This window comes from Grampus griseus (genome assembly GCF_964374135.1).
Source record: "Grampus griseus genome assembly, chromosome: X".
NCBI lineage: Eukaryota > Metazoa > Chordata > Mammalia > Artiodactyla > Delphinidae > Grampus > Grampus griseus.
Window position 1 is genome coordinate 115,719,650 of NC_138999.1, and position 144,179 is coordinate 115,863,828.

General features: G+C 41.4%; 2 protein-coding genes across 2 annotated transcripts; one reads left to right on the plus strand and one right to left on the minus strand.

Moving 5' to 3' along the window:
• Positions 1-871: 871 nt before the first annotated feature.
• Positions 872-13,306, minus strand: MMGT1 (membrane magnesium transporter 1). The gene is made up of 4 exons (XM_082681549.1): positions 13,161-13,306; positions 9,328-9,380; positions 6,896-6,999; positions 872-5,288 (listed from the first exon to the last, which is right to left on the minus strand). The coding sequence occupies exons 1-4, from the start codon at positions 13,237-13,239 to the stop codon at positions 5,129-5,131; spliced, it is 396 nt and encodes a 131-aa protein (XP_082537675.1). The 5' UTR covers positions 13,240-13,306; the 3' UTR covers positions 872-5,128.
• Positions 13,307-27,834: 14,528 nt separating this feature from the next.
• On the plus strand, positions 27,835-80,205 carry SLC9A6 (solute carrier family 9 member A6; the record flags this gene model as incomplete). The annotated part of the gene is made up of 16 exons (XM_082680814.1): positions 27,835-28,162; positions 36,920-37,119; positions 38,728-38,805; positions 39,096-39,172; positions 39,476-39,588; positions 41,833-41,938; positions 47,990-48,131; positions 49,967-50,072; positions 50,369-50,457; positions 52,705-52,818; positions 58,645-58,756; positions 59,691-59,844; positions 65,754-65,784; positions 68,059-68,138; positions 73,770-73,875; positions 77,527-80,205. 16 exons carry the CDS (start codon positions 27,835-27,837, stop codon positions 77,797-77,799), a joined length of 2,109 nt encoding a protein of 702 aa, XP_082536940.1. The 3' UTR covers positions 77,800-80,205.
• Between the last annotated feature and the right edge of the window lie 63,974 nt (positions 80,206-144,179).

A 144,179-nucleotide genomic window follows, 5' to 3' on the forward strand; every position in this document is an offset into this window, starting at 1 on the left:
CATGGGTAAATTTGAATAGATTAGATGGTTCATCCTTTCCTTAAGTGTGAGAATGGTATTGTGGTTAAATGGGAAAATGTCTTCACTCTCATAGGAGAGGCATGCTGACATATTTAGGAACGTCATGATGTGATGAAGTGTGATGATGAAGTCTGTAACTCACCACAAACAATTCAGGAGGGGTTTGAAAGAGGCACATTTGGAGAGAACAAAAGCAAAAGTAACAAAATGTTAGGAATGGTGAATCTAAATGAAAAGTATTTTGGCACTCATCAAACTATTCTTTCACACTTTCTGTAAGTTTGAAATTTTTCAAAATAAAATTTTAGGAAAAATATCAATAGGATTTTAGAATTGGATAAAATGATACTAAAGTTCATCTAGAAATATAAACATGCAAGAATAACTGGGAAAAAAAATCCTGAAATAATATTGTGGTATGGACTAGCTATGCCAAATATGAAAATGCGTAATAACTTAAAAGACTGGTAATTTTTGCAAAAGACTGCAGAGTTCAGAAACAAATCTAAATATATATGGAAACAATGTATGAGGGATGGTTTTTCAAATCAATGTGGAAAAAAGTCAACAAATAGGGTTGGGATAACCAGATAGCTATTTGGAAGAGAAAAATCTTGAATTCTTACCTCACTCCTTCCACCTAAATAAATTCCAAATGAAGCAAAGATTTAAAGGTTAAAAAAAAAACTTAAAAGTACTGGAAAAATACATTAAATTTATTCTTAAATGTAAAGAAGGCCTTTCTAAAGCAAGGCACAAATCCCAGAAGCCATAAAGACTGATAAGTTTAACTACATAAATAAATAAAACTCAGGAAAATATTATTAAACATATGACAACGGACCAATTTTCTTAGCTTACAAAGAGCTCATACAAACTAATAAAAAACAAATCATCTAATAGAAAACAGAACATGACCACACAGTTCACAGGAAATGAAATATAAGTAACCAATAAACATGAAAATGTGTTCCATCTCCTTCGTTAAAATGCATTATAACTTCATTAAGATGCAAAATACCATTTATTCACTTTCACATGATCAAATTTTAAAAAGTTGAGGGCCCAGTATTGGCAAAAGCCTCATAAATAATTATTCTTATACATTATATGTGGAAGCATAATTGGGCAAAGATTTCTGGAGATCAGTTTGGCAACAACTACTGACCTGAAAATGAAAACTATCCTTGGACCCAGCAATTCTATTGCTAGGAAGTAACCTTGTTAGTTTAATCTCATTATATGTACAAGTAAGTTCACTGCAATATGGTTTAGCAATAGTAAAACATTGCCAACAACCTGAAAGCCCATAAATGTTTGAACATTTATTACACATCATATATTAGAATACCACATAGTCATTAAAAAGAATGAGGTATTTCTGTACATACTTATACAGAAAGATCTTATAAGACACAGGTAGCAAAAAAAGCAAGGTACAGAAGAGTGTATACAGTCTGATTCCATTAATGTAAAAACTTTTTAAGTATATATTTGCTGGCAAATAACGTTTTTCCTGAAAGAATATACAAGACACTTAAAGCTGGTGACCTTTGGAGAGAGGTATTAGGAGGAGGGAAGGGAGCAGGTTTTAACCTCATGCCTTTCTGTACCATCTGGGGTTTTTGCCATGTGCATATATTATCTTTCTTTTTTTCCTTTTAAAAGAATACTTGATTAGTAGGTTAGTTTGAGATATTCCTGTGTAGATTTGAATACTAGTAGTGCTATCTTTCAAAATACTGCAGATAAACGCCAAGCTTTGTGAACCAGAACTTCCTCTTGGATTTCCATTAAACTTTAGATTTGTCCCCTGATGCTTTAATCATAATGATTTCCTGTTAAGTATAAATTCCCATTTTGTCATGGCAGTTTGGCTATACAACACATTTGTGCTGGAATGATTAGACACTGCTACTCAAAGACCAATATTCTTATACTCCAAAGGGCATTCGATAATTCATAAATATAAATATAAATGAGATTACACATTCTATTTCAACTCTAAAAAAACATAAAATTGCAGTAAGACTTCACATGTACAATGAAAAGTAAAGTATCCACTGAATTTAGTAAAACAGCATCACACTGGAAAAAATACAGTCATTAAAATTAGATCTTACGTTTTTCTGGGGACAGAGAAACAGAAGAAAATGAGATTAAAAGTAAAACGAACAAACAAACAAACAAAACAAAACAAAAAAAAAACCACTACCAAAAACAGGGTGAGACAATCATTTATTTATTGGACAGGGCAAGGTCATTTAAAGAGAGGAAACATATCCAAAAGACTGTGTTTAGCTTGGTGTTACAGGCATCGATGCTCACAACAAACAACACTACTCAGTACATCATGGAAACAGGCCACATACAACCAGGGGGATGCTGTCATGCCACTCAAAAATAAGCCACAATGCTTAGAAAACAATCATTAGGGAGTTACAGAGCATCACAGTCTCTAATTCACCAATCTGCATTTTCTGCAGCTGGCCCACTAGGGCCATAGCATTTGGCTGGTTCCCTGGTCATTAAGTCTTCCGATATTCTAGAGAGCCTTCAACAGTACACACTTCTGAATGTCACTGAAATCACAGTCAACTGCAGGCTTAACTAGCTCGCATGACTACATTTTTGGCTACCTTAGTACTGCCTCATAGTAGTATAAATAGAATTCTGAACTTAATCCATTTAGCGCTGTTATGAAGCACCCAAATCACCCAAATCCTATGGTACCTACTTTTAAAAGACAGCATAAATTCATTGGAGGAAATTAAAGAAAAAATTTGGGAAGCTCACCTGATCAGAGGTATACAAGCTCCTAGCAAAATTAGACACAACTGAAGACTGCTATGTCAATTATTTGCCACGTTATTTGGCATCATATTTAGCAGGACTTTCCTGACTGGGCTATCCATATCAATACCCATTCTAGAGACTAGACAAAAATATTATAAGTAGTAACATATCATGAATGCTTGGTTCTGAGAAAAAACTATTCAGCATAAGACAGACTGAGAAACCTGTTAGGTATGTGACCCTCCCTCCTTACATCTACTGATTTTTACAAACCACTTCCTTTTACAGCAATCAGTTCTCAAGAGGAGAAGTTCTCACTCCACATAGAACAAAACCATATTTGGGAAGCCAGTCATGAAAGCCCAGATACTGCAGGAATCCATTCATATTAAGTGACCAGAATAGACACATCTACAGAGACAGAAAGTAGATTAGTGGCTGGGAGGCATTGGGGGAAAAAGACAGGTAACCGCTAAAGGGCACAGGGTTTCTTTCTGGGCTGATGGCAATGTTCTCAAATTCACTGCGATCATGGTTGCACAACTTCATGAATATATTACACCAGTGAATTGTACCCTTTAAATGGGTGAATGGTAAGGTATGTGAATTATACCTCAGTAAAGTTATTATTAAAACATATTAGGAAAGGAAGACAGGCCCTCAAAGAGAAGAAAATAAGACGCTCTTGCGAATCAAGTCATACCTGAGGAAACGGTACACAGGCCTGATGTAAGGAGCTTGTTTCTCATACACTGTTCTGATTTAAATACAACCACTTTAACCCCTGACTTCACATTTTAAACTCATTTCTAAATTATTTTAGGTTTTCAACAGATTTCTAACTTTGTTCTCCTTAGAGAGCAGAGTCAGTGTTCCACAGACAGATTGGGTTGGCAAAACAAAATTAAACAATGAATAAAAACCCGATGACAAAATAATCTTGTACTTCAGGCTGTGTTACCAGGCAGAAGAGAAGAGCTGAGGTTCATTACTAATAGGAAAAAATGCCTTCAAGGATAAGGACATCTCATGACTCTTGCCTAAAGCACATTTCCTTTTCAAATCTGCATACAGTTATTCCCTTTATACCTATACAATTCAACAAAAGCAATGTTTCCATACCTGTATGATTCAACAAAAGCAATGTTTTCTACGAAGAAATGTAGAAATGTTAAGCTTCCTGCAGATCAAAGAGCTAGCCAAATTCCCCTAAAACTGAAATTATTGTTTCTAAAAAAATTCTTCTCTGTACCCTCATCCTCACCTTCAGCAACATACAATGAAGATGGAAAACAAATCAGAAGCTATGAAACAATTTCTTCAATGACCTTAATTATTTTTAAAGACATGAGTTCCAAATATTTAAAACATATTTGGCCCAATTCTGTTGAAGTCTACCTTTAATGAGGTTTCCTTTATTTTTAGTAATTCATTAGTATGCAATAAAATAACAGATTTTGAATAAGTTAAACTGGCTAATGACAAGTAATCAGTTTTCCTCAGTGATTACTATTATTCTACACAGGCAGGATAATTAATTCATGGATGGTCTTTTTGGTCTATCTTCAACTATTCTTACACTACATGATCAATTCGGGACATTTTTTACCAATAAATGAAGAGAACACAAGTAGCTTTGCAGCAAGCTGAGTTCGTTAAGTATATCTGTTACGACAAAGGATTTCTGACACAAAAATTGCTCGCTGCACACAGAACCCCAGAGAAGGGATGAAACAAGACTGATGTTAGGAGGTATATGGGAGCGGGGTAGGGTGAGAAGTAATGGGTAAATTAAAAACTGGCAAGTATCTGCTGAAGCAGAGCCACTTTTTAGGGGGCATAAGAAAAACTGATAAGTCACCATTTTGGTCTCTTTAGAGAAGTCCATTTGTTGTTAAGAACTTAAGACCATTTTACTATCATTCACGCTGCAAAATGCAGTAGTCACACTATCTCTAAAAGGATCCTAAAAACTGTAGTGCAAAAGAAAAGAAATCTAAGAAAATAAATAATTACAAAACCATCATTTTTCAAAGAAATGTGTTCAAAACAGTGACTTTTACAAAACATGTGAATTTGTTTTAGATGAAAAAAGAATTCTCTCTCTATGAAAGATCAAAGACTCATTTCACAGATAACTTATATTGCATTAATGATTTGATTAACAGTGTATAAACAAGGGTCATAGACTTTTTCAATTAGGTCTGAAAGATCAATATAAATACTGATGGGGGGGAGTGTTTTGTACCCCAAACTCCAATATTCCAGCTCTGTGTCCTGTCCTATTCTGTTATTATAATTTGTAAAAATCTTAACGACGCAGTGATTCAAGTTTTCGTAACTTCAATGATGTGTTAGAGGACAATGCATCTTGGTTTGAAGAATTTGTTGTATCCGAAGGCCGGAACAGTACTCGACCGCGATGATTAAATACATAAAATGATGGGTGATTCCTTAATGTGTCAAATGTCCTTAAAAGAAAAAAAGCATCAATTTTAGATAAACCTTTATAAAAGCTTATTTGAAAATAAGCAGGCTTCTAATAAATTATGATTTTGCTATGGATTATAGTTTTAACTAAGTTTAAATCCATAAAATCAGACTATAATTGGTAAACATACTGTATCTCACTTTCTTCCTGTACAAGGAAAATAAGAAACCCGGAAATGCAACGTAAAACCCTCAAATTTTTTAATTCAGGCATTCCTTCCAAGATGCCTATGAAAACACAAATAATCGCTCAACTTTAATCACCTCTATAAATCTAACACTAGCCCATGCCAAATAGTCCTTAAAAAAAAAAACAGTACATAGATTATAACTTTGATTATTCTCACCTGGCCCTCACTATTCAAGCCATCTGATAATTGTACAGATCTGTCTTCCAAGAATCAAGTACAACGGAAAATTCCTTTTGGCCCTTCTGTACCTGCTGTTGTCCAAACTCGTATATTTTGCTACCACCTACTAAATTCATGTATTTTGCTACCACCTACTTAATGCCATTCTGTTTTACTTCTTTCTTTCTAAGCCCCTTGCCTGTGATTCTTGGTAGACTCTTTGTAAGAACTGTAGTGGGTAGTGATAGTGGAGTATCCTTTCATCTTTCCAGTGAGATATATGCAGTCTAAAAAAAAGTTCACAAACACCTAAGTGTATGGCTTTTGGTATTGGTTTGTTTTTAAATATTAATTTCCTGGAAGGAAAGAGAACTTTTCTTTTGATAAAAACTCAAATCTCAAAGTCAGCCCGCCTGAAAATCCAAGCATACCCCAACATAAAATGGGAAGCCTGAGATGTGACTATTTAAAATGTAAATTAAAAAGTAAAAGTAAAAAGAGGATGAATTTCCTCTAACACATAAATGTTTATTGTGAATTCTTCTAAGGAAATACTGTGTTAAAATTTCTAGGATCAAGAAGGTGGGTAAAGTCCAGAGACGGAATTGAATAAAGCTAAAGGATGATTTTATGCAATTCAGAAATACAGAAAAGAAAAGCAAGCAAAGCTCATGAAAATAGCTTAGAAGTAGTATAGGAGAAAAAAAGAAAGCAGAATAACACATATACTTTAGTCCAAGGATAGAAAAGGGCCTAAGAGCAGAGTTTATGTCACAGACTAGGTTCAAGTGATAGAGGAAACAGAAAACCTCTTAATCTTCCAAAGATTAAGCTGGGTCAAGAGGATAAGAAGAGGAAAAGGGAAGGGAGGGAAGGGAGGGAGGAAGGAGAGGGGAAAGCAAGGCGGGTGGGGAAGAAAGAAGGAAAAAATTCCTGAGGGAATATCTTCCTATGTATCTATTTCCATCCACCTATCTATCCAACCAGCCAACAAGTAATTTAAGAAACCATAACATAACATCTTATTCTAATGTCAATAATCTGTCATTCAACTTCCATTTTTCCTGTCACATCAAACACTGCCTCAATTTTTTTACCTCGTTACTCATACAAACTGCATAATCGAAATGTAAAAACAAAACCAACTTTTATGTACCATAAAAAACATAGATTTTAAATTATGTAAATGAAGCAAAACCCCCACGAAATTAAATGCCTATGAAAAGGAAAAGACTTACTTATTTTTTAGTTCTGAAGTGGCATCCATGTCTTTAAACTCCCCTGCAATATGAACTATACCATAACAGGTAACTGCAAAGGCCAGAAGTGTCTGAAGAACTATCTGTGAGTATAAAGATTGAAATTACTAAACAACATACAAATATTATTATAAAAATTTACAATTTTCTCTCCATCTCTTTCTAGCCTCTTAACAGGTATTTCTTCTAGATCCTATCAAGGAGTCTCACTTTAAATGATTTGGACTCAGACAAAACAGTATCTTCTATAAGTTCTGTGAATCGGCTGCAAAGATACTTCTGGGTTTTGCGCAAATAGCAAAAACAGGTACCAAGCCATTCAGAACTCAGTTATCAACTATTACCAGCTTCTAAGAGCAACTATGAATGTTTTAATGTATTATTGTTAAATATCACAGAGTATAAAAAGAACACCCCTCAGCCACCATCTAGCTTAAGAAATAGAACATTACCAGTACCTTTCAAGGCCCAGGTACCCCTCTCCAATTATATCCTTCACCCTCCCTCCCAGTTAACTATTGTCCCCAATTGTTTATTAATCAGTTCCTTGCTTTTATTTATTATTTTACCAGCTCTGTATGTACCTCTAATACATACACTGCTTACTTTTGCCCATTTGAGCTTTTTTTTTTGGTGAGATTCCTCCCTGTTGAAGTACATAGTTGTAGTCCATTCATTTTCATTGTATTTCATTACACGAAAATCCCACAATTTATACATTCTACTGTTGATGGCTATGTGGGCTGTTTCCTGTCTGTGACTTCTACAACATCAGGATGGATATCTTTGTGTATGTCTCCTGGCACACGGGAGTGCAACCACTGGTGTAGAGTATACACAAATTCAACTTTATTAGGTAATACGAAACTGCTTTCCAAAGAGGTTCTGCAAGCAAAAACTTGCAATGTTTGATATTAACCAACATGGGATTACAGGCATATTTTATTTTCTTGATTGTGATTTTCTGTATTTTTCAAATTTTCCCATTTTTAAACAGAAGAAAGTTATTTTAAACAGATATAAATGTGTACGTGTGTGTGTGTGCACGCATCTACCACAAAACAAAGGTGATGGGAGAATGAGTTAATAGCCACATCCACCATGTCTTTAATTATGACAATTAAAGTCAAAATTAGCCACAAGCTATTACTCTTTCTAAACTAAAATCTAATGTCATCTGTTATACTGGTTTACATCCCCACCACCAGTGTACCAAGACCCATTTCATACAATGCAATCATAGGCATCATTAACAAGGATATGGTAAATCTATGAGTTGTCATGAAAATATGTCAAGATAAATTGTTAAGTAATAAAAAGCTAGTTATGAAAGTATACATATATACACATAACTTTTTTAAAAGAAACACTCTGTGTTTTGATTACGTAAAACTATACATACACAAAGATAATGTTGTTTATGCATAGAAGAAAACTAAACTACTGATATACTCCAAACTGTTGGGAGTAGAGGTAGAATTGTGAGCAACGGGGTCAGTTTTTTTTTTTTTAATTGTATGGGGTCAGTTTTACTTTTGACACTTACTGGTTGATTTTATTACAAAGAACTTACTACTTTTGTTCTTTAAAATCTAATAAAGATTTTTAAAAGGGAGGAGGGGCAATTCCCCGGCAGTCCAGTGGCTAGGACTCTATGCTTCCACTGCAGGGGGTACGGGTTCAATCCCTGGTCGGGGAACTAAGATCCCGCAAGCCACACGGCGCAGGCAAAAAAACAAAACAAAAATCCAATAAAGATAAAAAACTGTGAGTGAAGTTCACATATTATTTCAGCTTTAAAAAAAAGCACTTCCTATTTTTCTTTAGTTTTACCACCTATGTATCTGTCCCTAAACAATGTTTTGTTAGTTTTACTCGTTTTTAAACTTTATGTATAAAAGGAATTTTCTAAAAAAAAAATAAAGTCAAATAATCAACTTAAGTCCATCTCAGACTACAGACAGAGCAACTTCTAGAAAGACTATTATAAACTAAGTTCTAGGGAGTTCCCTGGCTGTCCAGTGGTTAGGACTCCACACTTCCCCTGCAGGGGGCCCGGGTTGGACCCCTGGTCAGGGAACTGAGATCCTGCAAGCTGTGCGGCATGGCCAAAAAAATAAACTAAGTTCTAGAAACCAAACAGAAATCTTTTGTTTCCAAATCTTTGGGTTTTATAATGAGTGACAAAATGTAGATAACAGATATGCTATTTCATCTCTGGAAAATTAAGAGAATAAAAAACCAAAACAAATTTAAAATATATGTTAAGCTATGTGGCTGATTTTTAAAATATATATACATATATATTTTTTATTGAAGTATAGTTGATTTACAATATTGTGTTAGTTTTAGGTATATGGCAAAGTGATTCGGTTATATATATTTTAATGGAATATAAATGACCAACTTACATCTATTGGCAGTGATTCATCTTCTTTTTCTGTTAATCGCATATAAGAACGATCTATAAACCAGAAGCATACCATTAAAGAAACTGTAGCCCATTTTTCTTAAAATGCAAGCAAATCTATATACCAAAGAAGCAACTGACATGTGCTACAAAAAGTAATGCTAATCTCGGATTCCTCAAAAACCTCTATCTTCTAAGGCAGTCAGTCTGATCTTGAACTACTTTATTCCCATCATGACCTGCTTTGTCACCTTATAAAACAGGAGAAGAGTGAAAAGTGAGCAAATATGAGGAAGAAATACCTAAACATAATTTTTCTTTCATTACTACAGGAAAACTAGAATTCTCTGAAATTCTTTCACTATCTGGTCAAAGAAATCACAATTATTTAAAAATTAAGTCTACAAAAAATCTCAACTCTGAAATAGCACCACCATCACATAATATGGACAAAGTAATATTGTTATGGAAATGTTTTTCCTGAGACAATATGCTGGGGGGTGTTGGAATAGGAGAAATTCCGGGACATCAATTGCTGCTTATATTATTTAATTATAATTCTGCTACTGCCTTAGCCTCGGGAGGCAGCAAGGTATGAAGGAAAAGGATCAGGATTTGGAAGCTGAAAAGCCGAGATCATAATACCAGCTCTTCAATTTATCGTAATCTCATTCAATGTAAGACACCCTCGTGGATTGTAACATGTATCTCAATTTCAGAGTGTTAAAATGTAGGAGTGGGAGGTGGAATGTGCCTGAGAATCAAAAAAATACAGTATCTATCTTTTCACTGCCTAAATTTCTGCAACTGTAAATTGGGAATATGAGGATCAAATGAGACACAGGATAGAAGCTCTGCCATGACAAAGTTCGTCACGGCAAAGACCAGCATGGCACAGCACCCCAGGGTGCTACCTGCTGCCACAATCTGACAGGACACAATTAGCCTCAAAGGTAAATACTGGTCTCTTTCCAACATGAGGATTATAAAGAGGTCCCACTGCAGTGACAAATGCCACAAGGCATGCTCACCTCACATAAAAACACAAAATCCTAATTCTAGAGGAATCTTGCACAATCCCTACTTAATAACATGCTTAAAACCTCAAATTATTGTGAGTGAGCATGCACTGGCTCTTAAAAGAGAATGTGTTTAGAGACATTTCTGAAGCTTTATCTCACAGGTTTCATCATAAGGACAGGTGTAAAAGAAAAATCAAACCAATACCCAAATAGGTTTTGGCTAACTTCCTACTGCCTGTTCAATTCCCAGCTACCTTTCTTCTTTGCATGAAGCCTAATCTGACTCTAACTCCAGCTTTAGCAGGGCATTTCCTCATCTGTAAAATGAAGGGGTTGGACTTCAGTCATCTATCTCCTTGCTCTAGGACAGTAAGATTTTACAGCTGAAGTCTATTGTAGAAAATGACGCAGTACCACTGTATCCTAATCTCCTCTAGGGAAGCTATTCTAAAATGAATGTACATACAAATCACCTGGGGATCTTATTAAAAAGCAGATTTGATTCCATAGATCTGGGGTGGGGGTGTCTGAATTTCTGCATTTCTGACCAGCTCCCAGATGATTTCCAAGATGCTGGGCTAAAGACCACACTTGATCAGCCAGACTCTAGGTACCTTTCTTAACCCCTTCCCCCCACCCCCTGAAAAATGACTACTCCCATCTCCATGTATTTTTACATACTTTTAGCATAGCATCTATATTACTTTATGGTGATTGTTGCTTGATGCACTTCTTTCTCCACTTGACTTTGAACTCCCTCAGGACATCACTGCACCTTCTAGCACCTAAGCACAGCGCAATTTCAAGCAATTACTCAAGACTGAATTTTACCAAGCAGTGTAGCACACAGGCTCTAGAATCCAACTGCTTGTCTTTGAAACCCAGCCCCACCATTTATCATCTCTGTAATTTTGCACAAGTTTCCTAGCAGTATGTCTCAATTTCTTCATCTTTCAAAGACGATAATAACAATCATATCTACCTTCCAGGGTTTTTGGTAGTATTGAATTACATAATACACGTAAAATGCTTAGTTCAGTGCCTGGCACATGGTAAGCACTTAATAAATGTTAGCTATTATTATTGTTGTCATTCAAGATTGGAGCTTTGGAGAAACTGTCACAGAAAGAGGAGCCTGAGGAAACATGACAACTAAATGTAATATGATATCCTGGATTGATTCCTGGAATAGAAAGAAGACATTAATGGGAAAACTGGTGAAATCCAAATAAAAGCTAGACTTTACTTAATAGTAGTATACCAATGTCAGTTTCCTAGTTGTTACATTATAACATAGTAATGTAAAGTGTTACCAATGGGGGAAACTGAGTGAGGGGTATACAGTAACTCTCCGTACTATCTTCGCAACCTTTCTGTAAATCTAAAATTTCAAAATAAATTTTAAAAAAATAAAGCTGAATTTCTGCCAGACAAATGTTGTCATAATACCTGTATGTAAAGAGTAATTTTAATAATTGGATCATTTAATTATGTACAATAAATAGAACAAAACGTTTTATCTTGAAAACAATTGGAGCTTTGAGGAATTCACATTTCATTTGCTACTTTATTCCTGAAGATGGAAAGTAATGTAGCAAATAAAGTTCAACTCTGAATTTCTTTCCTTCATTCAACAAATTTATTGAGTACCTAGTTGGGAACATTGTGCTGGGCACTGACATTACAGCAATGAACAAAATACACATTGTCCCTGCCCTTATGGGCTCTATAGGTTAGGAAAGAGCTCAGCAAACTTTTCCTGTAAAGGGCCAGATAATAAATATTTTAGCCTTTGCAGGCCTTACTATCTCCATTGTAACTACTCAACTTTGCCCTTAGAAAGCAGCCAGACAATACCTAAACGAATGGGCGTGGGTGTGTGCCAATAAAACTTCACTGATGGACACTGAAACTTGGATTTTATATAATTGTCATGGATCATAAAATTATATTCTTTTGCTTTTTTCCCCCAACAAATTAAAAATCTAAAAACATTCTTAGCTCATGGCAAAAACAGGAGGGAGGTTGCATTTGGCCCACATGCCAGAGTTTGCTAACTCCTGGTCTCGGAGAGAAGGTAGACCTCAAAACAGATCAGCTGTCTCACTGCACTGCATCCTCTGCTGGACTCCAAGTTTCCTCTTGACAATACAATTGTATATGTGTGATAAAGCACTTTTGTTTTTTTTCATTTAAACTTCCCAATCACTCTCTGACATAGAAAGTGCAAGAATTAAAATCCACCTCAGTGAAGCCTCAGAGAAGGGACATGATGTGCCCAAGGTCACAGATTTAGCGGTAAAGCAAGTTTTTAAGAACCAGCCCCTCAGTCCAGTGCTCTTTGCCCCGCATCACAGTGCCTCCCTGAGGCAAATGGTCATTTAACTTGTCAGTCCGCCTGGACAACCCAGGAGTGCCCAAGACGTTGTCCACCTAGTTGTCATGGGACCATGAGCATCCGAGGTCCTCGATCTGAAACTTTGCCAGCCCCACGCTGGATCTGACATCACTTGTCCCGGATTCCCTGATAGATCCCCTCTCTGCCTACCCTGCAGCCCACCGGTCCCGTACTGAGCCCTCTCCCCAACACCCACTTCCAACCCTGCTGCAACCCCAGGTGCCCCACTCTTCTCAAACTCAGACTCCAAGCCTTCCACCGGGGAGCCCCGCACTGCTTCTCACAGCCACCCCAAACTCTAAGGTCTCAAATGACCGTTCCCGGGACACGCGGTCCTACACTCCCTCAAGGGTGCGCCCACACGCCGCCCCCGGAGTCCCGCACGGAAGCGATCGCCGTCCCTCAGGCACTTACGCTGCGCAGCGGAAAAGGCCGCGTGGGCTAGGGCAAAGAGGCCGATGCCCACCAGCCCCTTCCACAGCGACGGCGCCATGACTCCGGAGGAGTAGCAGCCCAACAAAAGAAGCGAAGGGCGGCGGAGCTATTCCTTCCTCCACCGGCGGGTGTCCGCGCAGCGCAGAGAGATGACGTCAGTGAACCCCTGGGCGCGAAGCGCCTGAGAGGTGGGAAAACCAAAGAGCCGTGAGAAAGCGGAAACGGGGATGCCGGGAAGAAGGGGAAGCGACACGGAAAACAGTCCGCGAGTACCGAGGGGCAGGGCCTCCGCCGCGCTGCCGCTTTGCGAGGGGCGGAGCTGAGCGGACGGCGTAAAAGAAGAGGCGCAAGCGGATCAATGGGGAAGTGGAGTGGAAGGGCGCCAGCAAATGAACGCGGGCCGCGGGGCAGGGGGCGGGGCCTGTGGAGAGTTCCGGGCGGGGCAGAGGGACCCTGGGCACTGCAGGCGGTGGTTAAAGGCGGTCAGTGCTGGCTCCCTACCCCAGGGCTGGGAATTTTTGTTTGTTTGTTTTGCTTTTCCCTCAAGCTGTGCCCTTTGTTTTCTGTGGACCTTTCCTGTACTTCAGACTACTGGGAACCGCGGAAGGAGGCAAGGGTGTGAAAGCGAGGGGGCGGGTGGGGTGTAGAGGAAAACCACCCGGCATTTGGAGCCGCAAACACGTCGCACGCGGGGGACACTCAGTAAAAGTTAGTTCCCTTCTCCTTACCTTCAAAAGGTCTATGAGAAAGATTCACGCCCAAAAGGGTGTAGCGCGGCGGGAGTGTTTTCGTCACGAAGAGAACCAGTTTACACTAGGGAGAAATGAAAGGGGAGGAATAAAGTGATGCTAACAACAAAGGCCCATCCATCTTCTGTCTCTCTGATCAGGATAAAATATACTCTCCTTTCTCGATTTTTTTCTTTGTCTTCATCCACTACACTATAGACATTTTACATTGACCTCTTTCCACTGTATTCTCCTTTGGCCAGCTCACCTATTCATACCCACTGCTTTCAGCCATCGTCAATATTAGTGATTCCAAGTCGACATCTCTATCTCAAATGTCTTTCCTGCGCTCCAGACCTGCATTTCCAACTCCCTGCTGATCATTTATTTCTATCCTGTGGCCTTTAACACTTACTATGGCCAAAACAGAATTCACCCCTTTTTCCAAACTCCACCAACTCCTCCAGTGCCTCCTGACTGGTTGGCACAATGTTGTAAACTGCATATCACAAGGTAAATGCAAAGTGTGACCACCATCCTTTGCCCTTAGCCCTGTCAGAATTCGTTTTAGCTGCATCAATTTGCTCACTCTTACTGGCTACTAGACGCCTATCCTCTCCACCCTTTTAAATTTGCATTCTTTCCATTCCTGATCTCCCTCACCTGCTCTATTTTTATATCACCTTCTAACATACTCTATAATTTACCTATTTTTTATGTTTGTTGTGTTATTATTGTTTACCAGCTCTCTTCCTCCAGGAATGTAAGTTCCAAGAAGACAGAGATTTCTGTCTATACTTAGAACGTTGCCTGTCACATGATAGGCATTCAGTGTTTGCTGAATGAATGAATGAATTATGGGAAAGAAGTAGAGAGGGATGTATCCTCCTTTGAAAGAATCTCTATAGAGAGTCCGTCCATTATTTTTGAAGTGGATTCAAAAATCCCTGTGGACTTGTACACACCCTTAGATTTTGGTAGCACTTTGATTGATGATAAGCATTTTCCGATATACTTGAGCTTCCTCAAAGCTGAAAACGTTGAGAAAATAAAGAAGGCATCCAAGAGTCATCAGATTTCCTCAACTTTACCTATATAGTTTTTGTCCTGGATCCCATTTTCCAAACCTTTAATTATAGTCATTATTTTTCTCTGGGCCCTCTCCAATTTCTTCACCTCTAAGCCGAGAGTTGACACGGTACTTGATCAATGTCAAGTACAATATATTGTATTCCTTACAAATGTAGCCCTATTTATAGACCTCACAATCAGGACGAACCAGGAAATAATCTCTCTGCACTTAACAGGAAAGTGCTTCCTTCTCCACCGCTGGGAGGTGACAAGGTTGAAAACATAGGTGATCCAAAAAAAATCTTAAAACTTTGTTTTGGCTTTGATAATAGTCAAATTGAAATTAGTTTTTTCAGGTACCCTATTAAATTACTTCTGTTAATTTATCTGAAGCAGAAAATGATTAGGAGGTTTCTTAAAGGAGCTGAGATCTGGTGACTTTCTTTTAAAAAGATGAGGTTATAGAAAAAAGAGAGAGCCAGTAAGGAATCTGGTATTTGTATAAGCCACCAATACATTATCCTAGTCTTCAGGGAAGTGACCCCTGTCCAGGCCTTGAATTTTGTTTTCTCCGTTATACTCTTAAAATGCATTCCCCACTCTCTTCTTTTGAATCTGTTACCCACATACTGAGTGCAAGCTACCTAGTTTTACATTTTCTAGAAATAAATGGTTAACTCATATTCATGAGGTAGGATTTTGTCTCATCTATAGATTCCACCCTGAAAGGAGGCCAAGATATTCATAGTCACAATTACTAAGGAATTTACTAAGTCACAGTTACTAAGTACCTTGGGTCCACTCATGCAGTGTTCTCTACGTTAGAGTTAATCCCAAAGGTGCAAGTTACAGTTAATGGCAGCAGTGTTTTCACGAGCTCTTAGAACAAAAGTCAAACTTCATGAGAAAGAGCATTTAAATTCCTGGGTGACCCAAGAAGTGCCTTTAGTTTTCCCAAAGAAACAGCCGTCGTCCACATGCACAGTGGATAAATGATGTGGATGTTATTAAAGGTGGGGATAACCATCTCTAAAGCGTTTCCTATGGAGATGGAGATGTTGTTTATGAAGGCTCATCACTGTTTCCCCAGGATAGTTGGTTGAATAGAGAAAGCACTGCAATCCCAGAATTGTCTTCAAGTTAATTAACTTTGTTACATGCCACCCAACTGGAGGAGTAACTTCATACACCACATCCATGTACCCATTTCCCAAGCAGATTCTCCCTCTACCTAGCACGCTCTGTCCTTTCCTACTTAGTTCAAAAACCCACCTTCCCTAGAAATATATTCCTGACTATTATAGGTATCTATAGGAGCCATATATCTATTGTAGATGCTAAACCTTTCTTCAAGCTATTTATTACAACCCCCCTGGATCACAAACTCTAGAGGTTTACTACTATATAAACTAGTGTTTTATATATATATATATATATATATTTATATATATATTATAAATATATTTCTTAGACTGAGCAGAAGAATAAAATATATATATATATATTATATATATATATATATATTTTATTCTTCTGCTCAGTCTAAGAAATTCAAACAACAAAGCAATGTGTCTTCCTCTTAAAACATTAAGTGGTGTGTTGGTATTTTGAGTTTTGAATCTTAGTTAAAAGACTGGTTACTTGATTCATATCTTTAAGATTATTTTGCTGGAAGGTTTATACTACTGTGGTTAAGAACATATGCTCAAGAATCAGATTGGGTTTATTTTTTATTTTATTATTTATTTTTTTCTTCCAGTTTTATTGAGATATAACTGACATACAGCACTGTATAAGTTTAAGGTGTACAGCGTAATGATTTGGCTTCCATACGTCATGAAATGATGACCACAGTAAGTTTAGTGAACATCTATCATCTCATATAGACGCAAAATTAAAGAAATAGAAAAAAATTTTTTTCTTATGATGAGAACTCTTAGGATACTCTCAACAGCTTTTCATATATAACACCTAGCAGTGTTAATTATATTTATCATGTTGTACATCACATCCCTAGTACGTATTTATCTTTTATAAGTGAAAGTTTGTACCTTTTGACCACCTTCATCCAATTCCCCCTCCCCCTAGCCCCCATCTCTGGTAACCACAAATCTGATCTCTTTTTCTATGACCTTGTTTGTTTGTTTTGAAGTATAATTGACCTACAACACTATGTTAGTTCCTGTTATACAACATAGTGATTTGGCATTTCTATAAATTTCAAAAGGATCACCATGGTAAGTCTAGTTATGATGTCACCATTCAAAGATTTTACATAGTTATTGACTAGATTCCCCACACTGTACATTTCATATACATGACTCATTTATTTTTGCAGCTGGAAGTTTGTACCTCTTAATCTATATATGTGATTATTTTAGGCTTCTGATCTCTTAAGTTCAAACACATTTTAACAACCCTGCATTTTTACTCCCCTCCCCCCATATTTACTGTTTTGATATCATATTTTACATCTTTTGGTTTTCTGTATCCCTTAACTAATTATTGCAAATATAGATAATTTTATAACTTTTGTCTTTCAACTTTCCTACTAGCTTTATACATGGTTGATTTACTACTTTAATGTGCTTTTGCCTTTACCAATGAGATTTTTCCTTTCATAATTTTCATGTTTCTAGTTGTGGCCTTTTCTTTTCCACCTCAAGAAGTTCCTTTAGCATTTGTTGTAAAGCTGGTTTAGTGGTGCTGAACACTTTTTTTTTTTTTAGAGGTTTGAGAGACGAAAATTATTTATTATTTATTTATTTATTTATTTATTTTTGGCTGCCTTGGGTCTTCATTGCTGCACGTGGGCTTTCTCTAGTTGCGGCGAGTGGGAGCTACTCTTCGTTGTAATGCACTGGCTTCTCATTGCGATGGCTTCTCTTGTTGTGGAGCACGGGCTCTAGGCGCGAGGGCTTCAGTAGTTGTGGCACGCAGGCTCAGTAGTTGTGGCGCATGGGCTTAGTTGCTGCGCAGCATGTGGGATCTTCCCAGACCAGGGATTGAACCCGTGTCCCCTGCATTGGCAGGCGGATCCTTAACCACTGCACCACCAGGGAAGTTCGGTGCTGAACTTTTTTAGCTTTTGTTTGTGTGTAAAACTTTTGATCTCTCCATCAAATCTGAATGAAAGCCTTGCTGGGTAGAGTATTCTTGGTTGTAGGTTCTTCCCTTTCATCACTTTAAATATATCATTCCACTCCCTTCTGGCCTGTAGAGTTTCTGCTGAAAAGTGAGATGATAACCTTATGGGAGTTCCTTTGTACGTAACGTTGCTTTTCCCTTGTTGCTTCTAATAGTCTCCCTTTATGTACAATTTTTGCCATTTTAATTACAGTATATCTTGGTGTGGTCCTCTTTGGGTTCCTTTTTGGGATTCTCTGTGCTTTCTGGACTTGGGTGTCTGTTTCCTTTCCCAGGTCAGGGGAGTTATCAGCTATTATATCTTCAAATATGTTCTCAGTCCCTTTCGCTCTCTCTTCTCCTTCTAGGACCCCTTTAATGTGAATGTTAGTAGCTTGATGTTGTTCCAGAGGTCTCTTAAGCTGTTCTCATTGCTTTTTTTTAAGATTTTTTTTTTTTTGGCTGCGTTGGGTCTTAGTTGCGGCACGAGGGATCTTCGTTGAGGCATGCAGGATCTTTCGCTGAGGTGCGCGGGCTCTTTGTTGCGGCACACGGGCTTCTCTCTAGTTGTGGTGTGCAGGTTCCAGAGTGCGTGGGCTCTGGAGTTTGCGGCATGTGGGCTCTCTAGTTGAGGCCCACAAGCTCAGTAGTTGTGGCATGGGGGTTAGTTGCCCCGCAGCATGTGGGATCTTAGTTCCCTGACCAGGGATCGAACCCGTGACCCCTGCATTGTAAGGCAGATTCTTTACCACTGGACCACCAGGGAAGTCCCTGTCCTCATTGCTTTTTATTCTTTTCTATTTTATATGCTGAGCTTCAGTGATTTCCACTACTCTGTCTTCCAGCTCGCTGATCCGTTCCTCAGTATCATCTAATTTACTGTTGATTCCTTCTAGTGTATTTTTAATGTCAATTATTGTATTCTTCATCTCTGTTTAGATCTTTATATTTTCTAACTCTGTTAAAAACTTCTAACTTCTCACTCTGTTCATCCAATCTTCTCGCAAATTCTTTGAATATATTTACAATCATTACCTTGAACTCTTTATTGGGTAGATGGCCTATCTCCACTTCACTTAGTTCTTCTGAGGTTTTATCTTGTTCCTTTGTTTGGAACATGTTTCTTTGTCACCTCATTTTACCTAATTTGCTGTATTTATTTTTATGTATCTGGTAAGTTGGTTACATTTCCTGACCTTGCATAAGTGGCCATTTGTAGGAGATATCCTATGCGTCCCAGCAGCACACTCCCCTCTGGTCACCAGAGCTATATGCTCTAGGGGTGCCCCCTATGTGAGATGTGTGGGTCCTTCTATTGTGGTTGGTAGTCTGGTAGGCACGGCTGGCCCCCAGTCTGATTGGTTGCCAGGTCCTGACTTGTGCAGAGGCTGCAGGCTACTGGTGGGTGTGGTCAGGTCACAAGGTTGCTGGCTTGAGAGCCCCAGTGGGTCCCAGGGCTAGTGCTGGCCCACTGGTGGGCAGAACCAGGTTCTGGGGTGGGTGGTTGGAGGGCCGAGGTTCCCAGATCTGCTGTTGGCCTGCTGGTGGGTGGGGCTGGCTCCTGACAAGGTTGGCTGTGGTGTCCAAGGTGTCCCAAAGCTGGCACTGGCCCGCTGATGAGTTGGGCCAAAACCCGGGGTGGCTAGCTGAGCAGTCCAAGGCGTCTCACAGCTTGTGTTGGCCTGCTGCTGGGAAGGGCTAGGGCCCAGAGGATCCCAGGGCTAGTGCCAGCTTGCTGGTTGGGCAGAGCCAATTCCTCGGATATCTGGCTGCAGGGCCTTGGAAGTCCCAAAGCTGGTGTCAGCCCACGGGTGGGTGGGACCAGATCCCAGGCCACTGGCTAAGGGGCCCAGAGTGTCCCAGAGCTGGTGTTGGCCTGCTGGTGTACAGGGCCAGGTCCTGAGGACTGTGTCAGCCTGGTGGGTGGGGCCAGGGCCCTGGGGAATCCCAGGATTGGTGCCCACCCACTGGTGGGTGAAGGTGATCCCAGGGCTACTGCCAGTCCACTGGTAGGTGCAGCCAGGTCCCAGGGTCTCTGGCTACTGCCAGTCCACTGGTAGGTGCAGCCAGGTCCCAGGGTCTCTGGGGTCCCAGGGTCCACTGGTATGTGCAGCCAGGTCCCAGGGTCTCTGGGTGCAGGGCCCTGGGCGTCCCAGGGATGGTGCCAGTGCACTGGTGTGCAAGGCCAGCTCCTGAGCCCTCTGGTGAACAGGGCTGGGTCCCGGGGCAGCTGTGGGCTCAGGGGTTCTTAAGGCAGCAGGCCTGCTGGTGAGTGGGTCTATATCTCCTCTCAGCCAGTTGCTTGGCCTGAGGTGTCCCAGTACTGGTGCCAACAAGCTGGTGAGCAGGGGCAGGGCCAGTTCCCTGCACTAATAAGCTAGAAGGAGAATTCCAAAATGGCACTTGATAGCACCAGTGTCCACGTGGTAGAACGAGCTCCCAAAAATGGCTGTCGCCAGTGTCTGTGTCCCCAGGGTGAGCTGCAGTTGCCTCCCGCCTCTCCGGGAGACTCTCCAAAATCAGCAGGCGGGTCTGACCCAGGCTCATTTCACATTACTGCTTCTGCCCTGGGTGCCGGAGTGTGTGAGATTTTGTGTGTGCCGTTTAAGAGTGGAGTCTCCGTTTCGCATAGCCCTCTGGCTCTGCCAAAAGTAAGCCTGCTGGCCTTCAAAGCCAAACATTCTGAGAGCTTCTCTTCCTGGTGCAGGACCCCCGGGCTGGGGAGCCTGATGTGGGGCTCAGACCCATTGCTCCTTGGGGAGAACCTCTGCAATTGTAATTATCCTTCTGTTTGTGGGTTGCCCACCCAGGAGTACAGGTCTTGAGTATACTGGGTCTCTGTTCCTCCTACCTGTCTCATGGGGGTTCCTTCTTTATATCTTTAGTTGTAGAAAATCTTTTCTGCTAGTCTTCTGGTCTTTCTCATCAATAGTTGCTCCACAAATAACTGTAATTTTGGTGTGCCCATGGGAGGAGTGAGCTCAGGGTCTTCCTACTCTGCCATCTTGGCCACTCCCCCTAGAATCAGATTGGGTTGAAATCCTGGCTTCTCCTTTACTACCTGTGGCAGATTGGACAAGTTACTTAACTTCACTGTGCCTCAGTTTCCTCATCTGTAAAGTGGGAATAATAATAGTACTTACCTGTTAAGATTGTTGTCAGAATCGAGTGAGATGATGCCTACAAGTTGTTTACAATAATCTCACACACAGGGAGCACTCAATAAATTTTAGCCATTGTTATTGTTGTTGATGCTCCTGTTGACTCTTCTAGCTATTTTTCCAGACTGAACAGGCTCTGTATCCCTTTAGTCTTTCCTAAAACATCAGTTGCTCCACCCCTCTGTTTTTTTTGTTTTTTTTGCGGTACGCGGGCCTCTCCCTGTCGTGGCCTCTCCTGTTGGGGAGCACAGGCTCCGGACGCGCAGGCTCGGCAGCCGTGGCTCACGGGCCCAGCCGCTCTGCGGCATGTGGGATCTTCCCGGACCGGGGCACGAAGCCGTGTCCCCTGCATCGGCAGGCGGACTCTCAACCACTGCGCCACCAGGGAAGCCCTGATTATTTTAATTGCTATTCTCTGGACTGTTTCCAGATCCACTAATATGTCTCATGGGGTTTCATTAGTACATCTGCATAAAGTATCCTAGGTTACTTGTCTGAGGTTAATACGAGTATTCATTTCAAATAGCCTTGACACTGAAAATGACACCAAAAATCTTATTTGCTTTTTTAGCACATTGGGCTGGTATGTTCAGGAAATAAACTGAAAACTCCAGCATAATTATGTTGAGTTCTAACTGATATGTGTGACCTTCTATTCTTCCTTCTACTCTTTGAATATAGGCTTTCCCTATACTACTGTCCTAGTACTGGCTCTCTTTCTACTCCCTCTTCTTTGGAGAACACATGACTCCCACGCTTCAATATTGTGCACATAGCTCCAATTTCTGTCACTGGTCCTGACTTCACTCCTGAACTCCAGACCCCAGCTTTTAATCACCCATTTCGATACCTCCACTTGGATATCCCACCAGTCCCTTAAATCCAACCTGTCCAGAGCTGAGCTCTACCTTCTGACTCCCATTTTAATGCTATTAGTAGTCTTATGCTTTCCAGTTGTCCAGGTTCAAAACCTTGGAGTCATCTTTCAATCCTTCTTCCTCAAGCGCTCCCCATCCACTCACCAAATCAGCTGCTAAAACAGGTTATCCTACCACCCTCCATGTTGGCTTTCTCACCCAGCCTCCCGTTTCCATTCCTACTGCATCCCAAAAATTAAGGCCTCACTGCTTTTCAGCAAGACTACCTTTCCAACCTCTTAACTGGCCTCCCCCATCGCCCATCACTCTGCATTTCATTTATCCCCCTTTCTGTTGCCAAATTAATACTGGAGAGGTTTTGAGCAGGGAAATGAATGAGTTAAAATTATTTGCGGCATTAAGACTTTCCACAATACGGCCTCAACTTAGCTTTTTCAGCCTTTCCCCCAACATATGAATTAATTAATTCAATGTTTATCACGCACCTCCAAAGAACCAAGGACTGCAGCAAACGCTGGCCTAAACTTATGTACACTTTTCAATTATTAAGTCCTTCCTGAGCACTTACTATGTACCCAGTACAGTAAAGTCCTCTTTCTTTTATCCTTGAACTGAACCTAGGTACCTAGGGGAATTTAATGTCATCTACAAACATGGAGATTTCCTTGGTACTCAGTGAAATTGAAGAGACATTCACTGATGCTCAGATATGTTGTATTGAGTACCTGTTTTGGTTAGGCCTTCGGCTAGAGGCTGTCAGTAAAGAAATAAGTAACGCCTGGTTCCTGCCCTCAAGATACCCATGACCTGTGGCATCAGAAACATTTCAATCAAACATAATATTTCAGGAGGGCTAAGAGAGAGATTTGCCTGGGGAGGGGGCGGGGCTCTGGAAACCCATAAAAGGAGCCCCTAACTCAGCCTGAGGGTATCCTGGAAATCTTGGTGACCTTTAAACTGAGTTTTGTCAGATGAGAAGCTAGTTAGGTGAGGAATGCGTTGAAGGACTCTTCAAGCAGAGGAAGAACGTGGCAAGGCACATAGACACATGAGAGCACATGAAGCTTTCAGGAAACTACAAGGAGTTCAGAAAGGCTGAAGCACAATATATTTGGGGGAGAAAGACAGGATATATGGTGAAGAAACAGTCTGGAGTCAGGATGTGTGGAGCTCCATGTGCCAAGCTAAGGAGCCAGAACTGAAGGCCATGGGGTCAGTGGAGGGTTTGGAGCAGGGCTGTGATATATATAATCAGACTTGTGCTTCAGAAAGATCCCTCTGGTAAAAGTGTAGAGTAATGATTGGCAGAGGCCGAGGCAAAGGTCAGCAAACCTTTCCTGTAAAGGACCAGGCAGGAAATACTGGAGGCTTTGCAGGCTATACAGTCTCTCTCTCTCTCTTTTTTTTCCCTCATATTTTCTTTTTTTTTTTAACATCTTTATTGGAGTATAATTGCTTTACAATGGTGTGTTAGTTTTTGCTTTATAGTGAATCAGCTATACATATACATATATCCCCATATCTCCTCTCTCTTGCGTCTCCCTCCCACCCTCCCTATCCCGCCCCTCTAGGTGGTCACAAAGAACCGAGCTGATCTCCCTGTGCCATGTGGCTGCTTCCCACTAGCTATCTATTTTACATTTGGTAGTGTAGATATGTCTATGCCACTCACTCACTTCATCCCAGCTTACCCTTCCCCCTCCCCGTGTCCTCAAGTCCATTCTCTATGTCTGCATCTTTATTCCTGTCCTGCCCCTGGGTTCTTCAGAACCATTTTGTTTTAGAGTCCATATATATGTGTTAGCATATGGTATTTGTTTTTCTCTTTCTGACTTACTTCACTCTGTATGACAGACTCTAGGTCCACCCACCTCACTACAAATAACTCAATTTCCTGTCTTTTTATGGCTGAGTAATATTCCATTGTATATATGTGCCACATCTTCTTTATCCATTCATCTGTGGATGGACACTTAGGTTACTTCCATGTCCTGGCTATTGTAAATAGAGCTGCAATGAACATTGTGGTCCATGACTCTTTTTGAATTATGGTTTTCTCAGGGTATATGCCCAGTAGTGGGATTGCTGGGTCGAATGGTAGCTCTATTTTTAGTTTTTTTTAAGGAACCTCCATACTGCTCTCCATAGTGGCTGTATCAATTTACGTTCCCACCAACAGTGCAAGAGTGTTCCCTTTTCTCCACACCCTCTCCAGCATTTATTGTTTCTAGATTTTTTGATGATGGCCATTCTGACTGGTGTGAGATGATAGCTCATTGTAGTTTTGATTTGCATTTCTCTAATGATTAGTGATGTTGAGCATCCTTTCATGTGTTTGTTGGCAATCTGTATATCTTCTTTGGAGAAATGTCTATTTAGGTCTTCTGCCCATTTTTGGATTGGGTTTTATGTTTTCTTGATATTGAGCTGCATGAGCTGCTTGTAAATTTTGGAGATTAATACACAGTCTCCTTTGCAACCACTCACTCTGCCTTGTAGTCCCAAAGCTACCACAGACAATCAGTGAACAAATGGGCATAGCTGTGTCCAGTCAACTTTTACTGGTGGACACTGCGATATGAATCGCACGGGATTTTCACGTGTCAGAAAACAGTCTTCTTTCGATTTTACTTTTCAACCACTAAAAAATGTCAAAAGCATGCCATACCAAAACAGGCGGCAGTGCAGACGACTCTTTTGAGAAGCTCGGTCTGAACGGGAGGAGAGAAATGGGAGGAGAGAAATGGTGCGGTAGAAGAGGGGCGTGTGGACTGGAGGGGCGCGGGCGGGGTGCTGTTTCTTAAAAGAGACCTGAAGGCGGTTTTAGAGAACAGGAAGGGGGTGGAGAAGGAGCCGCTGAAGATGGTGGAGGGAGATGACAGTTGGAGTAGGTCCTAGAAGAGGCAGGAAGGAGGTGGCGGGATGCGGAGCGTAGACTGGGGCTTACGTTTCATAAGGGAGGAGGGAACAGCGCTAGCACTGAGGCTGGAGGGCAGGAGGAACGCGTGGGCCCTGTTGGTATATTGAAGGGAGACCGCAGGCTGAGGACGGTGAGGACGGTGAGGACTGTTTTCCTGAGGATCTTGATTTTCCCAGTAAAAAAGGAGGCAAGTCTCGAACTCCGTGTGACTTACCTGTACGAGCATCGAAGGCGGGGCTGAGGTGTGTAGGTGCGGGGCGGTGGGGGGGAGGGGAGAGGAAGCTGTGAAGCATATACCCAAGTGCTTGGTGAAAGTGCAAGAGAGACCAGGAAGTCGTTAGAAGACCGGGAAAGGAGAGGGTGTTAGCGCTTCGAGGCGGGGTGGAGCAGTAAGGAGCCTGGAACAACAATCAATGGGGAGTGAGCGGAGTTCCCGCTTCTCCTTCAGGCCACCTGATACAGGGCGTGAGCGTAAGAGTGTGTGTGTGTGTGTGTGTGTGTGTGTGTGTGTGTGTGTGTGTGTAGGACAGTGGAGTGGTGAGGAAATAAGCAGCCTCCACTTGAAACAGCGGCAGAGCTTGTGATGTCCTGAGCAAGATTCATGTACCGGGAAAAGGAGGAGATGGAGAGGGCATCGGTGCAGCAACTGAGAGGGCTGGGCAGTTTGTTCCTAGTGGAGGGTACTCCAGAAAGCACATGACAAGGCTTGGCAGGGGGCAGCAGTAGTGAGAGGAGAAACTGGAGGGCGAGAGGCACACAGGGCACTGTTGGGTTGAGAAAGAAGTACATTCTGAGGGGAGCCAAGGGCTCATGGAGTTGGCCTGCCTGATAAAATTTTCGGCCTCTCAAGATTCCTCCTGGAACTCTGCTCTAACGAGGTTGCTGGGGAAAGGGTGAGAGTGGGGATACTAAATCGCTGGGGCCAGTAAACAGAGGTAGAGTCTGGAGCTTGGAGACGTTTGTTAACTCCCGCCAGGCAAGCAATCTGTGACTTTCGTTTTGTTTTGGTTTTTTCTTGAGCTCCAAACACTAGGAGAATGAAAAATGGTTTTGTGCCGGGGCAAAACAGCCTTGGGTTGGGTGGTTAGGCCTGAAGAAGCGGGGATACTTCTTTGCTAGGTCTTCTGGTGTGACAGAGATAGGTCTGGGGCGGGGGGGCAGTGGGGAGACTGGGAAGGATCCTCACTTGGGTTTCTTGTCTCTACACAGCCCAGCCCTGTTCACACAGGGCAGTGAGGTTAGGCTGGAGGCAGGGTATAGGGGACGGGCAGCCATGAGGTTGGGAAGGGACAGGCAGACCCAGGTACTAAGAGGAGAGACTGGGCTCAGTCACTGGCACAGCCCCTGACCCAACAGGGATAGAATTTGGACTTAAGCACCATTCCAGCACTTTTTTTTTTTTTTTTTTAGCTCACCATCCTCACAGAACTTAATGAGCTGGTTAATGGGAGTGAATCCACACTGGGACAGCTGGGAGTTGCCTGGATGTTGTTTGCCTTAGCAAAGAGGTTATATGGCCGTAATGTGGCCAAAACGTTTGAGAGTCATGACTTCTAGGCAGAATGATAGGAATTGGATTGATAGCTAGTATCATCAATGGTATGAAAGAATTGAGAAAGACTATATATCGGTAGGGGTAAAATGAGCTCATTTAAAAACATTTTTAGTTTTGGAGATTGGTAGGAGCCTCAGCAGGATATGCTCAGCATCCAACAGGTAGAGGCCTGAAGGGAGGGTGGCAGGTCAGGACTTGGGATCTGGAGTTCATTCCTGCAGAGGTAGAAATGAAACATTCTAGAGAAAGTCTAGAGGGAACAAAAAGCCCACAAAGACTAATGAGTGATCTGAGGAGAATGGAGAAAATAGAAATCCGCTGTTCTCAAAGAGGTGAGGACTGTGAAAATTCTGGTGTGCAAGGTTGAGAGGCTGAGAACAGGGAAAATACCCTTTGAGGAAGAGAGATGAGATATGGTGTCAAAGGTGGCTTCTGAGCTGGGGAAATCTGCTTTAAGATAGAAGGGAAAAGGAGCAAGAGGGGAAGGAGAAACTGATCACAGCACAAAAGATTTCTTCCTGGGGAGGGAGGGGAGTGTTTGAAGCATGGGTGAATTTGAGCACAAACCGATTGAATCTTTGTGAGATTGAAGAGTTTATCTGCAAGAGATGACTCACACCAGGTAATTTACGTGTAGAGAAAACCTAGCATACAGACACACACATAATCCTTACCTTTGAGTCAATTATTTGTGAACTACTACAGTGCTGTTGTTTTTTTTCCCTACGAGGACAGAACAAGCAGAATCCGATTTAAATTACAGATGGAGATTTAGGCCCTTCCCAAGAGGACAACTTCTTATCCTGTTAAGAGACACTGGGGGACAATATTGAGATGGGTTATGAAAGATCGATTCCCCTGAGAGCTCTAAGAATAGGATCGAACTAGACAGAGCGCAATTTGCCACGCTTTGATTACGCTGAGCCCAGGTTTCTTTTCCAGAAGGCAGTGGGCTAGATTCGACGGTCTTTCATTGTCTGGCAGCGGAGCCTGAGCGGGGAGCTGGTGCAGTGGGGGACAGAAGGCCAAAGGCTTGGGGCCCAGCGCGCTGGGAGTGTCGCGTCCCCTTTAAGAGCGGCGGCGGCGGCGGCGGCGGCGGCGGCGCGCGCTCCGACGGCTTCCCTGGGGCCCCGCCCCTTTCCCGTGAGGCCTCGGGGAGTGGTCCGACAGCCGGCGACTGCGGGTGAGGAGCGGGGCCGGGGGCGGGGGGAGTTATGTCTCGGCGCGGTTGGCTGCGGGCGCCCCTCCGCCGCGGCGTCGGCGGCGGTGGCCCCCGGGCCCGCCGGCTCACGCTGCCGCTCTGGTTGCTCCTCGCAGTGGGAGTCTTTCGCTGGGCCGGGGCTTCGGACGGCGCTGGCGGAGAAGCGAGAGCCATGGACGAGGAGATCGTGTCAGAGAAGCAGGCGGAGGAGAGCCACCGGCAGGACAGCGCCAATCTGCTCATCTTCATCCTGCTGCTCACGCTCACCATTCTCACGATCTGGCTCTTCAAGCACCGCCGGGCCCGCTTCCTGCACGAAACCGGCCTGGCTATGATTTATGGCAAGTGCCTCAAGCCCGTGTCCGCCCCTGGCGCTCCCCCCCTTCTCTGCTACCCGGCTGCCTCGCCTCCTCTCCTGGCCCTGCACGGCCTACGTTCGGCTCCCCTTCCAATTCCTTCCATTTTCCGTCTCGCCTTTCTCCCCCACCCCCGTTTCTCTCCCTCGCGCCCCTTTTTTCTGCTACGCCCCTCGTTTCTCTGCCTTACCCCGTTTCCTCCTCAGCGTCGCCCCCCGTTTTCTCCGCTTCGCGCCCCCCTTTCCTCTGCCGGTCCGCACCTTTTTTTCCTCCGACCCCACCCCCTTTTTCTTCCGCACCCGCCACCCCCTCCGCCTCTGCCTACCGAGCGAGCTCGGGACCTGGGACTGAGGATGGGAAGGGAGTGGGTGCGGTGTCTCAGATTAGGCTGAGGACTGGGGGAGGGGAAGCCAGCATAGCGATCCATTTCTCTGGGTGTCAGTTCGTTTAAGGTCCATTGAAGCTGCAGTAGTATCTCTGCTGCTCAGCATCTGACGTTCTTTTGGAGCCAGAGTCCACCTGTCCCCATCACCCAGATCTTGCTACGCCCTGTCCTTTGGAGGCTGAGAATGAAAAGCTGACTCCCGTGTACCCCAAGTAAAAACCTGAACAGGAAAGAAGCCGAAGAAGGCTTAGGGCATTTTTGATGACGTCCTGATGTATTGTACTATGCCTGTAATATCTGATATGGATACGTATGGTTGCCTCTTCTAATTCAGGCCGTGCCGCGGTGAGGACAAGAGGTAAAGATCTTCCAGCAGCATGTTGTACTGTAGGATGATCAGGACAGTTCGGCCAAACAGTAATTAGGAACACCACGCATATGCGGTATTGTGGGTGACTTGCTGGTAGCATAAGATTATTGACAGATCGTTGAGTAAATGGCTTCAGTTCTTGTGTCTTAGTGTGCTTTCTTTGCGAGGTTTCTTATTTATCTTTATTTTTTGGTCATGAGGAGAGAAGGGCAAATCAAACCATGGACTCGGAGGCATTTTGGCCTCATGAGAGGAAAAGATGCATATTGCTGACTGTCTTAATCTAAGATGACCGCGGAGGCATATATGGCTGGAGAGATGAGGGCAGACAAACAATCCTTTCTGTGCAGTACACGAGCGAAGATTATCTTCATTTGGAACAGGCTTAAATTGATGAGCTTGTTGAGCTTTGTGTCTCAGGCTTGCAGATAGGTGGGAGAAGCCTTGGCACAAAAGGACCTTTCTCCACACACGCCCCCCCCCCGCCCCTTTCCAGTAAATACAGGCTTCTGGAACGTGCAGCTCAAGGGTAGCATAGCAAGGAAAGGTAGTTGTGCCCATCAGGAAAATGCAGGAACTCAGGCTTATTTTTCATTTGTAAGGTAATAAAATTCTAAGCCTGTGTGCAAAATATCTTTGCTCCCTAGGATTCTTAGTTTTTAGACATATTGGGTGGTTTTTCATATTTCATGGGTTTTTTTTTGCATTCTATTTGCAGCGCTCCTTAAGCTAAATTAGCCAGATAAGCTATATATCTCTATATAATTTCTCTGTATACCTGTGTGTGATTTATTTACTATCCTCAACAAACCTTTGCTACTCAGCCTACTATGTTATGCACAGAAAATACAAAGAAGTATATGATCCCCACCTTCAAGGAACTTATCCTTCTTGGGTAGACAGGTCATATAAAGAAAATAAAGGCATCTTAAATTCCATTAAATGCCAAGTAAGTATTACGGTGTTAAAAGAAGGAACTGATCACAGAAACCTCTTTCCTGTAGAGAGATATAGTGTGATGAAGTGGTTAAAAATGTAAGGCTTTAGACCAGAGGTCTGCAGATTTTTTCTGTAAAGGGCCAGAGAGTAAATATTGTCGGCTTTGTGGATCACATCAATCTCTGTGTTGTGGAAATGTGTTGCATTTTTTTCTTTGTTTTGTTCTTTTCCTTTCTGTAAACCCTTAAAAATTTAAAAGCCATTCTTAGCTCTTGGACCATACAAAAACAGACCATCACTGTGATTTCCAACCCCTGCTTTAGAGTCAGACCTGGGTTCCTGCCTTACTATGCCAATAACTCTGTGTGATCTTAGGCAAGTCCCTTACCTTCTTACACTGTCATCTATAAGTTAGGAACAATGATAGTAGCATTATTGTGAGGAAGAAATGTTTTTAGCTTAGTATCTGACCCCTAAGTAAATGCTCATTAAATGAGAGCTGCAATACTATTATTATTATTGCTGTTATAACTGCATTTTCTCAGGTTAGGCTCAGAATATTTCTTTTAATTGTTCAGTCTTGTAAGTTAAGAGGCAGATATAGTATTTTTTATAAAAATCAAATAGGGACTTAGAATTTCCCTGAAAATATTTGCTGTTTGGTAGTTGATAATCATTAACCTCCTCTAACTCTTGGGCTAAAGGAGAAAAATGGGATTACTGATTGCTTTCCCTGATGTTTCTAAGTTAATGAAAAGTGATGGAGTACCTTAGTGTTGGTATTTTGTGAAGGAAAAGCAAGGGTATCTCTTGTGGAATATAAAGTGAAAGAGTGTTATCTGTGAGTCGATTTGGGTTGATTTGCCACGACTTGGCATTCTTTAGCCTGTCTCATTTTCTCAATATGGGTGATGGGGGCTGTGGATGAACAGCCTCCTGACCAACTCCCAAGTCCAGTTTGAGAAAAGATGGGGCTGGGTCAAAGTATTTTCACTGCCATGGAAATGGACATTTTCTAATCCTAATTACCATCTGCCATTTACCTATTTTTACGACTCTTGTACCATTATAGCTGTTACGTTAATGTATTATTTTAAGACCTTTATTTTTCAGCTTGACTTCCAGATGAAAGGGCTTCTTACTCTGGGAATGTCCAGACCTCCAGGATTCAGCCCACTGATGATTTAGCTATCTAAATCCCAGAAAAATGCTACTTAAAATAAGCTTCTCCTTTATTTTTTTGAGAAGCCGGGGTAAAAAGAGAGAGAGAGATTAAGTTGCCAATGTGGTCAGTTTCTAGATTGTAATATAGCCTAATTGCCCCAGTTACAATGTTGAAGCACCCAAGTGTTCTGTTCATTGGGCTAGCTTGCTTAAGAAGCTTAAAAGTGAGTCACCGTTAGTAAGTCTGAAAAGTGATCACTCACTGCAGTATGTTTACAGATGGTATAAAAATCAGAAGACAGGGAAGCAATATTTATTATGCCTTAAACTACAGCATCCAGAGTCCTAGGTTTAACTAATGCGATTTATCAATAAATATTTATTAAGTGTCTTTGATGTATGTGATATGATGAGAAATACAGATATGAGTCATCATCCGTGTCCTCAAAGCACTTACAATCTAGTGACTGAATAGGTAGTGTTTACTGAGCATTATAATGTGTTAGACACTGCTTAGGTGCTCAACAAATATCATCTCATTTAAACCTCATAACGACCCTGTGAGACGGGTACTATTATCTTTCCCATTTTACAGATGAGGAAATTGGGGCACAGGGAGGTTAAATGACCTGCCCGAAGTCACATAACTTGTAAGTATTAAGGCAGGATTCAAACACAGTCAATCGGCCTCAGGAGCCCCATTCTCTTAGCCCCTTAAACCATATTGCCTCATGTTGAAGAGATAAAACTTATCTATAAAGACAAAACAGGTTAGTATTATCATCACTACATATGAGGAAACTGAGGTTCAGTGAGAAGTTATGTACCCTAGGATCACAGACTAGAACTTGATGGAGCCAGAATTCATATTTCTATCTGCCTTCCAAACTTGTGCTTTTTCTCCTACACTCTACTGTACTAAATTTAATAAGGTTGGATATGAAGGGAGTTAACACTTAAAGTTACAAGGGTTTTGGAGGTGAGTTGTGAGGGAAGCTTATGAGAGAATGGAGACATAACCACCAGAGAGCAAGTTAGTAGTGATGAGAGAGCAAGGAGGTGATTAGAAAATTATAGACTTTGGAAATAGAAAACCCAGATTTCAGTTCTGGTTTTGCCACTTAATGCCAAGTAATGTTGGGCAAGTCATTTATCCCCATTTTATAGATAAGAAAATAATGACTGAGAGATTTGTAGTAGTTCAATTAGCTTTTCAGACAGAATCTAACAGCATTTTTCAAGAAGTAGATAAGTGTTATATGTGTACATACACACAATATACACACACACATAAATAAATACACACACACATACATATACTTTTTAATCTGTAGAAATCTTATCAATTTTGGCCACACTCAATACCCCAGTGATGTTCCTTCCATATTTTTGACTATTAGAGGCTTCTAGTGTGATAATCTGGAAGAATGTGCTGAAATCCATTAGAAAACCAATTTCCACTGTGAGACTCATACAGTGTTGCTCATACAGTGTTGTGGCCTTGGGTGATACTGAGTTCTGTATCCCTGGGTGGGTCTCCAGCACAAGAGGGTCAGGAATGTGTAGGAGGAATGGGACTTCTCTGTTTTGTGAAAGATATCTCTTTGTGGTTGTACTCTTTGTTGCCTGTTAGTGATAATTTTAAATTTCATGATATCAGTAGTTTTTGTGCCTCTATCTATGTAGGAGGCTAGAATTTTCTGCCTTATCCCCTTAACAAAGCACTCCTTTTGTGTACTTTCTGTTTAGTGAGAATTGCTTTAACTCTGTGATTAGGATTTGACCTTTCACAGAACCCAAGTTAACTTGATCTGTCAACTGTATTCAAAGAAATTCCAATTTTTCAGCTGTCTGATGCTTTTATAAAAGGATCTTGATTTTTTCCAACCTAAGTAATTATTCTCCTTGCTGGTGTTCTAACTGCCAAGGTGTGTGTTTCAGATTTGTCCAAGTGCTGAGCCCTCCTCAGGGCACCCAGTGACATTTCAGCATTGGGTCAGGGCGTGGTAGAACCAGTGGGTACTCTTCCTTACACAGTCAAGCTTGGGGATATGGAAAGAATTTATGCTGATATTTTTACTGTTTGTAGTAGCTTAACTGTGATTTTTACACATAAATGTAATGGGACAACTTACTACTACTGAACATCTTAATTAGAAGGTCTTGTGAGATAGTAGAGAAAAGAGCTGTCCCTATATCATATAGGCAGGATGACTATGGATTGATAGCCTTTTCTCTCCCAGGTTATGTTTATCAAACACGGTTGATATCCAGCCATCACTTTTTAATTTTGTTTCTTTTTTTGGAGGTGAGATATTTTCAAAGTGTATCTTTCATTTATTATTTTTAAATTTTAAATAAATTTATACCCCCTTCACCCATTTCTACCACCTCCCATCCCCATCCCCATGTCTCTGGCAACCGCCAATCTGTTCTCTGTATCTATTGAGCTTTGTTTTTTATTTTTTTTTTAGATTCCACATATAAGAGAGAGAATACGGTATTTGTGTTTCTTTGTCTAACTAATTTCACTTAGCATAATGCCCTTGAGCTCCATCCATGTTGTTTCAAATGGCAAGATTCCATTCTTTTTCATGGCTAAATAATATTCCATGGTGTATATGTACCATATCTTATCCATTCATCCATCAATGGACACTTAGGTTGTTTCCATATCCTGGCTATCGTAAATAATGCTGCAATGAACATAGGGGTGCGTATAGCTTTTTGAGTTAATGTTTTCATTTTCCTTGGGTAAATACCCAAAAGTACAATTGCTGGATCATATAGTAGCTCTTTTTTTAATTTGTTGTGGAACCTCCATACTGTTTTCCATACTGGCTGCACCAGTTTACATTCCCACCAACAGCACATAAGGGTTCTCTTTTCTCCACATCCTTGCCAACACTTGCCATTTTTTGTCTTTTTTATAATTGCCATTCTAACAGGTGTGAAGTGATATCTCATTGTGCTTTTGATTTGCATTTCCCTGATGATTAGTGATATTGAGCATCTTTTTATGTACCATTGGCCATCTGTGTGTCTTTTTTGGAAAAATGTCTATTTAGATCCTCTGCCCATTTTTTAATCAGATTGTTATTTTGGTTTTGAGTTGTATGAGTTCTTTATATATTTTGGATATTAGCCCCTTATCAGGATATGATTTGCAAATATTTTATCTTTCATTTATTTTAAATCTGAACCTTTGTTAAAACGTTTTTTAGAGTCGATGTCATTGTACTGTTTACCAGTTACTCGTTGCTGCTCACTTTAAAAAAATACATGTGACTGTAAGTTGACCAGAAGGATCCTTCATCTCTGCTTCCTCCTCCCTTCTCAGCCAACTACTGCTCTTACACTCGCCGTTTCTGCTTTATCGCTTCCCACTCTGGCTTCTGCTCCCACCTCTTCACTCAAACTGCTCTTAGCAAGGTCACCTATGACCTCCTTGTTGCCAAACCCAATGGACACTTCTTAATGCCTATCTTCCTCGACTTTGCTGCAGCATTTACTAGTTTTCACCACTTCCTCCTCTGTTCTTCCTACTCCTGTGGCTTTTCCTTCTTAGACTCCTTCATCATCTCCTTCTCCTCTACCAACCCCTTAATTTTGGCATAAAACTCCAAGCATATATCCATAGTCCTCTTCCCGCTTTGTTTGCTCCCTAAGTAATCCCATCTGTGCTTCACTTCAACCATCTTATGACCGCTAAGTGTATATCTCCAGTCCAGATCCACCCCCTTCCTTGAGGTCCGGATCCCACATACTCAACTGTGCATGTGTCACAGGTACATCAAGCTCAACATGTCCAAAACGGAGCTGCGCATTTCCCCCTGTAAGTCTGTTCCCTGTCCCACTGACTGGCCCTCCTACCCCCCGATTGCCTAGGCCAGCTTACCCACCTAGTTGCCAAGTCAATTTAGGTTCCTCTTAGTTTTTCATCTCCCTTCTTCCCAGTCCAGTCAGTCACCACATCCTTCTACAAGATAATACTTTCTAAAAAAAATCCCCCTCTCTCCCTATCTCTGCTCTCTTAGATTAGGCCCTGCACTCTTAGTGCGTGAATGGCCTCAGTGGCCTTCTATCTGACCTTTCTGAACCTCCGTAGTCTAGACCAGTCTTGCTAAAATAAAAATCTGATGTCAAGCCCTTTGACATCTGTGGTTCTGTGGCTTCCTTTTGCTTTCAGGACAAAGTCTACACTCCCTTCCCCAACTTGCGAGGTCTCTTGTTTCACACCTCAACTCTTGCCACTTTATATCCCAGCCATACTGAACTATTTATGATCCCCTAAACGGGCTGTGTTTTCTCACTCTTCCTTGACTGGGTATGTACTACTATTCCTCCTACCTGGACAACCATTTTCTCTTACTTTGTTACTTGCTTAGGTGACACCTCTGGAAAGACTTTCCTAATGTCCCACTCCCTCAGGCTTCCTTAGGTACATCTTTTCTGTTTTTATAATACCTTGTATATATGTGTGTGTGTGTGTGTGTGTATATATATATACACACACACACACACACACACACACACACACACACACACATATCGTGTTATAATTGTTTATTCAGTCTGTTTTCACCAACTGGACTGAGAGCTGCTTGAAGGCGGGACCTTGTTTTCATCTGTGAACCCCGGGGGCCTACTTAGCATAGTAGTCCAATCATATATATTAAAAGAAAGGCTGACTGGTTAGGGTGAAAGAGAAAGGAGAAAGGAGACAGGAAGGTAAAATGCCACTAATAGTGGAGTTAAGGAAAGTTCCAGACGTTTGAGTTCAATTTGCAGTTGAGGTATATCTATACACTGGAACATTATTTGACCGTAAAAAGGAATGAAGCGCTGATACATGCTGCAATATGGATAAACCCTGAAAACATTATGCTAAGTAAAAGAAGCCAGACATAAAAGGTCACATATTGTAGGATTCTACTTATATGAAATGTCCAGAATAGGCATAGAGAAAAAGTAGATTCGTGGTTGCCAGGGGATGGGAGTCAGGGTGGGGGAAATGGAGAGTGACTGCTAATAGGTCTAGGGTTTCTTTGTGGAGCAATGAAAATGTTTTGGAATTGGATAGTAGTGATCAATATCCAACTTTGCGAATATACTAAAAAACACTGAATTGTACAGTTTAAAAGGGTAAACTTTGTATAGAATTATATCTCAATAAAATCATTATTAAACATTTTGATCAGTATAGGTTTATAGTACCTAGATCATTGTGCATATTTGAATGTCAATATGATGATCTAAGTAAAATTCCAGCAATACATTGACATCATAGTGTCAAAGTCAGGACTTCTGTTCCATGTTTTGATTTTGAAACATATTTTAAAATTAAAATCTCACCTTTTAGTATTAGAAGAACTCAATCTAGAAAAATTATTGACTTTCCAATTTGTAAAATTTGTGTTATTTGGCCAGCCATGTGATTTAGGAATAACTTGAGAAATGCATGTGTTTAAGTCTTGTGAATTGATGGATGGAGGTGGTAAACACATTTCTAACATGATTACACAGTTAGGTTGGGACACCTTGGAGCATATTCTGTGTACAGATGACTTGAAGGTATTTCCTCATTTTGTTACCTTCCTAATCACTTATTTATATCTTGATCTAGGGACGCAATGATACACGTTGTTACCCTAGGGAATGTTTTCCCTTCCTGTCCCACTGGCTTATATGAATATCGAACTCTTAGATTTGTGAATTTAGTAATACTTTAAAATGTAACTTCATTTGGTCTAAAAATGAGTTTAGAATCACAAGGGACTATCATAAGAGGTTTTCTGTTATCAATTCAAAGGTATGTGTGGGGTACAAAAGAAGTAGTCTCTGTCTGAAAGAAGAGCTTATATTATTCTTTTATTATTTCCAGGTCTTTTGGTGGGCCTTGTGCTTCGATATGGCATTCATGTTCCAAGTGATGTGAATAATGTGACCCTGAGCTGTGAAGTGCAGTCAAGCCCAACTACCTTATTGGTAAATGTTAGTGGAAAATTTTATGAGTATACGCTGAAAGGAGAGATCAGTTCACATGAGCTCAATAACGTTCAAGATAATGAAATGCTTAGAAAGGTAAGTTCTTCGTTAAAGGGAATCTTTGGATTTTTTTTAAGGTATATAATAGCAGCAAAGTGATTCAGGAGAAAAATAATGCATTTTTAATGATATTTAGAATAATCAGTCTTTTCAAATGGAGTAAAACCTCAATTAACGAATGTAATGCAAGGCTAAGGAAATTGACATGTCTATAGTTTGCTTTTCTGATTGAGGCTAAGTACTACAACCCTTTTTGTTTCACTCTGTAGTGTTTACAGTTGTAATAAATGGTGACCAGTATTGAGTGAAGCAGAACTTATAAGTGTTTCTTTCAATTTGCTTATGGCCCTTAGAGTTTTATAGTACTTCAGCACATTGAGTTTATTTGATAATACCTAAAATATTCCATTAATATTTTTTGAATTCTTTCTTGCCTTGATTGTGTTCTGTGCTGAGCACAAGTTAATCTTTCTTTGATTCATAATCTGGCACAACTTCAGGGGCCTCAGCCTGAGTATCAGGTACTGTACCATGGTGTGCGTGAAGCTTGATGTAGGTTGGGTTGCAGTCTTACTGGCTTCCAGACATTCCTGGAGCTGCTTTCTCCTGTCCTCCCCATAGTTGCCATCCTGAAGCTTCTCAGGGCCTCTTTGCTCATGTCTCTGTTTTCGCCCACCCTTGGCCATTTGCCTCCACTTCTGCCCTCTACATTGGCAGGACTTGGCTTTTATAGCTACTTGGTTGTGTTCCTGACCATCTTTAATGCTTTTAAAAATTTCATACGAACTTACAGTTTACTTTGCAGCAAGAGGTTTTTTTCCACCTGTGGAAAATTCCAGTTCCTTAAGAGTTCTAGGAAATGAAATTTTAGCATGAGTATGTGTAGCTGCTCTGTGTTCATGTCAAATACTACAGCCTTATGAACAGAAGGGGGCGTCTGTATTATTATAGGAAATAGGTATTAAAAGGAATGGGCTGGGGCTTCCCTGGTGGCGCAGTGGTTGAGAGTCCGCCTGCCGATGCAGGGGACACGGGTTTGTGCCCCGGTCTGGGAAGATCCCACATGCCGCGGAGCGGCTGGGCCCGTGAGCCATGGCCGCTGAGCCTGCGCTTCCGGAGCTTGTGCTCCGCAAAGGGAGAGGTCACAACAGTGAGAGGCCCGTGTACCGCAAAAAAAAAAAAAGGAATGGGCTGTCAGGACTAGAAATCTGACTTGTGCAGAAACTTTTTACCGCAATATTATGTTATATACCTTTAGAGATGTTACCTATGCAAGAAGTCTGTTTCCTCTTGCCAACAACAATGCTGTACCCCCAAGTTTTATGTTGCCAGTTTTGGGTCTCTTATTTAAAGCAGACATGTTCATACTTTCTCTTATTTAAAAAATTTTTGCTATCATGGTATTTTAAGATACTTTGCACAGATAGGACTTAACTGATTGTTCCAACGCCATCATCTCCTTGTCATTTGGTTGAGAAGTGGAATAACAGCTATCCTATATGAAATATTTTTCACTTACCACAGTGGTAATATTCTTGCCTTTTGCCAGTTTAACATTTAATCTTTTTTTCTTTTTGCTCATTTGATAATGTAATAAGAAATCTTCTGAGGGAATTCATCTAAAAGAACTCTTTATTTTAACAGGTTACTTTTGATCCAGAAGTATTTTTCAACATATTACTTCCTCCTATCATATTTTATGCGGGATATAGTCTGAAAAGAGTAAGTGCTTTTGTATTTCATATACTTTGAACAGCCTTAAACTCCATGGACTTTATCATCTTCGACACCTTCAGAAACAGGCAGTTCCTTCCAGGTTCCTCTCCCTCCTCCCTCTCCTATCCTTTTGACATGCTGAAGTTTATGCCCATACAAAAATTCTTTCTCTTACTTATTTCCTTGAATGAATAATGCATTTAATATTAGCATAGCACACTAGAATAGAAAACCTTTTCTTTTTTAAATAATTGGTGAGTATTCTAACACGGTGTAACTTTTTTTTTTTCCGTCAGAGACATTTCTTTCGAAACCTTGGGTCTATCTTAGCGTATGCTTTTCTTGGAACCGCAATTTCTTGTTTCGTAATTGGGTAAGTACTTGAAGCTTAAAACACTTTTAGCCTTCAAATTATCATTTTACAATAATACATATTTGACTTCTGCAGTATTGTATTCTCGAATGTGTCCAAGAACTTTTGCAATAAAATGTATTCACACAGATAAGTTGTTTGAATTTTCCTTAAGGCTAAGGCGTTACCATATTTAAATGACATGCAGTAAATTTGGGATTAGTCACAAAGTACTACAGTAGACCCATCTTTCTGTTCTTACTGTATTGTAACTTCTTTAACAGTTGATTTTTTTTCTAAAGTAGACATATGTTTATTGAACAGATCAATAATGTATGGCTGTGTAACACTGATGAAAGTAACTGGACAACTTGCGGGAGATTTTTACTTTACAGATTGCCTGCTGTTTGGTGCTATCGTATCAGCAACTGATCCAGGTATGTTTTACATGAGTGTGGAGCTTAAGTACTTAAGTTGTACAGTGGTTTTCCATCAACACACATGTACGTATTTCTTCCTTTGAGGTGTAGAATTCAGGATTAGGTACTCCCCATCTTACTATACTTTCCAACTGTGGACGGAAAAAACAAAATTAATGGCTCCTTTTGGCTTAAGCACACATTTGTTTCTTTTTACTGTATTTCCTATTACTAGTCCACAATTTGATGATGTTTAAATGAGGGCCGTAAGGTATTTTCTTCAGAAATTCAGGTTGGTCTCTATCCCTAGTGACTGGGTATAGAAGATGAACTATATTAGTTAAGATGGGTAATAACTATACATTTCCTTTCAAGCCTCTAGAAAACAGATCCCTAAAAATCTGTTTACATTCAGCCATCTGCATTTAAGAGTAAGAAAAAAAGTTTTAAAATGATTGTTAGAAGGCTGTTGTGCTAGAACAAGTGTGATTTGGGGTCATTGGTGGGCAGTAATATACATTAAAGAATTGTTTTTATAAAATTGGCTTTTGGATTATAAAATAGTTTTGATATTAGCATGACTAGAGAATGAATTTAATTGTTATTGAGTTAGATAAGTTAGATTGTAGTTTTTCTAATATAGTATTGGTGAGCTTCACAGCTACATTCAGATTGAGAACTTAGAGAATATATAGGCTGAAGAGCAGAGACTGCATTTTTTGAACTAAAGATGCAAGTTTTCTTTTACTGATGCTAGATTTTAGATCCTTGGTAGAGGTTTGTTCTCTTTTACCCTTTGACCTTGTAAGTTAATAATCTTTAATTATCATCCAGCATAGTCAAAGGTTATCTCTGAATTCCTATGTTAACTCTGATAACACAGGGTGTTATAGAAAGTAGGAAAATATGCTCTGTACTCTATAAGAGATGATTTTAGAAGCTCAGAGGACATTTTAGAGAGGTATTTGTATAGTTTGGCATTTTTAGAACTGAAAAGCAAATCGCCTCCTTAAAGATAGTCAGGGCTGCCCCCTTACTGTTTGTAGCTGTTCCCATTATCAGTATGAAGTTGGGATGGTTTTTGCAGGAAGCCAGTGGTCTCTGTTTTCCGTGTTCTCTTACTAGAAGCAAGGTCCTCGACTTTTCAAAATCTATGAGAAACCTGAGTCAGTTGGACTGGCTACATTACTTAAAACTGGTTTTGTTTTGGTGGGAGTATTGCCTGGATGGCTCAAGCAAAACTGTTCTGCTTATATAAAGCTGGATAGTTATATTTCTTCTGAATTATATAGGTATTTGCCCATATAATAATTCTATTATTTTGCAGTTGTTCACTTGATAGAAGGATGAGCCATAGGTTCTCTTTTTAAAATTCTACAGCATTGCTCCTGCCCTCCTTTTCTCCTTCTCTTGGTTAGCTTTGATATCAGGATATTCCAGATGAAATGCTTTGCAGTAGAAACTATATCTTTTAAAATACAAGCTTCCTGTTTTTTGGTTGGCATTTGAAGAGGCTCTCCCAACTCTGGTTATAATAATCTTTCATGTCTGCTTGGGTTTATTTAGCAAGCGAGCTGTACGTGACTCAGCAATTAAAGTTATAATGCAACTTCAGTCTCTTCTGATTTTCTAAGAATTCTCATGTAATTGTTTCCTAAGAGAAGGTTTTTTTTCTTCTCAAGCTGTAATAGCCTGATGATTGGATTCTTATTAAGTTAAATATAGCAGCTGTAATTCTGGTCATAAATTTTATCCCAACCGAAAACCAAACTTGTGTTTTCATTTCCTACTGTCTTTGCTAAACTGGTGTGCTTGAAATTTGTAAGTCAAATAGAAGTGAGTTGTAAGGCTCCGAGGAAAAAATGAAGTTTGCAGCAGGAAATGCTTTTCATAATAGTTTTCTTCATCAAAGATTAATGATCACCTGGTCTGTAAGAAATTCTGCATGTATTTTTTATGGAAAAGAAATGTACAAGACAAGATTATTAGCATTTGCATGAAGAATGTAGGCCAACTCAGTCCTCCAAGGTTATTTTCAGGTGTTTGTAAGAGAGAGAAGGGAGATATTACAGGTACACAGTTATGGAAAAGAAAAATATTGACATAAAATTACTGAATCTTTGATATGGTAAGAGAATGTTTATTAGGATTGAATTCTGAGATGAAGAATGAATTTCTAAATAGCTATTACGATCATCTGTGAAGGGAAAAATGTTATATTTGTAATGTCTTAATATTCCTCTGACTCTTTCTACTTGCTAGTGACTGTTCTTGCCATATTCCACGAGCTTCAAGTTGATGTTGAACTCTATGCACTTCTTTTTGGTGAAAGTGTCCTCAATGATGCTGTTGCCATAGTGCTGTCTTCGTAAGTGTTTGTTTTCTTATTATATTCTGTATATTGAATGTTAGGGTTCTAAGAACCAAAAGTCACTTATTGAGTGAAGTGCATTATGAATGGAAACATTTGAAAAACTGAAGCATTTTTTTCCTCTTGAAGAAATATATACTTATAGATAACGTGGAAAATGCACGGAAGAAAAGGAAGGGAAAAAAATGATATGTACTCCTGACACCTAAAGACAATTACTGTAAACATTCTAGGACATTTTTTAAAATTCTTTTTTTTCTATGCATAGTATTTTTACATAGTTGTGATTGTAGTGTATGTATAATTTTGTATTCTGTTTTAATATTATAACATGGACGTTTTAGTTTTTCATCAAATTAAATTTTTGGCGTACATGTATATTCGCATGGTTCAAAAATCACAACGATATAGAAGGGTATACATTGAAAAGTCACGTTCTTACTCCTGTCCTCATCCACCTGTCCCCGTAGCCCCTTACATAGGTAACCATTTTATTAGTTTCTTGTGTATCCTAGTATTTCTTTATTCAAATGTAAGCACACATATGAATAAATATTCTTATTTGCCTCTTATTTCTTATTTTAAAAGTAGCATGCTGTATATGTTCTATACCTACCTGACTTTCTCTCACATAACTATATTCTGGAGATCTTTCTGTATCAAAACAAGGAATTTTCTCATTCTTTGTTTGCAGGTGCATAGTATTCTATGAACTGTACTATAGTTTATTTAATCAGTCTCCTATTGGTGGAATCATAAAGGGTTTTCAATTCTTTGCTATCCCAAATAATGCTGCAGTGATTAACCTTGAACTTAACCTGTTTTATATATGCACTGGTATATTGGTAGGATAAATTCCCAGAAGTGAGATGAGTGGCTTAAAGGGTAAATACATTTGTAATTTTGTTACATTGCTAAATTGCCTGTCAAAGGTATTATGCTATTTTGCATTTTAACCACCAAATTGTGGGAGTGCCTGTTTCCTCATAGCTTCACCAACAGAGTATTTGTCAGACTTTGGTATCTTTGCCAATTTGATGATTGAGAAATACCTCATAGTTTAATTCATATTTCTCTTATTTAACATAATCATTTCAGAAACTTTTTAATTTTTAGAAGTATTAAATAATACACTTTTTAAAGATAATGAAAATGAGCAATATTTTAATCTAGTTATAGAAATTACTATACATGCTACCAGAAGGTGTTTGCAGGTGAAAGAATGGGTCTGAACCTCTGAGGAACTCAGTCCTGCCAACTCAGTCCTGCTAAGCAAATATCTAACCCTATAGACAGTTGCCTTTACTCCACACCAGAACTTTCTACAAGAGAGAAGTAAAACCCCTTCACCTTTCCTCCTTACTTTTATTTCTCTCCTTAATTTCCACTTCATTAACTATAAAAGAGTAATCAGTCACTGACTCTGGTTTACACAGCTTGATTGCCCCCATTGTCTAACAGCAAAGTGAAAATTATCCTTTCTGAGATGTAACACTAATCCCTTAAATGTTGTTTATGAAGATGTGCAAAAGATCAAATCTTCTTTTGTGAATGTAATGTATATAAATTCTACCCCCTCCACCATATTTATTGCCAGATTTTTTGCAGCTGTCTACAACTAATGTAAATTTAATTTAAGAAATAAAGCCCAAAGGCTAGAACTAATATTGATACTAAATGTATGTACCTTCAAGGATGATAGGTGCAAAGTAAAAGTTTTCTATTGTTTGAAGGGAGGAAGAAATGGATAGTGTGGTTATAACTTACATGTTATAAAAAAAAATGAAGCTACAAAGATTGTTGAAGTTTTCAGCACATAAGAACATGTAAGATCACCAGTGCTACCAGACGAAGAGAATAGGGTGCAGGCAGTTACTTTTAGCATCAATTCGCCATCCTAGATAATTATTCTGCTACTTAATCATTTACTAATACGTGTTCCTTCCTCATTGCCCTAATGGATTAAGAGTCAGAAAAATCTCCTTTCTGGTCCTATCTTAGGCTGATGTGCCCTGTGCCTTAGTTTTTCCATTAATAAAGTAACTTATTTCCTGCAACTTTAAGAACAGTTGAATAGTATTAAAAGAAGAAAACTCATCGGAAAATTTTGAGCTTGGGGATGTACGTATCAGTGTTGGTGAAGAATAAATGTGTTAGAAAGAGAATGCCCTTTCCGTTACACGTCTCACAAAGAGGAAAGGACTTCTTGTCCTTCTGTTGCAACCTTTCTCAAACAGGGTCGTGTGAGAGAATTTAAGCCTTGTAGAGAACGATTCAAGTGATTCTTTCCTCAATTTTCCTAAGGATGGTACATAGCTAGTACTATTCTAGATTCACAGGCGATGAGTTAACTCATTCCATAGTCTGCTGGAAGTGTGGTGGAGAAGGACTGTATCTAAAGAGTATCATACCCGGGGAATCATTAGCTGTGTAAGTATCTTAATAGAAGTGAGCAAATGAGTTCCTGCCCAAAAGATGAAGGGAAACCAGTGATGTTGCTGGCTATGGGAGGTCACTAGCTGGAGTGCTCGGCGTTATGTTTTTCATCATCTTTCATTTGCCTCTAAAAGTACGTTAGATAGAAATAGTCTACCTTGTGTTGATTTCTGTTTGATGATTTTCTAATGTGTATATTCTATAGAAACAGCCTTTTACAAAGAGGGGGGCCCCTTTCTGAAGGACTTCTGCTTGGCAATTAACAGGTTAAGACATCTGTTCTTGAAATTTATGTTGGAAGTTGTTTTTGTTTGCTTTTTGACCTGTTAGGTTAGCAGTGACTTTTTTTTTTTGTTAACGTTAATACTTTTAATCTGGTGAGGGTGGAGTGAAACTGGTTCCCTCATATATTGCTGTATGAGGTAGAGCTGTGTGTACTGATACAGTGTCATACATACCTAGTTAGAGATGAAGTCTAAGTTGCATAGCATACCTCTGAATGGATATACCATGATTACCCTGGAGACCTAAATTCATACTACTTTAAAATATGTTTTTAGGGTCATTTACATTTTATAGAATATAAGTGTGAGTAAACAAACATGGCTGACAAACTCTTTAACTTTACTGGTTATCAGAGATATACATATTAAATTAGTGGCCATTTTTACCTATTCAGTTAACAAGAAAAAAATTGTTAGTGAAAATAGTTACTGCTGGTAATGGTCTAGTACAGTCATTCTTAACCGGGGACAGTTTTGCAGCCCCCCGCCCCCCAACCAGGGGATATTTGGCAATGTCTGGGGACATTTTGGTTATCATGAATGGGAGGAGGTTGCTACTGGCATCTAGTGGGTAGAAGCCAGGGGTGCTGCTAAATATCCTTCAATACACAGGACAGCACCCACCACCCAACAAATGATTATCTGGCCCCAAATATCAATAATGCCAGGATTGAGACACCCTGGAGTTGTAAAACTATATCACTTGTACATTGTTGTTGACATTGAAATTGGTATTACCTACTCTTTTATATTTTATCATTATGATAATAAAATTAATATTCAAAGTAGTTGACTTAGAAAGTAGAAAATTCCTGAAATTTCAGCTCTCAGAAATAACCACTATTAAGGTTTTTAATCCAGATTTTTTCCATTAGGATATTAGCATACATATAAATATATTAACTTTTAAACAGAAAGAGGCATAGCACTATACATGCTTTTCTGTAACTTGCTTTTTTCACATAGACATTGTACTGTATTAATACCTCCATTATCCCATTGTATGAATGCACTACAAATTTACCTCTCCAACCCCCTGTTGATTAATATTTGGTGTTTTCTAATATCGTACTATTGCGAATAGCACTGCAGTGAACATATTTATGTGTAAATCTGTGTGAATCCTTGAGAGTATTTCTGTAGGATATTTTTTAGAAGTAGAATTTCTAGGCCAATAGATATGATCACTAAAACATTGAGAGATGTAGTCATATTTCTCTCCTGAAATGTAATACAGATCTATTTGAAAGCCATTGTTCAACATGTAAAAGGAGCCATAGGTATAGTAATACCCTATTTCTAGGAATGTAGCACAGGAAAATCGTCCAAAATTTGTAGAAAGCACAAATAAGTTCTTTCACACTGTTATTTATAGTAGCAAAAATAATAGAAGCAAAACTTTTAAATGTCCGACAGAGAGGAAATGGTTAAATAAATTATGTTATATCCATTTGGATCATTTTTGAAGTCTTAAAAAACCATGGTTAGACTGTAATAATTCTTACGTCATTGTCAGTTGAAGAAGCAGAATTCAAAACCATATGTTCACTATGATTACAACTAAACATGAAATAGCATGCATGTAACAAAAAGAGGGGAAAGAAATACAGAAGGAAAATAATAGATCTGTCAGGGTAGTGGAATGATGGGGTGATTTTTCCCCCCTAAATTGTACATTGTATTACTCTCAGGATTTTTTTTAAGTATTCATAAAAATGCTACTGCCTCAAGATAAAATGTTGACTGATGTAGAAAAGATGAATTAAGATTTCAATCCAGAGGCCAACATTTGACTGAAAAGGAAGAAAACAAACCTGTCACCTCTTCTCAGCCCACCATGCTTTTCCTGTGTTCTTATACATTTTAGTGATTAAAGAATAAAATAATGATTAGTGTGAATCTTGAATTTCCATGAACCAATCCAGGGAAAGCAGTCTCAGGAGGCATGGCATCGATATTTTGTTCTTGCCGGCATTTTGAAAACTATCGCCAGGGAGGAAGGTTATTGTAGCAATATCCTTTCTTTTCTCCAGCCAGCCACTATATTTTCATGCTATAATGTAGTCAAATCTCATTTACAGTGGTGGAGCCCTTTATATGTAGGTAAGATAGCATGACATTAAAGGCCATTTCCTATTCACTGAAATAATATCAAATCTACCAGTCCCAAAATGATCTGGTCACTTTGAAGATTTAAATGCAAATGTTTAAATTTTTCAATTCAGATTGAGTCTCAGAAATTTCTAGATGCCATTACCAGAAATTCATGTTAGAGTCATACTTCAATAAAATAGGTAAAATTAGGAAATTTTAGCTTGGTCTTAGATTTTATTTTGTTTTGTTCTGTTTTTTAGTTTAACCAGCGAGGTATGAAGAGAACTTGGTAAACATGGTATATAGCAAGGCCATTTTTTAGCCTTGAACCATAAAAACATTGCAGTAACCACAGGGAGAATTCATTATATTCTTCGGAATGTGTTTTTTCTGCTTCTTTTCTTCGACATGACTTGCATGATGTCTTTGAGTCTGGATTTATTATAAAAACACTGGCACCTCAATTAACTGAGATGAGAACTGATTTAGTAATGGTAGGTGCTCTTGCCAGAGACCCACTAGCAACAGTGATTTTCTCCGCTGTATTTACTTCCTGGGGCGACTGTTCTAAAAGAAGTATTTTTAGACTAGGTTTGAACTGTGAGTTCAAGATGGAGAGTGTCCCTTCTAATTGCTTGTCTTGGCCTCTTACAGAGTGGCTTTCTTTCAGAAGTTCGAGGTGGAGGATCCAGCTGGGTATGCTAAAAGTACTGTCAAGTGGATTCTAATTCCTTGGCAGGCCTTTCAAGCCCTTTTATCTATAAAAGTCCATTTCAGTGAATGAATAGATAGGAGGCATTGGGCCCATTCTGGTATTCTAAAAGTTGAAAGGGTACTTTAGTCATCTTTTTTTTTCCCACAGGAAAAACAAAATGTGACCGGGTTGAGTATTGAACAATATTCTTTATATTCTTACGCCTCTGTTGGAAATACGGGGAATTTTTCATTAGTTTGTTCACATTAGTACATTAGGGCTTTCAGGCACTCAGTACCGGTAAGTCATAAACAGAGTCACAAAAGAATAGTACTGCACAGTATCTTGAGGCTGGAGGAAAAGGCTTGGTCCAACCTTATTTTGGCAATTCAAATCCAAAGTTTTTGGTTTTTACACCCTCTGATTTCATCTTCAAGCTCTACAGTAGGTAATTTTTTTAAATTTATTTTACTCTTTTTTTAGATAATGTTTTAAAAGTAAAAGTTGCCTCTAGAAGTAAGAACCACCTCTCTTTTGTAGCTCAATAGTAGCATACCAGCCAGCTGGAGACAACAGCCACACCTTTGATGTCACAGCCATGTTCAAGTCTATCGGGATTTTCCTTGGAATCTTCAGTGGCTCTTTCGCGATGGGTGCTGCTACTGGAGTGGTGACAGCTTTAATATCCTTTTATTCTATTTATCTTTTCTTGTTAACCTCACAGAGTCATTGAATACTGTGTTCCATGGTCTCCACTAGTTCCATAATTGACATAGTGTTATAATTATGAACCTTATAAACAAGTAGTTGGTTTGAAAACATTAGGCAATCATCTTTACCAATAAATAAAAGAATTTCATTGTTTTGTGTAGGACTTCATGCCCTCAAACACTCACTACAGAATTCTAATTGGACACAGTGACCCTTTGGGGGTGAACTTTTTTTTTTTTAAGATCCATCCACTTTATTTATTTATTTATTTTTTAACATCTTTATTGGAGTATAATTGCTTTACAATGGTGTGTTAGTTTCTGCTTTATATGGGGGTGAACTTTAAGGTTGTAGACTAAATTGATATAAAGGTAGATATATTCCAAAGAGCCTCTGCTTGTTCTGTACGGCTGTTCATCCTGGCAGTATTTTGCTCTTCGTTTAATAGGACAAATAGGAATGTATGACCTCGATGCCAGTTGAACAAAATAAGTTTCCCAGGTTAGGATAGCTGGGAGTTCATCTCAGCTGTCACCGATTTTAACCTTCTGCTCTCGAGTCCTATGCACTGCCACTAATTTGCTGTTAGAAATATTGAGTAAGTCAATCTTGTATTCATTCAAAAACAACCCTCTTTTTTTTACTCATTGTAGTTTTAAGTTAAAATATAATAAGTTAAAATATAATAGAAAATGATAGTTTAATAAATGGATCTAAATTTTGTTATTGGATTCTTTAAGTGCAAATATCCCTAAAATTCTGGAACTTCAGTTTTCCTTTTTATATCAGTGTTTCATTCTTCAAAAAAATTTCTTGATTGCCTGCTACATGCCACATGCTATGCCCTGTGTATCAAAGATAAACAAGACAGACGTGGCCTCTGCCTTTTGGAGCTTCTGATATAGAAGCATTGACACTTCACCTCATGGGACCTCAGTGTAGGAAGGTAGAGGGCTGGGACAGCAGGGAAGATGAGTGGGGCTTGATCTCTAAAGGGCTTCCAGCTCTAAAACTTCTAAGGTACTTTCATATAAAACAAGTACTTTTTCTGAGAATATATGCATTTTCAGTTTTGTGGTGGAAGAAACTTGTCTTCGGGCTTTTTACAGACGAACTGAGGCATAAAAGGACAGTGAAAAGAGTTCTGAAGAAGGACCAGGATTTCTTCCCTAGCATAAGTTCCTTGAGGAACTTAATCTTTGTGTTGTAGTACACAGTTGTTGAAGAGAATGTAGACTCCAGCCTGAGATTCGCCACAGCTTGACACGGGCCCTTCCACTGGCAAGTAACATATACTTGTTAGACTAGTATGAGTGAGGGACGTGCCTCGGTTTCTTCATCATGGAATACTCCACATCACAGAGGTGTTAGAGGATTAAATGAACATGAAATCTCATGGAAATGACATATTTCTTAATAGATATAAATTGCTATCATTATGGAAGCCGTCTCGCTTTGGGTCACAAATTAATAGAGTTGGCATGTTGCGTATCTGATCTGTCACTCCTGTCCTTTACTGTCATGTCTATTCTTTACTGTGTGGTTTCTAGCAAGGCATGTGATACCCGTAAAACAATTGGATGGACTAAGCTATAGAACTTTCTCGTGGAAGGGAAGGCTGCTGACTCCTTAGTACAATGCTTGTATTCAGAGTTTCTTTGCTTTGGTACCTCCTTATTCTGTGACTTTTGTGTTAGAGACTGGAGAACCCTTCTTTTGCTTTTATGCTTGCCTTGCTTCGACTACTATTTTTTCTAGTCACACTTCTGTATTATGAGATCTTGTTATCAACCTTGACAGTCTTACGTGACAAAGTTCACCAAATTACGAGAGTTCCAGTTGTTGGAGACAGGCCTGTTCTTCTTGATGTCCTGGAGTACCTTCCTCTTGGCTGAAGCATGGGGTTTCACAGGTAGGTTACTTTTTCCTTTTAATTGTAAACCCTTACAAGGAGGGACTTAGCCAGTGATTTTTTTTCTGTGTGTGGACCAACCCCTCTAGTGTTTGAACACACTTGTTAGGGTTGGGATTTATGCTGTCACTTTAGAATGTAAAAGATTTTCAATGGAAGCGGTTCCTCTCAACAAAGTAAGTCACAACTGAAAATTTTAACACTAAGCATCTAATTTACTTCTATAAAATAAGAGCCTCCGTATAGAAGTTGGGAACTCTCCTTTTATGTGAACTTGGAACTTGTTGTATTTATAGGTGTGGTTGCAGTATTGTTTTGTGGCATCACACAGGCCCATTATACATACAATAATTTGTCCACGGAGTCTCAGCATAGAACTAAACAGGTAAGAGAAACTTTATAGTTTGTGAATAAACTTTTCCTCCTTGCAGCAAAACAAATTTTTTCTTTACTGAAAAATAATCTTTGTTCTGTTCAAAGTGATGTCTGCTCATTTCAACTCCTCTTCTGTTGACTCCAGAGATAGATGGGATTGTCAGATTGAAGGGTGACAGCTTTTAGGGTATAGATAGGTCAGCAGAATAGCCAGGGGCTGTTATTATTGTGGCTCCAGTGGTCAGTCAGTTAGCTTCCTTTCCTTGTTTCCCTTGTCTTACGGCTTTTTATCCTTCCAGTTTTATTGAGATATAATTGGCATACAGCACTGTCTAAGTTTAAGGTGTACAGCATAAGGATTTGACTTACATACGTCATGAAATGACGACCACATCATCTCATATAGATACAAAATTAAAGAAATAGAAAAAAATTTTTTCTTGTGATGAGAACTCTTAGGATTTACTATCCTAACTATTTTCATATGTAACATACAGCAGTGTTGATTCTATTTATCGTGTTGTACATTACATCCCTAGTACTTATTTATCTTATAACTGCAAGCTTGTACCTTTTGACCACCTTCATCCAATTCCCCCTCTCCCCACAACTTGCCTTTGGTAACCACAAATCTGATCTCTTTTCTATGAGTTTTTTTGTTTGTTTTGAAGTATAATTGACCTACAACACTATGTTAGTTCCTGTTATACAACATAGCAGTTTGGTTTTCCTATACATTTCAAAATGATGACCATAAGTCTAATTACCATCTGTTACTGTACAAAGATATTACATAGTTATTGACTGTATTCCTCACACTGTACATTTCATCCCCATGACTCATTTATTTTGCAATTTGAAATTTGTACCTCTTAGTCTCCATCACCTATTTCTTTCCTTCCCCCACCCCCAACTCCTCTGGCCACCACCTGTTTGTTCTCTGTATCTGTAACTCTTTTTCTGTTTTGTTATATTTCTTCTTTTTTTTGGTTTTTAGATTCCACATATAAGTGAAATCATATAGTATTTGTCTTTCTCTGACTTATTATACTTAGCATAATACCCTCTAGGTCCATCCATGTCGTTGCAAATGGGAAGAATTCATTCCTTTTCATGGTTGAGTGATATTCCATTGGGTACACACACACACACACACACACACACACACACACACACATCTTTATTCATTCATCTATTGATAGGCAGTTAGGTTGCTTCTGTATCTTGGCTATCGTAAATAATGCTGCAGTGAACAGTGGGGTGCATATATTTGCTGAGCTCTTAAGTTCAAATGCATTTTACCCCCACCATGTTTATTTTATTTTATTTTATTTTTGCGGTATGCGGGCCTCTCACTGTTGTGGCCTCTCCCGTTGCGGAGCACAGGCTCCGGGCGCGCAGGCTCAGCAGCCATGGCTCACGGGCCCAGGTGCTCCGCGGCATGTGGGATCTTCCCAGACCGGGGCACGAACCCGCGTCCCATGCGTCGGCAGGCGGACTCTCAACCACTGCGCCACCAGGGAAGCCCCCTACTAGCTTTATATATGGTTGATTTATTACCTTTATTGTATATTTGCCTTTACCAATGAGATTTCTTCTTTTGTAATTTTCATGCTTCTAGTTGTGGCCTTTTCATCACAGTGATGTGAACAGGTGGAGGTGGGCAGGCAGCAGGGGAGGGTACAGAGCACCAGGCTATAATGTGTAAGCCCTACTCCCTCAGTGAGGGCTGAGACCCATGTAAAAAGTGAAATCACATGGCAAGGTGCTGTTGTGAGAGTCGTCATGAAGCATTCTGTGCCAGGATAAAAGGATTTGAACTGGATCTTACAGCCCGTAAAGAGGGACGTGTCTTGGAACTGCCATATTTTTAGGGATTGCAGGGTTACCAGTTAGGGCTCTTTCACAGCATTATGGGTGGGAACTGATGAAAGTTAGACTAAGGCAATGGCAGGGACAGCAAAGAACATTGCAAAAGAAAAATTGGCAGGGTTTGCAGGATCAGGACAAGAATGACTGAATATGGGGATTGAAGAAGGGAAGCTGACTGGGGAAGTGAAGGGGTAACATTTCTGGCTTTTTCTGTGGGCCCAGAAAAATGTCATCTCTACATTTGCTCCCCTCTGAATCATGAGTTTGGGGGGATATACATGAACGTTACATATTTGAAGTATCTGTTTCAATATCTTAGTAATACTCATGTTTTCAAATTATGTAACTTTATTTACTGGACTAACCTTTTAAAATTTCGTTTCAGTTGTTTGAGCTTCTCAATTTCTTGGCAGAGAATTTCATCTTCTCCTACATGGGACTGACACTGTTCACATTCCAGAATCATGTCTTTAACCCAACATTTGTGGTAGGAGCATTTGTATCCTTTATTATGTGTTCCATTTTGGAAACTTCTTTTTAAATTGAGATTTGCATGGGTTTTCTGGAGGGGTGATTGATAAGAATACAGTTAAATATATAAAATTTTCCTCTGAGTAAAGCAAATCAGGATTTCAACTTTTTTATCTATTCTATTCTATTTCCATTTTTTGTTTGTCACACAAATAATACTAACAGATTGAAATGACAGAAAAAAAGTCTCCTGCCATTCTGCCAACCCCAAAAGATAAAACTGTTTGTCCTTGATTACTGAAGGGAAGAAAGAGAGATTGGATGGTGGGGAGAAGTTTGCAGTCTGCCACAGGGCAGTAGTTGAAAGATGATGAAAGATGGAAGGAGGATCACCCACCCCTCCCTCCTTCCTTCCCTCCCTCCCTCCCCCCATCTCTCTCTCTCTCTCTCTCTCTCTCTCTCTCTCTCTCGTTGAGTTTTTAAAACCCAGCTGAAAAGGAGAAGCTGATTACATGAAAGACAGCAATCAATAGTGCCAGCCTCATGAGAAGGCAGGAGGAGATGGAACCCAAAGCATGTGGGGAGGGACGGGCCTTCAGTGGGAGGGAGCACAGCTCTGCCATTGTTCCAGGAAAGGGTAGGGTATGTAGAGATGAGGGTACATTTGCAAGATGGCGTTCCTGTCTGATTACTTCTATTTTTATCTGTAAAGTAGGAGGTGAGATCATCTGCTGAAAGTGAGATAGGAGCAGGTGGCCTATCAGTTATCTATTATATAACAAATTACCCTAAAACTTAGCAGCTTAAAACAACAAACATGCCTTATTTCACATGGTTTCTGAGAGTCAGAAATCTAGGAGCAGCTTCACTGGCTGGTTCTGGCTCCAGGATCCCTCCTGAGGTTGTAGTCATGCTCTGGGCTGGGGCTTCACTCTCTCGAGACTTGACTGGGGATGGAGGAGCCACCCCAACCTCACTGACATGGCTGTTAGCTGGAGGCTTCAGTTCTTCTCCGCGTGGACCTCTCCATGGGGCAGCGCACAACATAGCTTTCCCCAGAGTGGGTGAGCTGAGAGAGCACCAAGATGGAGGCCAAAGTGCCTTTTATGACCTAATCTTGGAGGTGATGTACCATCACCCCTTCTGCCATTTTCTATTGGTCACACAGACAAAACCTGGTACAGTGTTAGCAGAGGCTATACAAGGGTGTGAATACTAGGGAACCCTCTAGGAGGCTGGCTCCCATAGGTGATAGGAGTTTTGAGAAGAAGGTTTGGAAATAGTGGTTGCAAGAGTGGGAAAGTGAGTTGACCAAAGGAATGCAGTAGAATCGCTGAGCAATGTTAGGGACCCATTTGAGTTTGAGGAATAAGTATTAACAGTAGAATCAATCTGCCCCGTTGTATGACTTTGTCCAGGAGAATTTAGCTGTAAGCGTGGAGAAAATAGATAGCTGAGTCCTTCTGAGTTTGGTGTTTTGTCAGGTCGGTGCAATGAAAACAGAGGGGTAAGTGAATGCAAGGTATTGGAATGAGTTTTATTAAGATGTGGCTAAAAAAGGAAATGAAGAAGGGAGCGGACTGACTGATGGAAAAGTAGCAAGATCTTTGGACTGGAGGTCCCAGTGAGGTGGAAGAATTATCCGGGATAGGTGAACATGAAACATTGTGGTCAGAGAGAGAGATGTTCGAATTAGTGATTTTCAAAAGAAGTACTGTTTTTAAAAAAACACCTCAGAATGAAGATTCTGCCAAAAGAGATTGGCAGAAATATTTCTTTAATTAAAGCTCTAAGTAGGATCTGTGTTAGAAAGTGAAGTATTACTGAAATGCCATTCTGCAGTCTTAGTCTTCTGAGAATTAACTTCAGGCAAAAAATGATAAAGCCTTATTCATAAGAGAAGAACCTTAGCTGGAAGACTCCCATGAGATCAGTAACTTCATATCCTGCTAGTCTATGAGAAATTTTTTGAGCAGTCAAGTGTTTTGATCCACTATACTTATCCAGAAACAAGGCTAAATATTCTCTATAGGTTTCTGAGTCTGTTAGGAATTGAAGTTCCTCAATACAGAATCCTACCATGGAAATTGACTCTTACCAGGAGAGAGTTGCTCTCTTGCTGGCTATGTCTGTTAGGATATAGGTTTGGTTTCATGTGGCAATGACCCAAGTTAACCAAGGTTTAAAGAGGATAGAAATGTGTTTCTTTCTCATGGGAAAGTCTGGAGTGATGTGGCAAGCTCTGCTCCACAAAGTCAGTAGGGACCCAAGCAGCCTTACGAGCATCCTTAGGGAGTTGCCCTTGTTCTTAGGGTCCCAGGTGGCTCACCCCCACCAGAACATGCACACATCACTTCCACCTAACACCCATGGGCTACACCTCCCAGCAGAGGAGGCTGGGTGTCTATATACTCAGATGAAAATTGGAGGTGATGGGGAGGAGTATCTACTACTATTGAGGGAAGAAAAAATAGATATTGGGGATATAACTAGCGGTCACTGCCACATTGACCCACATGTTTTGTTGTTACTGTTTTATTTTCTTGTTTATTGTTTTTTTTTCAGAGAATCACTACTTCTAATAACCTTTGGATTCTAAACTAGTTTTAGATTTACAGAAAAATTGTGAATACAGAAAGTTCTCATATACCCCACACCCAGTTTCCCCTATTGTTAACATCTTACATTAGCATGGCATGCTTGTCACAATTAATAAACCAATATTGATACATTATTATTATTATTTTTTATTTATTTATTTTTGCGGTACGCGGGCCTCTCACTGTTGTGGACTCTCCCGTTGTGGAGCACAGGCTCCGGACGTGCAGGCTCAGCGGCCATGGCTCACGGGCCCAGCCACTCCACGGCATGTGGGATCTTCCCGGACCGGGGCACGAACCAGTATCCCCTGCATCGGCAGGCGGACTCTCAACCACTGCGCCACCAGGGAAGCCCTTGAGACATTATTATTAACTGAAGTTCATACTTTATTCAGATCCCCAGAGTTTTTCCCTAATGTCCTTGTTCTCATCCAAAGTCCCATCCAGGCTGCCACATTTTGTCAAGTCATCATGCCTCTGGAGGTTCCAGTTGACTGTGACAGTTTCTCAGACATTCCTTGTTTTTGATGACCTTTGACAATTTTGATGGGGTACTGGTCAGGTATTTTTCAGGGTGTCCCACAACTGGAATTTGCCTGATGTTTTTCCCGTGTTTAGACCAGGCTTGTGTGTTCTTTGGGAGGAAGACCACAGAAGTAATGTACCATTCTCATCACATCATGGTAAGGGCACATACTTATCAGCATGTTAATAATGTGGGATTTGCCTGTCTTTCTTAATTCATGATATTGAGCATTTTCCATGCCCTTTATTGTTAAAAAAAAAAAAAGGAAAAGAAAACATGTGAGTAAAATATGCCTCTTGAAATTGTCTTCTTGAAAGGTTGCCTTCTTTGGAAATTTTTGGTCGATTTTTGACCCCCCAATTTTTTTGAGGGGAGGTGTCATTCATGGGTCTGCAATTATTGTGACTATTAAGTGACCATTAGCACTGTGTTTAAATCTGCTGTTGCAGGAAACGGCCAAAAGGCTGCAGCGTTTCTCCATTCCCAAGTCTGGTTACTAGGGCAGCAGAACCTTCCCGGAAGTCGTGTTCCTAGGTTGTAAGTTAGCCTGGAATGTGCCAGGAAAACTCCCCCTAAGTTTATGCCTCACTACTTCTTGTTCGTTTTTTTTTAAATTAATTAATTAATTTATTTATTTTTGGCTGTGTTGGGTCTTAATCACTTAGCCTAGATAGTGTTTGTCAGGTTGCTCCATTGTAAAGTTCCTCAATTTCCCCCCTTTCTATGTTGTACTGCTTAGAAGGGAGTCACTACAGGGAGCCACACTTAGGGACTGGGGAGTTCAGTTCCACCGCCTCGAAGACAGAGTATCTAGAAAATTATTTGAAATTCTTTCCACGGGAGATTTTTCTATTCTCCCCCATTTATTGTTTGAAGCTATCACTTATTTATATCAGTACGAACTCATTGATATTTATTTTATACTTCAGGTTATAATACAGTACTTCTTTTAAAATTGTGTTGCTTGACCTGTTCCAGCTTTGGCCACTAGAAGCTCTTTCAGTGGGCTCCGGTGTCCCTTGTGTTTGTTTTGTTTTGTTTTGTTTTTGTTTAAATTTCTGTGAGTGCTTCCTCACTTTCTGGAACTATAAGGTGCTTCAGGCTCATCTTATATATTTTCTGCCCCAGCCCTAGAATCAGCCATTTCTCCAAGGAGCCCTGGTTCCTTTTATTGGGGAATGGTGTTAGAAACCAAGATCTGGGCTCTAGGTATGCTCAGTGCTACTGGGTGTCCTGGTTTCTAAGCCCTTCCAGCTGACAGAGGAGGAATATATATGTATATATTAGCTCCTGAATATATGTGTATCTATAAATATTTACATAGGTAGCCATCTGTATTTCTATTAAGCCAGATACCAATGTCTCCAACTCTAATCCGTTACCATATGGGTCATTCTAGCCTCCTCCCCTGCTGATCTGTGAATCCCCATTCCAATAGTGGGAAACCTGGCTCCCACCTTCTACCATCCATTACTTAACTGTTCCATTCCAGCATGCATAGTAATATCAGGATTGTTACCCAGTGCTCCCATGGGAAGCAACTTTATCAATGAGCATGTAATGCTTATCTGCAGTTCCTTTTGCCTTTAGTCCTACAAACTCCACGCATTTCCAAAGTTACTTAGGTCAGCACTGTTTTCCCCCACCTTCTTTTTTTTCCCCCAGCTTCTTTTGTTTTTAATCTTAGATTTTCCTTTATATTCCTTTCAGAAAATGAGGTGGAGACTGTATTGTAACCCCTGAAACCAAAATTGTATTTTAAAGCAAGAGTCTCTATAGAGAGCAAACTGGAGAAAAAGACACTAAAATTGGTTTCTAGTTAAAACCATTCTTAATTCCAATTAAGCCTTCCCTTTGAAGCAGGGTGAAAGTGTAAACTCAGAGAAGTACATCAAGGTTAGCAGGAATTTCAGTGGTATGAGGTGTTTGAGCTGCCCTTTGTTCTGAGGAAGCAAGGGCAAGTTTAGCCAGTATTACTCTTCCCCCTACCAACACTGTCAGTTAAGATGAACTAGACTGTTATATTAGTAATCTTAAGGTTATGCCAAAGAAGCTCTGTTTTTAAACATGTTCCTATTCATCTAATGAATATCCTATATCTTAGACCTGCACTGTCCAATTTTGGTAGCAACTAACCACATGTAATTATTTAAATTTAAGTTAATGAAATTAAATGAAAATTTCAGTCACACTAGCCACACTTCAGGCACTCATCATGTTGGACAGTGCAGCTATAGTACTATCGTGGCAGAAAGTTCCATTGGACGGTGCTGAGTCAGACAGTGGAATCTAAAGACTGTTACAGGGAGGGGGAAGGGTAAGCTGAGATGAAGTGAGAGAGTGGCATTGACATATATACACTACCTAATGTCAAATACATAGCTAGTGGGAAGCAGCTGCATAGCACAGGGGGATAAAAGCTCGGTGCTTTGTGACCACCTAGAGAGGTGAGATAGGGAGGGTGGGAGGGAGGTACAAGAGGGAGGGGATGTGGGGATATATGTATACATATAACTGATTCACTTTGTTATACAGCAGAAACTAACATACCATTGTAAAGCAATTATACTCTTGTAAAGATGTTAAAAAATTTTTTAAATTAAAAAAATAAGTAAAGACTGTGTGTTAGAAACTGAGCTCCCTAAGATAGTGTTTCACCATCTTGAAGGTATAGTGTAAAGAATGTTAATAATGAAAAGAATTATCCTTAACCTATTAATAATTTTAGATTGCTATTTTCTTGGGAAGAGCTGCCAATATTTATCCCTTGTCCCTCCTACTTAATTTGGGTAGAAGAAGTAAGATTGGATCAAATTTTCAACACATGATGATGTTTGCTGGTAAGTTATAATTCCCTCTCTTGCTTACTCCAAGAAACAACTCACAGTGCATACACCAACTTGATTTCGGACGGAAATGATATGCTGATAATGTGAGACTCCCTTAAATATTAAAGTTGCAACCTCCAGTAGAAAATTCTTTTTAAAAGTGTGCCATTCCCTTCTATGGGGATTTTTTCATGTTCTGGTTCCAAATTCCCAGTTCGGAACTATGTCACGTGTAGTGGAGGAGGTAAAGATGATGCATTTTCACACAAAAACCTGTATGTGAATGTTTACGGCAATTTGTAATCGCCAAAACCTGGAAACAGCCCAACTGTCTGTCTTCCAGTGAGTGAGGGAATAAGCAAACTGGTACATCCATGCCATGGAATGCTCCTCAGCACTAAAAAGAACAAACTAGTGATACACACAACAACATGCATGGACGTCAGAGGCATTATGCTGAGTGAAAGAAGCCAGGCTCAAATAGTTACATACCATATGTTCCATTTACGCAACATTCTCAAAAAGACAAAAGCCCAGCGATGCAGAGCAGATCAGTGGTTGCTAGGGTTTGATAGGGTGACGAGAGGTTAGACTAAAATGAGGGTAGCACAAATGAATTTGGGAGAGGGGCAATGAAACCACTCTGTGTCTCACTTGTAGTAGTGGTCACACACCTCTATACATTTGTCAAAATTTATGGAACTGTACACCCAAAAGAGTGAACTTTAGTGTAAGTAAATTTTAAAACAGATTTCAAAAAATTGTTAAACGATCAATGCCTGTATCATCTGCTAATTCTTTTTGTATTTGTTTGTACAAATACAAAATAACATACTTTTGTATGTTAAAATATATTACGTATTTGTTCATGCTCTTCTAAGGTCTCAGAATGTGCCCTATTTCTCTGAATTTATGAAGCTCGCATTGTCCTTCCATTCCCTTGTAGGCCTTCGTGGTGCAATGGCATTTGCCTTGGCCATTCGAGATACTGCCACTTACGCCCGCCAAATGATGTTCAGCACCACACTTCTGATTGTGTTTTTTACTGTGTGGGTGTTTGGTGGTGGTACCACCGCCATGCTGTCATGCTTGCATATAAGGTAAGTAGTGAGGGGCCCTCATTTTAATATTAAAATATAATATGGGTTGTTTTAATCATGAGACAATTTTGAGCTTTGACAGGTCTCTAATATTTCGTTTCTTTTAAAAAGTATATAACATGTAGTACAGAAAAAAATAGAAAACATGCAAAAGAAGAATAAAAACTGTTGTTAACACTTTTGAGGGATGTCTTGCTAGACCTCTTGCTGTGCTTTACATATTTTTTTAACAAAAAGGGGCAACACTTCAGGTACTCTTGTAAACTGATTTTTAAATGTAATATAGCATAGACATTTATGTTAGTAAATATCATTATTTTAGTGGCTGCATATATTATAATTTATTAACCAAATCCCTACCATTGGACTTTTGTATTGTTTCTAGGATTTTGCTGTTATGGCTAACAATTGAGGATTTTGCTCTTACTGAGTGTGAACGTTTGTAAATGCATACACCATTGTGCACTTATCAATTTCCTTAGGATGCATTCCTAAAAAGTGGAATTGCTTGGTCAAGGGATATGCCTCTATTTAAGGTTTATGATCCGTATTACCAGACCGGATCAAAAATCTTCTTATATTTGCAGTATATGAGGCAGTCCGGTTTATCCCAACCCCAATCACAACTGGATATTGTCATTCTTTCTCATCTTCATGATCAGCATGGTTCCTGACCTGACAATCCAAGGCCAAGGTTGTGACGTCTTAGTCTTGAATGTACACTAGTTAATGTATTCAATTGGAAAGCTCCCTTGTATCTCAAGAGTTCTGCCTTTGTTTCCATGGGTATAGCAGTGTATGTTGCTAAAGCCTTCGTAGATTTTACTTCTGTGTTTGGCTGTAACTTCATAGACCTTAAGAGCTACTGAGCTTCCAGCATGTGTAAGGTTCATTAGAAAAAACAGTATTTCACATCTTATAGAATCTGTTCTCCATTTTTTTTCATTCTATTATGCCTTTCTCTTAACACTCTAAATTGCAGCCGGCGCTCAGGCTTTGAACGTTGTTACTGCCTTTCTCTCCCTTTACTGTTCAAATCCCTTTCTTACAATTCCTGTGCTGTTATTGTAGATAATTGAAAATACACCAAAATAATGTTCTTGTAACCCTGATTATTACTTCAGGGAGGACCTGGCATTTGTTGAGCATCTACTATGTGCTAGGCATTGTGCTAGGTACATTTTACGTATTTGTCTAATGACAATCGCTCCATTTACAAGTGAGGAAATAGAGGCTTAGAAAGTTTCTAAGTTATTCAAGGTCATACATATCATTAAGTGGTGGACAGAGGAGCCTCCAGTCTCACTTAATTTCTCCTAGAATGCTGCATCAAGAAATGAGGGTGGTCCATTTTTGAAGGATTAAACTCCTTTTTTTCCTCAAGAGCTTGTAAATGAAGGCTCTTCCTTATTCTACTAAGAACAACAAAATTAAATGTGAGATAATTTAGGAAAAATAACAGTCTTAAGTGGAGTCTCAGTGTTTAAGTAGAATCAGTTCTCTTCCCTAACTGCCTTCCACGTAAACCAAACCAAATACCCACACTTACCCCCCGCCAAAAAAACCCCCACAAAAACCTACCTATTCACATAAAGTCGAATCTACCTCACCAGCTTTGCAAGCTTTTTGGCTCCATCTTGCCTGTCCTGTAGCATAGTTTGGCATTCAGTTGTATCCATTACTTTACAGTCTTAGGTTAACTCTTGTTACTGTTGTTGCTGTTTGGGGGGGGTTTTTTGGCCTCTTTTCAAACAGAGACTGGAATTTAAGTTTTTCTTACCTCCCCCCAAATTTGTCTAGTACAACTGTGAGGATACTAAAAAGTCCTCCAGGTTTAAAATTCATGCAGGATCAGACCTGACTTTGAGTTCTTGCCCCTTCGTTTAGTAATTCTGTGATCCTGAGCAAGTTCTTTAACATTTCTCAGCCTCAGGTTCCCTGTTTGTGACGTGTGTAACAGTACCTCCCTCCCAGGGTTGTTGTAAGGATTCAGTGAGCTAATTAATGTCTGTAAAGCCTTTTATTCATTCATTCGATAAATACTGATTGAGAACCAACTATGTGCCATGGTTCTCTAACTTAGTGGTTCTCAACTGGGGGTGATCCCCCCCGCCAGGGACATTTGGCAGTGCCTGGAGACATTTTTGATTGTCACAATCTAAGAGGGGAGGCCAAGGATGCTGCTGAACGTCCTCCAGTGCCCAGAGCAGCCCTCACAACAAAGAATGATCTGGACCAAGATGTTGGTAATGCGAAGGTTAAGAGACCCTGGTGTGGAGAGGTGCAGTGGTAGTAATAAGAGAGAAGAGGTCCCTGGTCTCATAATGTCTATACTGTGGTGGAAGAAGACAGATAGTAAGCTGGCAAGTAAATAAATGAAGATGACAATTTTAGATGATGTTAAATGCTATGATGGCAAACAAGGTACTATGATAGTAGCTGGGGATAGATGTATTTTATAGGTGGAGATCAAGAAAGGTCTCTCTGAGGTTAGATTTGAGCTCAGTCTACCTGAATGACAAGATGATGCCAGTTAAATGGTGAGCAGGAGGAAGAGCAGTCCAGGCAGAGGGGAGAGCATGTGCAAAGGCCCTGAGGTAGGCACAAATGTAGCCTATTGAATGGAAAGGAACAAAGCCCACCTAGCTGGACTACAGTGACTGAAGGGTAGGTAGGAAACGAGGTGGGCAAGATCCTTTAGGGGCAGGGGTTGGCAAACGTGTCCTGTAAAGGGCCAGAGAGTAATATTTTAGGCTTTGAAGGCTGTATGGCCTCTGTCTCAGCTACTCAACTCCAGCGTGAAAGTCCCATAGACAATATGTGAATCAGTTGCCGTGGCTGTGTTCCCACAAGACTTTATTCACAAAAGCGGGAGGTGCACCGAATTGGCCTGTGGGCTGTAGTTTGTGGACCCCTGCTATCGGGTCCTGTAGGACACGGTAAGGAGTTTGGATTTTAAAATCGAAATTGGCAATCTTGTAGGATTTGAAAGCAAGAAAGTGACATGATCTGTCCTGTTGCGTGGACAACGGCTCCTCAGTGAGTGAGAGCCAGCCAGCTCTTCGTAGGTCCTTTCGCATAGTCTGTGACAGTCACCTTTGGCTCCTTGTCATTTACCACACATACTTTGCATTTCTCCATCTCCAAACCTTTGCTCACACTGTTGCCTCTGCCTGAAATTCTCTTTCACTCCCAGGAGATGGCACAGCTCAAACGCCTCCTCCTTTTGCCCTCTTCTTTTCTCTCAGCACCACTCTTCCGTCTGCATGGAGTACCTCTGTTACAGTACGTGTTTTGGTCAGCCTTGTAATAATGATATTGTTATAAGAGCTGCCATTTAGAGAATGTTAGTGATGTATGGGACACTGTTTTAAAATCTTTAGACACATTTTCTTGTTTGATCCTTGCAGCGACTCTGTGTGGGGTCTGTCATCCCCATTTTCCAGGTGATCGAACTGCGGTTCATAGGGCTGCATAACTTGACTGAATTCAAACAGCTAGAAAGGAGATGAGGTCAGATTAGAACCCAGCCCTCCTGGATTGCAAAGCCCTTAGGGATTATGCTCTAGTTGTATCTGTCTCCCCCACTAGTCTGTGAGCTCCTTGAGGGCAGAGCCGTGTCTAATTCATGTCTATGCCCTGTGCTTAGCACAGTGCCTGGCAGATAATAACTGCTCTGAGAAATTTTATTACCTTGAATTGGCCTCCAGTACTGTTCCATCTGAGAATTACAAATGTGCTGTCTTCAGGGGGCTTTCCTGGTGGTGCAGTGATTAAGAATCTGCCTGCCGAGCTTCCCTGGTGGCGCAGTGGTTGAGAGTCCGCCTGCCGATGCAGGGGACACGGGTTCGTGCCCCGGTCTGGGAAGATCCCACATGCCGCGGAGCAGCTAGGCCCATGAGCCATGGCGTCTGGAGCCTGTGCTCCGCAATGGGAGAGGCCACAGCAGTGAGAGGCCCGCATACTGCAAAAAAAAAAAAAAAAAAAGAATCTGCCTGCCAATGCAAGGGACACAGGTTCAAGCCCTGGCCCGGGAAGATCCCACATGCCGTGGAGCAACTAAGCCTGTGCGCCACAACTACTGAGCCTGAGCTCTAGAGCCCGCAAGCCACAACTACTGAGCCCACGTGCCACAACTACTGAAGCCTACACGCCTAGAGCCCGTGCTCCACAGCAAGAGAAGCCACGACAATGAGAAGCCCACGCACCGCAACAGAGTAGCCCCCGCTCACCCCAGCTAGAGAAAGCCTGCACACAGCAACGAAGACCCAATGCAGCCAATAAATAAATAAATAAATAAAATTTATTTAAAAAACCAGAAAAACAAAAAAACCCAAATGTGCTGTCTTCAAGACCACTAGATGTCACTTGAGATACACAAATGTGATTAGAGTTTAATCTGGCTAAGAAGATATTAAACAGCTTCTGGCCATCTTAACAAGGAAGAAATGAGCGTTTCTTTCAATTCTGAAGCTGGTCGTGGCCATCTGTTTTCAAGTCTTTGGCCCTGATTCACTTGCCTTCCAGATAAGGTCGTGCATCATTTTCCTCCCTTCGGTGTTACTGGGCTGCTCCTGCTACAGCTTCTCACACTGCTATTTTTACTGTGTTGTCTGTAGTAGTGACCTTAATCGATAAACATTTGAGCACCTATTGTGTGTCAGGTACTGTGCTAGACTCTGGGGATACGGAGATGAATTGGGACATGGCCTTTATCCTCAAGGAGCTCACAGTCTTTTGGGGGAGACTGACCGGTAAATAACTATACTGTGCTAAGTATTATAATAAAGGAATCTAGAAAGTGCTGTAAAAGCACAAAGGAAAAGTCCCGCCTGAAGGGGCCATAGAATGGTTCCTTTGGAACTTGAAAAAGGAGGACAAAAAAATAAATAAGGGACAGTACATTTCCGATAGAGGGAACACCATGAGCGGAGGCGTGGAAGCTCAGGGGAGGACAGGATTTGGGGAGAGGAGCAGTCGGTCTGGCTAACAGCGGGTATGTGGGCGAGGATGAGGGGAAAGCTAGGTTGGAGCAGCGGGGGAGGCTAGCTTGTAGAGTCTTGCATGCCACACAAAGGACTTTAGACTTGACCCTCTGGGTTGCAAGCTGCTCTCAGAGTCTTTTGTCCAGGGAACAAGCCAGTGAGTTAGTTCTCTGCTTTAGATGGCTAACTCTAGAGGAGAGCCTGGCAGCTGGGCAACCTTACAGCCAGTTGCTCCAGACCCCACGAGTCAGAATGAGGCCCGAGCTTGAGCAGTTGGAAAGGAGAGAAGACCTGAGAAACAGTTTAGGGGAAGAATGAGCGGGGTTGGTGAGTGCTCGTGCTGAGGGGGTAGAGGAGTCAAAGAGAGCTTCTTCATAATGAAGCTGTTCCCTGGGATACGGAAAGCAGATAAGAAAGAATTCTGAAGAACCAAGGCTAATGTCTGTCCATTAGCCTATGGGAAAACCCCTGTAATTGGACCCTCTCTGCAGTCATAAGAGGATGTTGCCGTGAGAGCCAAGAGGTCCGAAAACATGCAGCTCCCTCCTGGAACTGCATTGGGCCAGCCTTGTTTTTGGAACTACGTTGTAGTTCTTATTCAACCACTGGGGCAATGCTGCTTTCCCTGACTCCTGCTTGTAGTGGACTTACAGAAGAAAAAGTTCTTTTTCTGAAACTGGTAAGTGGGATTGGATTGCAGGAAGAGAATATTAGTAGACCCTGCTTGCCTTAGGGTCCAAGCCGTGCTAAGGAGAGTGGTGGGAGCCAAAAGTCTACGTCACCAGCCATCGAGAAGCACGAAAATATTAAGGATTCCATAGCTTCTGCGTTGAGAAAAGTAGTTGCCTGACAGTGCCCATATGTGAATAGACAATTTTTCTTTTGACTGCAAGATCTCATTTTCCTTTTGTGTTTCTCCTTTAGGGTTGGTGTTGATTCAGACCAAGAACATTTGGTAAATATGCATTTGTGTTGTCTCTGGCATTTCTGTCAAATGTGTAGCCGCTTGGAAAGAAAACAAATCTACTGTAGACTTCATGTCACTATTATTTAGATCCTGTCCTATTTGCATCAGCTTTTAACTGACATCATTCCTGGCTTTTCTCACTGCTCGCTAGAGACAAAACTGAATTTTAGGCAGCGTGTGGTTATCAAGGGTGACAGCTCTCCTATCTTTGGGCCAACCTGGGCTTTGGCCACAGACGAGAGCAGTCCCTTAAGTGCTCCTGGGTTTTCAAGTGACTGCTCTGGCACGGGGAGCCTTTTTCCACTTTGGTTTGCGCATGAAGGCTTGTCTCTGATGTAAGCCCCACTCCAGCTGCTCTTCCTGTGTAACTTTCAAATTGGATGACCAGCAGCTGCCCTTGAGAACTGCCCAGAAGCGTTGGACTCTTCAGCCAGTCTTTCCTGCCTGTTCAGGAGAATGTGCTTTCTTACCCCGTGCCTCAGCCTTGCCCATGTTTCCTTGCTTACTTCCATGTGTCACTTTCTCAGTTGTTCCTCTGAACCTGAACCTGGTAGACTGAATGCAGTATGACTCAGTGCCTTCCCTAGACTGACCACCCTTTTCTGGTATTTTCCCGCCACTTGTTAATGCTTTCTGAGCACCACTGACTATATGCCTCTGCCCTAGACATGAGATGGGGAATCACAGAAATGAGGTTTTTGAAGATGGAAAGCATCTCTTTAAAAACACAGTTCTTTTTCTTGTCTGAAACAAGCCCTGGTTTATTTGTTTTCAGAGTGTAGTTTAAAAATGTTTTTTATCAGATTCATTTCCTGAATGCTAATTTTGCTAGCTATTGAGTGCTGAGTGTGTACGTGACATAGTAAGTACTTGCCCCTTTTGTGGTCAGAACCCTAAAGTATAATTTCATGGGCTTGCACTATTTGTACAACAAGGCTGGATAAATTCCCATGACGGTGAGCTGCTGGGGTGCTTTCCAAGGGGCAATAGCTCCTCAGTGCCTCCACCCCCACGGCCAAACAAGAAGAGTTACCAAACAGGCCCTCGGACAAGTGCTTGATCACCATCTGCGAAAGTCTCCACTTGCTATGTCCCCTCTGTCGCCACAGAGGACAAATGGAAATGGAGTGACAGGGAGAGAGCCAGGTAGGTGAGTAGCAGCTGTGACATCCAGGAAAAAAAATCTCATTTTTACCTTGCCCTCAAAACCGTATGGATGCCTTGGCTCAGTATATTGTTTACTCAGTATTTCGAGTGTCCACTGGGAAGCCCAGAGGAAGATTTTAGTAACTACGGAGCGTGTGGGAGTTGGGTGTACAGGTGCTCATGTGGTGAGAGGATCATGTGAGATTTACAGATTCGTCGCTCTTCAAAAAGCGGAGACATACAAACCAATGCCTCCTGATGTGAAAGGAAATATGGGTGATTCTCCACTCTTGTAAGCCCATACAGTGTTCTCAAACATTTTTATATTGTCTATGTTTTGATACATGTTGAGAGGAAGATTCATTTATTTCGAAGACCAGGAAGAACAGGAACCAAAAGCCAGAATCTAAACTCCGTACTCTTCGATAGTCCCGGAAACATAGAACATTCATGATGGATAGAGCCTTCGAGTAACATTGTATACATGAAAAAACTCCGCTGGAGAGAGGGAAAGGGAGTTGCCCAACTAGTTCGTGTCAGAGCCGAGAGGAACCAGGTGGCCTAACAGCGCCACTGCTGGCCGACCGCATCATATTACACATAAGGACCCAGTTGATGTTTTGGGGGAGCTGTTTTTGAAGCTGCTTGCTGTTACTTTTCCCTCCTACCCAGTCAGGCTTAACATGGAATTTCCCTACTTACTTACATTTTGCTAGTGTTCTAAGAACATAGTAGCAACTTTGAAAATGCCAGTTAACTTTGGGACCCATGACAACTCCCAGAGATCGGGATGTTGATGGGATGTTTTCTACTTAAGGTGCAGTTCACATGGGTGTAAGCCTTTCAGATTTAGGGGATGGATTATCCCACACTGATTTTTTTAAATGCCAGTAGACTCATAAATCAGTAAGCAGCCTGAGTAATAGAAGTGTTCAGAAAAACACTTCAATTTTTTATTCCCAAGCTGCAGTGTACAAGCTATTAAATGTCTCATGTTACCCATGTTGGAGAGTATCTCGTATGCGGTAGGCTATGTTCCTGATTCTACAAAGAAATGACTCTTAACTAAATGTGTTTTTATCTTTGTGTATGTATTGATTTATAATCTATTTGCAGGGTATTCCTGAAAGTGAAAGAAGAACTACCAAAGCAGAGAGTGCCTGGCTTTTCCGGATATGGTATAACTTTGATCATAAGTATCCTTAACTGAGAAAAAAAATGGCAGTGTGGACGTGGACGCTAGAGTTTAATGGAACAACGGTTTTGACCACTCTCTTCCTGAACTGGAATATAAAACCTGCCTTTGGTCTTCCCTTTCCCCTTCAGTGTAGTAGAGAAGGTTACCAGAGGAAACCCACACAGATGAATCCTCTGAAAACCCATGGAACCAGTAAGGACTGGTTATTGCAGAAGCTTGCTGTATGCAGGGACTCAGGAGCCCTTATGATAGACTTGTTTTGATATATAGGTTTATTTATTGAGCAAACTTTAATATTTATTGTCCTTTAGCTAATCGAGTGAATGCCGCAAAAGGGATTTGTTGGTGTTTGTCCGTGTGCTTGTTAGAGTAAAAGAGGAAAGACTGCCTTAGGAAAAAACATGAGAATGAGAAATTCAGTGATGCTAGGTACCGCAGTAGTCAGCGATGTCGTTTTTTCTCTGACCTTTCCACAGACTGGGAGATTCTCCTCTCCATTCAGAATGCCAGTGCTTCATTGTTTACCAATTTCCTTCTTGTCCTATCGTAACAGTCTTCTTCATAGCTATACTTTGGGTCGGGCTATATATAATAACCTGTTTAAATCATGCCTTTTAAAAAACATTTTATCACTCACTATTTATTAAAATTAATTTCTTATTTGAAAGTTGAACTAGAAAAAGGGACCATGGAGTTCTTTCTGGCTGAGACTTATCAGTAAGGGAATCAAAACCTGGTTTATGTTCCATTGAAGCAAATTTGGGACAACCATGTAAAATGTTTTTCCCTTGCTTTTGACTTTCTGATCAAAACCTTCTATGTTTACAAAAAATGCGCTTGACAATTATCATTAGAAGCTACTATTTACTATATTCTGTTTGCTAGATTTTTACATTCACTTTTTACGAGGACTCAAAATTAATATACGGGAACATGAATACTCGCTTATCTATGGTATTAAGACTCCTATTAGAGGGAGAGAGATCCTGGCTCCTTAAAATTGTTTAATGAGGGCTTCCCTGGTGGCACAGTGGTTGAGAGTCCACCTGCCGATGCGGGGGACACGGGTTCATGCCCTGGTCCGGGAAGATCCCACATGCCGCGGAGCAGCTGGGCCTGTGAGCCATGGCCACTGAGCCTGCGCGTCCAGAGCCTGTGCTCCGCAATGGGAGAGGCCACAACAGTGAGAGGCCTGCGTACCGCAAAAAAAAAAAAAAAAAAATTGTTTAATGATTATGTCATTACTTTTGGCTCCATTATCAGCATTTTGGGTATAAGCCACTCCCATATCTCTTGGGATTTTTTTCATCCTTCTGATTTAACAAAAATTGTTTAGTTTTTCCTTCATAAATGTTTTGTATATTTTCTGCATAATATACAAAATAATTAAATGATCCTAATGTAGAGAAAGAGTAGAATAATATTTTTTTATATTCTTATAGAAGTGACCACCAAGAATTGTTTGACTCAGTACTACTAGACTAAGACTTGGTAATTTTAATACCTAGTGCCCTAGTATAATTAATCATTCATCATTCTAGATTTCAGTTCCTTTGTGCAGTCCGTTTGTTCATTTGTTATAATTGAGATATAACTTAAATACAGTAATGTATACAAATCTTAAGGGTACGGCTTAATGAATTTTGACTTATGTATACACCTGTGTGCCTGCCACCCATATAAAGATACGAAGAACATTTCAAGCACCCCAGAAGGCTCCCTGTTTTCCCTGCAGTCAGTAATGACTTCCCTGAAGGCCTTACAGCCAAAAGGGCGGCCACTGTTCTGATTCCTTGCAACATGGATTAGTTTTACCTATTTTTGATCTTCATATAAATGGAATTATATACTATGTATTACTTTATGTTTTGCTTCTTTCAGTCAACATTGTGTAACTTATCTATATTGTTGCCTGTACCAGTAATTCATTCTTTATCATTGCTGTGTAGTGTTCCATAAATAGTATGAATATACTACGGGGTTTTGGTTTTTGGGGGTTTTCTTTTTTTTTTTTTTTTTGGTTAAGGATATCTCAGAAACTATTGTTGATAAACGTTTAGGTTGTTTCCTGCTTTTGACGATTATAAATAAAGCTAAACATTTGTACATCTTTTTTTAAAAAAATAATCTTTTAATTAATTTATTTATTTATGGCTGCGTTGGGTCTTCGTTGCTGCGGGAGGGCTTTCTCTAGTTGCGCTGAGCGGAGGCTGCTCTTCATTGTGGTGCGCGGACTTCTCACTGCGGTGGCTTCTCTTGTTGCGGAACATGGGCTCTAGGCACACGGGCTCAGTAGTTGCAGCACGTGGGCTCAATAGTTGTGGCTTGCGGGCTCTAGAGCATAGGCTCAGTAGTTGTGGCGCATAGGCTTAGTTGCTCCGCAGCGTGTGGGATCTTCCCCGACCAGGGCTTGAACCCGTGTCCCCTGCACTGGCAGGTGGATTCTTAACCACTGCGCCACCAGGGAATTCCCTGTTTGTACATCTTTTGATGAACATAGGCACTCATTTCTCTTGGGTATATACCTAGGAATGGAATTTGGAGCAAGTGTATGTTTAGCTTTAATAGATATTGCCAACCTGTTTTCCAGAGTGGTTGTAACCAATTTACACTCCCATCAGCAAGTTAAGTTGTTCCACATCTTCTCCAAAACTTGGCATTGGCCAGCATTTGAAATTTTAGCCATTTCAGTGGGTGCGTGGTGATATCTCATGTGGTTTAATTTGCATTCCTCTGATGAGGTTTCCTTTCATATGTTTATTGGCCATTTGGATATCCTCTTTTATGAAGTGTGTCTGTTCGGTTCTTTTGCTCACTATTTAATTGAACTGTCTTATCTTTTTTTTATTTACTTGTAATTCTTTCTACATTCCTGAATTGAGTTCTTTGTTAGTTATATGTATTGTGACTATCTTCTCCCAATCTATAGCTCACCTTTTCATTTTTGTAATCCTGTCTTTTGAGGAACAGAAATTCTTCATTTTAATGAAGTTTATTTCATTAATCTTTTCTTTTATGGTTAGTGCTTTTTGTGTCTTAAGAGATCTTTTATATCCCAAGGTCATGAAGATATTTTCCTATGTTTTCTTCTAAACATATGATTGTCTTAACTATCACATTTAAGTCTTCGATCCATTACAAATTGATTTTTGTGTATAGTGTGAGGTGTGGGTCAAGACCTATTTTTTCCCATACGAGTATTCAGTTGACCCAGCACCGTTTATTGGAAATGCCATCCTTAACCCACTGTATTGCAGTGGAAATTTTGTTGTAAATCACTTGGCCATATAAGTCGGGGGGCTCTTGTTTCCGGACCGTCTTTTCTCTTTGTCTATTTTTACATCAATACCACACTCTCTTAATTATTGTACTTTTTAATAAGTCTTGCTATCCAATAGGAGAAATTCTACAGGTTTGTCATTCTTTAGTATTGCCTTAGCTATTTTAGGTCCATGGCATTTTCATCTAAATTTTAGAAACAACTTGTCATTTTCCATACATACATGCACACTCATGCTCACACACACACAGAAAAAAAGCTGCTGGCAAATTATTGAATTTGTATTAAATCTGTGGATGAATTTGGAGAGAACTGACATTTTAACAATATTGAGTCTTCCAATCCATGAACACTGTATATCCTCCATTCATTTAGATCTTCTTTAACTTCTCTCATTAATGTTTTATAGTTTTTAGTGACAGGTCTTGCACATCTTTCATTATATTTATCTCTATATATTTGGTATTTTGGGTGCTATTGTAAATGGTATGTATTTCATTTTATTTTATTTTCTACATTTTTGCCCTTAATATATAGGTATATAATTGGATTTTTATATATTGGCCTTGTATCCAGCAATCTTGTTAAGTTTACTTACATTTCTAATAGTTTTTAGATTCTGTTTTCTATGCACATAACCAAGTGAATAATAATGTTTTATTTTTATGTCTTATTATATTGGCTGGACATTCCCAGTACAATGTTAAATGTAAGTGATGATAGCGGGCATTCTTGTCTTATTCCTGACCTAAGGGGGAAATTTTTCAATATTTCACCATTGAGTATGATGTTAGCTGTCAGTTTTTGAGATATCCTTGATCAATGTAAGAAAATTCCTTTCTATTTCTAGTCTGCTAAGAGTTCTTACCATAAATAGGTATTGAATATTATTAGACGCTTTTTCTACATCAACTGAGACGATCGTGTATTTATTTTTTCTCCTTTAGTGTGTTATCTTGCTGATTTTCATCAATTGTTTGAATGTTAAGCCAATTTTACATTACTGGAACAAATCCCACTTGATTATGATATTATTCACTGTGTATGTCACTAGATTTAATTTGCTAGTATTTTGTGTCTGATTTTTGTGTCTTTTCATGAGAGGTATTGGCTCGTGATTTTTTTTTCTTGTAATGTCCTTGTCAAGTTTCTATAGGAAGATTGTGCTAGTTTTATAAAACAGGTAGGGAAGAATTTTTCTATTTTTCTGGAGGAGTTTGTGTATTTCTTAAGTCTGGGAAGATTTTAACCAGTGAAGCCTTCTGGGCCTGGAACTTTTTGTATGAAGAGGTTTTTAGTTTCTTTAATAAATACAGGACTATTCAGATTTCCTTTTGTCAATACTTGGTAAGTTTTAGTTTTTAGGGAATTTGTTCTTATAGAGTTAAATACCAAGACTTATTAGCCTCTGTACTAGCGTGTTAAGTACCACTAAACTACGATCTGGTACTTTCTGTACTTAATGCACTAGTAGAATTCATCATTCCAGATTTTCAGTGGTTTTGTGTGGCAAGATGTTTTATGAGCTATGTAAGTGTGTTTATATGAAGTACTTTAATCTTAGAGTTTATAAATATGTGAATTTATGTAAATTTCTTTGGCCTCCTCATTTTTAATTGAGAACAACCTTAAGTTGTAATTTTAGAAAGTAGCGAATATGTATGTGTCTTTCTCCCTTTTTCTGCTTTTTCTCATGATTCCCTCTTTTTTTCTTCTGAGTATCAAATATATTGTTGCATCTGTTTTTATTTTTATTTTTGGAGAATAGATGAATACTGAAATAAGAGTCTATGACAGAGGACCTCATGATGCATAATTTTTTTAATGTTTTTAGAATTGAGTTTCCTTTGATACTAAAGTTTCAACTCATTGAAGAGGCCAGCTGAGTCTACTATAAATAATTAAAACCATTTTTATTGCTATATTCTACTACTGGAATATTTAATCTCTTTTTAGGCTCTTACCATTCTTTAGTTTCTTCCGTGTCTCCTTCAGCGCTAAATTGAGAGTGATTTTGTCTTCCTTTTGGCTTTAGTAAAATCAGAAAGGCAATATGATGTAGTGGAAAGGGCATAGGATTTGGAATCAAGCCAATCTGGGTTCGAGTATTGGTCCTCCGTTTACTTAATTGTGTGACTTTAGGCAGATCATTGACTTCTATGAGCCTGAGTTTCCATATTTGTAAAACAGAGATAATAATAAAATCTCCCTCCCATTGCATAATAGGGTCATGAAATGGGACATTTGCTATCTGAATTGGTAGGTACACTGTGACAGTGATTGTTATCAAACAGATTGTTCTTTTAAATTGGTAAAGAAAGGAACGCAGCTCTTCCTTAACTGGCACAGCTATCTGAAGCCTCTGCTGACGCACAGTGGGCCTCCTCTCACGACAACCCTCCCTGCCTGCTGTGGACCCGTTGCGAGATGCCTAACCAGCCCCCAGGCTTATGAGGTAAGTTGGTTTTATCCAGAACCTAAGTTCTTCATTAAGTTAAATTTAAAACTATCTGTTCTGTGGATGGGTTACTGGTTTTTTGTTTTGTTTTGCTTTGCTTGCGTTTAAGGTATAAAATCCACAAGCAGGAATATAAACATATTTTGCTCAGCCAGAAAATGCACTGAAATCTATAAATATAATTCACCGCCTTTGAGCCGTCATTTGAAAAAAGATACAGAATAGCATCTCATCTTACTGTCAGTGATTTTAGTAAATAATTCTATTTCCATGCTGGTTTTCATTTATTTGCAGCATGTGGCCTGAGCTTAGTACTAACTGCGTATATTGTAATCTATAAATCAGGGTCGTCACAGTCATGTGGAGAGGATTACTAAAACATTTTTTGATGCCCCTAAAGTGCAACAGATGCTCTTTTATTTCGGGTATTAGGGAAAGTTTATCTACCTGTGTACCGTATTGCTGGGAGGCATGGATATATCTAGATATAATCTAGATTCCATATTTTTTCCTTAGCTGCCGACATAAGAGTAGTGATTCAGCAGGTATTGCCACAAAGAAAGAAATGACAGATGCTAACCAGTTTTTATTTTAAAATATGAACATTTAATTTTTCAAGTTCTTTTTTAAAAACCTTTACTTCTAACCCAACCCTTCAAAAATAATCTGGTGCATCAAATAAAGTACCCATGTTAACAAAACCCACCAATTTTGACTACTCTGATGCAACACCTTGAGTTGAGAGATGAGGCTGTGGTAAAGCAGTGTAGACATGCACCCTCCAGTTCCCTGTGACCGCCTCTGTGGTGTTTTCGAGCAGATCCCACAGAGAATGGATGGGGAAGAGGAGTCTTAGCAGGGGTGGCACCTGGGTCAGGGAGGAGCACCCTGCAGCGTTGTGTTATGTTGAGTCAGTGCACAGTTCCGACAGACTACTGGTGGGCTGGGGGGAACACCCCGTGTTGTCTTGTCCCTCCCTGCCACTTTGCCCAGGCTCCCATATCAAGCACGGCCCCCATTCCCTCTTTACCCTGTTAGCCCATGTGGCTCTGTGCTGAGGGATCAGCCAGCTTTGTCAGTTAAGTCATTGAGGTCTGGCTCTGGGATTCCAAAGACCCACTCGCCATCACCAAAAGCCAGAAGAGTTCCACAATGCCTGTGTGTCCTGTGGATAGCAAAATACGGCATTGTTCTATTCGTTTCCTTGGGCTGCCATAACAGAGTACCCCGAACTGAATGGCTTAACAACAGAAATTTACTGTTTCAAGTTCTGGAGGCTAGAAGTCTGAGGTCAAGGTGCCAGTAGGGTTGGGGCCTTCCGAGGGCTCTCTCCAGCTTCTCGTGGTTTGCTGGCCATCTTTGGCATTCTTTGGCTTGAAGATGCATCACACAGATCTCTGTCTTCATCTGTACCTGGCATTCTCCCTGTGTGCGCGTATGCGTCTGTGTCTCCAAATTTTCCCTTTTTATAAGGACACCCACCAGTCATACTTGCTCAGGGCCCATACCAAGGACCTAATCTTAATGTGATCACCTGCAAAGACTCTATTTCCAGATAAGGTCACATTCACAGGTACTGGGAGTTAGGATTTCACATCTCTTGGGGGGGGTGCGGGGGGGAGATACCATGTAACCCGTAACAACCATAAAACTTAATTTTTTAATTTTATTTTTTGCTATGTTAACTACTTATTAAATTATAAAAGTAGCATGCTTGCAGCCAGATATTCAAACAGTATGGAACGTACAAAGTGAAAAATAAAAGTCGCTCTCTTTCTCCCACCTCCATCCCCCAGAGGCAGTCTTTATTAAGGGTTTATTTTGGATACTCCCTGCTATAGTTTATCTACACAAACTTATATGTGTATATATAGCTCTCTTTATTGTTTTACACAAATGGGATCATAATAAGAGTATTGTCCTGCTACTTGCTTTTTTCACTTAATGATACAGCATGGATATGTTTCTAAGAGTCCATGAGATCCCTTACCTTCTCTCTATTGGTGGCTGCACAGTGTGGTTTTGCCAAGATTAATTTAATTAGTCTCCTGTGGCTAGACCTTTACATTGTTCCTCCTTTTGTGTTTTTGTTATTACAAACAATGTTTACAGTGAATATCCTTGTATATATAAATTTACCCAAGAATATAAAGTTATAAAGAATAGATTTTAAAGGTTAAGTTGCTGGGTCAAAAGTCATATGCATTTTAAAATTTGGTAGATATTGCCCCAAACCTGAAACTTAATAAAGTCATTAGAAGGTGCTGAAGAGCCCCTGCTGACGAGTGAAGGTGCCACAGAGCTTTGAGTATTGCTGAATTAAGCGATAGACACGCTTGTTAGACTTAACTGTTATAACTGGATTGGGCAGGAAGGGATTATGGCTGGTTGGTGGAATGGGTTTGTTTGGTTTTTAATTCACATGTCTTTGTCTTTGAGTATTTAGGCAAATTTCTAGCAACAGCAAATTTTTTTTAAGTTGAAAAATTTTTGTCCAATCGTGCCCTCAGTCTATTTGACCATCTTAGACAAATTTAAAGATTTTAAACACGCACAGGATAGGAGAGCTGAGTGTAGGATGTTTCTGTCAGCTCTACTTCCCTCAAGGAGTATTAGTCACAGACTTTTTTTTGCTAGATCAATATGAGTATTTAGAATAATTCTTACTCTATATTTTAAACAATGACTTTCTGATTTTTAAAAGTAATATGTACTCATTATAATAAAATTTCAGATAGTACAAAAACATAAGAAAATAAAAACCACTAGCAATTCTGTCATGCAGAGCTAACTATCATCATTTTGTTGAATACCTTCTAGACTTTCCTGTGCACATGTACACTTTTTATTTTGCCACTGTGGCACTATATATGCTAGACATTTTTCCCTTTTCTGGAACTTTATTTATATTCTTTTTGGCCCCAAAGTTTCCATTAGAACCAACGCCCGTTGAGCTGGGTGACAAGTGTGTAGTGAGGGTTCAGTATTTCTAGGTATTGTTGATACGGCAGTAAAAGCTTCATTTATATAAATCTGTTCAACAATCAATTGAACTTATATTTAGCGAATACTTTCTCTGTGCCCCTAAACTGTTAGGTGATTGAAGTACAGCGTACAAGGGACTTAGGGTCTAGTGCGGGGGGGGTGTGTGTGTGTGGCGCAGACCACTGCCTGAGCAGTTACGCAAAGGGGTAAGTGCCACTCTAAGGAGAAGACTAAGTACAGGACGCTAGGGGAGAACACAGGAGGACCCCTAAGCTAGCCTTGGATGATCAAGGAAGACTTCTGGGAGAAAGTGACTTTTCAGCCAAGACCTCAGTGATAAGTAGGTGCTAGTTACATGAAGGAGGGGAGAGGGGACAGGACGTAAGAGAAAGCACGAGAGATTTGGGGCAGCTGTCAGCACTTCAGTCTTCGGGCACACAGTGAGGCGGGTGAGGTCAGAGAAACAGAAGGTGGTGGGAGATGAAGCTGAGGGGCCCAAGTCGCACAGTGTCTTTTAAGCCAAGGTGAGGACTTTCGACTTTATCCTGAGGGCAGGGAGCGGCCCCTGAAGCTTTTTAAATAGGGCATCCTTGAAAATTCTGCTATTGGAAATGTTTCTTGAATTTCATAACAATTCGCAAAACTTATTTTATTTGAATTTAGAACCAGGAACAGTTGAAAGATGATGACTCCGATCTTATTCTCAATGATGGTGATATTAGTTTGACGTATGGAGATTCTACCGTGAACACTGAATCAGCATCGTCCGGTGCCCCTAGGAGATTTATGGGAAACAGTTCTGAAGATGCCCTGGATCGGGAACTTGCATTCGGGGACCATGAACTGGTCATTCGGGGAACACGCCTGGTTCTTCCTATGGATGACTCTGAACCCCCGTTAAATTTGTTAGATAATACAAGACACGGTCCAGCCTAAGCTTACTCATTACTCACTTAGTGATCTGTAAAATTTGCACATGTGATTGTGAAGAAATTCGTACTACCTAAAAAGTCCCAGTGCATGTCTCTGAATGTTTAAGCTGTATAAATGCTATTTATATGGCATCGAAAGACTATAAATACCCTGTACAAGGCAGATTGTGAACAAACTCTTACGTTTTATTGGCTGCACTATGTAGACCGGATCTGTTTTAGAAAGTTAATTTCAGTGATGTCGTGTGTCCCAGCTTTATGTCCCAGTTCAAGTATACAAGGTGACAGATTTACTCTTTCTTATATTTACTTGACACTTAACCAGAGTACCGAGTTCTCGTGATATGAATTAATTTTAAGGCAATGAATTTGTGGGAGGGGAGGGAGAGGAAGAGGGGGGAGTGCTAGCAGGAGAAGTTCCTTTGTCGGGAAACTTGTGTTGATTGCTGCTGCCTCTGTCGTGACCTTTTCCTTTCCTTTTTGTCCGGTGGCCTGTTGTGGTGCAAGAGGCCAGTGGCTCTGGATCTTGCCCCATTCAGATTGGGGAGTGAAGTGCGGGGGCCCTTTGCCCCCCTTGCCATGAAAAGAACAGATCTGTTGGCTACAGTACACTGCTACTCGGAAAAGAAGGCTGCACATGACTTCCAAGACTTTGTTTCTTTTCTTCCACTCCAAGACCTGGGAAGGAGTCGCGCCATCCAGCCCACTTAGCCAAAGTACAGTTGTATATAGTTCAGAGCACTTGATTTCGATTTGGAGGGGCTGGGGCAGGCGGAGAGGGGGCAGAGGCCAGGAAGGGGAGTAAGGAGCATGGTGGTTTCAGAGAGCTCTCCCCCCAAATATGTAAATAATATATACCAGATAAGTTTAAATAAGAAATTCAATTGCTGCTTACTTTTTGATTATGTACTTTATGTGTATAGCAAGCTTTGTGGTCAGAAGTTTTTATATGAATTTAAATCGCTGCTCTTTAGCAGCCAAACAGGAGCAAAATGTAAAACTTTTGAACTTACTTGTGTCTAATTGTCATTCATTAGTCTGTAGTTGATGTTAAAAGTTAATTTATGAATCCATGACCGTTCCACACTACACCACAGCCAGTCATGAGAGAAGTACAGCGCTGCGGAGAGCTTGCTGTGAGGGCGGTTGCTCCTTAGTGTGCACCAGGTGTAGTTGTCTTCATGCTCATGTGACATTTTAATATGAAATACCTAAGCTGCCATGTTTGTTTTGTTTTTTTACAGTTTTCAAGGAAGAGTACATAACATTGCCCATTTCGTATTCAGAGTATGCAAGTGGATCCTATTTTGTAAGCTGCAGATACCTAATGGTGCATTGAATCTTAGCGGGGGGATCCTTTCCGACACTGATTCTGACCCATCAAAGTTTCAGAAGAAAACTAGAAACTTCTGTGGGTTTTTTCCCCCTCAGGTCTGAGTAGCATTGCCTTAAATCGTACCCAATTCAAAAACGGATTTGTTTATGCGATGTTCAAATTGTCCAACACAAAATATCTTTGCAAACGAAATATGTACTTGTCTTCCCAAAGGTTTCCTTGCTGTGATGCAAACACTCCTTGCGATTTTGAGGGAATTCTACTGTTGGACCCTTGAGTGGCAGCTCTAACTGTTGGCATAGCCATTTGTTATGTAGTGGTAGTGACTTTCCTGCTATGCAGGAACCCCGTGAAGTGTGCATTTTCTACAATGTGTGCCTCTTCATGCAGTCAATAATTTCTTGTTAATGTGTGTTTGAGGGGCTTTGAACTTCAGCGTCATTTACCCACGAAGTCATTCACGTTGTAAAAGGTTATATAAGAAATTCACAACTACCTTTTTTATCCTGTCAAGTTACTGAGCTCACTTTATGAAAATTGCTGTAAATACTTAGCATGACAAATTCAGTAACTCGTCTGTTTCAGCATGCATAAGACCTTTTCTTAGGGAAACTGATAAAGTTTGAGTCAACTAAATCTGCCTTCGTACTTTATCAGAGGGGAACCAAGTCTGCTGCGCTTACATCAGCATCTGGAAGATTCTCCTCTCTAATCTGCGTGCGCATCTCCAAGCAAAGAAGAAAAAACAAACTCTGCTCATACATCTATTGGTTTGAGACACCTGAATGAACTTGGATGAGGTACAGTCTGAGTTCCCATCATGCACAAGTAGAACTGTTCTCGGACTTGTTTTTCTGTTCTTTGTGGACCCTACACGTTTGAATGACTTGAACGTTGCATCTTTTCAAGTTATTTTTTAAGGTTCCTTGACATTTTATCCTAGTTGTCCGTGTTTGGCAATGTGCTGTTAAAGTAATAGACTTTTAATCTTTTATGTATTTTTTGTTTTCCCTTGGAGTTCTTGGACAGATGTTATAGTGGTTTCTTTTAGGAAAATCTGTCATTAAAAAAATTATAGCCTTGCAAATAACCACTCACAGTGTTTGAGTCACAGTTTATTCTAGTGAGAAGTGAAGAGTGCTGACTTCATTTATTTTTCTACCTATATACCTACTGGGAAAGGGGGAAGACTGATGTTTTAAAAAGCAACAAACAGAAACCTAACGGAACGTAACTTACGGGGTGGCAAATTTCTGGTGCTTATGTGTGAGGCTGGATGTATTTGCTTATGGGACCATTTAAGAAATACGACTCAAAGCAGTCGAATCTGTTACATTGATTTGTAGCCTGTTAGCTCAGTGGTGGATAATGTCATGAAAATGTTAGTTCCATTATATGGGGGGAGTAAATTCTGTATCCAGTTAGGTAGAAAGGCAGTTGCAAGTTGGGTTGAGAGCACGATCACACAAATAGTCCTTTTTCCAAGTTAAAGACAGGTCTTTCTCTTTGTACATAAGAAGTTTTGTAGGTTGGGGTTTGGTGACAGCAGCTTTGATGCTCGTTTCTTGAACAAACGCATGTTTCCTAATTCACAAATAAAACCCTGCATTAGATTTGAGCAAGTCTATTTGTTTACCTGACTCAGTGCACAGGTGTAAGGAGATGAAAATGTAGATGTCTTGACTTAATCAGAAAGTCCTTGCCAGGAAGTACTGCACACAGATGATGCAGCATTGGGGTATGAGGCTTGAAATAAACTGGGAATGATAAAAATAGTGCTCATTTTTTTGAGCCCCCTTAGATCCAGGCAGTGTATATAGGAGGTGTTCTTTTCATCCACATTTTAATCTAATCTTAATCATGCTTTGTGTTATTCTCCTTTCACAGATAAGGGAACTCAGGTGGAGGGAAGTTGTCACAGTGCTAGTAAGTGACAGATCCAGGATTCAAATCCAAATTCTAGATTTGTTACCTGCTACTCTCCCAGCTCTAATAGCACGCGATGGGCTAGTCCATCTTGAGTATAACTAGAAGGATGATGAAAGGAGTTGCAGACGTCCATCCTGCTGCCCATCCACCACCTGCTTGCCATCAGGCCAGGGTAGGGCATGAAGTCTCAGCTCAGTCCTTCCGTCTGCTGCACTGTTGGCTGCCAGACACAAGTTCCCCTGGTTGGGAAGTTTCTCGAATTCTTAGTGAAGTGCCCTCCTGTATCTCTTTGAGCCCATGGGTGAGGCAACCTGGCTGGTGCCATGCCTTCACACTCTGCCTTCCAACATTTCCACCAAGGGGCCCACCTTTTATGGCAGACCGCGAGGTCCTGAACAATGACTCTGCACCCGCAGAGTTTGGTGTAGTAGAAAAAAACCAGGGTTTGGAGTTACACAGACCTGGGTTCAAATCTCGACTCTACTGCTGGCTTATTGTGTAACGTCGACCACTTACATGTTGCTGAGCCTTCAGCAATTTCTTAGTTGTAAAGTTAATTCATTCAAGAAATATTTGCGTACTTGCTTTGTGCCCCACGCGATGGCTATAGCAGCAAGTAACAGCAGTTCCTGCTCTCACAGAGCATACTCTACAGGGGATGCCAACAGCTGTCTCACGGCATTGTTGGGGATCATTCAGGCAAGAGAGACTGAGTGCCTTCGGGTAGGGGAATATCTACCTCAAATAACCAGCAAATAACGTCAAATACAATCATCACACGATGGAAAAATACAGGAGGCTCTGAGAGGGCCCTGTAATTCGGTGATGGGGGATAGGGAAGCTTTTCCTGACGACGGGATATTTAAGGTTAGACCACAGAGTAACCAGAGGGTCAAGCAGATGACAGGCAGCGGTGGCGGGGGGGATGAGGAACATTCCAGGCAGAGTGAACAGTGACAGCCTCCGCCTGTAACTGATCTTCGACACAACATTCATTCAATCAGATAGTTATGGAGTGACAAACATACCAGGTACTGCGCTATTTACATAGCGGGAGGAATAAAATGGATGCCGGCCACCCTCTTAGTACTCACACATCAGTGTGCAAGACAGGAAGTACCCAACAATCCTAACAAGGAGCACCTTGAACCCAAGCCTGCCCCTGCAACTTTGTCCCTCCAGCCCTCTCCCACCGCTCCTCTGAGGCAAGTCCACGGCCCTCTTCTGGGTCGCAGCCTTCAGACGTTGGAGAAGAAGAGCTGGTGTGTCTTCCTTGAGTCTTTCCGCCCCGTGCTGACAACCCCATCGCCTCCCTGTCTTTCAGACACGCGCCGGAAGTCCACTGTTCTGGACATCTTTATGAATGCACCTGAGAGCACATTGGCTGTTTGTTTCAGTGGCCTCGTCTCCCTCATCTTATGGCGTCACCAGAAAGCCTGAGCTGGCACCCTGCCATCACGGAGCTTCCAGTCGGGGAAGGCCAACCATAAATAGACAAATACGCACATCAAGTAATTAGAGACAGGGATGAGTACCAAACAGGAAACGGCATAGAGGGTACTGGGTGCGAGGCGGTGGTGGCCCGGTGGCTGTGGAAGGGCTCATCGAGGAGGCCTTGCTCAGGAGGTGACACTAAAACCAAGGCTTGAAGGAACTGCCCAGGCAGAGGACAGCGAGGAGTGGTGGGAAGGTCTGCTTTAGGGTAGACGCTCAATGAATGTTTGTCGAAAAGGAGCGAAACGTCCTCCTGCCCTTTACTGAGTTGGATTTAGAAGGCCAGCATGGTGGAGTGGGAAAGCCAGAGGCCGGAGGCCAGCCCTGCCTGCTGCTCGGCATGCTGAGGAGGCTGCTTGAGCCTCTCTGAGGCTGTTTCTTCCTTTATAAAATGATGACAGCTCACGGATCCCGCAAACATTTACTGAGCTGCTGTCATGTGCCAGCCCTGTGGTAGGTACTGGAGTATGATTCCAGCCGCAAGTAGTTGCCAGGCCTGTTTGGGGGACCAGGTGAAGTGATGTACCTTGAAACGTTTTGACCGGGGTTCAGAAGGCTCTTGACATTGAGCTTGAGTATTCTGTCAGGTTTTGCTGATGAGGTGCTATATGAATAAACTATGGAAAACTCTCTGAAGACCATGCTTCTGCTGTGGGTGACTTTCCTTCAGAATCTCCAGTTCAGCAAGTTGGAGGTTTCCCAAGCGGTTGCCATGGTGAAGGCTGAACTCTGAGAACCGGCTTAGCCGGGGCTGTCATTGCTGGAGCCTGAACTCCATGAGACCTGATAGTTTCTGGACAATTCTGTCTGCTGAGTGAAAGAGCCCCTCTCCTTTACCAGGCACCCGTACCGCCATTGCAGCCTGGGAGCCCTGCCCCCGGTGTCCTGCTCGTTTTAAACTTGCTGCTGTCCAGTGGGCGTGGGATCCCACTCGAGAGATGCAGCTTAGCTGTGCAAGTTCTTTCTTTTCGCCGTGATGGAAAAACGCATTGAAAGTTCTGTGAGCGCTTCTTGGAAACAAGGCTTAATTTCTCCAGATTTGTTGGAACTGAGGTTGTTCACTGTGTGTTTAAATACTAATCCTACCAAAATTGCTTGAGAAGTATTCAGTTCTTGGTTGCCTGGGGAGTCACAAGGCTTTATTGCATGATTTTTTTTCTTTTGTTCGCTTGAATTTCCTATACAGCTGTGTTCCCATGTGGACTAGGCAGAAAGCATGTGAGCTGTTTTTTCATCTGAAAAATCTGGAAGACTTCTGTCAGATAATGGAAGCTGACTGTTTTTCCAATCTGAGAGCTGGTTTAGTGTGAGAAAGCAAGATAATGGCGATAGGACCCCCTGATTGTGCTATAAAATTGTTTTTTTAACACTTTCTTGGGACCAACAATCAAAGCTCCCTTTTCTAAGGGGAACCAAGAAGCTGCTATTTAAACATTCCAGCCAACCAATATTTTACTTCCTAACTTCCAGTCAGCAAACACTGAGCACCTCACAGGGTCTGAGCCCTGGACCAGGCACTAGGAACACAGAGGTGACTTAAATCATGGTTTTGATATAAAGGCAGCTGCAGCCAATTAGGTAAAAGCATTGCAATCATGTAAAAAGCATTAGAAAGGGACCGCTATATGGGATTCAGGGCCCTTACCCATTACTGCTTATGGTGGGCAGAATAATGAACCCTAAAGATGTCCACACCCTAATGCCTGGAACCTGTGAATAGTGACATGGCAAAGAGACAGTTGTAGATGGAATTACGGTTGCTAGTCAGCTGACCTGGAGATGGGGAGAGTATCCTGGATTATCCAGGTGGGCCCAGTCCAATCACACGGGCCCACAACATTGGAGAACATTTCCTGGCTGTGTTCAGAAAAAGAGATGGCTAACAGAAGCAGGGGCAGACAGATGCTGCATTCCTGGCTTTGAAGAGAGGAAGGCGGTCTCTAGAAGCTGGAAAAGGCAAGGAAGCAAAGTCTTCCCCCAGAACCCCTGGAAGGAAAGCAGCCCGGCCGACACCTTGATTTTAGCCCAGTGAAGTTGTGTCGGACTTCTGACCTACAGAACCGTAAGAGGACAAGTGCAGGTTGTTTTAAGGCACTATGTTTGTGGTAATTTGCTATAGCAGCAGTAGGTAACTAACACATTGCCTTGGAGGGAGAGGGTATTTTGTCTCTTATTTAGTTTTGAATGTCTGCTCTGTGTCAGGCACTGGGCAGGGTGCTGCGGGTTCAGAACTGAACAAGATCCAGAGTCCACCGTCCAGTGAGGGAGACTAGCAAGTACGCAAGCAACATGGCACTGGGATGGAGGAAAGTCCGGATGATAAATGCCCAGCTGGGAGAGGGGTCAGGAGGCTGGGGAATGCCCTGCCATTTCTGTGGCTTTAGCCTAGCTTTAACGGACACTTCCATGTTACTCACTGGTGTAAGGGATTTTCCCAGCCCTCCACACCCACTATCTGACCAGGGAGTGGCAGTGTGTGGAAGACATGACCATATTTGGGTTCTAGAAGGATCACTCTCATTGTGGCTGCAGTGGGAAGGATGGCTTTTCCGGACAGAGGAGGAGCGAACACAGGGATGGTGGTTCAGGTGAAAGAGGGCGTGGCCTGGACTGTAGAAACGTCAGGAGGAATGGAGCAGAGGGAACAAACGCAGGAGACATGTCGTCAATAGACTCAACAGGACTTGGAGACTAAATGCGGTGAATGAGTGAGGGGTGAAGTGGGTTACGATGATTCCCAGCGATCTGGGTTGGGCAAATGGGTGTGTGGACTGATAGTACTGCAGTTTTAGAGAATCCCTTTTTTGACAAAGACGTTCAGAAATGTAGGCAGGAAAGGTGGAAATCTAAATTTGCCTCTGGAAGGTGAGGGGAGATGGAACCCAAGCAGGAAAAGAGGAGTGAGAGAAAGCAGCTCAGGGCTCCGAATGAGAAAGTTGGGAGGGCATGAGAGGATGCGAGCTTGGAAAACACCAGGACTTGCAGTCCATTCTCCCATTATGACCGAAGAACACCTGGAGCTTTCTGCTTGGGGTGGCGTCTGGGGAAAATAATTGCCTTAAGCAAAGTACAATAGATGGAGGAAAAAATAAATGATTTTCCCTCACAAAAAACAGAATGCTTCCGACGTTCTCCGGGAATGATGGGTGGTATTACTAGGAAACTTTAAAGAGTGTGTCACTCTGGATTTCGGTGTATCCTCCACTGGTCTGGCCAGGAGAATGAAATATATGTTGTGGGCACTCTAAAATACAGTTCTTAGCATTTTCTGGGAGGGTCAAGGGCCAAAGAATGAATCCTGGATCTGGAAAGGAAGCCTCGGCTAGTTGGCCAGACCATTTCTGGTTCTGGGGAGGTTTACGTGTGAGCAAGGAGACTGCTTCACTTTGTGCTTTTCCCCAGAGACTGTTGCAGGAGTTCTCTAGCAAATCCAGCGTAGCGTGCAAAGCCCTCTGGTATGCTGTCCTCAAGCACTGTGTGCCATTCGCTTGCTGAAACCGTCGGTGCCGGAGCTGCAGTCTTTGTGGACATTTGAGCCAAATAGCAACTGTGGGGACAGAGTTCATCAAAAAATGCAGAGAGATTCAAACTTTTTAAAAATTGATTTTTGCCCCAAGAGAAGGAAACCAGCAATTGACAGTATAACTGACAAAAGAGAGCATAGAGGCCTATATTAAGATGAAGGAAACATCTGGTTTTTGTTTTCTTAACTTTTATTAATTCATCTGAGGTGTGAGTCATCAGCTCACCCAGCCAATGTTTCCAAAACGAAGTCTTCGTTGCCTCCGGAGTTGTTGGGAAAAGTCAGTTCAGAACTACCTTGAGAGAAAGATGATCCACAGAGAGCTGTCATTAAAAAAAAAAAAAAAGTAACGTTGATCCCGATAGGTAGTTCCTAAAATTGCTTTTATGTTAACTCACGATTACATTCCTTCCTCAGCAGGATTTTATTCCCCCATCCAGAGATTGTAGGACTGATGTGCTGATCTAAAAATGTATATTAAACTCAGAACCTCACAAAGTATGCCCTTAACCTATACAGAAAACTTCATTGGCTTACCTCAGTCTTTCCCTGTAGACGGCGGGGTTAGATGTGTAGCCCCTGGAGACACTAGGAAGAAAAAGTGTCCTCTCCCTCTCCCCAAGGTTTTCTTCAGCTGACACCAATCCCACCCCAAAAGGGTGCTCAGATGGAGACACCAATGAGAGGAGAAGATTACTTACTGGGGTGAGACCCTACCACCATCTGGGTTAGTGATGCTGCATTCTCACCCACTCCTCTTGATGACTAACATTACGTTTTCAAGACAGCTGGTCAGAGTTCACAGTTGGCCTAGAGTTACCGTCCAGGACAAATTTGGCTGGTCTGGGTAATAATGTAGCCAGCAACTTTGCTCTCATTACAGTATACTCTATCCAGCTGAACTCTACTCTTTTTGACCCAATGGTAGGGATGTCAGTAGGGGGATTCAAACCTCTACCTTTCATAGGAGACCAATGACTTGATTCTACTAACCATTCATTCATTCAACAAACTTTATCTGAGTGCCTACGCAAGGTATTGGGAATTCAGAGGTGAATAAGACATGGTTCCTGCCCTCAGGGAGCTCACAGTCTAGTAGTAGAGACAGACTTGTAATTAGATGAATTACTATTCTGTGATTCCTGAGGAAGTTCATGTTGAATTGAGCCTTAAATGATAAGTTAGATATATAAGCCTGGAGCACAGGAGAAAAATCTGGACTTTGGGAGCAGATGAGATCCCCAAGAGAAAGTATATAATAGGAAGAGTCCTAGAAAAAAATACAAAACAACAACAAACAAGCAAGCAAAACCAGTGATGTTTAAAGAGACTAGAGAGGTTGGTAGAAAACGAAAGCAGTGTTACAGATATTAAAGGAGAAAGAGTTTTCATTAGGAAAGGATGGCCAATAGTGTCAAATTCTGTAAAGAGATCAAGTCATACAAAGACGGGAGAGCATCCATTGGGTCCAGGAATATGGAGACCAGTGGTAACAGTAAGGGAATGACAAAGCAGGTTTAGGGGAGACCTTTTGACTGCTTGCATATGGGAGGTGAGGAAGAGTGGGAGGTTAGGGATGACTGTCAGGTTTCTGGACTGAGTGACTGGTGAGTGGTGGTTCCATTCACCAAGATGTGGAACCCAGGAGGAGCAGAGCAGGGAGACAGGGAAAGGGAAGGAATTCAGGTTTGGACACACTGAGCATGATGTACCTATGGGATACCCAAGTGGAGATGTCCAGTGGGCCTCTGGCTTTATGGGTCTAGAGCTCGAATTTCCTAGTTTGTAAATAAAATAGACTAACATGGCCAATTTTTTTTCTGTAGAAAACTCCATGCCATCTTTTCATTTTGCCCTTAACCAGGACCCATCGCTTAGATATTTTCTAATTTTCGGTATTTCTCTGTGATTTCTCAACTGATTTTATCTGAACCAGGAGCATGTGTACATGCAGTTTCTGTACCACACATCTGAAGCCACTTCTGAGGAGAAACAGAAGAATTTACAGGTTAATAAAAAGTAACTGGAACAGCTCTTCTGTCTGTATTGAGCCTGTTGCCCATCTCCTTTCCATAACACTGATTTATTCTAGAATCTCCTCTTGTTATTGTTTACCTAAGGAAGAAGTGGAAGTAGCTTCGATGCTACCTCAATTATAACAGCATCTGATGTCAGTGTTTATAGACAATGATCTGATTCGATATGAAATAAAGGGCAAAGCAGCCTCAAATATTTAAATGATATGACTGAATTTGAACAGCAGTGTCTACCCTGGTCACTCAGGACAGGAATTGTAGCACCCAACCCTATGCCATACACACAGGGGGTCCTCAAGTCCTTTTGTGTGAAGGAGGGTCTGTGTCTAGGCATGTCTCTCTCCTTCTACAGATAATCTTATGTTCTTGCCAGTTTCTGGTCATGTAGTTTCCTACTCAAAGATAGTCTTTATGTTGTGTCCCTTGTAGTAAATGAAAACCCCAATCTTTGTAAAGAAAATTGTGTCAGTGGCTGGCCCTTTTCTCGATTCTCCATCAGACTGAATTTACTTATTTATTTATGTATTTAATTTTAAGATTTTTTTTGATGTGGACCATCTTTAAAGTCTTTATTGAATTTGTTACAATACTGCTTCTGTTTTATGTTTTGGTTTTTTGGCCACGAAGTATGTGGGGTCTTAGCTCCCCGACCAGGGATCGAACCCGCACCCCCTGCGTTGGAAGGCGAAGTCTTAACCACTGGACGGCCAGGGAAGTCCCCTGAATTTAGATATGATACTGGCAAGAGCAACAAGGTAAATGATCAATTTGTGATGTGTCTGGTCCAAGGGAGATTATTTTGACAGTCTGTTCTAACCATACAAGCAATGTTTCTAATAATAATAAAAAGTTTTATTAGATGTTGTCACAGATGTAAATGTTTCATAAAGTTATCACTCCAGTTGTAAATCATATACTTGAATTCATACTCAAGTCACCTCATTAAATACCAAGAAAAACTATGTCTTTCATATATCCTGGTCTCAAGTCACTTTAAAAAAGGAGTAAAACCAAAACACCAAACTCAAGCCCCAGCCATTTCTGGCTGAACTTGAAGAGACTGAGAGGAATATGAAAATTTTTTTATCTCTTTCTTTAATCTTCCTTTTGAGATCATATCCTCCAGATTTGTCATTATCTTCCTAGGTCCATTAGATTCTTCAAAAAATAATAGAACTGGAGAAATGATCCAGACTCTAACCAAAAAAATCTGATTTATTGAGGAACAATTTATATACGATAAAATTTATCCTTTTAAGTGTGCAGTTCTGTGAGTTTTGAAAAACACATACGATCATGTAACTATCACCACAATCAAGATACAGAACATTTTAATCACTCCAAAAAATCCTCCTGTGTCCCTTTTTTTTTTTTTTTTTTTGCAGTACGCGAGCCTCTCACCATTGTGGCCTCTCCCGTTGCGGAGCACAGGATCCGGACGCGCAGGCTCAGCGGCCATGGCTCACAGGCCTAGCCACTCCGCGGCATGTGGGATCTTCCCGGACCAGGGCTCGAACCCGTGTCCCCGTCATCGGCAGGTGGACTCTCAACCACTGCGCCACCAGGGAAGCCCTATGTGTCCCTTTGTAGGTAGTCCCTTCCCCACCTCAGGCTCCTGGCAACCACAAACCTGTTTCCTGTTTATATAGTTTTGCCTTTTCCAGAAGGTCATATAAACAGAATCACATAGCAACGCAGCCTTTTGCAGACAGACTCTTCGCTTTTAAAATTAACATTGTTTTTCAGGTAACAAAGATTAATACATGTTCATCGTAGAAAAATGAAAATATTTAAGAAACAAGAAGATATAAAAATGCTTCCCAAAGAGAACTATTGTTAATGTTTGTATGTGTTTCCTTCCAGTCTTTTTTCTGTATGTGCATTATGAACTCCCACATACAGAAACAAACAAGTACAAGATTGGAATCCTACTGTATACAGGATTTGGGATTTTTATTTTGGATGTTTAAAATAAATATGTTTAAAATAAATATATCCTAGGCATATATCCAAAAAAAATGAAAACTGTAATTCGAAAAGGTATACACACCCCAATGTTCATAGCAGCACTATTCAAAGTAGCCAAGACATGGAAGCAACCTAAATGTCCATCAACAGATAAATGGATAAAGAAGATGTGGTATACAATGTTCATTGCAGCACTATTTACAATAGCCAGGACATGGAAGCGACCTAAGTGTCCATCCACAGATGAATGGATAAAGAAGATGTGGCACATATATACAATGGAATATGACTCAGCCATAAAAAGAAATGAAATTGAGTTATTGGTAGTGAGGTGGATGGGCCTAGAGTCTGTCATACAGAGTGAAGTAAGTCAGAAAGGGAAATACAAATACCGTATGCTACACATACATATATAATCTAAAAAAAAAAAAGGTTCTGAAGAACCTAGGGGCAGGACAGGAATAAAGACACAGACCTACTAGAGAATGGACTTGAGGACACGGGGAGGGGGAAGGGTAAGCTGGAATGAAGTGAGAGAGTGGCATGGACATATATACACTACCAAACGTAAAATAGACAGCTAGTGGGAAGCAGCCGCATAGCACAGGGAGATCAGCTCGGTGCTTTGTGACCACCTAGAGGGGTGGGATAGGGAGGGTGGGAGGGAGGGAGATGCAAGAGGGAAGAGATATGGGAACATATGTATATGTATAACTGATTCACTTTGTTATAAAGCAGCAACTAACACACCATTGTAAAGCAATTATACTCCAATAAAGATGTTAAAAAAAGATGTGGTATGTATGTATGTGTATATATATATACACATACACACAGACACACTGGAATATTACTCAGCCGTAAAAAAAGAATGAAATAATGCCATTTGCAGCAACATGGATGGACCTAGAGATTATCATCCTAAGTGAAGTAAATCAGAGAAGGACAAATATCATATGATATCAGTTATATGTAGAATTTTTAAAAGTGATACAAATAAACTTATTTACAAAACAGAAATAGACTCACAGACATAGAAAACAAACTTATGGTTACCAAAGGGGAAAGGGGGTGGGGGAGGGATAAACTAAGAATTGGGGATTAACAGATACACACCACTCTATATAAAACAGATAAACAGGGTCCTACTGTATAGCACAGGGAACTATATTCAATATCCTGTAATAACCTATAATGGAAAGGAATCCGAAAAAGAATATATATGTATAACTGAATCACTTTGCTGTATACCTAAAACATCGTATATCAACTATACTTCAATTAAAACAGTATTGTGAGCATTTTCTTAAGGATTAACTCTTTCTTGAGGGTTGGAGGCAAGAGCCCAATCAGCAGGCTCAGGAATGGACAAGAAATAGCAGCAGAATCACCATGACCCAGAGGAAGAAGATCCAGAGCTGCCTTTGCAGGCCCTGTGCCCTCTGTATTTGGTTTCCTGGCTGCTGAGTTCCATTTGTTTTCATCAAAGCCTATTTTTTGTTGTTGTCGCTGGCTTGTTCTCAGACTAAAACAAACATACTCCCAGGATGAGTTCAGTGCCCGTTCCTCTGGGGCCCAACAGCAGAGAACTTTCCACACCATATGACAATTGCTCATTTATTTTGTCCATCTCCCCCAGTAGATGGTGCACCCCTCGGGCCCAGGCACCGTTGTCTTATTCGTCTCATTTTCCCCATACCTGTGGCATATTACTCAGCCTAGAGGAGACACTAGGAATGCCATGAATGAACAAATGCACGAACCAAGATGAAACATTCTCTTCATAGGACTGGTTGCTGCCACTCATTTTTTCTTTTTCCCTCTCTTCTGCTTTACACTCAGAAGAGGAAGGGGAAAAAATACCTTTGGGGGCATTATTTTTGGTGGCCATCACAGAAGGTGTGGCTTTTGCTTTCAGTTGCCTTGGTATTTCTGATTCACAGCTACACAGTCTGGCAAGATAGCCAACTGACGCCTTTTCACATTGCCAGGGCGTGCCTCGTGCGTTGTCCTGTGGAACCAGGCCAAAGTGGCATTGTCAAGGAGATGTAAACTGCAGAAAATGGACCTGGCCGGGAGGAAGAAAGAGGCAGTCTGCTCAGAGTGGCGGTTGACGGGCACCCAGACCTGTGAGTGATTAGCTCATGCTTTTCGACGGTCAGGTCAGTCCTCGTCCCGGCTGCCCTTCTGGGGATAGGGAGAAAATGGATAGGGTCTGTGTTAAAGAGCTAGGGTAAGGTGAGAAGAGTGAGGGTGAGGGGATACAGAAGGCAGAGTTAAGACCATTCTCGTTTCCCTCTTTGATCCTAATCATTTGATACTTTTCACATGGAATAGTAATAATAACAGTTGCCGCTTATTGAGTACCTCGTATGGGCCAGGGGCAGGGTTAAGCCCTTCCCACGCATTGCTTTGCTGAATCTTCACAAGCATCCTCTGGTGTAAGCACTATTATTGTGTCTCTTTTACAGGTAAGCAAGAAATTGAGGCTAGGAGAGGTTCAGTGAATGTCCGAGGTCACAGGGCTGCTTAGTTCCAGTGCCTGGGGGACAGTGACCACTCTATCCGTGGTGGCTGTTACGGATATTATCCCTACTCTTAATCGGAAGAGATGGCTGGTGCCATGGGCTCAGAGGTCCAAAGGAGGCTCTGAGATGCCGACTCTCGTGGGCCTTCCGGAGCTCACCAGCTCAACGGGCATGAGGCCCCCGACTCCCCTTTCTGCCTCTTTGAGATTCAGGAAGGTGGCTCCTTGGGTGGTGGGAAAAGTGATGCCGTGCTTGTGTTTGGCTCCTTGTTGGTTCCCACAAATGCCCTTCACATTTTCCATTTTCTGAGTGCTTTTGTGAAACAGCTATGATGTGGTTGACAGTATTTGTAGCCGGAGCCAAGTCAAGACTTCCTCTAGAGGAAAGCTGGAAGCTTTTAAAGGTCTCGTCAGTGCTCACGTAGCCCACAGGCCTCTTCTCGGTGGCGCCCGAGGCTGAGCACAGTGCGCTCATTGATGCCCGCGCTGCTTCTCCGGCCGGAAAACCAGCACCGTATCAGCCTGGCTGGGCCTCACCAGGGCCTTCCTGTCTCCAGGGAGGCCTGTGCTGGAGCCTCCAATCCACCCGTGATGCTCTTCGTGGTTTAGGGACTGCTCAAGATAATTTCCTTTTCCGTCTTTTCTGCAGTTTTTTTTTTTTTAACCAGGACCCAGGAGAATCTTTGAAACTTAAAATCACCCACGTGCCAGGAATCCCCACAGCCTCCTTGGGAGGGGTAGATGAGCACCATATGCTGTTTATAGAAAAATAAATGGCTTCCCCCCATGAAGCACATGGGCCTGAATCACTGGCTAACCCCTCTTTTACCTTAGCAGCTGGAACAAGGCCCCTCTGGATGAGGATGCAGATGCAGAGAGCAATTTGCCTTGAAAAAGCCCCAAACAGTTTGTGTGAGAGCCACGTCTCCTAGAGAGGCAGGTGGTAGGCAGGCCAGTAGCCCCCGTGGGGGGCCAGCCGAGGGAGGCAAGAGAAGAAGGCAAACAGGTAGCGCCCTACAATGACCTACCGCCTCCCCAAGCAGACTTTCAGAGGGGTCCCCCGCATCCTCATGACCCCTCGCAACATCGGGAGCCCCAGGGCTGGTAGGGGAGGGGAGAAGGGAATCTCTTTTCTTGGACTTCAAACACCGTAAGGCGTGGCTTAGGCAGTAGCTGTTCATTCATTCATTCATCTGTCGAGTGATTACTGAGCAGCTACCAACCGTTTGTCCCCAGTGATGACCCAACCAGGACACTGGGCCAAAACTAAACGTCTGGAAGTGAGACAGGCTGAAACTCGACAGCCCGGGCAGCTAGTTAGCGACTAGCTAACTAGCTAGTTAGTTAGTTAATGTCAGCTGCTACATTTCAGTTGAGTTCCATTCATTCAGCAAAAAATTCCTGAGCCTCTACCGCATTCCAGACACTGTGCTAGGCACTTGGGTTATCTGAAGGGAGAACCCCGGCTCCAAGCAAAGGGCATTTCAGATAACAGTAGCTAACATTTACTGAGTGCTTACTATGTGCCAAGAGCTATGCTGAGTGCTCCCCATTCCTTATCTCTTCAAATCCTCATTCCACAGATGACAGGGAAGTCTACACAGATGCGGAAAACTGAGGCTCAGATTCCACCGACTTGCTCCAGGTCACCTAGCCAGAAAGTGGCAGAGGTAAGCTTGAAACATCCAAGTGAGGCCAGATGCCTGAGGCTGTGTTCCTTGTGCGTGGCTGCCTGCTTCCGGGGGCAGTCCGCTGCAGCCCTCAGTCCAAATCGGGCCCACCGCCTGCCTGTTTTTATATTGCCTGAGAGCTAAGAATGGCTTTTACATTTTTAAATGGTTGAGAAAAATCAAAAGCAGACTATTTCATGACATGGGAAAATTATACGAGGTTCAAATCTCGGTGTCCATCTGTACAGTTTTATTGAGACACCGCCACACACATTCATTTATCTATGGTCTAAGACTTTTCCACTCCCAACGGCAGAGTTCAGGAGTTATGACGGAGGCCTTAACAAAGTCAAAAACGCCATCTGGCTCTTTACAGGAAGAGTTTGCCAATCCCCTGGCCTTATAGGTCACTGGCAGAAAAGGAAGCAGCTCTTAGCCCTTGTCTGAACTCAGGTGGCTTCCAGAGCCCTGGCCTCCCACCCCAGCCTCCTAGCAGCTCAGGGAGCCTCAAGCGAGCGTGTCCACCGTGGCCGCATTTGATTTATTTTCAGCACTTCCTTCAAAGTCTGTGAGGCCTGAAATGTTTAGGGTAGTAATAGAATTTTCCTCAAATGTTTAGATGAAAATGGAGACGGCAGATCTGGGGTTCTTGGTGAGCAAAGCCCTGAGAGCAGTCCTGCTGGTCTTTGCTGAGAGGCGCCAAATTATCTCAGGCTCCCCTGGGAACGGCCTGCAGGGCCTTATATGGGCATAATCTCCGGGCTTGTCTCCCTCTGCAGTATGGTCAGACCCACTTTTAAGGTGATGTGTGAACATTTCTGGTTTTCCCAGTTGCTTAAGCTGTGGGGAATTTAACTTCTGCTGCCCTTGCAGGAAACATGAATGCTGTCAACTTCTGCACACATCTTATTTGTCCAGGAAAGATGACAACTGCCTTCTTTCTGGCTTTCATCTCCCTTCTCATTTGTCTGTAGACAGAGGGAAGCATTTTTGCAAGCCGTGTAATGGGGGAAATGCCGCTTCGTTATCCTAGCTGTTTCCTGGGATTAGTGTGTTTGAAGAGATGTCGATAAGAAACATTTACGGCACGCCTCTAGGCGATGGTGACGTGTGGGACATTCGAGGTGTATTATGTTACTCAGACCTCACGGCATTCATTCATTCAACAGGTATTTATTAAATGCCAACTAAATGCCAAGTCCTGTTCTAGGCCAGGGCTACAACACTGAATAACATTGCCCCTCGTGGAGCTAACCCTTTAGTGGGAGAGGCAGACAATAAACAAAGAAAGAAATATCACAAATCGTTACAGATTGTGATGAGTGACATAAAGCCAAAGAATGGTGAGCCAAGACAGACTAATGGGGAGACCTACCCGAGACTGTGGGTCCAGGGAAAGCCTCTCAGAAGAGGAGACATTGAGCGTGAGACCCGAAGGATAAGAAGGAGATGTCTGGGAGACTCTCAGTAATTGGACTGGAAGAGTTGGGTTAAAGTTCATGAAGGAACTATGCCAATGACTCAGTTGACTGGAGCTTCACACTGAGGAACCCAGGACTACAGATTGTTGTGTTCTAGAGACCTTAACCTGGAGCCGTAACTTAAGCAAGCCCTGGAAAATATAGCTGTGGTTCAAAGGAGAACACCTGGGCAATATGGAGCTCTTTCCCACGAACCCAGCACTGTCTAGGCTCTGGAGATCCAGAGATGTATCAGACAGCAAGGAGCTCTTGATCTGGTGGAAGAAATCAGTCATTTAATCGAACAAATGACTCAACAGTGTGGTAAATACCATGGGAGAAATATGTACAAAAGAGCCCTAAGTAGCACAGAAGACGGGGTGCCGAACATATTTGGGAGGGTCAGGGAACAGACAAAGGAGGCTGAATTTTCACTTTTTTCATTGAAGTGTAGTCGATTTACAATATCATGTTAGTTTCAGGTGTACAAAACAGTGCTTCAATATTTTTGTAGATTATCCTCCATTTAAAATTACTATAAAACATTGGCTGTATTCCCTGTGCCGTACAATATATCCTTGTAGCTTATTTATTTTATACATATAAGGAGGCTGAATTTTGAAGGGCAGGAAGGGCCTTCTAGAACAAGGAACCCCATGAGCAAAGGCCCAGAGACATGAAACCACATGGCCCTGGGCCTTTGGGGAATTAGAAGTCACTGTGTCATGTATTTTTGAGTCTGGAGTACAAGATAGAGAGTGGTGGGCCTTGAGGTTGGAGATTCCAGCGGGAGCAGGTCACGGGAGGGCTTTGCGAATAAGTGTTGGGGATTTGGGCTGCACTAAAGGTATGTAAACACAAGAAAGAGATCTCCCCATCAATTTGCCTTGATAATGCCCCTCTTGTTACCTAATCCACTGCTTTAGACTCGATTTTCTAGGAAGCTATGGTATTTCAAAGAAACTGCCTGATCCTTTTCTAGACAAATTTCATGCTTTTGGAAGTAGCTTTTTCCCCCTAAGTAATTTCTACTTTTCTTACAACTTTTCAAAGCATCTACCATATGGTATTTCTCCCAAGTGAGAGATTATTACCCCCTTTATTTGGGGCGGGGGAAAGCTGAAATGAAGTCATCTGGCCACTGGAGTGACAGCTGCAAGGGGCTATGTGCTCTGGGGTGGGGGCAGCGGCAGCCGCCCATGGCTCCCTTCCCTTTTCCCTTGCTTCCCATTATATAAGAGCATTTTTGCAGCGATGAGCTCGGGGCTTGTTCTGAATATTTTAGGTGTCGAGCATCCTGTTTTTCTCTGAGTAATGTGACCCTGTCAATGACCCACTGCATTTCAGAATGACATCATGGGATTAAACTGAGAACGGTTGAAGAGAAGTGATTATAGGCGTCTAGGGATCTCAGCTTGTCCCTTTACCTTTCAGCAAGTTTGGAGATGCTGAACAAGAAGAAATCTGCAAATGAGCATTTGCTTAGCAGAGGGCAGGGGTCACCAGGTATGGACTGCAGGCCAAATCCAGCCCACAGAGCCAATCGGGCCCAGGCTGCTTTTGCAAATAAAGTTTTATTGGCACTTAGCCATGCTCATTGGTTTGCATATGGTCTGCGGCTGCTTTCGCACCACAAAGGCAGGATTGAGCCTGTGTGACAGAGCCCACAGGGCCCATGAAGCCAAAAATATCCACTATCTGGCCCTTATGGAGAAAGTCTCCCCCTCAAGACAAGAGCATGTGACTTTAGTGGCCTCCCCCATCCCCTGCCCGTCCTCCCCAAACACCTGGCACCACAAAAAAGTAGAGATTGATTTTTAACAAGCATATCAGTGCTTTCATATTTCTTCAATGACATCAGAACTTTTATGTTCATTAACTGAGTGTTGCCCTTCCAAGAGGCTCCCTCGGGACATTGCACACTGCTGCCGATGCTGCTGCCAGCGTGCGTGACCTCACGGGGGCGCTCTTAGAGGAAAGTTATGTGACACCTGAGAAAACCCCTTTCACCTTCTTTATTGGGACCCAAAGCTAGCACAGCCTTGTTGGAATATGTGCCTCGTGGCCATGGATCAAATGTTGACCGGGTGTTTAAAAAATTCCATCTAGCACTCAGATTATCCCAAGAAATTGGCTGCAGGGTCTGAAGGTCATTTCCTAAAAGGTGCTCTGCACACGAATTCTTCACAGGCAAGTTTGCCTCACCCAAGGAATTGAGAGTCGAGGTTATATTATATTTTACAAACACTTTGGGGGATTTTGCTGCATGTTTTCTGCACTTGGCCCATTTGATTTCTCAGAAAATGACCCCTCAGCATGTGGCTTTCTCCTCCCTATTTAGGGACTGCTTCTCTACTTCAGAGGCCTTTCCCATCCGCCCCGCATTTCCCCATCTCTTTACGGCTGCTGGCAGTGGATTTTACTGTGGCTTGGTGCATTGGACCCATTCGGCTAAAAACAGCCTGGGCTAAGGGCTGAGGGAGTCCTTTGCCCAGTTCCATGTCTCACAGCCAAGTCTGGATGGGAAAGAGTCCCCTGGGGGCCAGGATGTGGGATGCTGGGAGAGAGTGGAGACAGTGGGCATGGCAGCCTTTGGTGGTCCCTCTTGTCTCCCAGAGTGCTGTGTGCTCTGGGCTGCTGTGCCGGGGCAGGGCTAGAGTTTGGTGGTTTCTGCAGACCATGAAATGCTTTCTCATTTTCCTTTAAACTCATTCTGTGACAGGGATATTGTGTGGCCAGCCCTGAAGCAAAAAGATAACCAGTTCAGCAAGTTGCTTTTTCTGTGGTTGTCCTTTCTTTCTTTTTTTGTTTTTCCAAGAGCCACCGCCTCCCACACAAAATGTCTACATTTCCTGAGCTCACAGTGGCTTTGCTGATTTCTGCGCTGCCAGAGTCTCAGGCGCCGTCCTTTGAGGGGAGTTCCTCAGCTCCGTGTCTGTACTTCTACCTCCCATTAAAGTAAATGCGCTTGCGTGATGGAGTGTGATCGAGTGGATTACTAAGAAGCGAAGAGGTGCACTGTTGGTGGGAATGGAAGCTGGTGCAGCCACTATGGAGAACAGTATGGAGGTTCCTCAGAAAACTAAAAATAGAATTACCATATGACCCAGCAATCCCACTACTGGGCATATCTCCTGACAAAACTCTAATTCAAAAACATACCTGCACCCCTATGTTCATAGCAGCACTATTCACAATAGCCAAGACATGGAAGCAACCTAAGTGTCCATCAAAAGAGGAATGGATAAAGGACATGTGGCACATATATACAATGGGATACTACTCAGCCATAAAAAAGGAATGAAATAATGCCATTTGCGGCAACATGGATGGACCTGGAGATTATCATACTAAGTGAAGTGAATCAGACAGAGAAAGACGAATACCATATTATATCGCTTATATGTGGAATCTAAAATATGACACAAATGAACTTATCTACAAAACAGAAACACAGTCACAGAGAACAGACTTGTGGTTGCCAAGGGTGAGGGAGGGGTGGGGGAGGGATGGACTGGGAGTTTGGGGTTAGCAGATGCAAACTATTGTATATAGAATGGATAAACAACTAGGTCCTACTGTACAGCACAGGGAACTATATTCAATATCCTGTGATAAACCATAATGGAGAAGAATAGGAAAAAATATATAGGTATAACTGAATCACTTTGCTGTACAGCAGACATTAACACAACACTGTAAATCAACTCTACTTCAATAAAATAAATTAAGAAAAAAAAAGAAGCAAGGAGGATGAGGCTGGAGCCACAAGTGTAAATTCCTCCCTGTGCTCCTAGATTCACAGCCTTCACCCCGGCCTCGGGGGGAAGGCTGGTCATTTCCAGTTGACTCAGTTAACAGACACTCCACTGGGGGGTAGTTTGGGTTGGGAAGCTCTTTGGATCTTCTGAGATTTTCTTGTTCCGGGGACCAGAATTTAAACTTGAGCTGTTATCACTAGCCCTGGATGCGGGGTGCGGCCTGATCCTGATGTCCTGGAGTCAGCTCTTTTGTGTCATGGGGCCCAAAGGACAGCTGAGAGCTCAGCCCACTCACCAGAGGTGGCGCAAAGAGAGAATGCTGGTCACGCCATATGCGTCTGTACTACAAGTGTCTTCATTAACACGTATGTCCTTGGCACGTATGATTATCTGGCCCCGCTGGACCCCTTTAAGGGTAGGAATTATGTCTTCTATTATTTGAGCAACACCACACAGGGTCCCCTTGGACCAGAGGGCACATAAGGTGTGGAATTGCCTACAGCAATATGTGAAACAGCAAGCAAATGGGACTTCAGGGAGTTTGGTCTTATATTGGGGGCCTTAGTGTCTATTCTGGAGGTACTTAATAATCAAGCAGCCTTTGAGTGTCAATCCTCTAAGGGTCGAATCCCACAGGACTTCCATCAATCAGGCAGCATTTGGGGGAACTTGCGCTTTGTTCATAAAAAGTCTGGCATAAAAAGTCTGGTCCTTGGGAGGTGTCCAAACTGGCATGGCTGGCCACCAAAGGGGGAGTGGGGAGGAGGGCTCTTTGCGAGAGAGCTGTGTAGTTTTCAGTTTTTAAAAAAGAAAGAGGGTGGCTTCAGAAATGTTTGTTGGAAAGCTCAGAACCTCGATTTTGATGCTGAGCAAGGGAGAAGTTCTGTTGGAAAGGGCTCATTTAGGTTCGCTTCTTAGTATTCACAGAAGCGAAGAGCTCGATTTAGTAAAGTTGGACGAGTTCCTGAGACCAGAGCTTCTGGAGGTGGAGTGATGCCTTTCTGTTCTTGCTGTTGGAGGACTGGGGGCGGAGGATGCGAGGGTAGGGGATGGGGAGAGGCAGGGCAGCAATGGAATGCAGGGACTGTTGGCCAGTATGTCTCTTCACTGCCCTCCAGCAAAGCTGAGACTGTTCAAAAGCTCCGTCCTGCCCTGGGTCTAGCCAATGGTAAACTGGTTTTCATGAGTGTTCGTGTGACATCTGTGTCCCAGGCCTTACTTGTTACCAATTAACCAGCCTCCATCACCCATCAGAAGTTCTGAGAAACCACACTCTGCCAGCCCCTTCCTTTAGGAAGCCATGGCGGGGAGAGACATTGGGGGCTATTTTTTCTTCTTGCCATACCAAAGGTCTGCCCCATTTGGAAATTTAAAAAAAGAACCTTCCCAATTGTCCTTCTCTCATGAGTTCCAGAAGCCATTCATGCTGGGCGAATGTTGGCCACGGTCCTTAGGCATCCACCGATGACCATCTTAGGCCCCAGCTTGTGAAGCAGGCTTCACGAGCTCCTCACTTAGTTTACAGCTTCCACTTGAGAACTGTCAGCTCTCCTCTGAGAGTTATATTTGATTAACTGATTGATTCATTCATTCATTCATTGGTTCACTCATTCAATTCATCCAACATATATTCATTCCACATTCATCCTACCACATGCCAAGCTTTAACCTAGGTGCTATGTTATAATGTGGGGCAAAACTGGACAAGGTCCCCGATCCCATGGAGTATACATTCCTGCTGGGGAAGATAGGCCATGAAGAGATAAAAAATAAACACACAGGCAAGGAAAATATCCAGCAGTGGCAAGTGCAGTGCAGAGAATGGAAGTAGGGTGATGTGATAGTGAGTGGATAACTAGCTCTGATCGGTGGTCAGGGCTAGCATCCGTGAGGAGACGACCTTTGACCTGAGATCTGAAAGGTAAGCAGCCAGACTTTTAAAGATGCTGGTGAGGAATATTCCAGTATAAGGATAAGCTGGTGCAAAGAGCCTACTATGAGCTCGACACATGGCATCCGGAGGGGAACAAAAGACAAGAGGTCCCTGCCCTCCAGAGCTTCTAGTCTAGATGGAGAGACAGAAAGTCAGCAGTTACAACGCAGTCAGATCGACGCTATGACACGAAGAGTATGTAGAGAGCTCTGGAAACATCGAGCAAGGACCCCGAGGGCTGAGCGTGAGGGTCAGAGTGGGCTTCCTGGAGGAAGTGGCATTTGAGCTGTGACATGAAAGATGAGAAGTTATCCAGGTCAACAGGGTGAAGGTGAATAGCGGAGAAGAGGGGAAACACATGTGAAGGGCCCGTGCTCACCATGCACATCTGAGGGACCAAGAGAAGTTCAGAATTTAAGGAAGGGGAAGGAGTCATGCAGGGGAGACCAGAGAGGTCAACACGGGCATGTCATGGATTGGGGATTTGTATTCTGATGACAATGGAAGAACCATTACACGGTATTGAGTGGGGGAGAGACATAATCCAATTTATGTTTTGAAAAGATTATTGATCTGGCTGCAGTGGGGGAGCAAAGAGCAGAGGCAGGAAGATCAGTCAGGACATGAGTCCTGCCATCCAGGTGGGAGGGGATGCTGGCTTGGATGGGGTGATGGGTGGAGACAAAGACATGTCATGAGCTATTTAGAAGGTAAGACCGACAGGCCTTGATGAGGAATTTGTAACTGGAGGTGAGTGAAAGAGAAAGAGGAATCAGTGATGTTGCCTAGGTTTTTGGCCAGAGTCACTGGATCTGTGCTAATGCCATTTAAAGAGATGAGTGACGCAGACGAGATTTGGTGAGGGCGCTCTGTTCTGGACGTTTGGGTTTGAGGCGATGTCTAGTAGGCGGACAGAAATACTGAAGTCCAGAGTCCAGAGAAGAGTCCTGGCTAGGAAGAGCTGTCAGGAGATGGATGGGAGTCTTGGCAGCGGAGGCCATGGGAGCGGAGAGGCAAAGCCAAGGGAAATAGCCGGAAGCAGGATGAAAACAGAGAAAAGAAGAAGACCATAGACTGAGCCCTGAGACCCTCACGGCCACGTTGGGAGTTCAAGCAGCGGAGCAGGAGTAGCTGGTGAGATAGGGGGAAACCCCAGGTTATCTTCACAGCAACTGAGAGAAGAAAATGTTCCAGGGAGGGGAGAGCTGTCGATGTGTCTCACCCTGCCGCCGAGCATTGAGGCAGAAACGATGGAATGACTGGGTACAGGAGGTCACTGGTGTTCTTGACCAGGCCTATTTCAGTAGAGGCGAGGGGAGGTGGAGCCTGACTGGCGCCAGTGGAGATAAAAAAGAACGGGATGCGAAAAGATGGAGATAGAGCCCCGGAGGAAAGGCAATATTTTGCAGTTGGAGGGCAGCCCAAGATCGAGTTACTCCTCCGCTGGCTGGGAACAACTCAGCTTGAACCCACAGTGGGCTGTGCACGGCGAGTCACTCGCATGAATTCTGTATTTATTTACTCAACATGTAACAGCCTACACTCTCCTGAAGGGAAAAAATAGTGGCCACACTTTACAGAAATTGAGGACTCCTCACTGGTCCTCCAAGCTTTGCAGGAACCCCCTTCACAGAAACCCTCATCACCAGCTGACACAGGCTTCCCCTCCCCTGAATGCATCCTGTTCACCCCACTCTCCAAAGGCTTCGTAAAGGGCCCTCCTGTATGCTGAGAAGGCAGCACACTCATGATCAAACTCATTCATTCTTCTCTTTCATTATTTTCTAACTGCCGGTTATTAAGTGCATTGTATGGGCCCTGAGGATAAAGCACGGGAAAAGACAAATTCATGGAGCTTGGATTCTAGTGGAAAAGGCAGACAACAAGGGGGAAGAAGATAACTAAAGAAGCATGATCTTTTCAGACAGCGATGAGTGCATTAAAGAAAACAAAATAGAGTAATGGGATGCATGGGTGACGGGAAGGGAAGGAGAGAAGTGTGAGAGAGGCTCATTTAACCACAAGAGTCAAAGAAGAGCTCCCAGAAGGGGAGACATTGGAACACCCTACAGAGCTGCCCTTGTCCCCTTCCTCCCAATAGCAATGACGTCTGCTTGGGCTGCCATCACAGCCACGACCTCTTCCACTAATAACACCACCGCTACTTCGGTACCCACTCCAGCCTCTCAGTCCCTTGACATCCTTTCCTCCAATGATCTTGTTCTCCCTCAGCCTCACCTCAGCCACTCAATTCATACCCTAGACCTGGCCATTACCAATTTTTCTACCAAAACTTTCAATGTCTCATTGCAAAGCTAGATGGGGGACCAGCATCTCCTATCTGTCCAGCTCACTCCCAACTATCTTTTGACCCCATGAGACTTCCCATCCATTGATCCTACTACCTTTTCACCATACCTTACCCCCTTGATGTCTTCTGTCCCCTCCTTACTGAGCCTGCACTCCATACTCAGTCATTGTAATCACTCCCTTGTGTATGCCCCAACTTAATGCCCTTCTCACATCTGCATACTTACTTGGCAAAGCCCCAAACCTGGTTAAGTTCACCTCTCTCCCTGCTCTGCACCTGCAGCTGAACTGTGGCTGAAGGAAAATACAAAACCACACTATCTGTTCTCACTTTAAATTCATGACTAATAGCCACAAGTGGATCCTTGGAGTTGCCTGGCAACCAAACTATTTTCCTAGACATTCACTGTCCAACTCGTGTGGAAGACCACGTCACATCTACTCCTCTCTCCTAAAGCCTCTGACACCTCTTCCCCCATTTTCACTCTCAGTAAGTGATCTAGTTTCCTATTTTATTGAGAAAATAAGTGAACAGAAGATAAAAAGAACTTCCCAAAGCTCCCACAACCAAATCTGTTACATTGGAAAAGGTGTTTTTTCTACCTAAGGGCAACTTTTCCAATTCCTCACTAGATCCCCACCCCCCATTACCTATTCAAGGATGTAGCTATAACAATTCCCCCCTCTCTCTTCTAAGTCAGCCATTTTTTCTGCTCTACCACATCATTCCCTTCAGTGAACAAACATGTCTCTTGACTCACTTCCTTCTCTAGCAACTGCCCCATTTTTCATTTTTCTCTTTCCTTTCATGCTAAAGCTCCTTAAAAGAGTTGTCTATACTCACTGCCTCCAAATTCCCTCCTCCCATTCATATTCCTGTGTGTGTGTCTGTCTGTTTGTCTATCTGTCTGTCTCTTCCTCATTAATTTATCATACACATATGGAAAAGAGGCAGAAAGATGGTTAGCAAGGAAGGCACAGAATTGTAGAGGGCAGTGGAAATGGAAACCATACAAAGTTAAGACCAAAGGAGTCTTCCACTGAACAGTGGATCAGTTCTAGTGTCCAAGAGGAATAGAAAAACATTGTAATAAAAATCTAATCTTGAGAATTCCTTAGAAATGTAATTGCATGAAAGCTACGAGACTTCCTGGATATACAATAAGAATTCCAGTTGTATCAGCAAAAATTTCTAGACGTCATAGATCCAGAAAAGTATAAAGCAATATATTGAGATTCTTCTACTAGATTTTTTTTTAAAGACTATGTTTTTACAGCAGCTCTGGGTTCACAGCCAAATTAAGAGGAACACACAGAGATCTCCCATATACCTCCTGCACCCACACATGCATAGCCTCCCTTATTAACATCCCCACCAGAGTGGGACATTTATTACAACTGATAAATGAATACTGACACATCGTTATCAACCACAGTCTATAGTTTACATTAGGGTTCATTCTTCGTGTGGCACATTCTATGGATTTGGGCAAATGTATGACATGTATCCATCATTATAGTATCATACAGAGGATTTTCGCTGCCCAAAAAATTTTCTGTGTTCCTCCTATTCATCACTCCCTGCCCCAACCCCTGGCAACCACTGATCTTTTCACTGTCTCCATAGTTTTGCTTTTTCTAGAATGTCATAGAGTTGGAATCAGACAGTATGTAGCTTTTTAAGAATGGCTTCTTTCACTTAATATGCATTTAAGGTTCTTTCATGTCTTTTCATGGCTTGATAGCTCATTTCTTTTTAAGTGCTGAATAATATTCCATTTTCTGGGTGTACCACAGTTTATTTATCCACTCACCTATTGAAAGACATCTTGGTTGCTTCCAAGTTTTGCCAATTATGAATAAGGCTGCTATAAATATCCATGTGCAGATTTTTACGTGACATAAGTTTTTAGCTCCCTCGGGTAAATACCAAGGAGTGTGATTGTTGGATCATATGGTAAGAGTGTGTTTAGTTTTGTAAGAAACCACCAAACTGTCTTCCAAAGTGGCTGTACAATTTTATACTCCCACCAGCAATGAATGAGAGTCCCTGCTTCTCCAAATCCTTGCCAGAATTTTGTGTTGTCAGTGTTCCACTTCCATCTCTTTTTTTGCCCTTAGAATTTATTTGTTGGAAAGAACTTGTTGTTTATCCTGTAGAATTCCCCACATTCTCTAATTCACTGACTGCATCCCTGTAGTTTCATTTAACATGCTCCTTTGTCTCCTGTGTTTTCTGTACCTTGGTAGTCGAATCTAGAGGTTTAACCAGATTTAGTTTGATTTTTTTTTAAAAAAGCAAGACCATTTCATTGGTGGTGGCATGTGCCTCCATTAGGAGGTACGGAAGTATGATAATGCCTCCTGGTGTGATTTTAGCAGCTATTGCTAGTATTGCTAATCTAATGCACAGGTTTACACTGAGGATTGCAATGTGGTGATATTAGAATTCTATCATCCCATCTTCACTTATTAGCTAGAAATACTTCTATAAAGAGAAATGCCCCCTCACATGGTTTTATAGTGGTACCATTTTCCTAGAAAGGCAGGAAGGATGCTTGATTCTTTCTATTTTCCAGTTTTCAAAATAATGAGTTGGATCCCTGGCATCCTCCAACAGTGACCAATGGGTTTGTTTCCCCATCTCACTCCAGTCAAGGCTTCACCCCCACCATTCCACCTAAATGGCTCTTCTCAAGATCATCAGTGACCTTCATGATGCTAAATCCATTGATGTAACTGCAACCTAGGTTAAGTCTGAGCAGCATTTGGTAACACTTCTGTTGAAACTTTTTTTCTCTTTCTTTGCAAGACAGTCCACTCTCCTGGTTTTCTTTCTACCTCACTGACGACTCCTCAGTCTCCCTTGTTGAGTCCTCCTCTTCTTTCCAACTTCTTTTTTTTTTAAGTGAGATATAATTCACATACCATAAAATTTACCCTTTTATAGTGTACAGTTAAGTGGTTTATAGGAGAGTCACAGAGTTGGCAATCATCACAATGATCTCATTCCAGAACATTTTCATCACCCCAAAAAGTAACCCGTTGTCCATTAACAGTCACTCTCCATCCCTACCTCCAGCCCCTGACAACCATAAACCTACCTTCCATCTCCATGGATTTGTCTATTCTTCTCTCTGACTTCTTAACATTGGAGTGCTCCAGGGCTCAGTTCCTCTTTCTCTTTATCTATCCTTACCCCTTGGTGATCTCCTCCAGTTCCATGGCTTTTAACACAATTCATACACTGCTAACACCAGCATGAACCTCCCCCCTGAATTCTAGACTTGGATATCCAACTTCCTACTTAGCCTGCCCGAAGTGGGTGTCTAATAGACATCTCAACCTTAACATGGTCAAAACAAGCTACTGATCTCCTGGAATGTGCCCCACCTCTATAGTCTTCAGCTCGGATTAAGACAAAACCCTCCTTCCAGTTGCTCGGGCACCAAACCCTTGCAGTCATCTTTGAATCCTCTCTTTCACTCATACCCCACATTTACTAAATCAGGAAATCCTGCTGGCTCTAACTTAAAATATATCCAGAATCTGACCGTGTCTCACAACCTCCACTGTGGTTACTCTTGTCTCAACTGCCATCATCTCTCATCTAGTTATTTCAAAAATCTCTCTGCTACCACCCTTGTGCCTTCTATAGCTTTTAACCCAGAAAAGGGTGATTCTTTAAATATTTGAGTCTGGTGACGATGATGGTGTTATATAAGAATACCTATTACATATGTAGCACCTACTCCCTGTCAGGGAGTCCCTCATGGCCTTACATGATCTCGTCCATATTACTTCTCTGACCTCATTTTCTACTTCTCTCCCCATCGTTCATACCACTCTACACTGGCCTCCCTGCTGTCTGAACAACCCCCCACCCACGCTTCTGTTTCAGGGCTTTGGAGTTGCTATTGCACCTGCCTGAAACATACTTCCCCCAGGTAGCCTTCTGGCTCCTGGCTCATTCCTTCACTTCCTTCAGGTCTTTGCTTACATGTCACAGTCTTAGGTGACCACCCATCAAAAACTGCAACCCCAAACTCAATCCCAGCTACCCCTATTCTCTTTCCCTGCTACGTTTTTCTCCACAGTAATTATCACCTTCTGACAAGTTACACATTTTACTTATTTATTCTGTTTATTGTTTGTTTCCCTTCAGTAGATTTAAGATCTATTAATGAAGGAACTTTGGTTTCTTTATTCACTGCTGTGTTCCCAGCACCTAGAACAGTGCTGGGCAAATAGGTGCTCAATAAATACTTGTTAAATGACTGAATCCTAATACTAAGTACCACTTAATAGACACAAACTGTATGGCTAGACACCTTACATGCATGGCACTACCTAGTTTTCATAACAACCCTAGGAAGTCGTATTATATCCATATTTAGCAGATGAGGAAGAGTTAAGTGAATTGCTCAAACTCACACATCTGGTAAGTGCTAGAACTCCAAACCTAGCTTCCACAGGGTCACAGCATGGCTGCTCTCACCTCCTCTCAAGCTGCCTTGTCTCAAAAGAGTATTATTCTATGGGTATCTTTAGACTCTCAACGAAAACACAGAAAAGGGACCCAAATAATATTTACGTTTTAGAAGATGTCCAAAAGCAGGCTGTGCTTTGTGGGTTTGTTTTTCTTTCATGGTTTCGCATCTTTGGAGCTCCAGGCACACAGGACAAACTTGGTCCTGTTCAGACTCCAGAGCTGACAGAACTGACATATGCATCAATGGGAAAGAGCAATGTGATAGGAGTGGGAGGTGAATCATTTTCTGGAGCGAAAATTGTGTACAGCAGAGGCCATTTATCATGTCATATCATCACTGAAATTATCTCCCTGCTGCCTGCTGGCCCATCAGATGCTTTGCTTCGGTGGCTTCCTTCGTGCTATTTAAGCAAATGAAATATGCTCGCTTCTAGCTTGATTTGTTTATGTAATATTTTGTACTGCTCTGGTAAGAGAATGTGTTTTAATAACTTTATGTCCTTTATAGATAGTCACAGATACTTGTGACAATATTTTTGCAGCCATATAATAAAATAGGAATTGCATTCTGGACAGGGTCAGATTGACCAACACTTGCTGGAATAATCCTTTATTTAATCTACTAAATTAAATACAGTGAAAGCAAAATCACTTTATCGTGAGTATAAAGATCTGGTGGATTTTCTACATCGGTGGACTTTAGTTTGGGAGGGGCAGGAGGAGTGAGGTTGAAGAGAATGTCCTCAAAAAGGGTCATAATAGGGTTTTCTTCTACGCTGCTTCATGAAGGCAAGGTTTTTATAAATTTATTTATTTTATTTATTTTTATTTTTGGCTGCGTTGGGTCTTCGTTACTGCGTGCGGGCTTCCATTAGTTGCGGCGAACGGGGGCTACTCTTTGTTGCGGTGCGTGGGCTGCTCACTGCGGTGGCTTCTCCTGTTGCGGAGCACGGGCTCTAGGCACGCAGGCTTCAGTAGTTGTGGCTCGCGGGCTCAGTAGTTGTGGCTCGTGGGCTTCAGTAGTTGTGGCTCGCAGGCTCTAGAGAGCAGGCTCAGTAGTTGTGATGCACGGGCTTAGCTGCTCTGCAGCTTGTGAGATCTTCCCAGACCAGGGCTCGAACCCGTGTCGCCTGCATTGGCAGGCAGATTCTTAACCACTGCGCCACCAGGGAAGCCCCAAGGCAAAGTTTTTAACGGGTGGTCCTGTAAATGGACTGGAGAGGCTAGACAGCATTTGAAACTGGTCTCTCTCTCCTGAAAACATAATGCTGGGAGTTGATATTAGCGTCATTTACAGAGGCACCTCGGGGAAGTTGCAACAACCTTACCTTCTATTTCTGGTCCATTTCTAGTTAAAAATGTGTGATGCTTTACCTTCATAGGCATCCCCACCGACTACTTTCAAGAGATTGCAAATGGACAGTAAGGATTGAACATAGGTGTCAACATTTTCCTTTCTTTGAGATTTCACCTTCCTTCCCCTTGGTGCCATTCTTTGCTTCTTCATATCTGGAAAGAGGCACAATGCAGCAGGACTCCTCTGAGCACCGTCTCCACACCGAGGTCATTTAGCAACTGCTTAAACTCTTCCATGATGGCCAGCTCTCCTCCTTTTGCAGAGCCCCTGGCATTAGAAGGTTCCTTCTTAATACAGTAGAACCCAAGTCAGTTTCACCATCACACCTACCACAGGTTTAGCTCTGCCCTTGGGCGTGAACAGATATGCCCTCTTCCAAATGCCAGCCCTTCCAATATTCAAAATGAAAACTCTTCCACATCCCTCCTTAGTTGTTTGTCTCAAGTTCTTCCGTATATGGCAGGGTTACTTCTCATTACCATCCTAACTCTTGGCCTCTGGTTCCTCTTAAATTTGTCAACAACTTTTGAAAAATGTTGTATCTGGTCTTTAAATCTAAGTCCAGTTACCAACAAAACAACTCATTGGACTTTTGCTCAACTTTAGATTGTTGTCTTAGTTAGTTAGAAAGATCATTCCAAGGCTTTATTTTCCTAGTTAAGAGTTCTTTCTACACCCCCATTTTGTCTTACGTGACAGAATTAAGATCCAAAGAGATTTGAAAATGATGGGCTGGAACCAACAAGATGAAATATAACAGAGACTTTGCATCTGCTAAAGCGGCTTAAATTACTTGCACTTTAAAAATTGCCATGTCACATGGCTGACTCATACAGAACTTGGGGTCAGCTGAAGCCCCCAGGTCTTCCTCATGCCCTACTTTAAAACTGTTAGACATTAAAGATCATTTTGTTGGTTTCAACCCATTCTCCTATCCTGTCTGGATCTTTTTATTATTTTAACTTTTTATTAGGGTATAATTTAAGTGCATAGGTCTTAATTGTACAGCTTGATTGATCTTCACGCATGTGCACACATGCGCGTGCGCACGCGCGTACACACACACATCCCTCTAATCACCATTCAGATCAAGAAACAGCATTATCAGCACCAACAGGCTCCCTCGTGCCTCTTTCCAGTCAATAACTCCCATCCCAAGGTAGCTACTATCCTGATTTCTAGCACTGTAGATTAGTTTTGCCTGGTTTTGAACTTCATATAAATGGAATCATACAGAATGTACTCAATTGTGAATGGCTGTTTTTGCTCATCCATTATGTCTGTGAGATTCATCTGCACTGTGCATGTAGTAGTAGGTTGTTCTGTTTCGTTGCTAAGTAGTAGTTCATTAAATGAATGTGCCACAACTTGTTAATTCGTTCTCCTGTTGATGGAAAATTGGGTTGTTTCCAATTTCAAGCTAATACAAATAAATGCTGTTATGAACATTCTTGTACATGACTTTTGGCAGATACATGCATTTATACTACGTCTAAACCTGGGAGGATACTTGCTGGGTCATAAAGGACATATATGTTTAGCTTTAGTATATGCTGTCAAACACCTTTAAAATGTGAATGTGGCAATTTACCATCTGTGATGGCCAGTTTTATGTGTCCTGGCTAGGGTACAGTCCCCAGTTATTCAATCAAACACTAATCTAGATGTTTCTATAGAAGTATTTTGTAGATGTGATTACAGTGCATAATCAGTTGACTGTGAGTAAGGGACATTATCCTGGACAATCTGGGTGGGCCTGATTCAATCAGGTGAAAGGTTTTGAGAACAGAGCTGAGGCTTCTTTGAAGAAGAAATTCTGCCTCTGGACAGCAGCTTTGGCTCATGACTGAGAGTCCCAGACTGCCTTTCCTGTTGGTCTACTCTGTGGATTTCAGACTTGTCTAGCCAGAACCTACAATTGTATAAGCCAATTTCTTGCAATAAACCTCAATATATGTTTCATACTGGTTCTGTTACTCTGAAACCTTAATGATACAGATTTTGTACCAGGAGAGTGCTGCTGTAACAAATACCCAAATATGTAGAAGTGAGTTTGGAAGTGGGTAATCAGTGGAGGCTGGAAAATTTTTGAAAAGCATGATAGAAAAATCCTACATTGGCCTGAACAGACTGTTAATAGAAATATGGATGTTAAAGATTCTCCCAGGAAGGGCTCAGGAGGAAGTCAGGAGTATTGGAGAGGAAGCCTGTATCATCTAGAGAATTCATATGTCATCATAAAGAGAATGTTGGTAGGATAGTTTATCCTCTTCATTTTTCAAATATAGATAACTCAAAATGTAATTCTAGAAAACGTTCAAGTGATCCACAAGAAGGCAAGAAAAAAGAAACAGAACAAAGAGAAAACAATAATATGGCAGACTTAAATCCTAACATATCAATAATTGTATTAAATTTAGTTTGTCTAGACTTCCCTGGTGGCACAGTGGTTAAGAATCCGCCTGCCAATGCAGGGGACACGGGTTTGAGCCCTGGTCCAGGAAGATCCCACATGCCCCAGAGCAACAAAGCCCGTGCGCCACAACTACTGAGCCTGTGCTCCAGAGCCCGCATGCCTAGAGCCTGTGCTCCACAGCAAGAGAAGCCACCACAACGAGAAGCCTGTGCACCACAACGAAGAGTAGCCCCCGCTCACCGCAACTAGAGAAAGTCCATGCGCAGCAACAAAGACCCGACAGAGCCAAAAATAAATAAATAAATAAATGTGTATTCATCAAACAACATAGCTTCAAAATACATGAAGCAAAAACTGATAGAGTCGAAAGGAGAAATAGAAAATCCACAATTATAGTTGGAGACTTCAATGACCTACTCTCAGCAACTGATAGAAAAATCAGCAAGGGTATAGAAGAACTCAATATCATTAACCAACAGTATCTAATGGACATTTATAAAACATTCTGCCCAATAACAGCAGAATACACATACTTTTCAAGCGCCCACGGGACATTAATCAAGATAGACTCTATTTTGGCCATAAAACCAACCTCAATAAATTTAAGAGTTCCAGTCATACAGAGTATGCTCTCCAGCCCCAGTGGAATCAAACTATAAACCAACTAGAAACTAGAAACTAACACAAAGATAACAGAAAAATCTCCAAGCACTTGGGAACTAAGCAACATAGTTCTAAATAATCCATGGGTCAAAGAAGGAGGCTCAAGGGAAATCAAATAAAACACTGCACAAAATGACAATGAAAGAACAACACATTAAAATTTGTGGGACAGAACTACAGTAGTGCTGAAGGGAAATTTACAGCACTAAATTCATACATTAGAAAAGAGGAAATGGCGCAAATCAATAATATAAGCACCCACTCAAATGAAATGGAAAGGCAAGAACTTAGGAGAGCTTAAATCAATTTTGAAAAAGAAGAATGAAGTGGGAGAGATCGTCCTACCGCCCAATGGAAGCCTTATATATAGCTCCGGTAATCAGTTCATTGTGGTATGGGTAGAGGCATAGACACACAGACTGGTGTTTAGCTGGATTGGGGCAGGTGTTGGCAAAAAGGTTTTCTGTTGTGTTAGGCCACCTTTTTCCTGGCCCTTTGGGTAGGGAGAGCAGGCCCCTCAAGGAGCTTTTCTTGTCTGTGCCTGTTGGTGGTTCCAGGTTGCAGACTTTCCCAGCTCCCTGTTCTGGATATATGGGAGGCAAAGGGAAACCCAGAGAACTCACTGCCTTGTCCTTCCTGAAGTCCCGAGGTCCCTAGCCAAGTCCACCTTCTTCTTTCCACCTTTTAGAGTCTTCATATGTTGGTTTATGTCCAGGGTTTTTTTTAGTTGTTAGAGGGGCTTTTCCATCTTGATTAGACCAGGAAGTCAGATTTCTTTCTGGGTCTTTTTGAAACCTAATTCTGTCATGCAAGGTATTTAACCATCCCTTCCAAGCTGTATGCCCCTCCCAAATTCAATGAATTTGTCCTCTAGTCTTTTTTTTTTTTTTTTTTTTTTTTTTTTTTTTTTTTTTTGTGGTACTTGGGCCTCTCACTGCTGCGGCCTCTCCCGTTGCGGAGCACAGGCTCCAGACGCGCAGGCTCAGCGGCCATGGCTCACAGGCCCAGCCGCTACGCGGCATGTGGGATCCTCCCGGACCGGGGCACGAACCCGTGTCCCCTGCATCGGCAGGCGGACTCTCAACCACTGCACCACCAGGGAAGCCCTGTCCTCTAGTCTTTATTCCAATTATCGATAAGAAATGTTGAGCAGAACAAGGGGTTACGGAGTCTGTCCCTGTTTCCTTTCACTTGTTGTGCTTTATTCCCAGTCTATCTCTAGCCTCTTACAGTTTTCTGGCTGACACTCCCAATTCTGCATATTGGATCCAATTTGTCTATTCCATGATTACGCTCTTCCTGTGAGTTTATTCTTGGTCCCGCACAAAATAGCCCTGCCAAGGAACTCCCATTTATGGGTAAAGTATATGAAAAAGCTCTTGCTTACATAAAGATAATCTGATGGTGGTGGCTATCTATATGCATTAACATGTAGGAACACCAGTTGACACAGAGGATTTTTTCTCCCTCCTCACCCTTCTCTTTTCTGACCCCAGGCAGATCTGGAGCACAGAAGCCGTCTAGACTGCCAAGGAATGGTCACATGGGATGCATCTTTTTTTATTGTCTAAGATTTTATGTTCAAGATCTGTCATTTCTGATGAATTACCAAATGCCAGACACAGTGTTAAGAGCTTTGCATATACTGTGTCTAATCCTCACAGTAGTGCTAGGAAGAAGAGACTAGTATTATAACCATTTTTCAGCTGAAACTAAGGCACAGAGAGGATAAGTAACTTTCCCAAAGTCACACAGTCACGATTTGAACCCAGGTCTCTATAACTAGAGATCCCAAACTCTTCTTCATGCTGTTATTATATTCCCTTCCCCAATGACCTTGCAATAAAGAGATTTTATCCTTGACTGACATAACAACTGACCCAACTGGCTACGCTAATTCACCCTAAGCCATTGCCTCTCATTGCTGCCTTAGCGTGCCTTCCTTTTTCAGCTTAGACCAAACATGGAGCAGGGCTATAGGGAACAGGGAGAATGTCTGGGGAATTTCGATTGGGAGGACAAGGGAGTATGGCGTCACAGGGATAGTAAAAGCCTAGATTATGAGCCACAGTCCCAGGGTGATAGACCTATCAGGGCACTGTAGGGGCAAGTGCAGCCTGTGAATAAGGATGGGAAGAGTACTGGGCAGAGAGTGAGAAGAGCGCATTTTTTCTTAGCATTGTAACATTTTTTTAATTTATGTTTTATTTAGGTATAGTTAGGGTTAGTTATATATAGTTCTATATATAATAACTATTATATATAGTTATATATAATATATAACAATATTATATTAGTTTCAGGTGTACAACACAGTGATTCAATATTTTTATAGATTATACTCCATTTAAAGTTATTGTAAAATATTGGCTCTATTCCCTGTGCTGTACAATATATCTTCTTTTTCATTCAGCAGTAATTTATGTATTTATTTTAACATCTTTATTGGAGTACAATTGCTTTACAATGGTGTGTTAGTTTCTGCTGTATAACAAAGTGAATCAGCTATACGTGTACATACATCCCCCTCCCTCTTGCGTCTCCCTTCCACCCTCCCTATCCCACCCCTCTAGGTGGTCACAAAGCACCGAGCTGATCTCCCTGGGCTATGCGGCTGCTTCCTTTATAGCTTATTTATTTTATACATAGGAGTTGGTACCTCTTAATCCCCTACCCCTCTCTTGCCCCTCGCCCCTTCCCTCTCCCCACTGGTCACCAGTAGTTTGTTTTCTAACCTCAGCTGTCAGTAACAAGCTGTTTGACTTTGGGCGAATTACTTAGCCTCTCTGAATCACAGTTTTGTCATCTGTCATTGAGATGGCTGGTATATCAAAGGGTACACACAGGTGTCCTGTGGGCTGATAAGACAAACAGATTTGTTTTGTTTGGCTACCTCAGAGTTATAAAAAATATCTGATTTTAAGCACCTTTAAGGGAGGCATGTGCTTTGCAGATCCATGTAGGTTCCACCACACTCTCTGTACATCCCACCACCCACCCCAGGCGGCCACACTCTTAGTTTATCTGCCAGCTCCTGAAGGCATTTTGGATTTTGGCCACTGGTCAGTCTCCTCCATTCAGCTTCCAAAAGAGATATCCAGCCGTCATCTTCTATGCACGTTATGCTCATTGCAAAGTAAACTAAGTCTATCCTAGCAAGTACCGCCTGGTAAAGGGAAACGAATCCTGGACTAGGAATCACAAGGGGTCTGGGCCGGCCTCTGCCCCACACAGCTGAGTGATCCCAGGTGAGGCAGCCAACTCCTCTGATTTTGTTCACTTGTCTGTGAGATAACATGCCCTGCTATGCTCACAGCACCATCGTGGAAACCAAACAGTATCAATGCTATGAGAAAACATCGAAAACCAGGTGACTGCCTAAATGTGAGGGATTAGTAATTAGTTACTACCGCTCTGCTCCCAATAGACACCAGCCTAGAAGTGCCTGTTGATTACAGTGGGTACCATCCTGATGGGCTGCGGCATCCATTCCGATGGGTTGGTACCTGCGCTAGATCGGTTGTGCAATATTTTGAGTATCACCCCGGTGGCTGCCTGGAAGGAGAGATAAGAACACTGTTGTCTAAATACAAACCTGTTGGCTATACTTTGTAATATTTCAGAGCAAGAATTTATGCACACCTAGTCTGACTGTTTCTCTTTCTCCTATGTAAGGTCTGAGGCATTTGAGAAGGGCCAGGGTTCAGGAGAACGCTGTGGGGACTCAAATGTGGTTGGGATGGTCATGGGGGGGACTATGGATCTGTTAATGTTATGTCACCAACTGTTGTAGTGGCCCCCAAAAGATATGTCTACTCTCTAACCTTTAGAACCTATGAGTGCGACCTTATTTGGAAAAAGGATCTTTGCGGATGTAATTAAGGGTTCAGAGATCATCTGGATTCTCTGGGTGGGAGAATCTAATGACGTGTCCTAATATAAGACAGATGAGAAGACACAGATACAGGGAGAAGAGGAGAAAGCCATTTGAAGACGGAGGGAGAGACTGGAGTGGTGCAGCCACAAGCCAAGGAAAGTCTGAAGCCAACAGAAGCTGGAAGACGCAAGGAAGGATTCTCCCCTAGAGCCTTTGGCCGTGCCTGACACCTTGAAGTTCAACGCTTCTGGCCCCCAGAACAGAATAAATTTCTGTTGTTTTAAGTCACTAAGTTTGTGGTCGTTTTCTGTAGCAGCCACAGGAAATGTACACCCCCCCCATCCCTTCGCATTCAAAACGTATGTTCACTCAGTCCAGGCCCTGCTTAGAACACCGAATGGCATTACATTCTTGGTAAGTCTTGTACTTTTAAGTTTTAAATTGTATGCTGTGACCTGTTTTCTTTAACCATTCAATCTGTGATAATGTTTCATTTCACCCCTCAAAAAAGGCTCTGGCGTTATTCGATACTGTTGTTTTTTTTTTAACTATAAGGATACATCATGAAATGTACCAGAAGTGGCACAGGCTTTGCAGTCAGACAGACCCAGGTCCCAGTCCCACCTGATCTACCTACTAGCTGAGTGGCCTTTGACAAATCACTAGCCTCAGTTGCTTCGTGTGTGCAGTTGGGTTAACACTACCTCCCTGGCAGGGTCATCATGAGTGTTAAGGGCAATGAGCCCACGGCAGGCGTGCAATAAACAACAGCTCTTGATGCTCAAGAAATGTTATTCTGTGTTGGCTGTTGAACGTCAGTGAAGTTCCCTGTCTTCCTGAGTCCACAATCTTCTTTATTTTCAAAGGTCGTCCTGCTCCAAGGCTCAGCGATGCTGCTTACCACTCTCCTTATTCACGCTGTTCCAGCCATTCTGGCTTCCGTGCTGTTCCTCAGACATGCCCGGCACGATCCATTCTCGTGGCCTTTGCACTTGCCATTCCCTCTGTCTAGAACACTCCCAGATGTCTGCACGCCTTGTTCCCTTACTTCATTCAGGTCTCTACCCAAATGTACCATCTTATGCAAGAGGCCTTTGCTCACCACCCTAAACAGACACTTCCCCGTCCCTCTCTATCACCCTAACCTGCTTTATTCTCATTTAAAGGCTTTGTCACCACCTGACATACGTATTGATATTTGTGTATTACATGTCTCCTTCCATTAGAATGTAAGATCCAAGGAAGCAGAGCAGAGATTTTTGTCTCCTTTGTGAACTGCTGTATCCCTGGTGCCTAGAGCAGTAGATGCTCAACACATATTTGTTGAATGAATGAATGAGTACCTAGTCTAGCTGACCAGAGAAGTAAATATTCAATTATAATGCAGTGTATTCAGAGCTCTGATCTGTTTGTACAGGGTAGGGGCCCCTAGTCTGGCTGGGGCTGGAGTGGGCATAAGAATTATTTAGAAAATTTTCTTGGGGCAAATACCATCTCAGCTGAATCTTGCAGCATGAATAGGAATTTCCACGTCTGGAAGGTGGGAGATCAAACAGTGTTGCAAAGTCCCATAGACCGGAGATCTCAGAAATTTCGATAGTTCAGTGTGACAGAAAGGAAGGATGGAGGGAAAGAGGGAGGGAGGGAGGGAGGAAGGGAGGGAGAGGGAAGGAATAGGAGGGAGAGGAGGAAGAAGAAAGGAAGGGAGGGAGGAAGAAGGAAGGAAGGAAGGAAGGAAGGAAGGAAGGAAAGAAGGAAGGAAGGGAGTCTATGCTTTCAAGAAGCTCACAGTTTAGTCCAAGGGATAACCATATAAACAATTAAAATACAGTTTGTTAAAATTGGTGGTAGAGAGATTTTCAGGGTACTGTGGGAACCCATAGGGAGAGGTCCTCCCTCTGTGTAAGAGGCAGGAGCTGTGGAGGGAAAGAAAAGACTTAGCAGAGAATCATTCACTAGGCAGACAGAGGGGAGCAGCCCCAACTGAAGAAGTACCAAGACGTGCAAAGATGGGCTTCCCTGACGGTCCAGTGGTTAAGACTCCACGCTTCCACTGCAGGGGAAGCGAACACCAGTGCTGCGAGAGGACTGGAATGCCCGGTGCTACAGAGGAGAGTGGGCCTTGGAGGCTCGTGGGCATAGAGACCTTTGGTGCCACAGGAGAGGGTCTGGATGGTATTCTAAGAACACTGGAAGCCACTGGGAAATTTTAAGTGGAGAGAGGTGAGAATGTTACAGATCCACGATTAGCTTCTAATCATTTCTATCTTCTAGCTTCTCTAGGGAAAATCTGTTGCAAGTAAGATCAAGCCTAGAGCCAGGAGACCAGGTAGAAAGCTGCTGTAAATATCCAGGGAAGACGTGTTATGGTGGCCTAGACCCTGGCTACTCAAAGTGTGGTCCAAGACCAGCAGTGTGCGTGTCACCTGGGAGCTTGTCACATGACCAGAATCTCAGGCTCCACGCCACACCTGTGGAATCAGAATCTGCATTGTAATAAGATCCCCAGGTGATTGGTGTCCACATTAACATTGGAGAAGCATTGGCCAAGACTGAATGGGGATGGAGAGGAGGGTATAGACATGACAGAGCCATTAAGGTGGAATTGACAGGATCTAGCATCAGATGTAGTGATCCTTTCAAAATTAACTTATTTCTCCAGCTGCTGACATTTCCATACTTTCATCAGCGAGAGCTCCAGTTGACGGCACACTCTCCTGTACTGGGTTCACAGCGTGGCTGAGGAGCTAGCCTCTCTTTGGATTCAGAGCTAGCTGTAGACAGAAAGCTGGTTTCTTTACAGGAGCCCCAGCAGATGGCCCCTTAGGCAGCTCAAACTCAATAAAATGTAAAATAGACCAGTGTAGGATAATTCCACACTTTTTTTTGTTTTTGCCAAAGCAGATTTAGACTCCAGCTGTTTCAATAATTTCTTTAAGTCTCTTCAAAGACAACAGTTGACTTTCATTTAAAAGCGCCGGAGGGGAGGGAGGAATTGAATTACCTTGAGAAGTTTGGAAAAGTAAAACGTGATCTCTTTATTCTAGTTGCAAAGGACAAAAGTTATCATTGCTTTCATTGTGGCTACATATCTTAAACTCAGGAGTTCACAGGTTTCTATAACTGCTGTTTAAAATATGGGGAATGGTGGATGGGTTGACCTGGAGCATCCTTAACTACCAGAGGATCCAGGGAAGAATTCCTCCCCTTGAATAATAATTCCCACATGGCATTTTTAGAAGGAAACTGACTTCACCAATGCGTCAACATGTTTATTCCTATTAGATTAGGATAACAGTTACTTCAGCTGCTGACCTCTTGTTTCTCTGTCCTCTGAAAACTCCAAGGAAAGCTGTCAATTAACGAAAAAGAATACTCTCCATTAGACCATGGCAGCCATGGTGGAAAAGCATGGGACTCCTTACTAATTTCGACTTAGGAGGAAACTTATTCAGACACTTATTCAGCACATATTTGCTGAATGCCTTCCAAGTTCAAGGCATTGTGCTAAAAGTGTTCTTAGTTGCCATCAGCAGAAACTGACTCTGGTTAACCTAAGGAGAAAAGGAATTCACTGGCAGGAAATCAGGTAGCGAACGGAGTTGACAGGAAGGCCGGTGAAACAGGCTTGGAAACGGTCTGAGACTGAGGGAAGCTCAGGGGTCAGCATTCCAGCCAAGTTCACACCCCAGGAACAGACTGGACACTGCATGCTGACACTGTCACCACCAACCACTGCCAGTGACCACGTGGATGCTGCAGCTGCTGCCATCCGAAGGAATTCGGAACTGTCCCTTGCTTCTTTGCAACACTGGCTCCAGATTCGAAGTCCCGGACAGGAGTCCTAGGTTGACTGAGCCTAGGTCACTGCCTGTGTCTGGGCTGCTAGGGGTCAGGGACTGTGAGTGTCCAGCACAACTCATACAACGGGGGTTCCCTAACACACTCTCTCCCTAAGTGATCTCATCCTGCCCCTTGGATTGAAACACTACAACATACTCATGGCTCCCAAATTTCTCTCTCTAGCTAACATGTCTACTGGTCTTTAGACTCATATGTCTACACACCTTCACGACATCTCCATTTGGACGTCTAATTGGCAACTCAAACTTATCACGGCAGACAAGAAATTCTTGATTCCCTCGTCTCTGCTCCTATAAGCCTGCATCTCCCTCAGACATTCTTGCCTCAATGAACAGCACCACCAACCACTCAAGCCCCAGTCCTAGGAATTTCCCTCCCTTTCTCTCTTTCTCCCATCCTCCACATCTAATCCGTAAGGATGTCCTCTGGTTTCTACCTCCAAAATATATCTCAAATGGGGCCTCTTCTCACCATCTTTGTAGTGCAAGCCATCAGCATCTTTGCCTGTAACAACCATCTGTGCCATTCAGGGCACCAACAGATGGTACACTCAAAAGAGATAACCCCAAAAGACTCTAATGACTATTAACTATAAACCTTTGTATATTATTACTGCATATATTATTACCATAAACCATTATGTGTAAACCATTAACTATTGACTATTAACCAAGGCGGGGGGCAAGCTTAAGAAAACAACCCAGAGATGGTGAAGTCCCAGTGAAAGCACCAGGAGCTGCAGGAACACAGCCCCAGACAGGACCTGGGTGAGGAAGGAAGGAAATGGGGCAGGGGGCAGTGGTAATGAGTACCCTCATCTCTCTGCTCTCACCTCTGATCTCCTGCCAGTGCCTCTCATGGCCTAAGCTCAACTCAACCAGAAACCAGGCAGCAAAGGGGCCCTGGAGATGCTGTCTGCAGTTGTCAGCCTTCAGGGTCAGAGAAGGGCAGATAATGAAATGGTGTAAGAGATAACGAGGGTAAGGGGAATAACCAACACACCTTCTGACTGGTCACTTTGCTTCTCCTCTTCCCCATTCCCCAAATCGACTCTCCACAGAGCAGCCAGAGTGATCCTTTATAATGCAAGTCATACCATGGGCCTGTTTAAACCCCTCCAGTGGTTTCTCATCACACGTAAAATAAAATCCAAGCTCTTCACCACGGCCTATATGGCCTTACTTGATCTGGCCCTTCCTCTTTGATTCATCTTCCACCACTTTTCCCTTGCTCACGAAGTTCCAGGCATGTGTCAACCTCTGCTCACTGCGTGGCGTCCTAATTACCCAAATTAAAACAGACCTTTGTCCAGTCATTTTCTATCACAAGACCGTCTTTTATTTTCTTCATGGTGTCAAAGGATTTTGAGACTACCATTCAATATCTGAGTTCCATTTATGCCTGTGTAATCACCTGTCAATTAAGGAGTTGGAGATATGAAGTCTTTTTGTTGTTTCAGGCTTTGGGGCTTTGTGTTTTAATTTTCATTTTATTTTAATTTAATTTTAGTTTGTAAAAATTAATCAATCTTAAGTTTAATGAGTTATATACCTCTGCATAACCAACACCTCAATCAAGCTGTAAAACATTTCCATCACTCCAGAAAGTTCTTCCATGCCCCTCCCCCACCCAATGATCTGATTTCTATCCTGTAGATTTGTTTTGTCTGCTCTTGAACTTCATATAAATGAAATCATGTGGTATATACTCTTATGTCTGGCTTCTTTTGTTCAACATAATATTTTTTGAAATATTTATTTATTTATTTTTGGCTGCGTTGGGTCTTTGTTGCTGCACGCGAGCTTTCTCTAGTTGCGTCGAGAGGGGGCTACTCTTCGTTGCCTTGCACGGGCTTCTCATTGCGGTGGCTTCTCTCATTGCAGAGCACGGGCTCTAAGCACGCAGGCTTCAGTAGTTGTGGTGCATGTGCTCAGTAGCTGTGGCTCACGGGTTCTAGAGCACAGTCTCAGTAGTTGTGGCGCATGGGCTTAGCTGCTCCGCGGCATGTGGGATCTTCCTGGACCAGGGATCAAACCCATGACCCCTGCATTGGCAGGCGGATTCTTAACCACTGTGCCACCAGGGAAGTCCCCAACATAATATTTTTGAGATTCATCCGTGTTGTCGCATGTATCAGTAGTTTGTTCCTTTTACTGGTGATTAATATTCCAGTGTATTAATTTACCACAGATTTCCCTTTCTCCTGTTGATGGATGTACGTTTTGGTCCTTCACCCCTAGTTTTTGACTATATGAATAAGGCTGCTGTAAGCATTCTTATATGACTCTTTTTGTGGACCTATGATTATATTTATTTTGGATAAACAACCAGGAGTGAAATTGTTAGGTCAGAGGAAAGATGTATATTTAACTTTATAAGGATCTGGTAAACAGTTTTCCAAAGTGGTTTGCCATTTTATATTCCCAGTAGCAATGCGTGAGTTTTCCCATTGCTCCACATCTTTGCTAACATTTTATGCTATCAATCTTTTTTATTTTAGCCATTTTAAAGAGTATGAAATGGCATTTCATTGCAGTTGTAGTGTGCTTTTCCCTGATGACTAATAATGTTGAGAACCTTTTCATGTGTTTATTGGCCCTCCATCTACCTTCTTTTGTAGAGTGTCAAGTCTTTTGCCCATTTTTCTATTGGGTTTTTTGGTCTTTTGTCAGTTGTATGTTTTGTGAATATTTTCCCCAATCTGTGGCTTGACTGTTCATTCTCTTAATGGTGCCTTTGATGAGAAATTTTTAATTTTGATGAAGTTTCATTTATCCTTATTTTTTCTTTTATGTCAGTGCTTTGTATATCTTGTCTAAAAACCTGTTGCCTATCCCCAGGTCATGAAACTATTCTCTTATATATTCTTCTAGAAGCATTATAGTTTTAATTATATCTAGCTGCATTTTGGTACATGAGGCATCTCAAATTAATCTTTAAGTAAACAGTGAGGTAGGGGGTCAAGGTTCATTTTTTTTTCCTTAAGAATATCTGGCTGTTTCCAGTACCATTTGTTGAAAAGACTATCCTTTCCCTATTTAATTGCCTTTGCACCTTTGTTGAAAATCAACTCTGTGTGTGTGTGTGTGTGTATATATATATATATATATATAGGATCTCTATTCAGTTCCATTGATCTATTTGTCCATCTTTATGCCAGTACTACACAGTAGATTTAGAGTATGTATGTATGTATTAATTCATGTAGTGTACACCATCCAAAGTTTTTCTTTTTCAAGATTGTTTGGTCTAGGTCCTTTGCATTTTCATATAAATTTTAAAATCAACTTGACAATTTCTACAAGATAGATTTCTTGGGATTATAAATGGGACTGCATTAAATGCATAGATCAATTTGGGGAGAACTGACATCCTAACAATATTGATTCTACCAATCCATCAACATGATGTATCTCTCCACTTATTTAGGTCTTCTTTAATTTCTTTCAACAATGTGTTTCTTTTTCAGTCTAGAGAGCACAAATGTCTTTTATTAGATTTTTCTCTGGCTGTTTGAAGTTTTTTTGATACTATCATAAGTAATAATGTGTTTTAATTTTTCTTTTCCCAATTTTTCATTGTTATATATAGAAACACAATTAATTTTGTATACTGACCTTTTATATTGTGACCTTACTTAATTTGCTTATTAGCTCTAGTGATTTTTTTTGATTCTTTAGATATTTTTCTATACACAATTATGTTATCTGAATAAAAAGTTTTACTTCTTTCTTTCTAATTTGTATGCTTCTTATTTCTTTTTCTTGACTTATTGCACTGGCTAGGACCTCCAGTATGATGTTGAATAAAGGTGATAAGAGTGGACATCCTTGCCTTGTTACCAATCTTAGGGAAAAGTATTCAATATTTCACCAGTAAATATGATGATATATAAGTCTCAGAGTGAATACTCTCTCTGGTGTGTGAAAAAAGGGCTCAGTGGATAAGAAAGGCTAGAGATAGAAATTTGTGACTTATAATTATAGATGGTATATAAAGCATGAGTCTTGAGGAATAATGAAATTTAGAGGTTGGGTAATAAATTAAGAATAAATCACTAACAGGATGGGAAAAATGAAAAAGATGCCATCAGAAGGCCAGAAATAATAATAGATACTATTTATTAAGTGCTTACTATTTACCATGAACTATTCTAAGCACTTTTAATGTATTATCTTATTTACTCTTTGCATGAATAGAGAAAGACAGGGATCCAGGAAAAAGACACTGAGGGAGAAGCTTGAAGAAATTCAAGATGTGGGAGGTCACAGGAACCAAGAAAAGAGATTGTCCTAAGAAACAATGACTGACTTCTGGATATTGCTGAGACACAAGGTAAAAGACCAAAAAATGTTCCTTTGATTTGCCAACATGGAAGTTGGCTGCCTCGGCAAGGGTGGTTTCAGTAAAGTACAGTCTGGAAGATAGATTGAAATGTGTTGAGGAGTAGATGGGAGCTGAGGAGGAAGAAGCAGTGTTAAGGAGATGATCTTTAGAAAAGTTGGGCTATAAAGGGGGCAGAAAAAAAGAGTATCAGATGGAGAGGACTGTGGGGTCAATGGAGGAATGTTCATGCCCCCAGGGCTCCTGCAGCACTGGCCTTCTCAGATTTCTTCCAAAGTTGCCTTTGTCCACACTATTCTTTCTACGTACAAAGTTCTATCTCCACTCTTCTCCACCTGACAAGCTCTTATCCTTTAAGATCCATATCAAATGTCCACTCCTCTGTGAGGACTTCATTAAGTCATGGTAAACTGAACCACTTTCTCCACCACGTTCCTAGGTACCACGTACACAATTCTATTAGAACATTCAGCACGTAGATTATAATGTAAACATTTTATTTGTCATTTGTCTCCCTTATTGAACTATGCCTTCCTCCAGCACAGAGGGCAGGTCTTACTCATTTTTGCTTATTTCTTTGTTAAAAACCCTCCATTGGATGGAATATTACTCAGCCATAACAAAGAATGAAATAATAACATTTGCAGCAACATGGATAGACCTAGAGGTTATCATTCTAAGTGAAGTAAGTCAGAGAAAGACAAATATCATATGATATCATTTATATGTAGAATCTTTAAAAATGATTCAAATGAACTTATTTACAAAACAGAAACAGACTCACAGACATAGAAAACAAACTTATGGTTACCAAAGGGCAATGGTGGGGGGAGGGATAAATTAGGAATTTGGGTTTACAAATACACACAACTATATATAAAATACATAAACAACAAGGACCTACTGTAAAGCACAGAGAACTATATTCAACATCTTGTAATAACCTATAATGGAAAAGAATCTGAAAAAGAATATATATATGTATATATATATACGTATCTGAATCACTTTGCTGTGCACCTGAAACATTGTAAATCAACTATACTTCAGTTAAAAAAATAAAAAATAAAGAATAAAATTTTTTAAATTAAAAAAGAAGATGTGGGGCTTCCCTGGTGGTGCAGTGCTTAAGAATCCGCCTGCCAATGCAGGGGACACGGGTTCGAGCCCTGGTCTGGGAAGATCCCACATACCACGGAGCAACTAAGCATGTGTGCCACAACTACTGAGCCTGCACTCTACAGCCCATGAGCCACAATGACTGAGCCTGCGTGCCACAACTAGTGAAGCCGATGGGCCTAGAGCCCGTGCTCTGCAACAAGAGAAGCAACCACGATGAGAAGCCCTCAACCACAAGGAAGAGTAGCCCCGCGGGCTTCTCTGGTGGCGTAGTGATTAAAAATCTGCCTGCCAATGCAAGGGACACGGGTTCAAGCCCTGGTCCGGGAAGATCCCACATGCGGTGGAGCAACTCAGCCTGTGCGCCACAACTACTGAGCCTGAGCTCTAGAGCCTGCAAGCCACAACTACTGAGCTCACATGCCACAGCTACTGAAGGCTGCGCGCCTAGAGTCCATGCTCCGCAACCAGAGAAGCCACGGTAATGAGAAGCCCGCGCACCACAACGAAGAGTAGCCCCCGCTCGCCGCAACTAGAGAAAGCCTGAGCACAGCAATGAAGACCTAACACAGCCAAAATTTTTTTTAATTAATTAATTTTTTTTAAAAAAAAGAGTATCCCCGCTTGCCGCAACTAGAGAAAGACTGTGCGCAGCAACGAGGACCCAACACAGCCAAAAATGAATAAATAAATAAATATATTTTTTTTAAAGATGTGGTATTTAAAAGAAAATCCTCCATTGGAAATGAGTGACTGGTTACACAGGTGTGGTCAGCTTGTGAGAATTCACCAAGCTCTACACTTACACTCAACAAAAAGGATTTTTTTTTAATGCACAAACAATAAGAAAATAAAATACTGTTTCCCCTCCCCATTGTCTTCAGGTTAAAATCCAATTACTGAGCACCTACTATGTTCCCAGCACTGTGCTAGGTTCTCAGATGATCCCAGCAAGCACCTTTCGGTCCCCCTGTCCCTCCCCAGCTCTTAGTCTATGCTGGCTGGAGCCTGGAGAGATCATACTCATGTCCTGCTCTGGGACTGTGGGTTCCAGAATGGTCAAATCCTTGCTTGGCTCTGTAGGATACTTTACAAGGAGTTCAAAACTGCTGGATAAACAAAGAGAATGAATGTACAAATGTTTTGGACTGCATGTTATACTTCTGTTAATATATTCTGGAAATAGCAAGGTCTTTTGCAATAATATCTTCATATTTCACATTCTGCTTGTGAGCAATTATCTATACATTCCTGTTGGGCCGCATGCCATTAACCAAAGTTCTGAGAAACTGATTTCTGGACCAGTGTGATGGAATGTTCTACCCACTTTTTTTTAAAAAAACATCTTTATTGGAGTATAATTTTTTACAGTGGTGTGTTAGTTTCTGCTGTATAACAAAGTGAATCAGCTGTATGTATACATATATCCCCATATCCCCTCCCTCTTGCGTCTCCCTCCCACCCTCCCTACCCCACCCTCCCTACCCCACCCCTCTAGGTGGTCACGAAGCACTGAGCTGATCTCCCTGTGCTATGCGGCTGCTTCCCACTAGCTATCTATTTTACATTCGGTCTACCTACTTTTTTAAGGTTCAGCATAAACTTTCATATGTTTCTCCAAAAATGAAGAAGCAACCATCTTATTTCTTCACTTACAGCACTGGAGTGTATTACTCACACTTAATCTGTGTTTAGCAATCTGAAATGGGACCTTAAGGGTGTTTGAATTCCTGGAGCCTTTCACATTTCCGGACTTCAATTGAGTGAGATGAACACACTACAAGAGTAGCCATCTGTAAACAGGGGAAATCATCCCATATTAAGCAATTAGAATCAGAATATGGCTTGTGTAACAGTCCGGTTTTGAAGTCTAGCCCTGGCTAAATGTCTGACTTCAGCTAAATTGTTTAATTTCCCTGCTCCTTAGGCTCTCCATTTTATAAAATGGAACAAATACTGTAATCTTTAAGATGAGTAGTTTGAAGGAATATGCTAACAATTATAGAGCTGTTTGCTCGGAGAGAGTATGATTACCCATATGAATCCCTTTATTTGAAGGAAAGATAATAATTCTGTCCTCTGCTTACAAATCTCCTTAGGTGTTCTTAGGCAGACGTCTTTAAGAAAACATAGGGACACCAAGAATTGTACACTTAAAATGGGTGAATTTGACGGTATGTAATTGATCCCTTAACAAAGCTGCTTATGAAAATAGATACAGGTCCACTTCAGCACCATGTCCCCAGTCTAATAGGATTCATGAGAGAATTTCTCTCAGGTTTCTATGCCAGGAAAAACTGAACTTATCCTGAGCAACACTATGGTTTATCTTATAGACAATATGAACTTGGTCTTGCTTCCTCCTTTCCTTTGTTCACCAGGAAGCCCATATCTAGCTTTGAGATCCACTTGTAGCATTCCAGCATACTGTTTTAACTTGACTTTTGGTTTTATTTTTTTTTCCTACCTGAATTTTCCCTCGGTAGTGAACTTTATATATTGATTATTGTTTTATCCTGTTGTAATACATGGATTTACATGACCCACTTCACATCCTCTTTGGAAGTAGGCAGTATATAACTGACCAAACTACTACCTTAGTTACTTACTAGCAGAGGAAGGCAGTACAAACATTACAAATATTACTCCATGTTGAAAACACTGTCCCTAACCATTTTAGAGAAAGTGAAGGAGGAATGAACTCAAGCTCCACCTGGCTTACCAGGTTAAATGGTCGTAGTGATCTACAAGAGTGGGTCTGGGGAATTCCCTGGTGGTACAGTAGTTAGGACTCCACGCTTCCACTGCAGGGGGCATGAGTTCGATTCCTGGTTGAGGAACTAAGATCCCACAAGCTGTGCAGCGTGGACAAAAAAAAAAAAAGAAAGAAAAAAAAAAGAAAAAGTAGGTCTGCATATTACCACCGTATTCAAATGTTCAGTTGGACATCAGTGAAATTTTTAAAGCCAACACTAGTTTATTCTGCTTTCAGACATTTCACATTTGTTTTAAATTTTTATTGGAGAATAGTTGCTTTACAATGTTGTTAGTTTCTGCTGTACAGCAAAGTGAATCAGCTATACGTATACATATACCCCCTCTTTTTCGGATTTCCTTCCCATTTAGGTCACCACAGAGCATTGAGCAGAGTTCCCTGTGCTATACAGTAGGTTCTCCAGACATCTCACATTTCTCAACAACCCATACCCATTTTCCCAATGAAAGTTTACAGAGAAAGACTATCTGGACCAAAAGGGCAAGGAACAGTAGACTGCATTCTTTTTTTCTTTTTTTTTTCTTTTCTTTTTCTTTTCTCAGTGCATTTAGAATAAGAATCCTGTTCCCCACGCTGGGCTGGAGCTGGCCCTTGTGGGTTTCACCAAACTTGCTTCCTTCTAGTCTGCCTTTTGTTCACTAGGCCACACTGGCCACCTTTCTGGAAATGACCAGCTTTTTTCCATCTTGGAGACTTCAGATTTTCTGTTCCCACTGCTTGGAATGTTCTTTCCCCAGCTCTGGGCTTAGCTAGTTCCTTTTCACCCATGGGGCCTCAGCTGAAATAGCACCCCTTGGGAGAGGTCTTCTCTGACCATCCTTTGTTTCTTTGTTTGTTTCTTTTATCATAGCCCACAATTAGGTTAATTCTTTTGTTTGCTTATTTGTAGTCTGTCTCCCTCACTAGAAGGAAAACTTCTCAGAGCAAGGCTGTCTTATTCCTATGAAAAATGTTGACCCCCCCCAGTAGTATCCCCTGCCCCCCATGGCGCTTACGATGCCTCCCTGTTTATGCCCATTGTAGCTGTCCTTACAACCTGAAATGCTCTTTCTTTCTTTTCTTGTTTATGGTCTGGCTCTCTACTAGACTCTGAGCTCCACGAGGGCACAGAATGGGCCTGTCTTATTCATTTCTATATCCCCTGTACCCAGCACAGGCCTGGACACTGGATGAATGTCAGAGCCTTAGCATTTGTGTTTAGGACAAAACACCATGGTCACCTCTTCCTGAGTAAACACTGACTGCTTTTAACTGTCTAGAATTGTGGTGGTGTTGGCTGCTAAGTCCAAAGGCATCTCAGTCTAGGCTGCTATAACAAATTACCACAGGCTGGGTAGCTCATGAACAACAGAAATTTATTTCTCACAATTCTGGGGGCTGGAAGTACAAGATCAAGGTGCTGAGAGATTTGGTGTCTGGTGAGAGCCTTCTTCCTGGTTCACAGATAGCCATCTTCTCTCTGTATCCTCACATGGTGGAATGAGCAAGAGAGCTCTCTGGAATCTCTTTTATAAGGGCACTAATCCCATTCATGAGGGCTCCACCCCCATGACCTAGCCACCTCCCAAAGGCCCCACCTCCTAATATCATCACATTGGGAGTTAGGATTTCAACATATGAATTGTGGGGGGGCATACAAACATTCAGTCTAGCAAAATAAATAAGAATAAACAAGAAATGATGTTTCCTATGCTGGTTGTGCATCTAAATCATGGAGAACTTAAGCACAACTTCTGAATGGTATCATAGGAATGCAGAAGTGCATAATCAAGTGTTTAGGAGACTGGAAAACTATTTGTGTTACTTAGCAGCTGCAATGTTGAGAAACATATTTTATGCCTTGTGTGCACTGTGAAAATACAAACAATCTCTCATTTTTGAGCATTCTCCCACCTCTTAATTTTTAAAATCTTTTTCATATTACAGAAGTAGCCATGAAGCCAAACCAGATAATACAAGCTACATTGACTAGCTTAGAAAATCCAGAGATTAACAGAGTTAATTGCTACAAGTTGGAGCAAACTGGGAGGGTCCCAAATTTTGAAGGAGATCTTCTTTGAGGTGGAGTACCTGCTGAGAGTTGTGGTGGGGTGGACCCAGCTCCCCACCTTGCCCCTCACCGCCACTAACATGACTCTTTTGTCTTCCACCCCTGTATCTGGCTTCTTGCCTTGGTAACTTGTCTTCATGCAGTTAACAGATCTTTTTTATTTTATGGACACAATATCATGTCATACTCAATAAGACTCTAAACTTAAATGCCTAGGAATTTGCAAACACTACACATGGATGAATGCACTTAGTCTATACCCTGCCTAGCAATTGCTGAGATGGTGGGGTTTATATAGAACCTTGCTTGCTTTACCCATCTACTTTTCCTTAAAGTTAGATCTTCAGAGTTCCAAGAGGATTCAGGAAGTGGGCTTGCAGATTAAGTGTACTCTCAGTTGTTTTCAGCTAGGAACCAACATGTCTTTCTTATTTTCTAATATACTGATGCAAAACTCCTTTGGCACTGCTTATAGACTGTTGTACAACTTGGTATAATACTTCTCAGGCACTGAGCCTTTTGAGTTATTGCTTTCTCAAATTCCAACCAAGTCTATGGGAATTCTGTACAAAATTCTGTTAAAATACCTTGTTCGAGAATATCCAGATCATGGTTTTTCAACTCTGTCTTTGATCCTGTTCTATTTGCTAAAGATAAAGAGAATGGAATCTTGGAAACCCTAAAGCTCTTAGGTCCAGCTAGAACAATCCCTACCCACCATCCCCACTAACCATTCACCTGGGGCTACACACGTCAGCATTACAGAGCTTGCCTGTGCTCCTGTAGCAAGCTGTCACCCTGCTTTCCGTAAGGTTAAGTGGGTCCCACTCTATTCTGTCATTTTTGGGGCAGAAGAGACAAGAATGATATAGCTATTGTTTTATTGCCATCTAAGGAAGCATTTATTTTATAAATAAGCACCACCTTAGGAATCAGAAAGAATGCAAGCTGGCCTTGCACAAATGTGTCAAGATTTATTCATTCACTCACTCAACAAATATTTATCAAGTTTCTACAGGTGTCACTCACTGTGCTATATGAGGCAGATACTGTAGTGAACAAAATAGATAAGGTCCTTTCTAGGAAGGAGATTACATTCTAATGAGTCTCCTAACAGAAAATGTCTTCGTGAATATAAATTGAATAAATCTGGTTGAACATTTGTTTGCCTGACCAGCCTAGTTTAGACCCTCATTATCTCTTGTCAGAGCTATTGCACCATCCTTCTAATTAAGTTTCAACCCTCTCCAGGTCAAACTTCACAACACATCCAGGGTTGGATTTTTTAATAATTGCATAATTTAAATATGTATTATATAATGTATGAAAATTATAAAAACAAACAATTCAGAATCAAATATCACATAATGAAAAACTACAGTCCTCCTACCCACATTTTACCACACCCTAGTTCTGTTCCACAGAAGTAACCACTTAAATACTTTTTGCTGTTTCTTCTAGTAATTATGACCACATTTCTTTAAAGTATGATTTTATTGGTACTTCTAGGTTCACCAGTTTCAGACAACATCTACTGATTTCTTGTTACGCTCAAAGAGCACTAAATAGATGAAGATCTAACAATCTGACACTATATAGTTCTGTTGTAATTATATTTTTAAATAAAACAAGTGTCTACACTGTTACAACTATGTTAATATCCTTTATTGTAGAGTCAAATAATATAATATTCGTTTTTTCCTGGCATGCCTAATTACCTACTGTTTTGTTTTATTTTATCTATTAATCTACATACCCTAAATGTTCTACAACTTCTCCATAATATTAGATATTTCATCAAGTACTCTATTTTTCCCGCCAGAAATCACGCTCCGAGGGTCTCCTATCTTCCCGCACCGATCTAGACTTAAGGCCTGCTTAAGTTTTCGTCCTGAAACTTCCCCACACTACACTCCCAGGCGGGATCCAGTTTCCTGAATCCCATTTCTTTTCCAGTCTTGTTTAATTCCCTCATTTTGCTAGAACATATCTTCCAGTAGTTTCTAAGAAAGATGTGTGATCCTTTGCTTTTCTTGCATTGAATTAATGATTGCATATTATTTTTCCTCACATTTTTTATGGCATCGCTCCATTACTTTCTAGCCTCCAGTGTCGCTCTTGAGCAGCCTGATAGTGTTCTGATTCTCCTTGGTATCATATGTGACTGGTTTTCCAGAAGGTTTAAGATATTTCCGTAAGTCCCTATAGTTCTGACATTTCAGCCTCCTCTGTGCTGTGCCTGGTGTCTTCAAGTCATGAGCCTCTCTAGTCCATTTGCTTGGATCTCTTTCTTGAGGATGAGAGGTGTAGTTGTCGCTGTGTGATTCAGGGTGAGGGCGAGGGTGGCGGTGGAGGTAGGGTGGGGGTCAAGGTTATCTGTCTAAGGCACAGTTCTGATCAGGTAATGCCCCTGCTCAAAAGCCTTCATGTTTCTTTCTTGCCCAGTAAAGCCAACTCCAAACTCTTTAGCATGGCATTCAATGCCCTCCAGGATGTGGCCTAACTTTCCTGTCCTGATTTAGGGGGCCACTAAACCCCAGTGTTCACCTCCAGGCCAACTGGGGTCTTGACATCTCCCAAACACAATAGGGGCCTCTCATTTCCATTGTTTCTGCTGTGCATTGGTATCCCACACACAGCTAGAATGCCTCTCTCACTGAATGATACCTGTTAAAACTCCACTACCCTTCAACGCCTCAAATGGTGCCTGCCCAAATTAAGAATTGATCTTATCGTCATCAGAACTTTTAGTACCTCTTTGGGTTCAGTCTTCACTTTGTCTTCCATGTACTATAGTCATTGGTGCACATGACTGTACTGAAAACTCTTTGTGACGATTCTAATGTAAAATTTAGGGGGTTTGGCTCCAAAGTCACCTAGCACACCAAATGGCATATAGTAGGTACTCTGTCAATGTTTGTGAAATAGATAAATCTGCGAGTTTTGTAAATGTGGAAGAATACCGTCACATTTTAACAGCTTTATGGGAATATAATTCGCATACCAGGCAGTTCCGTATAGTTGAATGGTTTTTAGTATATTCATAGACTTGAGCAGCCACCACCACAGTCAGTTTTAGAACATTCTCATCCCCCCAAAGCAAAGCCCTGTAGCCGTTAGCAGACACTCCCCACCCCCCAAATCCCCAGCCCATGGCAAACACCTACTTCCTGTCTCTAATTCTGGACGTTTATTAACCAAAACCATAAATATGTGTCTTTTTTTAAATAAATTTATTTATTTATTTATTTTTGGCTGTGTTGGGTCTTCGTTTCTGTGCGCAGGCTTTCTCTAGTTGCGGCGAGCAGGGGCTGCTCTTTATCGCGGTGCGGGGGCTTCTCATTGTCATGGCTTCTCTTGTTGTGGAGCACGGGCTCTAGACGCGCAGGCTCAGTGGTTGTAGCTCACGGGCTTAGTTGCTCCGCAGCATGTGGGATCTTCCCAGAGCAGGGCTTGAACCTGTGTCCCCTGCATTGGCAGGCAGATTCTTAACCACTGAGCCACCAGGGAAGCCCAATATGTGGGGTTTTGCAACTGGTTTATTTTACTTAGCATGTTTTCAAGGTTCATATCGTAGCATGTATCAGCTCTTCATTCCTTTTTATTGACAAACAGTATTCCATTGTATAAATATACCACACTTCATCCGTTCATCAGTTGAACGACATTTAGTTTGTTTCCACTTTTTGGCTATTTTGAATAATGTCACTATGAACACAATATATGTAGCACGTGTGTATACACAAACACATAGATATGTGTGTGTGTGTGTGTGTACATATGTTTTCATTTTTCTTGGATATATACCTAGGGGTAAAATAGCTAGAACACATGTTAACTCCATGTTTAGCTTTTTGAGGAGCTGCCAAACTGTTTTTCAATGTGGCTGCACAGTTTTTCCACCAGTAATATATGAAGGGTCCAGTTTCTTTACATCCTGGAGAATACTAGTTATTGTCTGTCTTTTTAATTATAGCCATCCTAGCAGGTGTGCATTGGTATCTCATTTTGGTCTTCATTTCCCTAATGGCTAATGATGTTGAACATTTTTTCACATGCTTATTGGCCATTTGTATATTTTCCTTGGAGAAGTATCTATTCAAATCCTTTGCCAATTTTAAAAATTATTTCTAATTGTATAAAATACACATAACATAAAATTGACCATCTTCACTATTTTTAAGCGTACAGTTGGGTGACATTGAGTACATTCACATTGCTGTACAGCCATCACCACCATCCATCTCCAGAACTCTTTCATCTTGCAAAACTGAAACTCTGTACCCATTAAACAAGGCGTCTCCCTTCCCTCCTCCCCTTAACCCCTGGCAACCATCATTCTACTTCTGTTTCTATGAATCTGACTACTCTAGGTACTTCATATAAGTGGAATCATACCGTATTTTTCTTTTTGTGACTGGCTTCTTTCACTTAGCATTTTATCCTCAAGGTTCATCCATGTAGGAGCATGCCTCAGAATTTCATTCCTTTTTAAGGCTGAATAATGTTCCATTGTATGTGTATACTACATTTTATTTATCCATTCATCCATTGAGGGACACTTGGGTGCTTCCACCTTTTGACTGTTATGAGTAAGGCTGCTATGAAAGTGTGCATTCAAATATCTCTTCAAGAGCCTGCTTTCAATTATTTTGGGTATATACCCAGAAGTGGAATTGTTGGATCATATAGTAATTCAATGTTTAAGTTTTTGAGGAACTGCCATACTGCTTTCCATAGTGCCTACATCATTTACATTTTCACCAACAGTGTACAGAGTTCCAATTTCTCCACATCCTTCTCCAACATTTATTTTCTTTTATAAAAATAATTTTTCACTTACTTTCTTTCCAGTTTTATTGAGATATAATTGACATATAACATTGTATTAGTTTAAGGTGTACAACATAATGATTTGATATATGTCACATTGCAAAATGATAGCACAATAAGTTTAGTTGACATCCATTAACTCACATAGTTACAATTTTTTTCCTTGTGATGAGAACTTTTAAGATCTACTCTGTCACTGCGGTTTTGATTTGCATTTCCCTAATAATTAGTGATTTTGAGCATCTTTTCATGTGTTTATTGGCCGTTTGTATGTCTTCTTTGGAGAAATGTCTATTCAAGTCTTTTCTCCCTTCTTTAATCGGGTTGTCTTTTTATTATGGAGTTGTATTTTTTATATATTCTGTTACAGGTACCTTCCAAGATATATGATTTGCAAATGTTTTCTCACGTGTGTTGTTTTTTCACTTCCTTGATGGTGCCCTTTTTTTATTGAAGTATAATAGTTGATTTACAATGCTGTGTTAATTCCTGCTGTACAGCAAAGTGACAGTTACACATATATATACATTCTTTTTCTTATATTCTTTTCCATTATGGTTTATCCCAGGAGATTGGATATAGTTCCCTGTGCTATACAGTGGGACTTTGTTGTTTATCCATTCTAAGTAGAATACTTTACATCTACTAACCCCAAACTCCCAGTCCATCCCTCTCGTACCCCCCTCCCCCTTGGCAACTACAAGTCTGTTCTCTATGTCTGTGAGTCTCTTTCTGTTTCATAGATAAGTTCATTTGTGTCATATTTCAGATTACACATATAATTGATATATGGTATTTGTCTTTCTCTGTATGACTTACTTCACTTAGTATGGTAATCTCTAGTTGCATCCATGTTGCTGCAAATGGCATTATTTCGTTCTTTTTTATGGCTGAGTTGTATTCCATTGTATATATGTATTGATGGTGCCCTTTTGAAGCATAAAATCTGTTAGTTTTGATGCATTCCAATTTATCTATTTTTTCTTTTGTCACTTGTGCCTTTGCTGTCATATCTAAGAAGGTTTTCCCTAACCCAAAGTCAGCAAGATATACTCCTATATTTTCTTCCAAGAGTTTTTTTTTCTCTTCATATTTTGGTTTATTTCCTTTCCATTTTAAATATTTGACTGTTATAAAGGGTACTAGTTTTGTTTCACTAAATTGTTATTGTTGAGCATAAGATTGTTTCTCATTTTAGAGTAAACATTCTCATAGGTAAAATATCGTATTTAATTTTTTTCTTTCTATTTTTAATAGTATTTATTGTTTTCTTTCTAATTTTATAAGCAATGCCTATTCATAACAGACAGCTAGAAATGCATAAAAGCATAAAGTAAAAAATAACATTCACCCATAACCCCCCCATCAAGATAACCCATTAGCATTTTGATACATTTCCTCCCAGTGTCTCCATATTTTTTTCTTTTTTTAAATTTTTTTCCATTATGGTTTATCACAGGATATTCAATATAGTTCCCTGTGCTATACATTAGGACCTTGTGGTTTATCTGTCAAGAGTTTTATAGTTTAGCTCTTACATTAAGGTCTTTGATCCATTCACAGTTAATATTTGTATATGGTGTGAGGTAGGGACCCGAGTTCATCCTTTCACATGTGGATATCCAGTTCTCCCCACATTTGTTGAAGAGACTATTCTTTCCCCACTGAATGGCCTTGGCACCCTTGTGAAGAATTAATTGATCATCCATGTTAATGGGTTAATTTTTTGACTCTCAATTCCATTCCGTTGTTCTATATGCCTGTCCTTATGCCAGTACCACACTGTTTTGATTGTTGTAGCTTTGTAGTAAGTTTCAATATTGGGAAGTGTGAGTTTTCCAACTTTATTTTTCTTTTTCAGTATTGTCTTGGCTATCAACCTCAACCACTGCGCCACCAGGGAAGCCCTTATACCTCTTTTTAAAAATTTATTCCTAAGTATTTTATTCGCTTTGATGCTATTGTAAATGGAATTTTTCTTAATTTTATTTTCAGATTGTTACTGTGACATTTTGAATAAGAGGTAAAAAATCACCATGAGCAACTTCTAAGTTTAAAATCAAAGTTTGGGGCTTTCCTGGTGGCGCAGTGGTTGAGAGTCTGCCTGCCGATGTAGGGGACACGGGTTTGTGCCCCAGTCCGGGAGGATCCCACATGCCGCGGAGCAGCTAGGCCCGTGAGCCATGGCCGCTGAGCCTGCGCGTCCGGAGCCTGTGTTCCGCAGCGGGAGGGGCCACAACAGTGAGAGGCCCGCGTGCCGCAAAAAAAAAAAAAAAAAGATAAATAAAATCAAAGGTTGTTCATATTTTTATGTTGCTGTTTTCAAGGGGTCCCAATGTTTTACAATACTTTACACAGTAATACAGCTTTAAAAAATTATCTCATTAGTATGTTTTGGTAATGTGGAAACAATTGACTTCACTAATGGATTTAATATCATCATAAAAATTCCAAGCCAACCCCATCCTATCTGAGAAAAGTTAATGTGAAACTGCTTACTTTGGTTCTTCCAGAAACTTGTCTGCTAATAAAGTATTTAATATGTTTCTTTCATGAGTGGGTATTTCTATATAGTTTTCTAGAGGACATGGAAAATTCCGGGTGCCAGTATTAATCTCCTCCTTTCTTTAATGAACTGAGAATCTGATCCAATGAGATTAAACTTTCCTCACAGACCAAGATCAGGACTCTGCTGTTAAAGTTCTGGATGAATTTTGGTTTTTGCACTAGACATAAATTCACAGCAACTCCTCACCTACAGAGGCTAATCTCTCTATCTCTTCTCCACCCTGGCCTTAAGACATCACAGCTAGCATGCTGTCCTATCCTTAGATGGCTGGCTCCCCTTGCTCCATGTTTAATTAAATAGTGAACAACTTCATCAAAACATCTAGTATATTGGTCAGAACTCAAGTACACAGTGAATATTAATATATTTCCCTTGAAACAATGTCTTCTTTTGATATTAAAAAAAGGTTTCTGTGCTAATTAGGGGCTTTAAATTATTTATCCAGATTTTGTGTCAACTTTGAAAAAGAAATTTCATAGACTGGAGGCATTAGGGAAGTTGGAAGGAAACTTAGAAAGCCAGGGCAAGGGCCCATGAGCCAAGTTCAGCCTGTAGACATGTTTTATTTGGCCCCTGTGAATATTTTAAAACTATTTAGATTAGTTGCCAACATTGAAAAATCAGGCAGTTTCACATAAAAGTCTGGATCTCTGGCTTTTCTTGAAAAAGTGGGTAAACTTGGCCATGTCAGGCCCACACTGCAGCATGGCACATATGGGGGCAAGCATGCTCCCGGGTGTCAAGGTCCTCCCTGCCTGACCTGTCTGACCCCAGGAGGCCTTTGAGTCTGTGACTCCTGAGCTAATTCAATTCCCTCCTGAGGTGTGGAGACAGGCTTGGAGATTACTGCTCAAAACTAGTCATCAGCTGATTACTTATCAATTCCTCAATTTGTTTTGACTCAAATGCCAAGAGTATTATTCATAAACAGATAAAATTAGGGAAGAGCTAATTCTTCTAAATGTTCAAAGGATTTTCTTGCTTGAATGGCATCTCCGTTGGTGTGTTTAGGCTTTTGAAATATAATTAACTGAGAGAGGAGCTAAAAGGAGCCACAGCTAAACAAAGATCAGACACATCTTCAAACAATAAAATGTGCTTGGAATCATTTTTTAAACCTGTGTCCCACTTAAACTCTGACCTCCTCTTTACAATTTTCTTTCATTTCTCTCTTCTTCTGAACTCGTAAGCTTTACTTATAGACCCGGGTAACAAGTAAGTTAGTACTTAAGCATTCACTCATTTAATAAATATTTATTTGAGCACTTACGAGATGCCAGGGGCTGATCTAGGCACTTGGGATGGCACAGAGGACAGAGACAAAAGTCCCTTGTGCAGTTTACAATATATTGGTCATGGCTTATATTTCTTGGGAGTCTTCCACAGCAGACTGCACAGTGTTAGGCACTTAGTAGTACATGAATAAATGCTAATCAATTCATTAGCCAATTGATGATTGAGTCAAGGACCCTGGACAGTCTTCTAGGAGCAGGCTGTCAGTAGGAGAGCCTGGTATGGCAGGGCTTAGGAATGCCCTATTTGCAAGAGATAATGTCCCTGGGATAAAACAAGGGGAATAAAGCAAGCATGAGGAGTTCTTCAGTCTTTTTACCTCTCACATAGGTCATGAGAACTCTGTAATACCTCTATGGAGAAGTGAGCAAACCTGCACCTCAGCCCCTCAAACGTGAAAGGAGACGTTGTAACTGAATGTCGTCCGTGTCCATCCTCTTGGGTATAAAAGATAGAAACAGGTCTCTTGCGAGAGGAGAAGCAGTGACCAGGTGGGGCTTTAGTGTTTGGCTGTGGACAAGCCTCTTGTCTGGCCATTGGAGGACTGCGGGTAGCAGTTGGTGTGTGTATTGGTGAGGGGGAGGTTGGCCTCTGGAATCTGCTCGGACTATTGAAATAGTTCAGAAATTAAGACAGAAAACTCCCAGTAGAGATCAGAGAAACCAGAGCTGGTCATAGCTGACGATTACTAAATCGTATCTTAGTAAAAACTAGAGGGGTTCCACTGAGAACTCCTGGCTGCGGTCTCAGAGTTCTGAACCTTCCATTCCTTCTATTATTAAAAGTGACAGGGAGAAGGGAATCTTGCCGATCTATGATCCAAAATTCCCCCCCAAACAATTATATAAGTCAATGGTAAATCATGATCCAATATCTCTTTTAAAAATTATATGCAATGGTGAGGAACACATACATGAAAAGAAGTCAATCTGTGTTAAGTGTAGTGGAGTCAGAGTGCCTAGGGTTGAATACCGGGCAGTCCTCTTGACTGTGCAAGCCTTGGTAAGTTGCTTAACTTCTCTGAACCTTCAGTTTCCTCATCTATTAAATAGGATAATATAGTACCTCCTCTGTAGGGTTGCTAGGTTGGCATATAAGCCTCAATTGGCCGACCTGCCTTTGGGTCTCATATTTTTATGGAGCTCCTGGACATAAGTAATTAAATTTGTTTTTCTCTTCTTAAAAAAAAAAAGATTCAGTGAGGTTGTACATGTAAAGCTCTTTTTAAAATGTCAGGCACAGAGTGGTCAACAAACATGAACTATTTTTCTTTCTTTATTCCCGCCTTGTTTTAAAAAATCACATAGAACTAAGGCAGTTTATATTTGTACTGAATTAGCAGCAATTAACAATGTGGTATGCGAGCTAAGAGACTGGGGGTTGGAGCAGATAAGAAAAAGTGATGCCTTAAAGCGATGGTAATTTCAGTCAGTCTCTTCTACTTCATGGCTATCTTCATAGTGAGTTTTGCAGAGAAGTGCCTCTTACCCAATTCCCAAATATAGACCTAACTGCACCGAGAATGGCTCTCACTCCTAAATCATTCCAGTCTAGAAAACAAGTCAAGAATTATTTTGCCTCCATTTTTGTTCAATTTTGCCAAACCCATTAATCAATAAACAACATAAATCATCTAGCTCTTCAGAATTCAACTGCTGTTAACAGTCAGCCAACTCTAAGCTCGATTTAAACTGAGGGTGAGAGAGTGATGTGTATTCGTACTATAAGCATATATGGTAGGAGTCTGCATGTGATGATCTGGACTAAGAAAATAATTATACTGACATGATTTAATCCCAAACAGAACAAATCTCCCAAGCCTAAGCTGGCTTTTCCTCACTGGGTGTCTCTGGCCTCCCTCATCTCTAGTAATTCTAAAAAGGGAATGCTAGGCTATGATACGTGTGACCGCATTTAAAAAAAAAAAATTTTACAGTTATCAGTGGCTTTCAGTTCTCAAGTAACAGAAAAATGGTTGACTATTACACCTAAATATTCTGAATACGTATGTGCCTTTGTTTTGAATTGCTTTTTCTCCAATGATATTGTTTGCTATTAAACAGTGAACAACTGAAAAATTAATGGTTGAAAAGTAATGTTTAATTAACTTTTTATCAGACACCAAGTCCACTGCTATATTTAGCAACTGAACTGATAGAGGAAGCTGCTGTGGAATTAGTCAGCACATCAGCCTGTTAAATATCAAAGAGCAGAGGAGGCCTTTTGTCTCAGCATTGAACCAGAGACTGAAAATGCATCTAATTTTAGCATTTCCAGAGGAGGATAAAAAGATGTGAAACACAATAATCGGGAAAAATGTCATGCACAGCCTAAGTATGTGTTTGTCAGAGGAGAAATGCTGGGAGAATGGCAGCAGAAAGTAAGAGGTCTGCCCAGAAGCTAGAATTCATCATCACAAGTAAATTCTTTAAAATAATTTACCATTAAGCTAAGACTCCCATCTACACAAGAGGTCCTACAGACTAATACAGAATATTGATTAGGTGGCGGGTTTTTTTTCTAGAAGCAGTTGCACGTGGTCTACTTTCCCATTTAAGGGCTCCAGGGCATCATCAGTGTAATTGAAGGGAAGGATTAAAGGGATAAAGGAAAAGCTTTCTTTTCAGGGTGAGTTTTTATTTTCTATAGAAGAGCTTCTTTTATTTTGAGGGTGTATATCCAGGTACAGGTGGAGGGAGGAGAAAGTGGGTGAGATGGACACTCCAAGAGATCCCAGCAATCCTAATATATTTTAATGTTTTAATTGTATTATGAAGGCAAAGCTCACATTCTTAATGAACAAAGTGGAAAGAAAAAGAAATGTGAGCTTTGATTACTTATGATAATTTTTTTATTATTATTACTTTTAACATCTTTATTGGAGTATAATTGCTTTACAACGGTGTGTTAGTTTCTGCTTTATAACAAAGCCCAGAGGTAAACCCACACACCTATGGTCACCTTATCTTTGATAAAGGAGGCAAGAATATACAATGGAGAAAAGACAGCCTCTTCAATAAGTGGTGCTGGGAAAACTGGACAGCTGCATGTAAAAGAATGAAATTAGAACACTCCCTAACACCATACACAAAAATAAACTCAAAATGGATTAGAGACCTAAATGTAAGGCCAGACACTATCAAACTCTTAGAGGAAAACATACGCAGAACACTCTATGACATACATCACAGCAAGATCCTTTTTTCCCCACCTCCTAGAGAAATGGAAATAAAAACAAAAATAAACAAATGGGACCTAATGAAACTTAAAAGCTTTTGCACAGCAAAGGAAAACATAAGACGAAAAGACAACCCTCAGTGTGATAATTTCTTAAAATTTATTTCGGTATCCCAAGACTCTGGACCAGTGCTTGGCACATAGTAGGTCTCAATAAATATTTGTTGAATAAATGAATGAATGGTTTCATGTCAAGATGGTGAAGTGAGCATATGCATAATTCTCCCCACACTATTTCAAACACATAGGAATGATCTATAAGGTCTTTAAAGATATATTTTAAAGTACATAATAATCAAATGTGAGAAGAAAATCAGCATGGATCTAAACTCCAGTGGTAAGCCACGAGCAGTCGGGGCCAGGACTTCAAGTCCATGGGGGAATGGGGCCAAACTTGCCCAGTATGTGGTACAGGACTGGAACCAGGATCCCAGTGTGAAGCCAGAGTCTAGGACCATGCTTTCTCCCTTCAAGCAGTGGCTGAAAGACCTCTGCCTACCCACGGGGATTGCGCCAGGATCTCCTGCTTGTCTTAGGCGGCGGCTAAAGCAGAGAACTCTAACTAACATGAGACTTATACCTGGGCTTGTGCCATGTGGGTATGGGCATTAGGACTGCTAAATCTTGCAGGGAAGAAGCCTTGAGCTGAGCTTCTAGTAACTTGAGGCAGCTGAGAAACCACCCCCACAGGGATAGGCATGCTGAAGAAAAGCCCCAAAGAAGATTAGCTCCCAAACAAAACTGTTTAATTTATAGGAAGTTGGACACCATGAAAAGTAGTCAACAGACCCAATATCTGAGGAAACAGAGATAACAGAATGGTCTAAAAAGGACCGTTAAGCAAGCTTGTGTAAAATCTTCAAAGACTATATTGTGTTTGCATGATGTGAAATACCATTATATAGTATGCTAGCTTTTGTGTAAGAAAGAAAGAGAAATATGCATATATGCATCTGCTAATATCTGCAAAATATATTTTGCAGGAAGGATAAACCAGAAATTAAGGAAATTGATTGCCTAAAGTAAGTGGATATGAATGGGATGCAAGGGAAGGCAATGGGACTTCTCTGAGGGTATTTTTGTATATTTTGTCTGCTAATTACATTAATATTTTAGATTTTTTAAAAATAAAATTGAATCAGTATGAGAAAAAAACTAAACTTTAATATAAACAAATAAACTAACCTAACTGTATATCACATTGAAAATATAACTACATAGTAGAATAAAAAGGAATTAGTCCAATAACTTTTAACGCAGTACTCTCACTGTACACCCTCAGTAGGCTACATTATACAGATAAAAAATAGCTGCAAAGCAATCATGAATATTTTTAGTAGGTTTATTATTGGTAAAATATTGCTATAGCAATTCTGAAGCTATTTTGTACCTATCATTGGATTAAGCAAATAAGTAAATATACTGTAAATGAGCAAATACATTGGGAGTCAGGATTCTCACTGTGGGTAAAGGGAAGTACAGACTACATTTTGGGGAAAAGAGAGGAAGAACCATGTGGTGTTAGACTGGCATATAGCTATTAGAAT

Excerpts from the sequence above, each read along its gene's own strand:
- MMGT1 (XM_082681549.1), bottom strand. The coding sequence starts at position 13,239 with ATGGCGCCGTCGCTGTGGAAGGGGCTGGTGGGCATCGGCCTCTTTGCC. Across the intron at positions 7,000-9,327 it reads ATGAATCACTGCCAATAGAT|ATAGTTCTTCAGACACTTCT; the intron begins GTAAGTTGGTCA and ends TTATACTCACAG. Across the intron at positions 5,289-6,895 it reads ACTTCAGAACTAAAAAATAA|GACATTTGACACATTAAGGA; the intron begins GTAAGTCTTTTC and ends TTTTCTTTTAAG.